This window comes from Microcaecilia unicolor, chromosome 1, assembly GCF_901765095.1.
Source record: "Microcaecilia unicolor chromosome 1, aMicUni1.1, whole genome shotgun sequence".
NCBI lineage: Eukaryota > Metazoa > Chordata > Amphibia > Gymnophiona > Siphonopidae > Microcaecilia > Microcaecilia unicolor.
Genome location: NC_044031.1, coordinates 11,349,474 through 11,493,652, shown reverse-complemented (window position 1 = coordinate 11,493,652; position 144,179 = coordinate 11,349,474). Strand labels below are relative to the sequence as shown.

General features: G+C 46.1%; 4 protein-coding genes across 4 annotated transcripts; 2 read left to right on the top strand and 2 right to left on the bottom strand.

The window, feature by feature from the left end:
* Positions 1 to 12,787: 12,787 nt before the first annotated feature.
* LOC115462980 (oocyte zinc finger protein XlCOF6-like) lies at positions 12,788 to 15,831 on the top strand. Its single transcript, XM_030193121.1, has 2 exons — positions 12,788 to 14,522; positions 14,688 to 15,831. Exons 1-2 carry the CDS (start codon positions 13,165 to 13,167, stop codon positions 15,598 to 15,600), a joined length of 2,271 nt encoding a protein of 756 aa, XP_030048981.1. The 5' UTR covers positions 12,788 to 13,164; the 3' UTR covers positions 15,601 to 15,831.
* A 42,983-nt stretch (positions 15,832 to 58,814) lies between these two features.
* LOC115462973 (zinc finger protein 850-like) lies at positions 58,815 to 61,849 on the bottom strand. Its single transcript, XM_030193108.1, has one exon. The coding sequence runs from the start codon at positions 61,686 to 61,688 to the stop codon at positions 59,055 to 59,057; it is 2,634 nt and encodes an 877-aa protein (XP_030048968.1). The 5' UTR covers positions 61,689 to 61,849; the 3' UTR covers positions 58,815 to 59,054.
* LOC115460752 (zinc finger protein 184-like) lies at positions 61,715 to 88,058 on the bottom strand. The gene is made up of 4 exons (XM_030190503.1): positions 87,942 to 88,058; positions 86,433 to 86,559; positions 61,826 to 62,542; positions 61,715 to 61,779 (listed from the first exon to the last, which is right to left on the bottom strand). Exons 1-4 carry the CDS (start codon positions 87,966 to 87,968, stop codon positions 61,715 to 61,717), a joined length of 936 nt encoding a protein of 311 aa, XP_030046363.1. The 5' UTR covers positions 87,969 to 88,058.
* An 828-nt stretch (positions 88,059 to 88,886) lies between these two features.
* Positions 88,887 to 111,439, top strand: LOC115460751 (oocyte zinc finger protein XlCOF6-like). Its single transcript, XM_030190502.1, has 6 exons — positions 88,887 to 88,961; positions 90,551 to 90,677; positions 91,745 to 91,855; positions 107,772 to 109,631; positions 110,136 to 110,207; positions 111,255 to 111,439. The coding sequence occupies exons 2-6, from the start codon at positions 90,551 to 90,553 to the stop codon at positions 111,437 to 111,439; spliced, it is 2,355 nt and encodes a 784-aa protein (XP_030046362.1). The 5' UTR covers positions 88,887 to 88,961.
* Positions 111,440 to 144,179: the final 32,740 nt, after the last annotated feature.

Below are 144,179 nucleotides of genomic sequence, written 5' to 3'. Positions count from 1 at the left end.
TGCGAGTGTGTCTGTGAGAGAGAGTGTGTGTGTGAGAATGAGAGTGTGTGCAAGTGCATATGTGAGACACAGTGTGAGAGAGAGAGTGTGTGTTTCACACAGATACAGTGTGTGCGAGAGAGAGTGTGTGAGACACAGACTCTCTGTGAGACTGAGTGTATGAGACCAAGAGAGTGTGTGAGTGACTGTGTGACACATAGAGAGTGAATGTGATACAGTGTGTGAGAGACAGTGTGTTATGATTCTGCCGGTTTGGCTGAGGGGGAGGGGGGATGTCTCTTCTGATTGGCTGCCAGGGGTTGTGCTGACGTCAGGGGATAGTACTTTAGCCTGCAGCTGAGGAGTTTCTCTGCTTTTGCGTTACTTATTAGGTGGTAACAGGAAAGCCTGATAGGTTTCTCTCAGAACGTGCTCTAGGTTCTGACAGGGATCTGTGTTGATTTAGAGTATTCTTTTCCTTCCCTCTGGGTTAGCTGCTGCTGTGTGTGTGTGTGTACGTAGCTCTGTAATCAGGGTCAGCTGCTCGGTTGTTTAGTGGGGGCTGGGCATTGCTCAGCCTCCGGGGCTCTGGGCTGAGTGAGAGAGTTCTCCTTTGTTTGTTTGTTTTAAGGATTTCTCTTCCCAGTGTCCCGGCCTGCTGGCTCAGTGAGTTTAACCCTTTGTGTACTGTGTGTATTGTATTCCTGCCTCTGCCAGTGTGTTTGTTCACTCCCTCTCCGGAGGGGAAGCATTCTCTCTGATTGTTTGTTGATTTATGGCACTCTCTCTCTGCTGGCTCTACAAGCTTAACCCTTTGTGTTCTGTGTGCCTCTGTCTACAGTGGGTTTGAGGCAAGGGCTTTCTGCCTTCCTTTTGTGTTTGGTTCCTCTGGCTTCTGCCTGGGGCTCCTACCCTGGTGGGGGGGTTGCTGTGTTATGTTAATATGTGGCCTGGCTTCAGACCTACCACTGGAATAGTGGTGGGCTAAGCTACACAGCCTAAAGCAACTGAAAAAGTACTGACTAGGCCAAATAACAAGCTAATGATGTCATATTTGAGAATCTGCAAAAAGCAGGTCTGAACAATGAGTCTTAACACAACCAGGTACAACTTTCTAATTGAATATAGCACCTATAATGAAAAATAATGGGTAAAAGGAATAAAATGAGGTTCTTAAAATGGGACTTATTTTCCATAAGATGGCACACAGATCATAAGATGTTATGAAAGGTATTACAAAAGGAAGATGTGAAACGGATATCTTAATATAAAGATATTTTAGTAAACGAGAAAAACAACTTGTTCCAAAAACATGTTGACATTGACGGAAGTGTGGCAATCTCTAGAAATAGATAGAACGGAAAAGAAATGGGTACAGATGAACATCTGGCCGGATACGAAAGTATGATCTCAGAAATTGAGAAATATTAGAAAAAAAAAGGTACCTCACAATTGACTTGTATTGGGACCTGGGGCTATAAAAGAGATAAGATTTTGACAGAGAGTTGGAGTCTTCCCCAACACTTCTCAGACGGCAGAGCTCTATGCAATTGAACCCAGAATCTGTTTGATGTCTGTACTTAATTGAAAACTTGGTAAGAATAAAGCCTTCTTTCTGACATCTATCTCTGTCTTTATTTCCAATAATTCTTTACCTGTCATTGATACTACAAACTAAGCCACACACACAACTGACACTCAGTGTGTATATAGATTACTGTTGCATTTTAATAGAATACATGTGGGTACATAGATGACCAAGGATTCACTTAGATTCTGATAGACAGAAGGCCATGGTCATGGGCATTATCCTAGAGTTACGTCTTCTGGTGCTTCCACAACAGAAATATCACTGGGATGGAATATCAAAAGAATTTAGGCAGTCGGCCCAACAGCTAGTGGAAGCGCAGACCCTTTGTCCCCGGAGAAGGGTATTCCTGGGGCGCAAAGAGGGCCTTTAAAATTTACATTTGGTGACCCCTGTCCTGCGCTAGTCCCCTGCGCGGGCGTGGCCCGCTCTGGTCCTTTGTTTCCACCTCTGCCCTATTGCTGGTGTTCAGCGCGTGTCTGGCATCTTGGGGCCCTCTGGGTTCTTTCACCCCTCCCTGTGTGTGATTGGGTTCCAGTTCAGCCGTGAGGCTCGCACGAGTGGCTCTGTCTGCGTGGGTTCCGGTTCGGCCGCGAGGCCCGCCTGTATGCCTATTTCCCTTCTTCCTGAGGGACTGGGGGGAGGGGTAGCTTAGGGGGTATTGTGTAGCTGGGGTGTGCGGTGGTGGGTCGGTCTCCCCTTGGCCTGGGTCGGCGCCCTGCTGGCCTCGGCCAGGGCCCAAGGGCTCACGACCAACCCAACGGATTACAGAACGCAAAAGCCATGAGCTCGACCGATCCATCTCCCATGCAGCTGCTCCAGCAGTTGCATGCTCAGCTACAACAGGTATCGGGAGTCGTGAACGCACTGTCTCAACAGGTAGACACGCTGACTGTCACAGGGCCCGCCAGCAGCTACTCCGCCGGGTTCCCACGCATGCGGCCGAGGGATTCGGGTGGCTACGCCCCCGAGGTACGAGGGCGACAGTAAGACCTGCCGGGGGTTCCTCAATCAATGCCAAATTGTCTTCGAGTTGCAGGCCCGGGATTTTCCTTCGGATCGGGCGAAGGTGGCTTATATTATCTCTCTACTGGCAGGCCCCGCTCTGGCCTGGGCCTCGCCCTTATGGGAGAAGAAGGATCCCCTCCTGGATAATTTGGCAGAGTTCTTGAAACAATTTCGGCTCATCTTTGAGGAACCCGGGAAGCCCTCTTCGGCGGCGACTCAGCTGTTGAACCTACATCAGGGGCGACTCTCTCTGGGTGAGTACGCCATCCAGTTTCGGACTTTGGCCGCGGAGCTAGGTTGGGATAACCCAAGCCTGACTGCGGTATTTTGGCATGGGGTCTCGGCCAACATTAAGGATGAACTCACAGGCCGGGAGCTGCCCTCAGATCTGAATGACCTCATCCGTCTCTGCATCCAGGTGGACATCCGGTTCAGGGAGCGGGCCTGTGAACGTCACGCTGGTCAGCAGGTTGCAGGGGCTAACTCGAGGAGCTCGCACAAGAGCCCTGCTTCCCCGTCGCTGGGTGTGCCCGATGGGTCTGAACCTATGCAGGTTGACCGGGCGGCCCAGGAGAGACAGCGGAGACGCTCTAAGGGGCTGTGCCTGCATTGTGGAGTGAAGGAGCACTTTGTCCGTGAGTGCCCGAAGAGAAAGAAGTCGGGAAACCAGCAGCCCTGATACCGGCTAGGGAGACCGGGTCAGGGCCAAAGTCCTTCTCCCCTTGGATGCAGGTTTTGGTGCCAGTTCTACTGGCGATTAAGGATACCCCTTGTTTTGAGGCGCTAGTTGACTCGGGGGCGGGAGGCAACTTTATCAGCGCGGACCTGGTGCGGGTTCATCAAATTCCTACGATGGAGTTACCTCAGTCCATCACTGTCTCAGCAGCTTGGGGACTGGTTCGGGGAGTTCTCCGCTCCAGAACCGTGCCTATGACCATACGGGTAGGAGTCTTACACAAAGAAGTTATCTCCTTCTATGTCCTTCCGTCGGCCACTGAGGCCATAATCCTGGGATTACCCTGGCTTCGCCTGCATAACCCTTGCATTGATTGGGCCCGGGGTGAATTGACGGCGTGGGGCCCGGGCTGCCAGAAGGTCTGTTTGGATAAGGTCTCGCCAGCCCCAGTGACGCTTCCTTTGGATCGAGCCAATGTTATGTTACCGGGGCCCTACAGATCCTTTGGAGATGTTTTTTCCAAACAGCAAGCAGAGATTCTGCCTCCTCATCGCTCCTATGACTGTGCCATAGAGCTACTACCTGGCACTGAACCTCCCCGTGGCCGCGTATACCCCCTATCCCGGCCAGAGACTGAAGCCATGTCCCAGTATATTCGAGAGAACCTAGCTCGAGGCTTCATCCGGCCCTCTAAATCACCCGCGGGGGCTGGATTCTTCTTCGTGGAGAAGAAGGATGGGGGGTTGCGCCCCTGTATTGACTACAGGGGACTCAATGCCATCACGCGGAAGGACAAATACCCCCTTCCCTTGATTTCTGAGATGTTTGACCGCCTCCAGGGGGCCCAGATCTTCTCCAAGCTTGATCTCAGGGGGGCCTACAACCTTGTGCGGATCAAGGAGGGGGATGAGTGGAAGACGGCGTTTAACACCCGCGACGGGCATTACGAATATCTGGTAATGCCCTTTGGACTTGCTAATGCTCCAGCCGTCTTCCAAGCCTTCATGAATGACATCTTCAGGGATCTCCTGTATAAGTTTGTGATGGTCTACTTGGACGATATTTTGATTTTTTCAAGGGCTGAGGAAGAGCACCAGGAGCACCTGAAGACCGTATTGCAGCGGTTGAGGGAGAACCACCTCTATGTGAAATTGGAAAAATGTGAATTCCATCGCTCCGAACTGCTCTTCCTGGGGTACATCATTTCTAACCACGGGCTGCGTATGGACCCCAGTAAGCTGACAGCCATCCTGCACTGGCAGCAACCTACGGGGCGTAAGGCTCTACAGCGCTTCTTAGGTTTTGCAAACTACTATAGGCAGTTTATTTGGAATTACTCGTCCCTGACTGCCCCTCTTACTGCCTTGACTAAGAAGAACGCTGACACTCGCAACTGGTCGCCTGAGGCGTGTCAGGCCTTTGAGAATCTGAAACAGGCATTTGTTGGAGCTCCAGTGTTGCGCCATCCCAACCCGACAAATAAATTTTTCGTGGAAGTGGATGCATCATCGGTTGGCGTAGGAGCAGTGCTGTCCCAGGCCCACCCCAGTGGGAATCTTCTCCCATGTGCATTCTTCTCTAAAAAGTATACCCCGAGAAGAATTATGCCATTGGGGATCAGGAGCTATTAGCCATTAAATTGGCCCTGGAAGAATGGCGTCATCTGCTGGAAGGGGCGCAGGAGCCCTTCACGGTGTTCACGGACCATAAAAACCTGACTTATTTACGAGAAGCGAGAAGGCTGAATCCTCGCCAGGCCCGGTGGGCACTATTCTTCTCCCGCTTTGATTTCATTCTGACTTATCGTCCAGCGGAGAAGAACATCAAGGCAGACGCCCTCTCCAGGTCCATGGAGGCTGACCTGGAGGAAGAACCCCTGCAGTATGTAATTAAACCCGATGTCATTGTGCCCGCAATGACGCTAGCAGTACCTGCAGGTATGACCTTTGTGCCACCCCGGCTGAGAGAAAAGACACTCCAATGGGGGCATGCCTCTCGAATGGCAGGACATCCCGGGATCCTGGGAACCAAGCGGTTCATCTCCCAGCAGTATTGGTGACCTTCACTTGATCGGGATGTGCAGGAGTTCGTGGCTGCGTGTCCTGAGTGCGCCCAGCATAAAGCGGACCGTCGGAGACCTCAGGGGTTGCTGATGCCTTTACCGGTACCTGAGAGACCGTGGACCCACATTGCCATGGACTTTGTTACGGATCTGCCTAACTCTGAAGGGCACACAGTTGTCTGGGTAGTGGTAGACCGGTTTTCTAAAATGGCCCACTTCATACCCATGCCTACCCTTCCTTCGGCGGTGAAGCTGGCACAGTATTTCATCGGCGCTATTTTTCGTCTCCATGGTCTGCCAGAATCTATTACCTCTGATCGAGGGGTACAGTTTGTCTCAAAGTTCTGGAGAGCCCTGAATCGGGCCCTTGAAATAAAGCTGAACTTTTCGTCGGGATATCACCCACAATCCAACGGCCAAACAGAACGAGTGAACCAATGCTTGAAGCAGTTCCTACGGATGTATGTCAATGAGCACCACAACGACTGGAGTCAGCTGCTGCCTTGGGCAGAATTTGCTCATAACAACCGAGTGAGCTCGGCCACGGGCGCTTCGCCCTTTTACATCGTATATGGACGACATCCTCGGATACCAGCCCCCTTGAAAACCAACTTGGATGTCCCGGCAGCGGCCGATGCGGTGACCTCGCTCCAAGCAATTTGGTCATCAGTTCAGAAAGCGCTGCGAGTGACCTCCGCTCGTATGAAACGCCAAGCGGATCGGTCTCGCAGAGTGGAACCGCGCTTCCAGCCGGGCGACTTGGTGTGGTTGTCCACGCGTAATCTTCGTCTGAAGATTCCCTCCTCCCGCTTTGCACCTCGATTTGTGGGCCCGTATCCCATTGTGAGGCAAGTGAATCGGGTCTGTTATCAGCTAAAGTTACCACCTACATTACGGGTACATAACACCTTTCATGTGTCCTTGCTGAAGCCTGTGATTCTGAGAAAAGGGGCTTTGCCCGCGTTGCCTGCTAGTCCAGCCATCTCAGCCTCCCAGGGGGAATACGAAGTCCGGGATGTCTTGGATGCAAGGCGCTTCCGGGGACATCTTCAGTATCTCATTGCGTGGAAGGGATATGGACTGGCAGACAACTCCTGGGAGGACGCTACTCATGTCCACGCGCCAGTCCTAGTCAGACGGTTCCATCGCCTTTTCCCTCAGAAACCTAAACCTCGTGGACGGGGTAGGGGGGGCCCTTGAAGCGGGGGTGATGTTATGATTCTGCCGGTTTGGCTGAGGGGGAGGGGGGACGTCTCTTCTGATTGGCTGCCAGGGGTTGTGCTGACGTCAGGGGATAGTACTTTAGCCTGCAGCTGAGGAGTTTCTCTGCTTTTGCGTTACTTCTTGGTAGTAACAGGAAAGCCTGATAGGTTTCTCTCAGAACGTGCTCTAGGTTCTGACAGGGATCTGTGTTGATTTAGAGTATTCTTTTCCTTCCCTCTGGGTTAGCTGCTGCTGTGTGTGTGTGTGTACGTAGCTCTGTAATCAGGGTCAGCTGCTCGGTTGTTTAGTGGGGGCTGGGCATTGCTCAGCCTCCGGGGCTCTGTTTGTTTTAAGGATTTCTCTTCCCAGTGTCCCGGCCTGCTGGCTCAGTGAGTTTAACCCTTTGTGTACTGTGTGTATTGTATTCCTGCCTCTGCCAGTGTGTTTGTTCACTCCCTCTCCGGAGGGGAAGCGTTCTCTCTGATTGTTTGTTGATTTATGGCACTCTTTCTCTGCTGGCTCTACAAGCTTAACCCTTTGTGTTCTGTGTGCCTCTGTCTACAGTGGGTTTGAGGCAAGGGCTTTCTGCCTTCCTTTTGTGTTTGGTTCCTCTGGCTTCTGCCTGGGGCTCCTACCCTGGTGGGGGGGTTGCTGTGTTAGTTCCCCTGTCCTGCGCTAGTCCCCTGCGCAGGCGTGGCCCGCTCTGGTCCTTTGTTTCCACCTGTGCCCTATTGCTGGTGTTCAGCGCGTGTCTGGCATCTTGGGGCCCTCTGGGTTCTTTCACCCCTCCCTGTGTGTGATTGGGTTCCAGTTCAGCCGTGAGGCTCGCACGAGTGGCTCTGTCTGCGTGGGTTCCGGTTCGGCCGCGAGGCCCGCCTGTATGCCTATTTCCCTTCTTCCTGAGGGACTGGGGGGAGGGGTAGCTTAGGGGGTATTGTGTAGCTGGGGTGTGCGGTGGTGGGTCGGTCTCCCCTTGGCCTGGGTCGACGCCCTGCTGGCCTCGGCCAGGGCCCAAGGGCTCACGACCAACCCAACGGATTACACAGTGTGTGAGAGTGAGAGAGAGAAAGACATTGACTGTGAGAGAGAGTGTATGTGAGAGAGAGAGTGTGTGTGTGACAGAGATACCTCCTCCCCCTCTCTGGTGTCAGGCCTCCCTCCCTCCCTCTCTCTGGTGTCAGGCCCTCCCCCCCCCCCCCCTCTCTCTCTGGTGTCTGAGTGTTACTGTGCAGGACGCTGATCTCTGGCTGTGCTTCAAGGAACTGACCAATCCTGTTTAATAGAATGCACCTCCAACATTCTGAAGCCGAGAAACCTTGTGTGGTTGGTCACTTCTGCTTGTGACGAACCCGGAAGTACATGATGTCAATTCAGGAGATGGATACAGAGAGCAGGAATGCCTCAGCCATGCAGTCAGCTTCAGAATGTTGGAGGTGCCTTTTATTATCTAGGATTTCTTATTTGTTTTGTTGAAATTTCTATTATCTTGTATCCCCCAATATTTGTGGTCAATATATAATAATATTCTTTTGTTAAGCACTCCTTACACGTATATATATATATATATATATATATATCTAATATAATAAAAGGCACCCTCAACGTTCTGAGGACAACGTTCTGAAGTCACTCAGACTCCCAGAACGGTTCGTAAGTTCGTGGTGGTGAAGCCACTGAACGACTTGCTGCCCCGCCCTCGCGTCAAACGTCATGACGTCGAGGGCGGAAAACCAACAGAAAAATGAAAGCAGGGACCGCATCAAGGAAGGGGGAGGAGTAGGGAAACACGCGGAGCGTGTTTCCCTACTCCTCCCCCTGCCAAGGAAACGCTGGCTACCAACTGCACCGCGCGCGCCTCAGGTAGCCCCGCCCCGACCGCCCGAGCACCACTCTCCCTCCCTCCCAAGTTCAGCAACGCGCGACGGCGACGTGGTGGAGGCGCTCCGCCCCAGATGTCAGCGGGTGGGGGGTGCTGCGAGTCCGCTCCCGGCGCTGTCCTGGCTTTAAAACCCAATTTGAAGCGCTGGAGTAACAGGCAGCAGCGCCTCGCGTCTGCCCTTCTACTAAAAATCTCTTCGACGACGTCATTGGGCCTTCCCACATTGAGTCCCGCCCTCCTCTCAGGTAACTTCCAATTACCGCGAGGGCGGGTGGGACTCAATGTGGGAAGGCCCAATGACGTCGTGGAAGAGATTTTTAGTAGAAGGGCAGACGCGAGGCGCTGCTGCCTGTTACTCCAGTGCTTCAAATTGGGGTTTTTTTTAAGGCAGTGAGGGTGGTGGGCCTGGGCGGCAGGAGAATGGAGCTGGTAGGTGGGGAGGGACTCAGATAGGAGAAGGGTGGGGGGAGGGGGTTCTCAAATGGGAAGGAGACTGAGGTGGGAGGGGTTCATGGATGGGAGAAGCAGAAGGGGGTGGGGAGGGGGTTCTTGGATAGTTGAAGGGGACGGGTGGGGAGGGGACTGGGGTTCTTGGATGGGAGAGACTGGGGAGGGGGTTCTCGGATGGGAGAAGGGGACGGATGGGGAGAGGACTGGGATTCTTGAATGGGAGAAGGGGACTGAGGTGGGGAGGGGGTTCTTGGATACTTGAGGACGAGTGGGGAGGGGACTGGGGTTTTTGGATGGGAGAGACTGGGGAGGGGGTTCTTGAATGGGAGAAGGAGACTGAGGTGGGGAGGGGGGTTCAAGGATGGGGGAGGGGGTTCTTGGATGCTTGAAGGGGACGGGTGGGAAGGGCACTGGGGTTTTTGGATGGGAGAGACTGGGGAGGGGGTTCTCGGATTGGAGAAGGGGATGGGTGGGGAGGGGACTGGGGTTTTTGGATGGGAGAGACTGGGGAGGGGGTTCTTGAATGAGAGAAGGGGACTGAGGTGGGGAGGGGGTTCAAGGATGGGAGCGCTTCATGAAACCCCATACACACACACTCACTCTCTCATCTGGCAGCGCTTCCTGTACCCCCTGCCCCCCCCACACACACACACACACTCCCTCACTCTGTCATCTGCCATTGCTTCCTGAACCCCCCCCCACACACACACACACACACATACTCACTTACTTTCATCTGGCTGCGCATCCAGAATCCCCCACACCCCTCTTCTTCCAAGCTGAACCCCTCCAACACATCCCCCCCCCACCCCACACACACACTCTCTCTCTCTCTTCCTCTCCTCCAGCACACCAATTGCTTAGGTGCAGTGGCAGCAATCTCAGACACCAGAGAAAGAGGGGGGCTTGACACCATAGAGAGAGAGGGAGGGAGGGAGGTATCTCTGTCACACACACACACACTCTCTCTCTCACAGACAATGTGTTTCTGTCTCTCACTCTCATACACTCTATGTCTCACATTGTATCACATTCACTCTCTATGTGTCACACAGTCACTTACATACTCGCTTGGTCTCATGCACTCAGTCTCACAGACAATCTGTGCCTCACACACACACTCATTCACGCACACACTGTATCTGTGTGAAACACACTCTCTCTCTCTCTATCACACTGTGTCTCCCATACGCAATCGCACACACTCTCATTCTCACACACACACTCTCTCACAGACACGCTCACACCCAGACTCACTCTCTCTCTCACACACACACACTCACACTTTCACTCTCTCTATCACACACAGTCACTCTCACATACACTCTCCAAAACATACACATTATGAGGAAAACCTTGCTAGCGCCCGTTTCATATGTGTCAGAAACGGGCCTTTTTTACTAGTATATATATAATATATATATTTATTTATTTATTTATTTTATTACATTTGTATCCCACATTTTCCCACCTTTTTGCGGGCTCAGTGTGGCTTACAATACATTATGAATAATGGAAATACAATTTGTTAGAATTTGGTTATGGATTACATTGTGAAGAGTTATATGAGACAAAATCAAATGTCGTTAAGGAATGTAGCAATAGAAAAGAACAGTGAAACATTGGAAGGAAACAACGGGAAACTAAAGGGCAATATATAATAACAAGAAAACATATGGTATACATTCCTCTGTGGGTAAAGGTATGAGTGTGTTGAGATTTCGGGGGATGAGAATTCAGAAGTGGATGTATTGATGTATTACTGAACAGTGAGTGTGGACTTTATGTGTTTTGGTTCTTTCCTTAGATTTTAGCAAAAAGATGTGTCTTCAATAATTTGCGGAAGGTGGTTTGTTCGAAGATCGTTTTCAGGTTGCGCGGCAGTGTGTTCCAGAACTGCGTGCTCATGTAAGAAAAGGTTGACGCGTGCAGCACTTTGTATTTCAAGCCCTTGCAGTTAGGGAAGTGGAGGTTGAGGAAAGGTCGGGATGATCTTTTAGTGTTTCTGGGTGGTAAGTCTATTAACTCAGACATGTAGGCTGGGGCTTCGCCGTGAATGATTTTGTGGACTAATGTGCATACTTTAAAAGTAATGCGTTCCTTGAGTGGGAGCCAGTGTAGTTTCTCTCGTAAGGGTTTTGCACTTTCATATTTTGGTTTTCCGAAGATGAGTCTGGCTGCTGTATTCTGGGCTGTTTGAAGTTTCCTCAGTATTTGCTCTTTGCAGCCTGCGTATAGTGAGTTGCAGTAGTCCAGATGGCTGAGTACGAGGGATTGCACTAGGCTGCGAAAGACGGATCTTGGGAAGAATGGTCTTATTCTTTTCAGTTTCCACATGCAGTAGAACATCTTTTTGGTTGTGTTGTTTGCATGGGTTTCGAGTGTTAGGTGTCGGTCGATAGTGACTCCAAGGATTTTTAACGTTTCTGAGATTGGAAGGTTTAGTTTTGGTGTGTTTATAGCGGTAAATTCATTCGTGTTGTATTGGGAGGTAAGTATCAGGCATTGGGTTTTTTCTGCATTTAGTTTCAAACGAAATGCATCTGCCCAGGTGTTCATGATGTGCAGACTTTGGTTGATTTCATTGAAGATTTCTTTGATGTCTTGTTTGAAAGGGATGTATATTGTTACATCATCGGCGTATATATATGGGTTGAGGTTATGGTTTGATAGGAGTTTTGCCAAGGGAATCATCATTAGGTTGAAAATGGTTGGTGAGAGGGGTGATCCTTGTGGAACTCCACATTCAGGTGTCCATGCGGCAGACGTGGCTGACTTTGATGTGACTTGATATGAACGCTGGGTTAGGAACCCCTTGAGCCAGTTTAGGACATTTCCTCCAATGCCAAAATATTCAAGTATGTGTAATAGGATTCCGTGGTCAACCATGTCGAAGGCACTTGACATGTCAAATTGTAGGAGGAGTATATTGTTGCCGGTTGCAATCATTTGTTTGAATTTAGTCATAAGGGTAATTAATACTGTTTCTGTGCTGTGATTCGATCGGAATCCTGATTGGGCATCATGCAGTATAGAGTACTTGTTTAGATAGTTTGTGAGTTGTTTAGTTACCATTCCTATAATAAAACTCACCCTCAACGTTCTGAGGACACTGACGTCAGTGAAGCCAAGCTCTGACTTCCTTCAAAAAGGTTCGATGGTTCGTGGTGGTGAAGCCACCAAAATCGCTCCGGGCCCCGCCCTCAAGGGCGGAGCAATGGCAGAACAACGAAGGGGTTGGCAGGGAGGCGGGGGTGGGTGGGAAATTGTTCCGGGCCCCGCCCTCGAGGGCGGAGCAATGGCAGAACAACGAAGGGGTTGGCAGGGAGGGAGGCGGGGGTGGGTGGGAAATCGCTCCGGGCCCCTAGCATCACTTATATACACTGTCAGCTAGCACATTTGCTTATTTCCGATCTGAGGAAGAAGGGCAACCTTCGAAAGCTAATCAAGAAATGTATTAAGTTATGTCCAATAAAAAAGGTATCATCTTATTTTCTTTTCCATGTTTTATTTTGTTTGATTTCTATTGATAACCTTAGGGGTAAAATTATAAATTGTAAAATGGACAAACAATCCCCTTAAAGATAAACACAATTAAAGGGAATATAAGAATCTTCTTATAATACCCTATGCACCTAACTAAGAACAAAAAAACACATAGCACCCCATAAACTCCTTCCTTAAAAATATATAAAAAATGTTTAGGTGGCTTTAGGTGGATTGTTTGTCCATGTTACAATTTAATAATTACTGGCTCATCATTGTTGCTTTTGTGCCTGTGATACGTTTGGATTGTAAGATTGTTTTTATGTCTTTTCCTATAATAATACACAATTCTCTTTTTTTTATATTTAGAAAAAGAGGAGCTTAAAAATAGTATTACAGACACACATAACTGGAAGCTCAGTGAGAAGCCTGAAGGGGAAAAGTTGTTACCAGAAAGAGAGAAAGAGGAGACTCCTTCCTGTTCTGACTGGGGAGAAAAGGGAAACAATCAAAATAAACAAAAACCTTCACCAGGAGGCTCAGCTCTGTGTGAAAACAGTACCAGTAATCTCAAACAGACAGGGGAAGAGGAGAGAAACCAGGCGAGAGATCAAAGCTGTTCCTGTGATCTTTGTGAGATATTCCTCCGCAATCATCTCATTCTAAAATCACATCACATATCTGATACTGACGAGAGACCGTCTTCATGTACGGACAGTGGGGAAAATGTCAGTCAAAAGAGAGAACTACAGGGACAACAGAAAACAGTCATAAAAGAGAAACATTTTACAGGCTCTGAATGTGGGAAAGGTTTCAGTAGAAAGAAAAAGCTAATGCAACATGAAAAATCTAATAAAGAAACTAGAATGTGTACAAATACAGAACATGGGAAATGCTTTATCAACAAAGCAGACATTACAAAACAGAAGAAAAACACCACTGATGAGAGAATATCTTCATGTCCTGGATGTGAGAAAAGCTCCAACAAGGAAGAACATTTCCACCAAGGACAGAGCTCAGTTTCCAGTGCTGAATGTCAGAAAAGCTTTAGTCAAGAGGAAGCAGTCACAGATCATCAAAAAACTCAAACGGGTGAGGAATCGGACACTTCCACTAAATCTGAAATAATATTTTGTAGTAAGGCAAATCTCTCAAAATACCAGGAGATCAAGAAAAATGAGAGATTATATACTTCTGCTGACAGTGGTAAAAGTGCTTGTTGGGAAGGAAACCTCACAATGCTCAAGAGACTTCATTCAGTAGTGAAACCATTTACATCTACTCATTGTGGTAAAAGCTTCAGTCAGAACGGGAGAATCCGCACAGGAATGAAACTATTTACCTGCACTGAATGTAATAAGAGTTTCAGGCAGAAGGTAGAGCTCACAGAACATCAGAGACTCCACACAAGAGGGAAACTGTGTACTTGTACTGAGTGTGGTAAAAGCTTTACTGAGAAGAGAACACTGACCAGACACCAGAGAATCCACACAGGTGAGAAGCCATTTACATGTAGTGAGTGTGGTAAAAGCTTTACTGCAAAGGCAACACTGACCATACACCAGAGAATACACACAGGTGAGAAGCCATTTACATGTACTGAGTGTGGTAAAAGATTTAATGACAAGAGAACACTGACCAGACACCAGAGAATCCACACAGGAGAGAAGCCATTTACATGTATTGAGTGTGGTAAAAGCTTTACTACAAAGGTAAAATTGACCGTACACCAGAGAATCCATACAGGAGAGAGGCCATTTACGTGTAGTGAGTGTGGTAAAAGCTTTAGTTTAAAGGCAACACTGATCAAACACCAGAAAATCCATACAGGAGAGAAGCCATTTACATGTATTGAGTGTGGTAAAAGCTTTAGTGTAAAGGCAACCCTGATCACACACCAGAAACTCCATACAGGAGAGAAGCCATTTATATGTAGTCAGTGTGGTAAAAGCTTTAGCGTAAGGAGATATCTGACCATACACCACAGAAGACATGCAGGTGAGAAGTCGTTTACATGTAGTGAGTGTGGTAAAAGCTTTACTGAGAAGAAAACACTGACCATACATCAGAGAATCCACACAGGAGAAAAGCCATTTAAATGTAGTGAGTGTGGTAAACGCTTTAGTAAAAAGGAAACGCTGATCACACACCAGAAAATCCATACAGGAGAGAAACCATTTATATGTAATCAGTGTGGTGAAAGCTTTAGCATAAAGGTAAAACTGACCATACACCAGAGAAGACATACAGGTGAGAAGCTGTTTACATGTAGTGAGTGCGGTAAAAACTTTAGTGAGAAGAGAACACTGACCATACACCAGAGAATCCACACAGGGGAGAATCTGTTTACATGTAGTGAGTGTGGTAAAAGCTTTAGTGAGAAGAGAACACTGACCAGACACCAGAGAATCCACACAGGGGAGAAACCGTTTACATGTAGTGAGTGTGGTAAAAGCTTTACTGAGAAGAAAACACTGACCATTCATCAGAGAATCCACTCAGGAGAAAAGCCATTTAAATGTAGTGAGTGTGTTAAAAGCTTTATTAAAAAGGGAACACTGATCAGACACCAGAAAATCCATACAGGAGAAAAGCCATTTAAATGTATAGAGTGTGGTAAAAGCTTCGTGTGGAAGGAAACACTCAAAGTACACCAGAAAATCCATACAGGGGAGAAGCCATTTACATGTAGTGAGTGTGGTAAAAGCTTTACTGAGAAGAGAACACTGATCACACACCAGAGAATCCACACAGGGGAGAATCTGTTTACATGTAGTGAGTGTGGTAAAAGCTTTACTGAGAAGAGAACACTGATCACACACCAGAGAATCCACACAGGGGAGAAACCATTTACATGTAGTGAGTGTGGTAAAAGCTTTACTGAGAAGAAAGCACTGACCAAACATCAGAGAATCCACTCAGGAGAAAAGCCATTTAAATGTAGTGAGTGTGTTAAAAGCTTTAGTGAGAAGATAACACTGATCAGACACCAGAAAATCCATACAGGAGAAAAGCCATTTAAATGTATAGAGTGTAGTAAAAGCTTCGTATGGAAGAAAACACTCAAAGTACACCAGAAAATCCATACAGGGGAGAAGCCATTTACATGTAGTGAGTGTGGTAAAAGCTTTACTGAGAAGAAAACACTGACCATACATCAGAGAATCCATACAGGAGAAAGGCCATTTAAGTGTATTGAGTGTGGTAAAAACTTCATGTGGAGGCAAACACTCAAAATACACCAGAAAATCCATTCAGGAGGGAAATGATTTTCGCTCAGTGAGTGTGACAAAAGCTGTGATGACAAGGAAATATTGACCAACACCAGAGAAACGATTTACATAACCTGAGTGTGGTATGTGCTTTATTCAGAAGGAAACACTCATACCAGACGATCCGTTCTGGAGTGAAACGATTTACATGCAGTGAGTGTGGTAAAAGCTTTAATGAGAAGAAAACACTGACCATACATCAGAGAATCCACACAAGAGAGAAGCCATTTACATGTACTGAGTGTGGTAAAAGCTTCATTCAGAAAACAAAACTTACAAGACACCAAAACAACCATGGGGGGTCACGTGGTGCCATTCTGGGGAGAGGTTGCTGAAAAGCAGAGCTCCTGCACTTCCCCCTAATCTAACACTATAATCCAGCTTTACAGCGCTCTTACCGACATTACAGCCTTGGTGCAGTTACCCTTAAGGAGCAGGCAAGTGATGATGATAATATCGCTAGTGCCTGGCCTCGGAATGGCAGCTAAAGTACAACGGAAAGGAGAGAGGAAAAACGACTGAAAGCAAAATGGCAGACGCGCAGGTTCCGCTGGACGGCATTTTTTGCTCAGCATGGACGGCGGAGGTTACTGCAGCAGTTGAAGCAGCATCGGACAAGAAGTTTCAGGCTTTGTATGATCGGGCGGAGGCGGCTCATGAAAGATTAGACAGATTTCATTTAGATCTGGACCAGATGCAACAAAGAATCCGTGATTTGGAGGATCGGTTGATGGAGCCTGCAGGAGCAACAAAGAAAAAGTTGCTGGAGCTGGAAATGAAGTTGGATGACTTGGAAAATTGCAAAAGGAATAATAATTTGAGACTGATTGGCTTCCCAGAACAATTAAAGGACTCAGAACTGGTGAGCTTCCTTGAAAATTGGTTACCTAGGACTTTAAAGCTTAATAATCTGTCGGGGCCCCTGAGGGTTGAGAGAGCACACAGGGTAGGCCCACGCAGGCAACACCCGGTTAAGCAGCGTACTGTGATTATGAGGATACTGCATTATGGACACAAACAAGCAATATTACAAGCCTTGCGAGCTGGCTCTTTCATATGAAGGCCAAAAAATATTATGCTTGACTGCCCCAACTTGACATTTCGTTCTTTAGATTGTAAGCTCCTTTGAGCAGGGACCGTCCTTCTTTGTGTATTTTGTACAGCACTGCGTAACCCTAGTAGCGCTCTAGAAATGTTAAGTAGTAGTAGTAGAGTACATCTCACCTTCGTCCAGTGGTGTGCTGGTAAATTTTTAACAACAGGCTCTCTCCCCGGTCCACCTCGGCGCCCCCCCCCCCCCGTTCACCACTGCGCTCCCCCCGTCCACCTCTGCGCCCCCCCCCCCCCACATCTACCTCTGTGCCCCCCAAAATTGCAGAGCTGGCTATAGCCAATGGGTGGGGGGGGGGGGGGGCAATGCATTACTCTCTCCAGGAAAAATAAATTAAATGATCCCAGGTTCCAATCTAATTCATGTTTAATGTGGGATAAAATGCCATAAATAAGTAAATAAATATAAACTTTTAATGTTGAGCACCTGATTCTCAAAGGGAACATATTCCAAACACTATAATGAAAATAAAATGATTTTTTCTACCTTTGTTGTCTGGTGACTGTTTTTCTGATCATGCTGGCCCAGTATCCGATTCTGCTGCTATCTGTCCTCTTAACTCCGTTTCCAGGGCTTCCTTTCCATTTATTTCTTTCCTTTCCTCCTTTCTTCTTCATTTCTGGTCCTCAGCTTCTGCCTATTTTCTTCATCCATGTGCAGTTTTTCTCCTCTCTTCCTTTTTCCTTATCTTATCTCCTTCCTCACTCTTCCCTCCCCTCCATCCATGTCCAGCATTTATTCTCTCTCCCCTCCTCTCCCCCTGCCCTCCATCCACCCATGGCCAGCGACCCTTCTCTCTCCTGCTCTCCATCCACCCATGTCCAACAGTGACCCTCCTCTCCCCTGCCCTGCATGCACCCATGGCCAGCGACCCTTCTCTCCCCTGCCCTCCATCCACCCATGGCCAGCAGCTCCCTTCTCTCCCCTGCCACCCCCTCCCGACTTGTTCCGCAAATTCTCCTGCTCCCTCCCTCCCTCCCGATCTGGTCCCTCACCGACCCTACCTTGGCCATCAAATTCTTCGGGGCAGGCAGTGTTGCCTGCCCGCTGCCATCGCTGACTTTCCTCCGCCGCCCGATCGCACTTCAAAATGGCCGCCGAGACTTACAGAAGTCTCGCGAGACCGCCTCTGGAAGTCTCGGCGGCCATTTTTAAAGCGCAAGCAGGCGGCGGAGGAAAGTCAGCGATAGCAGCAGGCAGGCAACACTGCCTGCCCCGAAGAATTCGATAGTCAAGGTAGGATCGGTGAGGGACCAGATCCGGAGGGCGGCGGGAGGGAGAGCCGGCTCGCCCTTTCCAACAACAGGCTCGTAAGTCCAAAATTTAACAACCGGATCTTGCGAGCCGGAGCGAGCCGGCTCCAGCACACCACTGCCTTTGTCATTGTCGTCATACCTCTCCTACTCTTCTCTGTACTCTCTTGCTCCTTCTCCTGCTCTCTGCTGGGGACATTAATCCCAATCCTGGTCCTCCACATCCGCTCTCATCTTATTTGTGCAGGTCACACCATGATATCTCCAATCTAACTTTCGTTCCTCTCCTCCCCCCTTCTTCCCTGCCTTTCTCTTGCGCTCTGTGGAATGCCTGCTCTGTCTGTAACAAACTTTCTTACATCCATGACCTCTTTATCTCTCGTACTCGCCATCTGCTTGCCCTAACTGAAGACTCTGCTTCAGTCGTGGCCCTATGCCATGGAGGTTATCTTTTCTCCCATACTCCTCGCCCGGTTGGCTGTGGAGGTGGTGTCGGGCTACTACTTTCACCCTCTTGTAGATTTCAATCTCTACTTCCACCTCAGTCTCACTGTTTTTCTTCCTTTGAAGTCCACTCCATCCGTCTGTTTGCTCCTCTGCCTCTCAGAGTAGCAGTCATTTATCGACCCCTAGATAAGTCCCTTTCTTCCTTTCTCACTGACTTTGATGCCTGGCTTTCCTTCTTTCTTGAACCTTCATCTCCTTCCCTTGGGGATTTTAACATTCATGCTCCCTCTGACTCTTATGCTTCTCAGTTGTGATAGTGAAGATACATACCTGTAGCAGGTATTCTCCAAGGACAGCAGGCTGATTGTTCTCACTGAGGGTCGGCATCCACGGCGGCCCAGGAACGGTAATTTTCCAGAGCAAAACAAACAAAACTTTGCCAGAGCCTTCCAGCGCGCAAGAGTCCCGCTCAGTTATATCCAAAAGCAAGAATAAAAGGACAACAACTCCAAAGGGAAAGTGGGCAGGTTTGTGAGAACAATCAGCCTGATGTCCTCGGAGAATACCTGCTACAGGTATGTATCTTCGCTTTCTCTGAGGACAAGCAGGCTGCTTGTTCTCACTGATGGGGTATCCCTAGCCCCCAGGCACACTCAAAACAACAAAAGAAGGTCAATTGGGCCTCGCAACAGCGAGGACATAACTGAGATTGACCTAAAGCAGAAACATCTAACGGAGAGTGCAGCCTGGAACAGAATAAAAATGGGCCTAGGGGGGTGGAGTTGGATCCTAAACCCCCAACCGATTCTGCAGCACCGACTGCCCAAATAGTTAAATAGTAGTAGTAGTAGTAGTATCCTGCTGAAAGCAGTAGTGAGATGTGAATGTGTGGATTATGACCATGTCGCAGCCTTGCAAATCTCTGCTATAGTGGCTGACTTCAAGTGGGCCACTGACGTTGCCATGGCTCGAACATTATGAGCCGTGACATAACCCTCAAAGGTCAGCCCAGCCTGGGCATAAGTGAAGGAAATGCAATCTGCTAGCCAATTGGAAATGGTGCATTTCCCGACAGTGACTCCCCTTCTGTTGGGATCAAAAGAAACAAACATTTGGGCGGACTCTCTGAAGGGGCTTGTCCGCTCCACATAGTACTACTACTACTATTTAACATTTCTAGAGCGCTACAAAGTGTACGCAGCGCTGTACAAACACAGAAGAAAGACAGTCCCTGCTCAAAGAGCTTACAATCTAATAGACAAAAAGTAAAGCATTTAAATTTAAAATATTTAAGCAGTCAAGCACAAGAGAACATAGAAGGCCAATGCTCTCTTGCAGGCCAAGGTGTGCAACTGACATTCAGCAGGGCGGGTATGAGGACAGGGAAAATATGTTGCAAGACGACTGGTTCAGATGGAAGTCCGACACCACCTTCGGCAAGAACTTAGGGTGCATGCGGAGGACTACTCTGTTGTGATGAAGCTTAAGATAAGGAGCATGCACTACCAAGGCTTGAAGCTCACTGACCCTACGAGCTGAAGTAACAGCCACCAAGAAAATGACCTTCCAGGTCAAGTACTTCAGATGGCAGGAATTCAGTGGCTCAAAAGGAGGCTTCATTAGCTGGGTGAGAACGACATTGAGATCCCATAACACTGGTGGAGGTTTGACAGGGGGCTTTGACAAAAGCAAACCTGTCGTGAAGCGAACACCTAAAGGCTGTTCAGAGATAGGCTTACCTTCTACACGTTGATGATAAGCACTAATCGCACTAAGATGAACTCTCAAGGAGTTGGTCTTAAGACCAGACTCTGACAAGTGTAGAAGGTATTCAAGCAGGGTCTGTGTAGGCTTTCGCCCCCTGCACTCGACAGAAACGGCACTATCTAAAGTCTGCAATGACCTACTCCTCGCCAAATCCAAAGGTCACTACTCCATCCTCATCCTCCTCGACCTATCCGCCGCCTTTGACACTGTCAATCATAACTTACTTACATAGTAACATAGTAGATGACGGCAGAAAAAGACCTGCACGGTCCATCTAGTCTGCCCACGATAAACTCATATGTGTATACCTTACCTTGATTTGTACCTGTCTTTTTCAGGGCACAGACCGTATAAGTCTGTCCAGCAGTATTTCCTGCCTCCCAACCACCAGTCCCGCCTCCCATCACTGCTCTGGCACAGACCCCGTATAAGTCTGCCCTCCCCTATCCTAGCCTCTCAACCACCAACCCCTCTTCCCCCCGCCACCCAGTTTCAGCTAAGCTTCTGTGGATCCATTCCTTCTGCACAGGATTCCTTTATGCCTATCCCACGGAATCCTGTGCAGAAGGAATGGATCACTGTCAATCATAACTTACTTCTTGACACTCTGTCCTCCTTTGGATTCCAGGGCTCTGTCCTCTCCTGGTTCTCCTCTTATCTCTCCCATTGTACCTTCAGAGTACACTCTCATGGTTCGTCCTCCTCCCCTATCCCGCTCTCTGTCGGAGTCCCCCAGGGATCTGTCCTTGGACCCCTCCTTTTTTCAATCTACACCTCTTCCCTGGGCTCCCTGATTTCATCTCATGGCTTCCACTACCATCTCTATGCCGACGACACCCAGCTTTATCTCTCCACACCAGACATCACTGCGGAAACCCAGCCCAAAGTATCGGCCTGCTTATCCGACACTGCTGCATGGATGTCCAATCGCCACCTGAAACTGAACATGGCCAAGACCGAACTTCTTGTCTTCCCACCCAAACCCACTTCTCCTCTCCCTCCACTCTCTATTTCAGTTGATAACACCCTCATCGTCCCCGTCTCATCTGCCCGCAACCTCGGTGTCATCTTCGACTCCTCCCTCTCCTTCTCTGCACATATCCAGCAGATAGCCAAGACCTGTCGCTTCTTCCTCTATAACATTAGCAAGATCCGCCCTTTCCTTTCTGAGCACACCACCCGAACTCTCATCCACTCTCTCGTTACCTCTCGCCTTGACTACTGCAACCTACTCCTCACTGGTCTCCCACTTGGCCACCTATCCCCCCTTCAGTCCGTTCAGAACTCTGCTGCAAATCTTATCTTCCGCCTGAACCGATACACTCATATCACCCCTCTCCTCAAGTCACTTCATTGGCTTCCGATCAGGTACCGCATTCAATTCAAGCTTCTGCTACTAACCTACAAATGTACTCGATCTGCAGCCCCTCCTTACCTCTCAACCCTCATCTCCCCTTACGTTCCTACTCCTCACTGGCCTCCCACTTAGCCATCTATCCCCCCTTCAGTCCATTCAGAACTCGGCTGCACGTCTTATCTTCCGCCTGGACCGATATACTCATATCACCTCTCCATATTCAGCACATACAGATCAGGAGGCCCCTCACCCCTCCCTTTCTCTAGTTCTCTGTAAACATCCTTCATCTGTAGCTCCCACTGTACTTATATATCCACATTGACGGATGAGAACTTTTCAATTCATTACAAGTCATTAACAATTGGAACCTTAGTATCTTGTTTTGCAACGTGAGACAATACATGAGATACCATAGAATACCAAATACTAAGCACAGGAAGAAGAAGAAAAAAAAAATCCTAACTCGAAAGCAGTCCAGGAAGTGTTACTGGAACAGTTCATTTCAGTGAACATAGCTTATTATATGAACAGAAACAATATCATACATGAAACAAGCATGGCTTCAGTAGTGTTAATGCTGATGGTGCTAACTGAATAAAGGAATGCACATAAGCAGAAAGAAATCATTATAACTCAAAATGTAACATACTTTAAAATTATACAAAAAGTAATAATCCTGCAAATATTCCTGTAATCAGACCAACAGTTTAAATGCTGGAGTAGAGTCCATCCAAGTCCATCCAAGTCTCCATCCAGCAATGCAGCTGGAGTTCTCACTGTCTGCATAGTCGTACCACACCATATGGGTGAAATTCTGACCAGCTGGTCAGGTTGATATTTGCAACCTTGTAGTCAGGGTGTCACATATGAGATAACATCATGCTTCTGAAAGGTGCCAACTTAAAGTGGTGCTTTGAATGAAAACATAAAGGTAACATAGTAGATGACAGCAGAAAAAGACCTGCACGGTCCACCCAGTCTGCCCAACAAGATAAACTCATATGTGCCATTTTTTGTGTATACCTTACCTTGATTTGTACCTGTCTTTTTCAGGGCACAGACCGTATAAGTCTGCCCAGCACTATCCCCACCTCCCAACCACCAGCCCTGCCTCCCACCACTGGCTAAGCTTCTGGAGATCCCTTCCTTCTGAGGAGGATTCCTTTATGTTTATCCCACGCATGTTTGAATTCCGTTACTGTTTTCTTCTCCACCACCTGCGGGAGGGCATTCCAAACATCCACCACTCTCTCCGTGAAAAAATACTTCCTGGCATTTTTCTTGAGTCTGCCCCCCCTTCAGTCTCATTTCATGTCATCTAGTTCTACCGCCTTCCCCTCTCTGGAAAAGGTTCGTATGCAGATTAATACCTTTCAAATATTTGAACGTCTGTATCATATCACCCCTGTTTCTCCTTTCCTCCAGGGTATACATATTCAGGTCAACAAGTCTCTCCTCATACTGTACGTCTTGTAACGCAAATCCCATACCATCCTTGTAGCTTTTCTTTGCACCGCTTCAATTCTTTTTACATCCTTAGCAAGATACGGCCTCCAAAACTGAACACAATACTCCAGGTGGGGCCTCACCAACGTCTTATACAGGGGCATTAACACCTCTTTTCTTCTGCTGGTCACTCCCCTCTCTTTACAGCCTAGCAGCCTTCTATATATTGTAAGCTCTTTCGAGCAGGGACTGTCCTTCCCCATGTTAAATTTGTACAGCGCTGCGTAACCCTGGCAGCGCTATAGAAATGCTAAGTAGTAGTAGTAGTAGCCTTCTACATATGGCCACCGCCTTGTCACACTGTTTCGTCGCCTTCAGGTCCTCAGATACTATCACCCCAAGATCCCTCTCCCCGTCCGTACCTATCAGACTCTCCCCGCCTAACACATACATCTCCCGTGGATTTCTACTCCCTAAGTGCATCACTTTGCATTGAATTTTAATTGCCAAATGTTAGATCATTCTTCTAGCTTCCGCAGATCTTTTTTCATGCTTTCCACTCCCTCCGGGGTGTCCACTCTGTTGCAAATCTTGGTGTCATCTGCAAAAAGGCAAACTTTACCTTGTAAGCCTTCGGCAATATCACTCACAAATATATTGAATAGAATCGGCCCCAGCACCGATCCCTGAGGCACTCCACTACTCACCTTTCTCTCCTCCGAGCGAACTCCATTTACCACCACCCTCTGGCGTCTGCCCGTCAACCAGTTCCTAATCCAGTTTACCACTTCGGGTCCTATCTTCAGCCCGTCTAGTTTATTCAAGAACCTCCTGTGGGGAACTGTGTCAAAAGCTTTGCTGAAATCTAAGTAGATTATGTCCATAGCACGTCCTTGATTTAATTCTCCGATCACCCAGTCAAAGAATTCAATGAGATTTGTTTGGCACGATTTCCCTTTGGTAAAACCATGTTGTCTCGGATCTTGCATGTAACAATAAACAAGTAAACATAGCAGGGCAATGAGGCCTCTATATATGCCTTAGGTAACATTTCATTCAATGTCTGGCCAAATTCTTACCAAAATGCCATTAGCTCAGTTCTGTGGTCAGATTTTATGCTTTATAGTTGCTATAGTGGCCTACCCCACAAGAGTGTAGTCATAAATCATAGACATATTGAAACACTTCCACATAGGCGTAGTTTGACTTTCATTTTGGGGTGGCAAAGGATGGGGCGGGGCATATTAGCATATCATTTGCATATATACATATGCAAATGAATATGCTAATATGGAGGACAGAAGGGAAAAAGAGCTGGCTTTTTGGGGGAATAACCATAATGAATATGTATGAGATATCAAGCCAGCTCTTTCTCCCTTCCTTCCTTCCTTCCTCTTTACCCAGCACTCCCTCTTCCTCTCCAGTGGTATTTCCCCACCTCCTTTCCCATACCATGCCAGTGTTGACCTTAGAAATGCATAAGCTCTATATGTAGATCCTTCAAGAGGTAGTGTGTCATGATTTAGGCTCTAAAACCCTTTCTGATGTTTTGGTGCCACCTCAGTAAGGCTAACATACAATCTCTCCACTGCAAAACACTATACACAAACTTGTGCAAAAACACACTCATATCCTTACTAAACTATAACAGCACTAATTCCAAGGACAGGACGAGCTACAACCTTATGCGTGAAAAGGCAGAACTGTAATTACACCAGGCTCTAAAACACCAATACACTACCTCGTGAAAAAAAAAAGCAAAACAAAAAGGGCTGCAAATACTACACGCTAGCAGAATACTGCACCTTGATCACAAACGAAAAACACATGACACAACAGACATGACACAAGGAACTAGAAATCAAAAAATATGAAGGCAAAATACTGAACTGGAAAGTTAACTCAAGAAGTCAGACTCAGCATGCAGCAATACCAGAAAAATTGAAACTTACATGCAAAATTTCACAGATGCACATTTCAAAAAGCTGACATATTCCAATTAATAAATTCTGAATAAAATACTTTTTTGTACCTTTGTTGTCTGATTATTTAGTTTTTCTATTCGCTTTGGTCCCAGTGTCTTCTGTTTTATGCAGTGTCTTCTTTCCATTTGATATGTTCTCTCTCACCATGTCCAACATCCTCCTGTGTCCTTATGCGTCCTGTCTATCATCTGTAGCCCTGCCCCTATCCTTCCTCAAGTTTCAGTATCTGCCCTCAACCTGTTCCAAGCCAGCCCTTAAACTCAGCAGTTTGCCCTCCATCCATATTTGGCATTTCTCCTCACTCCCCTCTATCCATGATGACGAAATTAACATCAGATATTAAAGATAAATTATTGTATATCTGAGAAAGGAAGAAGTAGAACAGCTCTGACTGGTTAGCAGTACTGGACTCATTTTTTAATGCAATAAACTTAACAATGATGTAATAACTGAATATAGACCGTATAAATACCATACCATTAAACATTCTTGTATTAGGAAAGTATAGTACCCACATATAGAAAGGCTTCAATGAACTTGCCTGTTCACTTCATAAACGAAATAGCTGAGTTGATTTTTCGGCAATTTAATTTGTTGCATCAAGGCCTCCAGTTCCGATACCAGAGACATGGGATCTAAGCTGTTTTACTAGAATCCACCATACCAGAAGCTATCACAGGCTTCTCCACATGCGCTAAAGTGGGCTGATGCCTCTATTTTGAAACAATCCAATGGACACCTTTGACTCTTAGCACTTTGAGATATGATTCCACGAAGGGAAATGCATCTGCTGCCTGCCAGTATCTGTTTCATGCATTGAGCAATAAAGTCCCATGCTTTGGTACTGGAGGCAATTAACTTGAGATTCTAAAGGTCTACCAGAACGAATGGTCAACAAATGCTGACACCATCCAATTCCTCCAAGAATGGGACGATTTATGTACAACAACACTAGACAAAATCGCCCCAATCCAAACCAGAACATCGCACAGGAAAAAATCAAACCCATGGTTCACCGAAGAGCTGAAAAAACTTAAAACACAAGTCAGGAAACTAGAACGCGTATGGAACAAAAAGAGAGACGAACAAACACTAAACGCCTGGAAATTACTTCGGAGAAAATACAAATATACCATAAAACAGACTAAAAGACTACATTACAAAACAATAATAGGACCAAACTACAAAGACACACATAAACTCTTCAACCTTGTGAACAAACTGTTAGACACCACACCAGTCACAAACAACGGCAAAGACATACCAGATGTGGACAACCTTGCAAAATACTTCAAGGAGAAAATTATACAACTACGACTCAAAATACCCGCTAGCCCTATTGAATATGCCACACTTCTAGATTGTCTAGATCCAGAAGAAGGAACATACCCAGCAGACAGAACCTGGACCGAATTCGAACTATATCAGAAGACCTCATCTCTGAAACACTTAAAAGATTTGCCAAATCCCACTGCAAACTAGACATATGCCCAAATAACCTCATGAAATCTGCTCCTCAACAATTCATAGTAGACCTAACGAACCACGTAAACTTCATGCTACAAAACGGACTTTTCCCAAAAGAAAAAGGAAAAATCTTACCCCAATTCCTAAAGATACAAAGAAAAGCATGAGCGAAATAACCAATTACAGGCCAGTAGCATCCATACCACTAATAACCAAAATAACTGAAGGAATGGTAACGAAACAACTCACAAACTATCTAAACAAACACTCAATACTGCATGATGCCCAATCAGGATTCCGATCAAATCATAGCACAGAAACGGTATTAGTCACCATTATGACTAAATTTAAACAAATAATAGCAACTGGAAACAATATACTCCTCCTACAATTTGACATGTCAAGTGCCTTCGATATGGTTGACCACGGAATCCTATTACACATACTTGTATATTTTGGCATTGGAGGAAATGTCCTGAACTGGTTCAAGGGGTTCCTAACCCAGTGTTCGTATCAAGTTACATCAAATTCAACCACATCTAATGCATGGACACCTGAATGTGGAGTACCACAAGGATCACCCCTCTCACCAACCATTTTCAACCTAATGATGATCCCTTTGGCAAAACTCCTATCAAACAATAACCTCAACCCATATATATACGCCGATGATGTAACAATATACATCCCTTTCAAACAAGACATCAAAGAAATCTACAACGAAATCAATCAAAATCTACACATCATGAACACATGGGCAGATGCATTTCATCTGAAATTAAATGCAGAAAAAACTCAATGCCTGATACTCACCTCCCAATACAACACGAATGAATTTACCGCTATAAACACACCAAAATTAAACCTTCCAATCTCAGAAACGCTAAAAATCCTTGGAGTCACTATCGACCGCCACTTAACACTCGAAACTCATGCAAACAATACAACCAAAAAGATGTTCTACTGCATGTGGAAACTGAAAAGAATAAGACCATTCTTCCCAAGATCCGTCTTTCATTGCCTAGTGCAATCCCTCGTACTAAGCCATCTGGATTACTGCAACTCACTATACGCAGGTTGCAAAGAGCAAATACTGAGGAAACTTCAAACAGCCCAGAATACAGCAGCCAGACTCATCTTCGGAAAACCAAAATACGAAAGTGCAAAACCCTTACGAGAGAAGCTACACTGGCTTCCACTCAAGGAACGCATTACTTTTAAAGTATGCACATTAATCCACAAAATCATTCACGGCGAAGCTCCAGCCTACATGTCAGAGTTAATAGACTTACCACCCAGAAACGCTAAAAGATCATCCCGAACTTTCCTCAACCTCCACTTCCCTAATTGCAAGGGCGTAAAATACAAGACGCTATACGCGTCAACCTTTTCTCACGTGGGCACGCAGTTCTGGAACGCACTGCCGCGCAACCTGAGATCGATCTATGAGCAAACCTTCTTCCGCAAATTATTGAAGACCCATCTTTTTGAAAAAATTTACGGAAAGAACCAAAACACATAAAGTCCACACTCACTGTTCAGTAATGCATCAATACATCCACTTCTGAACTCTCATCCCCCGTAATCTCACCTCACTCATACCTTTACTCACAGAAATATGTATACCATACATAATGCCCTTTTAGCTTCCCGCTGTCTCCTTCCAATGTTTCAAGGTTTTGTTCCAGTGTTATATTCCTTAACAATACTTTGATTGTCTCGCATGAGGCCCATAGAAGACTATTGGAAATGAAAAATAAACCAATAGTTACAGTGAATAATGATATGCATATGATAGGGTCGTCTAAATGGGAGACTAGTAATGTTATTAATTTATCTAAAATGAATTTGAGTCAATATGAACAGGCAGTTTTAGATAGGGGTCTATCTTTTGTACCAACACCATGCTATAATGCCCTGAATACTAGAGTTGATCTTTTTAAACTAACTAGGAAGTTACGCATTATGGACTTCTTTTCTAAAAATGAAAGCTGTGTTATGGAACAATCAATAAGACGAAATAGTGTATGGGTCCCCCCGGTCCAAATAAATCCGATGATACAAGCCTTTGAGAGAATGGTACTTAAAGATCTAGATCTTTTGGAGAAAAATAAGAAGAATCCATTTTTCAATCTAACAAAAGAAGAAAGAAAAGCCATTGACACTCTGAGGTATGATAATAGTATTGTGATAAAACAAGCGGACAAAGGGGGAGCAGTAGTGGTGATGGATAAAGAGAAATATATAGATGAAATCAGGAGACAGTTGAAGGATAAGAGTTTCTATCTACCACTACTTAGGGATCCCACTACTGACTTGAAAGTAAAAATTGACTCTCTTATTACATTAGGGGAACAAGCTGGTTATTTAACTAAAAAGGAAAGAGATTTTTTAATAGTTGATCACCCACGTACTCCTGTTTTGTATGTATTGCCTAAAATACATAAATCTCTTATAGATCCACCAGGGAGACCAATTGTGTCAGGCATTGGCTCTCTTTTAGAACCACTGTCTGTATTCACGGATTCATTTCTTAGACCCCTCATTCCCTCTATTCCATCTTATGTGAGGGACTCGACGCATATTATTAATATTTTGGACGAATTGGGTCCGGTTCATAACAATATTATTTTAGTAACATTTGACGTCGAGTCTCTCTACACAAGTATCCCACAAGATGAAGCATTGGCAGTAATTCAAGAAGCATTGCTTGAAAGGAAATCATATAGAAGAATACCCACAGAATTCATCATGCAAATAATTACTATAGCTTTAAAAGAAAATTTTTTCAAATTTGAAGGATGTTACTACCAACAGGTGAAAGGGACAGCCATGGGGGCAACGGTAGCCCCATCGTTGGCAAACTTATTCATGGGTAATTTTGAAAGGAAATATATACAGACTAGTCCCTTGAGAAAATACATTTTAACATGGAGGAGATTCATAGATGACATACTGATGTTATGGGAAGGTAGTGAAATACAGCTGAGAGAGTTTCACGAATGGTTGAACACACGTGATAATAATTTGAAATTTCAAATGTATTTTAATAGAAAAGAAATACCATATCTGGATATAAAAATACAATTTGAACATGGTAATTTTAAAACTACAATATACCGTAAATCAACAGACAGGAATAAACTTTTGAAATATGATAGCTGTCATAGCCAACCGTTGAAACGTAACCTCCCATATAGTCAGTTTTTAAGAGTTAAAAAATTATGTTCAGATACTAATGATTTTCAGAAACAGATGCATGTAATGGCTGATAGATTTAAACAGAGGGGATATCCACATAGATACATAGAGGAAGGGATGCTAAAAACAAAAGAACATCGAAGAGGTAACCTCCTCCATAGAAATAATAATATTCCTGATAAGAATACAGATAAAATTGTGTGTACCCTTTATTTTGACCATGTGTCACGTGATATTATTAAAATACTTAGAAAACATTGGACACTTGTTCAGAATATACCGAGCTTTTCTGAGAAACAACTGATGATAGCATTTAAGGGAAATAGAAATTTAAAAGATTTCTTAGCACCATCAGCATTACCAGTACCTGTAAGGAAAGATCCAGTTTGGGGGCATTTCCCATGCTTGAATTGTTGTTTTTGTACAGTAAACCTGAAAGCAAAAGTTTTTGAAAATCCAAAGACAGGAGAAAAATTTGAACTAAAACAATATTCGAATTGTAAAACATCTCAGGTTGTCTATGCAATTATTTGCCCTTGTGGACTTGTATATATTGGTAAAACAGTACGTTTATTCAACAAACGTATTGCAGAACATAAGAGTGCCATAAAAAACAAGATGTTTGAAAAACCACTGGTAGAACATATGCATGGTTTTACGCACTCCTTTGAAGAACTGAGATTTCTTGTATTATTGAGAATCAAAACACATTGGAGAGGTGGAGATGTCAACAAATTGCTGTTAAAGGCAGAACAGAGGCTTATTTTTAAATTTAATACAGTGAAACCATATGGGTTAAATCAAGAGAGTGACTACTCGGTTTTTCTATGATAAAGCCATTTGTTTAGATAACCTTTTTATTAATTTAGATCACCAGTTTTGTAACCTTTATGAACATTTCACAATTAAGCACTGTTTATTTTAAAATCTGGCTCTCCAATGTAAAATAGCTATCTGGCCCTTTCAGATACTTGCAATGTGCTTAGAGATGACCTTTAACCTTATGATGCTATATGAGTCATGGGTCTCAGAAGCAGTGTTGCCAGGTGGGCGGTTTTACCGCCCAATTGGGCGGTTTTCCGCGACCCGCCGCGGGAAATTTTTGCCCGCGGCGGGTTGCGGTTTTTTGGGCTGTTTTTGGGCTTCAGGGCGGTTTTTTCAGCTGCGGGGGGGGGGGGGGGGCGGGGTTAGTGACGTTTTTTGGGCGGGGTTAGTGACGTTTTTTGGGCGGGGTTAGTGACGTGGGAGGCGGGGCCGATGACGTAGGAGGCGGGGGCCGATGACGGGGAGGCGGGGCCGATGACGGGGAGGCGGGGCCGATGACGTGGGAGGCGGGGTTGATGACGGCGGGGGCGGGGTTGATGACGGCGGGGGTGATGACGCGGGGGTGGGGGTGTCAGGGGCGGGGTTTGTGTTTGGGCGGGTTTTGGGCTGTTTTTTGGGCTGGATTGGGCTGGAAAAAAAATTTCCACCTGGCAACCCTGCTCAGAAGCTAGTAATGCTAATGCATATCAGTTTAGTTGGAAGTAGCAGATAAGTGGGTAAGTGTTTGCTTTATTTCTGTTCATCTTGCACATCTTTGGAATATGTAGGGAGTCTAGCTGTGATCTGATGGAGATGTACTAGATGTTGTTTTGAAGATTGAGTGCTTGCAGTGCTTCCTCTGTTGTTATATTTTTGTGAGAAGTCTTTTATTCAGTGAACTGTTTCCTGCCTCTAGCAGTAATGTGGACTGGTTATTTCTAAGGAGTTTTTTTGGTTTTGTGTTAAGAATACCAGTGGAGAAACTAGAATGTCTAGAGTCTTTTAAAAGTTTTGTGCACATTTAGATATGCTTCTTGTCTGATGATACTTTTATTTTTTGTTTTTATATCTGTGTAGAACTAGATTTTTGGAACTACTAGTGTGTATGATATATTTACATACACTTTTGATAGGTATGTATAAAGAAATTTCTTCCCCTCTTCATTGAAATGTTTTGATTCTAATTGTATGATCTTAACATTTTTTATTGAGAGTTATAAATGTGATATGAGTAATTGTAGATGTTCTGATAAAAATTTTATGTGATGTATGATTTTAATGATAATTATAAATATTTTGTTTTATAGATGATATCATGTATAAACATGTTTTTTTAGAACTCTTAAAGGATTGTTTTATATATGTTGAATCTCTTTTTTATATAATTGCCTTTTATTAGTTGAATCATGCTTATGACATTGTTAATATGTATGGTTAACAAAAGTGAAAAAATGGAGAAGATATGAAAACACAACTAGCGTTTTTTGACCTAAAGGTGTTGCATGTATGGTTATACATGTTTTTATACTTGTGTTTTGTTTTTATAGTTTATACCCCTGACGCAGCCTGAGGGCGAAACGTGGCCACGTCGGGTATTGTTCCAATAAATGCATTTGATTCCACTGCTTTGTTGTTTTTTATCTACTGTTTTGTAAGCAGTTGTGTGCCTTTTTGTTTTTTTTTGTTCAGTAATGCATCAATATATCCACTTCTGAACTCTCATCCCCCGTAATCTCACCTCACTCATACCTTTACTCACAGAAATATGTATACCATACATAATGCCCTTTTAGCTTCCCGCTGTCTCCTTCCAATGTTTCAAGGTTTTGTTCCAGTGTTATATTCCTTAACAATACTTTGATTGTCTCGCATAACTCTTCACAATGTAATCCATAATCAAGTTGTAACAAATTGTATTTCCATCATTCATATCGTATTGTAAGCCACACTGAGCCCGCAAAAAGGTGGGAAAATGTGGGATACAAATGCAATAAATAAATAAATAAAGGTGTAGGTTTTATTTTATTTTTTTAATTTGGTACGTTACTTCAAAATATTAACATTTGACAATGTTTCCAGTTGTCTCCAGAAGGTTTTAGTGCAAACGAATTATGCAACGATTGCAGTTGTGCAAAGGACTGGAAACGTCTCTTTTTGGATATTTCTTCGTCTTAGTGAACGGCGACGGCTGCGCGGGGGAGTGGAAGCAGAGATGTACCAAATGGCTTTCTTCCTTACAGTGGATCATCAATCAGGACTCAGGAGCCAGCACTTCTTCTAGTCCAGCGGCGAACGGGCGGGGGTTGTAAAAGCAACGAGCAGACACGCTGTCACGCTCGTCTCCGTCCGCTTCCCTGCCCTCTCAGTGTCCCGCCCGAAAGGAAATGACGTCAGAGGAAGGCGGGACGCAGAGAGGGCAGGGAAGCAGACGGAGACGAGCGTGACAGCGTGTCTGCTTGTTGCTTTTACTACTGGCGCCCCGGGTAAGTCGTCGTTGTTGGCGGCGGCTGTGTTTGGGGGGCATTGCCCCCCTCGCCCCCCCAGTCTACGCCCATGACTTGCACATTACATAGTAACATAGTAGATGACGGCAGAAAAAGACCTGCACTGTCCATCCAGTCTGCCCAACAAGATAACTCATATTTGCTGCTTTTTGTGTACACCCTACTTTGATTTGTACCTGTGCTCTTCAGGTCACAGACCGTATAAGTCTGCCCAGCACTATCCCCGCCTCCCAACCACCAGCCCCCCCTCCCAACCACCGGCTCTGGCACAGACCGTATAAGTCTGCCCAGCTCTATCCCCACCTCCCACCACCGGCTCTGGCACAGACCGTACAAGTCTGCCCAGCACTATCCCTGCCTCCCAACCACCAGCCCCGCCTCCCAACCACCGGCTCTGGCACAGACCGTATAAGTCTGCCCAGCACTATCCTTGCCTCCCAACCACCAGCCCTGCCTCCCAACCACCGGCTCTGGCACAGACCGTATAAGTCTGTCCAGCACTATCCCTGCCTCCCACCACCATCTCTGGCACAGACCGTATAAGTCTGCCCAGCACTATCCCCGCCTCCCACCACCGGCTCTGGCACAGACCGTATAAGTCTGCCCAGCACTATCAGCAGCAAATCAAACATCTCAGTAACCTTTCACATCAAAACATACATTTAAACCTTTATCATGGTAGTGTTCTCTTCTTTGGGCAACCAGGGTTAATCCTTTGCTTAAAATCCTTAGATCTACATACTGGAGCAGGGTGGAGTCAGGTTGCAACTGGAACCTTTCCAGAACCAGCTCTAAAACATGCCCTAACCTATATATTCCGTCTGCTTTAAGAACCAGGAGAACTGGGTGTTAAATGGGGACATGCCTAGCTTAATTAACTTCTGTTATTAATTGTTGTATCACTGGTTGCAGACCCTTTCTTCCTTCAGAGGAAATAGGGTATTGTTTTTTTTTTGCTTTTTCATGTATTCCCTTCACTCTGCTGCTTCTGTTTAGTTTTTTTTTTTATGGAGGAACTTTTAATCCCTCCCTTCTGATTCCCGTCTCTGATCCATATCCCAGGATCGATTCCCTTTTCACCTTCTGTAGTGAAATTATTAATTTTACTAGTTATTTGCCTGTCTCTGACTGCATCCCCCAGACCTAATTGTGCTATTAATTCTCCACTCTGAAAATCCTTCCCCTCCCACTCCCCTCTCACAGACTTCTGTGATTGTAATGTGACTCTGGTTCCATAGAATCCATGAGAGAGAAACCTTTTTCCTCTCTCTCTAACTTAAAATGCCCTCTATGCTCATTCACACCTCTAGATCTGGGGTTTTCTGTTCCTAGGAATTCCCCTGCCCCTCTTCTTTTTTTTTTTTTTGTTGTTGCTTAAATATCCTAATTTCTAGTGTCAGTTTCTCTCATTCCTGCTATGCTGGTATATTTCTCCCAGTGTTCCCCCTCCTATCTGGGGAACTGTTTATTTTTAAAGCGGCAGTTCTTATCACAACTGTCTCTGCTCTTGTCTCCGGCCCTTTCCTTTGCAGGAATCCAAAATCATGGATCATAGTAACATAGTAGATGACGGCAGAAAAAGACCTGCACGATCCATCCAGTCTGCCCAACAAGATAAACTCATATGTGCTACTTTTTGTGTATACCCTACTTTGATTTGTACCTGTCCTCTTCAGGGCACAGACCGTATAAGTCTGTCCAGCACTATCCCCGCCTCCCAACCACCAGCCCCGGCACAGACCGTATAAGTCTGCCCAGCACTATCCCCACCTCCCAACCACCAGCCCCGGCACAGACTGTATAAGTCTGCCCAGCACTATCCCCGCCTCCCAACCACCAGCCCCACCTCCCACCACCGGCTCTGGCACAGACCGTATAAGTTTGCCCAGCACTATCCCCGCCTCCCAACCACCAGCCACGCCTCCCACCACCAGCTCTGGTACAGACCATATAAGTCTGCCCAGCACTATTCCTGCCTCCCAACCACCAGCCCCGGCACAGACCGTATAAGTCTGCCCAGCACTATCCCCGCCTCCCAACCACCAGCCACGCCTCCCACCACCAGCTCTGGTACAGACCATATAAGTCTGCCCAGCACTATTCCCGCCTCCCAACCACCAGCCCCGGCACAGACCGTATAAGTCTGCCCAGCACTATCCCTGCCTCCCAACCACCAGCCCCACCTCCCACCACCGGCTCTGGCACAGACCGTATAAGTCTGCCCAGCACTATCCCCGCCTCCCACCACTGGCTCTGGCACAGACCGTATAAGTCTGCCCAGCACTATCCCCGCCTCCCAACCACCAGCCCCGCCTCCCACCACTGGCTCTGCCACCCAATCTCGGCTAAGCTCCTGAGGATCCATCCTCCACTCCCAATGAAATTAGTTAAGAATTAAAAATTAAAGAAATCATCAAAATCTACATAAAAACAGCAATACTTACAGCAGCCGACTTCAAGCATATTTACACACAACTTCTTAACCTAAACATTCAGCTAGATTCACTTTCCAAAATGGGGGGGGGGGCAATTTCTCTGGAATCTCAGTTACCTGAGGTATAGACATAGCAGGAAAGTACAGAAACACAGTACAAGTAATCTTATGAACATAAGTACATGAAAATACAAAAATGCTCCTTCAAAAGGAGAAGCCCCATGCTATAAAAGGAAAAATATTAGTGCACTGGAAAGATAAAATATAATGACATCGGACAAGGGCACTGTCCCAAAGGAAGTTCACTGCAGGGCATAAGGAATATCTGTTTATTTTCAGTTATTGAAACTGTACCACTCACAATACTTTACACGTATTTACACTGCAAAAAGGAAGCCTCCACAAAGTGGACAAATAATTCGTAATCAGGAAGTTCTGAGCACAGTTTGTAAAGAGGAGACAGGAATTTAAAACAAACCTTCAATATAGGACCAAAACAAGCAAACACCAAATTATGTAAGGGTGCGTTGTTTAGAGCTATTCTTCAGGAAGAAGTCAGGCAGAACCCAAAACAGCCAGTATCTTGTAGCAACCATTAGCAGTCTCACAAAACCTAATATCCGTTACTCTGATAGTTGTAAAATAATTAGTCTGAACAAACAAAAGAAAGAAGGAAAGAAAAAAATGAAAAATTTCCCTAGCTGCAAAGAACAAGTCCCCACCCATAGGGGGGGGGGGTTAAGGTAAAAAGTCTCCTATGACTGTGGATTTCATCTGATTTTCGACCACTGCTGTGTTGCTAATGATTCGTCTAACATGCTGGGAGTCCTAGGACCGAAGAGCTTACCACACTTGTTTGAGCTTTTTGAAGACAGCTTCAGCCTGCGCATTCCACATGATGATATCAGAAGCTGCCAAGGGGGTGTCATATATGAACTCTGTAAGAGGAGCTGAGAGCTCCGCTAACCCTCAATCCAGCTTCAGGAGAAATTTGTCATGCCTAAAAATAAAATTGGATATATGCCCAAACGATCTTATGACATCTGCCCCTCATCAATTCATAACAGACCTCACGAGTCACGTAAACTATATGCTACAAATTGGACTCTTTCCGAAGGAAAAAGGAAACATTCTACTCACTCCTATACCCAAAGATGCAAAGAAATGCGCCAGTGAACTAACCAATTACAGACCAGTAGCATCTATACCCTTAATAACCAAGCTAAAAGAAGGAATGGTAACCAAACAACTCCCAAATTATTTAAATAAATTCTCAATACTACACGACTCCCAATCAGGATTTCGATCTAACCACAGCACGGAAACAGTACTAGTCACTCTCATGAATAAATGTAAACAAACGATTGCAACTGGCAAGAACATACTACTGCTACAATTCGACATGTCTAGCGCCTTCAACATGGTTGATCATGGAATACTATTACATATCCTCGAATATTTTGGAATCGGAGGAAATGTGCTCAAATGGTTCAAGGGATTCCTAACCACACGATCATACCAAGTGACATCCAATTCAACCACATCATCCACATGGATATCTGAGTGTGGAGTTCCACAGGGATCTCCCCTCTCACCGACTTTATTCAACTTAATGATGATACCCTTGGCGAAACTACTATCAAACCAAAACCTTAACCCATACATTTACGCAGATTACATAACAATCTATATTCCATTTAACCAAGATCTAAAGGAAATCTCCAATGACATCAACCAAAGCCTACACATCATGCACACATGGGTGGACGCATTCAAGTTGAAACTCAACGCTGAGAAAACCCAATGCCTAGTACTCACCTCGCAATACAACACGAACAAATTCACCACCATTGACACACCAAAACTGAATCTTCCAATCTCGGACACCCTAAAAATTCTCGGAGTTACCATTGACCGACACCTAACACTTGAGGATCACGCGAAAAATACAACCAAGAAGATGTTCCACTCAATGTGGAAATTAAAAAGAGTAAGACCTTTCTTCCCAAGAACCGTCTTCCGCAACCTGGTACAATCAATGGTACTCAGTCATCTACTACTACTACTACTACTACTACTATTTGACATTTCTAAAGCGCTACTAGGGTTACACAGTGCTGTACAATATAACATAGAAGGACAGTCCCTGCTCGAAGAGCTTACAATCTAATGGACAAATGTACAGACAATCAAGTAGTGGCAGTCAAATTGGGGCAGTCTAAGGTTAGGTGCCGAAGGCAACATTGAAGAGGTGGGCTTTGAGCAAGGATTTGAAGATGGGTAGGGAGGGGGCTTGGCGTAGGGCCACAGGAAGTTGATTCCACGCAGGGCCACTACTACTATTTAGCATTTCTATAGCGCTACAAGGCGTACGCAGCGCTGCACAAACATAGAAGAAAGACAGTCCCTGCTCAAAGAGCTTACAATCTAATAGACAAAAAATAAAGTAAGCAAATCAAATCAATTAATGTGAATGGGAAGGAAGAGAGGAGGGTAGGTAGAGGCGAGTGGTTACAAGTGGTTACGAGTCAAAAGCAATGTTAAAGAGGTGGGCTTTCAGTCTAGATTTAAAGGTGGCCAAGGATGGGGCAAGACGTAGGGGCTCAGGAAGTTTATTCCAGGCGTAGGGTGCAGCGAGACAGAAGGCGCGAAGTCTGGAGTTGGCAGTAGTGGAGAAGGGAACAGATAAGAAGGATTTATCCATGGAGCGGAGTGCACGGGAAGGGGTGTAGGGAAGGACGAGTGTGGAGAGATACTGGGGAGCAGCAGAGTGAGTACATTTATAGGTTAGTAGAAGACGTTTGAACAGGATGCGAAAACGGATAGGGAGCCAGTGAAGGGTCTTGAGGAGAGGGGTAGTATGAATAAAGCGACCCTGGCGGAAGACGAGACGGGCAGCAGAGTTTTGAACCGACTGGAGGGGGGAGAGGTGACTAAGTGGGAGGCCAGCAAGAAGCAGATTGCAGTAGTCTAAACGAGAGGTGACAAGGGTGTGGATGAGGGTTTTGGTAGAGTGCTCGGAAAGAAAGGGGCGGATTTTACGGCTGTTGTAAAGAAAGAAACGACAGGTCTTGGCAATCTGCTGGATATGAGCAGAGAAGGAGAGAGAAGAGTCAAAGATGACCCCAAGGTTTTGAGCTGAGGGGACAGGGAGAATGAGAGAGCCATCAACAGAAATAGAAAACGGGGGGAGCGGGGAGGTGGGTTTGGGGGGGAAAATGAGAAGCTCGGTTTTGGTCATATTTAATTTCAGGTGGCGTTGAAACATCCAGACAGCAATGTCAGACAAGCACGCTGAAACTTTGGTTTGGATGCAAGGTGAGATATCAGGGGTAGAAAGGTAGATTTGGGAGTCATCAGCATAGAGATGGTAGGAAAAGGCATGGGATGAGATTAATGAACCAAGGGAAGAAGTGTAGATAGAAAAGAGGAGGGGACCAAGAACAAAACCCTGAGGTACGCCGACAGGCAGAGGGATAGAAGTAGAAGAGGATTCACCAAAGTGAACACTAAAGGTGCGGAGGGAGAGGTAGGAAGAGAACCAGGAAAGGACAGAGCCCTGGAATCCAAGTGAGGACAGGGTATCGAGAAGTATGCTGTGATCGACAGTGTCAAAAGCAGCGGAAAGATCAAGAAGAATGAGGATGGAATATTGACCTCTGGATTTAGCCAGTAATAGGTCATTGGAGACTTTAGTAAGCGCAGTTTCGGTTGAGTGGAGAGGGCGAAAACCAGATTGTAGTGGGTCAAGAATAGCATGTGAGGAGAGAAAATCAAGGCAGCGGCGGTGAACAGCACGCTCAAGTAATTTGGATTACTGCAAGTAATTTGGATTACTGCAACGCACTCTACGCCGGCTGTAAAGAACAAATAAGCAAGAAACTTCAGACAGCTCAGAATACTGCAGCCAGACTCATATTCGGAAAATCAAAATACGAAAGCGCTAAACCCCTACGAGAAAAACTGCACTGGCTCCCACTCAAAGAGCGTATCATGTTCAAAACATGCACCCTAGTTCACAAAATTATTCACGGAGTCGCACCAGCCTACATGTCAGACCTAATAGACTTACCACCCAGGAATGCTAAAAAATCATCCCGTACATTCCTCAATCTTCACTTCCCAAATTGTAAAGGTCTCAAATACAAACTAATGCACGCGTCAACCTTTTCCTACCTGAGTACACAATTCTGGAATGCGTTGCCGCGAAACCTAAAAACAACTTATGAACAAGCCATCTTCCGAAGTCTATTGAAGACCCATCTCTTCAACAAGGCATACAACAAGGATCAACAAATATGAACTCCTGTACACAAACCCAGAACTGCCCTTACAATATCTCACTGCCAAACCACTATCATGTTTTTTTCACTGTTACTAAATACACATTTTCTATATAGTAACATAGTAGATGACGGCAGAAAAAGACCTGGACAGTCCATCCAGTCTGCCCAACAAGATAAACTCATATGTGCTACTTTTTATTTGTACCTGTCCTCTTCAGGGCACAGACCGTATAAGTCTGCCCCGCACTATCCCCGCCTCCCAACCACCAGCCCCGCCTCCCACCACTGGCTCTGGTACAGACCGTATAAGTCTGCCCAGCACTATCTCTGCCTTCCAACCACCAGCCCCGCCTCCCACCAACTGGCTCTGGCACAGACCGTATAAGTCTGCCCATCACTACTCCCTCCTCCCAACCATTTTCTATATAATTCTTATACAATTCTTAAATATTTCTTACTATGATTGCTTGCTAATGTACTATCATGTTCTACCATTCATGTTACCCAAAATCCTTCTGTTATACTAAATGTATACTTTCTCATGTATTCTCACTATTCATGATGTATTGTAAGCCACATTGAGCCTGCAAAGAGGTGGGATAATGTGGGATACAAATGCAACAAGTAATAATAATAATCCCAGTACTTGCCTTAGTGCTCTTTCCAAATCATAGACATTTTAACCTATAGTTATTGCATAGGCCCCTAATTTGCTGTTCAAAAGCAGTGATTTTTTAAATGTAGGATGTGGTATACCATCAGGGGTTTTTTGTTTGTTTGTTTGTTTGTTTTTTAAATTCTGTGCTTGCTCTAGTCCCATTTCCCCTGCTTCCTTTTGTAACTATTTTCATATGCTTCAAGGTTTCTAAGCAAGTCATCACAAGAATTAATTGTTAACTTTCCATCAAATTTAAATCTCTTTTCCAATTGTCTCAAAATATTTGACATTTTCTGGATGTAGTTTATGCAGAAATTTAGCATCACCGGTTAATGCTGTGCCATAATCATTACGGCCATCTGAACAACAAGACAAACAATTACAACAATGCTAATCTACAACACAAATTACCCATTTGTCCGGACAATCAACTAAAACAAAACAAACAAAAATTACACCAGTGAGTTCCCGGAACTCCAGTCTAGACTTGCTGTAAGGAAAAATTCCCAGAAATTCCAAACTCCCAGACCTCGATCCAGACTCCTATAAAGGACGGTCCCCAGGACCACGGGTTTCCAAAACCCGGTCTGGACTCCTATTACAGCTTGAAAGTGTACACTATTTGTCAGTAGCCATCCCAGACAGGCTGTGGTCTTTAAATGAATCCCCGATTCATTGCACACAAGACAAAACAAAAACAAAAAGAGAAAAAAAAGGACACAAAAAGAGAAAATACCCACAAAACTCACCCAGAATCCTGGCAGCTGTCTTTGGTCTAAATTTGGTTAGAACCCGATACCACCCCTGGTCACAGAGAGATCGGCCTCTATTTGACAGTGGTGCTCCCCGGAGGTCTTTCGGTTGACGGACAATGATTGTCCATGCAGTTTCAATCTCGACCCTGTAACCAGGGGGAGGGTAGTGGGTCCGGCTTGCTCGAAGGACCAATATGTTAGGGAAATTTAAATCTCCCACCAAAGAAAAGCACACTCTCATGACTCTGAGCAAATTCTGCAGTTTATTAGATCTGTGCACAGAGAGACAATCCATCAAGGCAAAAATCCTGATGCAGTCTGACTGCACTGATTCAGTATACCCTTTAAATAGTAAAGAACTACTGTTATCGTTCCAATCACCAGGTGCAGCTTCTAACTAATGTTTTAATGAGCTTGAAAACAATAAAACTCTTCTTGCCTTTCAAGTCATGTTTCTCTAATAAGATAAGTAGACTTCTAGCTAATTAAAACATACCAATGTGATGATATAGTTGAGCAGGTCTTCTGACTAGCAAGCTTTTCACAGCTGCAGAACTTTCTGGTCAACATAAACATTAACATGGGCAGCCGAGACACCTCGGATTACAAATTCACAACAGTACAGGAAATTCAATAATTACACGCACACAGTATTTTATATGGCATAACACGGCCGCAGCTTTATTTGGATACAATACATCTCAACCATGGGTATACCCAAGCCTATCCAGCCTCAGGCTCATTGTCCAACCCAGTCCACCGTCATAGCAAGACTGACCAATCGTAACCTGAGCTCCCCGCCGTCGAGCAAGGGAGCTCAACCGTAAGCGCAGCTGACCCAGCTGCCTAGCTTACACCATCAGGCTTGGGTACCCCGCCAGCGCTGCGACAAAAGTATATAACACAGTAAAACATAAGGATATCTTGCGGAGGGAGGGGTGGGTGCACCTGGAACCCGGACGCGAGAAGAGGCCGTCCGGGCTCCGCCCCAGGGTTTTAAACCCCGCTCTCTCTCCTCCCATGCCAGCGGGGTGCCCCCATTTGCGGCGGGAACGCGCCCACTCCGCTTTTCTGGCACCCCGCCGGCATGAACGCGCATGCCCCTCGGTGCACGTCGCCATGTTAGCTACGGCTCCGTGCACCTCTGGAGCACTGCGCCTATCTATTCTTTGCTTTTCCCTCCAATGGTCCCTTAGATAAGGCTCACATACAGAGCTGATTGAGATGATTTCATCCTATTTCCTTGCTAACCAGCTAGTGAATTAACTTCATGGCTTCTGCATGACCTTTCTTTTACCCTATTCTGCAGTAAGGCCTAACTAATTCTATTATTTCATAGCATGCAGGTAAGCATAATCATAATACATACATAGAATGATTTCATTTTCTCATAACACAAAATATGCACAATAGTCTACAGAATCATCTATGGACTCGCACCAGATTACATGACGGAACTTATTGATCTAACATTAAGAAACGTGACAAGAACAGCAAGAACCTACCTAACCCTTCACTACCCTAATTGCAAAGGTATAAAATACAAATGTTCACATGCCACCAGCCTCTCATTTATAGGCACACAACTTTGGAACTCACTACCCACATACCTGAAACTCACAGAAAACTACCATGTCCGAGTGGGTGCCCACTTGGGCAGCAGTGACCATCAAACAGTTTGGTTTGATATGACAGCTGAAGTGGAGGGCGGTCACTCAAAACTCAAAGTCCTGGATTTCAAGCGTGCTGACTTTAGTAAAATGGGGGAATACCTGAGGAAGGAGCTGATGGGCTGAGAGGACAAACAAGAAGTGGAAGGACAGTGGTCCAGGCTAAAAGAAGCTATAAATAGGGCCACAAACCTTTATGTAAGGAGAGTAAATAAAAGCAAGAGAAAAAGGAAACCGATATGGTTCTCCAAGCAAGTGGTTGAGAAAATAAAGGCTAAAGAGTTGGCGTTCCAGAAATACAGAAAAACTCAAGAAGAGGAACACGGAGAGGAATACCGGATGAAAATGAAAGAAGCCAAGAGAGAGATACGTCTGACGAAAGTGGAAGAACAAATGGCTAGAAATGTAAGGAGGAGTGACAAAAATTTCTTCAAGTATATTAGTGAAAGGAGGAAGACTAAAAAGGGAATTGTGAGACTGAAAGATGCTGCAAACCGCTATGTGGATAATGATGAAGGAAAAGCAAATTTGCTAAATAGATACTTTTGTTCTGTTTTCACAGAAGAAAATCCTGGAGAAGGACCACGATTGACTGACAAAAGTACAAATGAGAATGGAGTGGATATAGCACCGTTCACGGAAGAGAGTGTGTATGAACAACTTGAAAAGCTAAAGGTGGACAAAGCCGTGGGACCGGACGGGATCCACCCCAGGATATTGAGGGAGCTCAGAGCGGTTCTGGCGGGTTCTCTTAAAGATTTGTTTAATAAATCTTTGGAGATGGGAGAGGTTCCGTGGGATTGGGGAACGGCGGATGTGGTCCCTCTTCACAAAAGTGGTGATAGGGAAGAAGCTGGAAACTACAGGCCGGTAAGCCTCACTTCGGTTATTGGAAAAGTAATGGAAGCGATGCTGAAGGAAAGGATAGTGAATTTCCTGGAAGCCAATAAATTGCAAGATCTGAGACAACGTGGTTTTACCAAAGGTAAATCATGCCAAATGAATCTCATTGAATTCTTTGACTGGGTGACCGGAGAATTGAATCATGGACGTGCTATGAACATAATCTACTTAGATTTCAGCAAAGCTTTTGACACAGTTCCCCACAGGAGGCTCTTGAATAAACTTGACAGACTGAAGATAGGACCCGACATGGTGAACTGGATTAGGAACTGGTTGATAGACAGATGCCAGAGGGTGGTGGTTAATGGATTCTCCGAGGACAAGCAGGCTGAGTATCACTGATTGGTCGTCGTCCGCGACAGCCCAGGAGACCAGAGCTTAAAAAGCTTAAAACTTCTAGAAGAAGCGCGACGCGCGTGGGAACAACGCACCACGCATGTGCAAGTGACTTCCCGCCCGCGACGCCCGTGCGCTTCCCTCAGTTCTCTTTTTTCCATGATTGAGAGAGTTGGGTTTTTTCCTGTGCTCTTCGTCTTCCAGGAGACTGTGAGTTGCGTTTACATGTTTTTTCTCTTTCTTTTATTCTTCGTTCTTTTATTTAAAAAAAAAAATATCCTACCTCCTTTAGTTTTTCTTATTTTTGTGCCTTTTTTCAGTAGGCACCATCGAGTCCTTTGATTTCGCAGATGCTATTTTTCCATTCATGTCCTCGAGGCCTCCTAGCGGCTTCATGTGCTGTTCTCGCTGTAACCGGGCCATCTCGTGTACTGACCCTCACGCGTGGTGTATCCAGTGCCTCGGGCCCAATCATCTTCCAACTGTTTGCAAGTTGTGTAAGTTGATGAAGAAAAGGACCCAGGTGGCTCAAGAGGCTCAGTGCGAGAAGCTTTTCTCATTTCGGCTCGGCACCCTTCGTCGTACCCGGCCCCGAGGAGGCATGAGGATTCCACGTCCTTCTCATCGGTACTGAGGAGTGTCAATGACGGGTGTCGAGCGAAGGCGAAGAAGCATCGCCATCGATCTCCTTCAAGACAGGGTACCGAGAGCTCTGGGGAGCTGAGGGAGTCAGCACCCGAGAAGCGTCGGCGCCAGGAGGATCGCTCACCCTCCATTCAGGAGGTGCCGATGCGTAGGTCATCAGGTAGCCCGGTACCGGCTCTTGAGCCCCAACAGATTCTGGCACCAACTCCTGTACCTGCTCCACAGCCTTTCCCGATGGAAGCTATCGATGAATGTCCCCAGGCCCTTCTTCCAGATCTTCTGGATGCATGGCTCCGTCGTTCTGCTTCGGTGCCAGAGGTGCTTGCGCCTCCCGCGCCTACTGCTGAGACGTTGCCTGGCCCACCCCCTGTGAGGAGGTCCCCGCCCTCGGTACCGCTTGTGGCACCAGAGCAGGCTGCCACACGGGTTGACTATCCCTTGACGTCAGTGGAGGAAGGTTCTCTGGAGTCCAGGCAGGGGTCGACTCCTCGACACCCCCCACGAGGACGTCGATCCTCCAAGTCGAGACAAGATCAGGTTTGGGCTGCTCTTCGTGAGCTTCTGTCTGACACTGAGGAGGAACGTTCATGGGAAGAGGAGGAAGACAGGTATTTTTCGGAGGAAGATTCCCAGGGGCTTCCTTCTGATCCTACTCCGCCTATTGAAGTCAGACAATCTCCACCTGAGAGTCTTACTTTTTCATCTTTTGTGCGGGAAATGTCTAAGGACATTCCATTTCCCATGGAGGCTGTGGATGAGCCCAGGGCTGAGATGTTTGATGTCCTGGACTATCCTTCTCCACCTACAGGGGTTGCAACGGCCCCCCTGCACAATACACTCAGGGAAGTGATGTTGTGGAATTGGTCTCGTCCTCGCTCTAATTCAGTTGTCAACAAGAAGTCCGAGTCCCAGTACAGAGTCCATGGTGAGCCTGTGATGGTGAAAGCCCAGCTTCCTCACGATTCTATGGTGGTGGACTCTGCTCTCAGAAGATCCAAGAGTACTATGCTTCGGCGCCCCCTGGCAGAGAGTCTAGGACCTTGGATTCTTTTGGGAGGCGTACGTATCAGGCTGCAATGCTCGCCGCCAAAATTCAGACATACCAGCTGTACACAAGCATTCACTTACGGAACTCGGTGAAGCAACTGTCCAGTTTAGTTGACTCTCTTCCTCCTGAGCTCGCTGAACCTTTTCACCAGGTGGTCAGGCAACAGAAGGCGTGTCGCAAAATCCTGGCCAGGGGAGCTTACGACACTTTTGATGCCGCATCCCGAGTAGCTGCTCAGGGTATCGTGATGTGCAGGCTCTCATGGCTGCGTGTCTCGGACCTAGATCAGAAGACCCAGCAGTGAATGGCGGATGTTCCATACTGGGGGGATAACCTTTTTGGTGAGAAGGTTGAGGATATGGTTGATACCCTCAAGAAGCATCACGATGCTATGGATTCTCCCGCCGGACGCCTTCTGCTACTACCTCCTCTTCTAGGAGGTATTTTGGAGGGAGGAGGAGTGCTCCCTATTCCTATAATAGGCTTGTTCCCAGCAGGTCTGCTCCCGTCAGTGGCGTGCATCGAAGGCCCCTCCGGCTCCCCAGCAAAAACCGGGGACGAGTTTTTGACTGGCTCCAGAGCAGCATAGCCGAGGTAAAAGTACCTGTGCCGGACGATCTACCTGTTGGGGGGAGGTTAATATTTTTTCACCAAAGGTGGCCTCTCATAACCTCCGACAGGTGGGTCCTTCAAATAGTCCAGTTCGGGTACGCTCTCAATCTGGAAACAAAACCTCCAAATTGCCCACTGGGAGCTCAGTCCTACAGCTTCCAACACAGGCAGGTACTTGCAGAGGAACTCTCCGCCCTTCTCAGTGCCAATGCGGTCAAGCCCGTTCCACCCGGGCAAGAAGGGCTGGGATTCTATTCCAGGTACTTCCTTGTGCAAAAGAAATCAGGGGGGATGCGTCCCATCCTAGACCTCAGGGCCCTGAACAAATATCTGGTTCGAGAAAAGTTTAGGATGCTTTCCCTAGGCACCCTTCTTCCAATGATTCAGGAAAATGATTGGCTATGCTCTCTGGACTTAAAGGACGCCTATACTCACATCTCGGTGCTTCCAGCTCTCAGAAAGTACCTTCAATTCTGTCTGGGGACCCAGCAATTTCAGTACTGCGTACTGCCTTTTGGTCTAGCATCTGCGCCCAGGGTCTTTACAAAGTGCTTGGCAGTTGTTGCAGCAGCGCTACGCAGACTGGGAGTGCATGTGCTTCCTGGTGAAGAACACCTCAGAGGCAGGTGCTCTACGGTCCATGCGCATGACTATTCACCTGCTCAAGCAACTGAGGTTTGTAATAAATTATCCCAAGTCTACTACTACTACTACAAACTAACATTTCTAAAGCGCTACTAGGGTTACGCAGCACTGTACAATTTAAACATAGAAGGACAGTCCATGCTCAAAGAGCTTACAATCTAAAAGACAAGAGAACAATCTAAAGACAAGTGAACAATCTAGAGGACGAGTGAACAGTTAATCTGATAGGGTGGATAGATTGGGGCATTTTATATTTCTCGAGCGGTTAGGCGCCGAAGGCAGCATTGAAGAGGTGAGTTTTAAGCAGAGATTTGAAGATGGGTAGGGAGGGGGCATGGCGTATGGGTAAAGGAAGATTGTTCCAGGCATAGGGTGAGGCAAGGCAGAATGAGCGGAGCCTGGAGTTCGCAGTGGTGGAGAAGGGTACTAAGAGAAGGGCTTTGTCCTGTGAGCGGAGGTTGCGGGCGGGAACATAGGGGGAGATGAGGGTGGAGAGGTAGTGAGGAGCCGCAGACTGAGTGCATTTGTAGGTGAGGAGGAGGAGCTTGAATTGTATGCGATATCTGATCGGAAGCCAATGAAGTGATTTGAGGAGAGGGGTGATATGAGTATATCGGTTTTGGCAGAATATAAGACGTGCAGCAGCGTTCTGAATGGATTGAAGGGGGGATAGATGGCCGAGTGGGAGGCCGGTGAGGAGTAAGTTGCAGTAATCAAGGCGAGAGGTAATGAGAGCGTGGACGAGAGTTCTGGTGGTATGCTCAGAGAGGAAAGGGCGAATTTTGCTGATGTTGAAGAGGAAGAAGCGACAGATCTTGGCAGTCTGTTGGATATGCGCAGAGAAGGAGAGGGAGGAGTCGAAGATGACTCCGAGGTTGCGGGCAGATGGGATGGGGAGGATGAGGGTGTTATCAACAGAGATAGAGAGTGGAGGAAGAGGAGAAGTGGGTTTAGGAGGAAAGACGAGGAGCTCGGTCTTGGACATGTTCAGCTTCAGGTGGCGGTTGGACATCCATGCCGCAATGTCGGATAAACAGGCCGATACCTTGGCCTGGGTCTCCGCGGTGATGTCCCATCTTGTCCCAATGCAGAAACTGGAATTCATAGGAGCTCTGTTGGACACACAGATGGCTCGAACTTATCTTCCCCAGACAAGGGCAGACAATCTTCTGTCACTAGTCTCCTCAGCTCGAACATCTCAACAGGTCACAGCTCGGCAGATGCTGAGACTTCTCGGTCACATGGCCTCCACAGTTCATGTGATTCCCATGGCACGCCTACACATGAGATCAGCTCAATGGACCCTAGCTTCCCAGTGGTGTCAAGCTACAGGGGATCTAGAGGATGTCATCCATCTTTCCACCGATTTTTGCAATTCCCTACAATGGTGGACCATTCACACCAATCTGACCTTGGGACGTCCATTCCAAATTCCTCAGCCACAAAAGGTGTTGACGAAGGATGCATCCCTCCTGGGGTGGGGAGGTCATGTCGATGGGCTGCACACTCAAGGAGCTTGGTCCATCCAGGAATCAGGTCTTCAGATCAACCTTCTGGAGTTACGAGCGATCTGGAATGCTCTAAAGGCTTTCAGAGACCGGCTGTCCAATCAGATTATCCAAATTCAGACAGACAATCAGGTTGCAATGTATTACACCAACAAGCAGGGGGGCACGGGATCTCGCCCTCTGTGTCAGGAAGCTGTAAGGATGTGGCTTTGGGTGCAGCAGCATGGCATGTTTCTCCAGGCCACGTATTTGGCAGACGTAAACAACAGTCTGGCAGACAGGTTGAGCAGGATCATGCAACCTCACGAGTGGTCTCTGAACATGAATGTTGTCCGCAAGATCTTCCGAACATGGGGCACCCCCTCGGTGGATCTTTTTGCCAGTCAGACCAATCACAAGGTCCCTCAGTTCTGCACCAGACTTCAGGCCCACGACAGACTAGCATCGGATGCTTTTCTCCTGCATTGGGGGATAGGTCTTCTGTATGCGTATCCTCCCATACCCTTAGTAGGGAAGACTCTGCTGAAACTCAAGCAAGATGGCTGAACCATGGTTCTGATAGCGCCTTTCTGGCCCCCGTCAGATCTGGTTCCCTCTTCTTCTGGACTTGTCCTCCAAAGAACTGTGAAGATTGGACTGTTATCCGACCCTCATCACTCAGAACGAGGGGTCGCTTCTACATCCCAACCTCCAGTCTCTGGCTCTCATTGTTTTGAGTAAGCCTGGGTGCTAGGGATACCCTATCAGTGTTACTACTCAGCCTGCTTGTCCTCGGAGAAAATGAAGATACATACCTGTAGTAGGTATTCTCCAAGGACAGCAGGCTGAGTAGTATCACAACCCACCCTCCTCCCCGTAGGAGTTGTTATTTTCTTGTTTGCTTTTTATATAACTGAGGGAAGCGTGCGGGTGTTGTGGGCAGGAAGTCACTCACGCATGCGCGGTGCGTTGTCCCCGCTCGCATCGCGCTTCTTCTAGAAGTTTTAAGCTTTTTAAGCTCCGGTCTCCTGGGCCGTCGCGGACGACGACCTATCAGTGATACTACTCAGCCTGCTGTCCTCGGAGAATACCTGCTACAGGTATGTATCTTCATTATTCGCTCGGATGAGGAAAAGGTGAGTAGTGGAGTGCCTCAGATCGGTGCTGGGGCCGATTCTGTTCAATATATTTGTGAGTGACATTGCCGAAGGGTTAGAAGGTAAAGTTTTCCTTTTTGCGGATGATATTAAGATCTGTAACAGAGTGGACATCCAGGAGCGAGTGGAAAACATGAAAAAGGATCTACGGAAGCTAGAAGAATGGTCTAACGTTTGGCAATTAAAATTCAATGCGAAGAAATGCAAAGTGATGCACTTAGGGAGTAGAAATCCACGGGAGACGTATGTGTTAGGCGATGAGAGTCTGATATGTACGGATGGGGAGAGGGATCTTGGGGTGATAGTATCTGAGGATCTGAAGGCAACGAAACAGTGTGACAAGGCGGTGGCCGTAGCTAAAAGGTTGCTAGGCTGTATAGAGAGAGGTGTGACTAGCAGAAGGAAAGAGGTTTTAATGCCCCTGTATAAGTCGTTTGTGAGGCCCCACCTGGAGTATTGTGTTCAGTTTTGGAGGCCTTATCTTGCTAAGGGTGTAAAAAGAATTGAAGGGATGCAAAGAAAAGCTACAAGAATGGTATGGGATTTGCGTTACAAGACGTATGAGGAGAGACTTGCTCATCTAAACATGTATACCCTGGAGGAAAGGAGAAACGGGTGATCTGATACAGACGTTCAAATATTTGAAAGGTATTAATCCGCAAACGAACCGTAGATGGGAAGGCGGTAGAACTAGAGGACATAAAATGAGATTGAAGGGGGCAGACTCAAGAAAATTGTCAGGAAGTATTTTTTCACAGAGAGAGTAGTGGATACTTGGAATGCCCTCCCGCGGGAGGTGGTGGAGATGAAAATGGTAACGGAATTCAAAAATGCATGGGATAAACATGTTCAGAAGGAATGGATCCGCCGAAGCTTAGCGGAGATTGGGTGGCAGAGCCGGTGGTGGGAGGCTGGGCTAGTGCTGGGCGGACTTCTACTGTCTGTGCCCTAAAAATGACAGATACAAATCAAGGTCAGGTATATACAAAAAGTAGCACATATGAGTTTATCTTGTTGGGCAGACTGGATGGACCGTGCAGGTCTTTCTCTGCCGTCATCTACTATGTTACTATTCTGCTTATTTTCGAACGACATCGCCGGCCATCTTCCGACACAAATCAGGACATAGCCGGCCATCTCCTAAACCCGACCAAAGTGGTATAATCGAAAGCCGATTTTGGCCGGCTCCAACTGCTTTCCATCGTGGAGCTGGCGAAAGTTCAAGGGGGCGTGTCGGCAGGCTAGCGAAGGTGGGACAGGGGCGAGGGGAAGAGATGGCCGGCTTCGGACGATAATGGAAAAAACAAAGCTGGCCCCGACGAGCATTTGGCCGGCGCTATTTAGTCCAATATTTTTCAGGACCAAGCCTCAAAAAGGTGCCTCAAATGACCAGATGACCACCGGAGGGAATGGGGGGTGACCTCCCCTTACTCCCCCAGTGGTCACCAACCCCCTCCCACCCTAAAAATATATATTTTAAAAACTTTTTTTGCCAGCCTCTATGCCAGTCTGAAATGCCATACCCAGCTCCATGACAGCAGTATGCAGGTACCTGGAGCAGTTTTTAGTGGGTGCAGTGCACTTCAGGCAGGCGGACCCAGGCCCATACCCCCCCTACCTGTTACACTTGTGGTGATAAATGGGAGCCCTCCAACCCCCCCCCCCAAACCCTCTGTACCCACATGTAGGTGCCCCCCTTCATCCCTAAGGGCTATGGTAGTGGTGTACAGTTGTGGGTTTTGGGGGGCTCAGCACCCAAGGTAAGGGAGGTATGCACCTGGGAGCAATTTGTGAAGTCCACTGCAGTGCCCCCTAGGGTGCTCGGTTGGTGTCCTGGCATGTCAGGGGGACTAGTGCACTACAAATGCTGGCCCCTCCCACGACCAAATGCCTTGGATTTGGCCGGGTCTGAGATGGCGGCATCGGTTTCCATTATCGCTGAAAACCAATGCCGGCCATCTCAAACCCGGCCATCTCTGACATTTGGCCGGCCCCAACTGTATTATCGCAACCAAAGTTGTCCAGCCATCTTTTTCGATAATATGGTTCGGGACCTCTGTTTGCAGTGCCGGACATATAGATGGCCAGCACTATTCGATTATGCCCCTCCACGTTACTATCCTGCTTATTTTCGAAGGAGAAGGGCGGCCATCTTCTGACACAAATCGGGAGATGGCCGGCCTTCTCCTAAGGGCTGCCAAATCGGCATAATTGAAAGTCGATTTTGGCCGCCTTCAACTGCTTTCCGTCGCAGGGCCGGCCAAAGTTCAAGGGGGCGTGTCGGCAGTGTACCGAAGGCAGGATGGGACCGTGGTTAAGAGATGGTCGGCCTCGGCCGATAATGGAAAAAAGAAGGCAGGCTCTGACGAGCACTTGGCCGGCTATACTTGGTCCATTTATTTTTAGGACCAAGCCTCAAAAAAGTGCCCCACCTGACCAGATGGCCACCTGAGGGAATCGGGAATCACCTCCCCTTACACCCCCAGTGGTCACCAACCCCCTCCCACCCAAAAAAAAAAAAATATAAACATTTTAGTGCCAGCCTCAAATGTCATACCCAGCTCCATCACAGCACTATGCAGGTCCCTGGAGCAGTTTTTAGTGGGTACTGCAGTGCACTTCAGGCAGGCGGACCCAGGCCCATTCCCCCCCCCCCCCACCTGTTACATTTGTGGTGGTAAATGGGAGCCCTCCAAACCCACCCGAAACCTACACATGTAGGACTATGGTAGTGTTGTACAGTTGTGGGTAGTGGGTTTGGGGAGGGGGGGGGCTCAGCACCCAAGGTAAGGGAGCTATGTACCTGGGATCAATTAATGAAGTCCACTGCAGTGCTACTACTACTACTACTTAACATTTCTAGAGAGCTACTAGGGTTACGCAGCGCTGTACAATTTAACAAAGAAGGACGGTCCCTGCTCAGAGGAGCTTACAATCTAAAGGACAAAATGTCAAGTTGGTGTAGTCTAGATTTCTTGAGTAGAGGTGTGGTGGTTAGGTGCCGAAGGCGACATTGAAGAGGTGGGCTTTGAGCAGTGATTTGAAGATGGGCAGGGTGCCCGGTTGGTGTGCTGGCATGTGAGGGGGACCAGTGCACTACAAATGCTGGCTCCTCCCACGACCAAAGGGCTTGTATTTGGCCGGGTTTGAGATGGCCGGCCTCGGTTTCCATTATCGTCAAAAACCGAGACCGGCCATCTCTAACGCCGGCGATCTCAACATTTAGGTGGACCTAAATGTTAAGATTTGGCCGGCCCCAACCATATTATCGAAACAAAAGTTGGCCGCCCATCTTTTTCGATAATACGGTTGGCTCCGCCCCTTCCAGGGGCCATCCACGGAGATGGCCGCCCTTATAGATGGGCGCCCCCGTTCGGTTATGCCCCTCCACCTTACCTACAATTCAGAAAAAAACTGAAAACACATTTTTTCAAGAAGTCTCTCTCCTCTGGATCTGCCTAATCCCACACCACCATACATCAGGAAAAGCTCAGAAATGGAAAACAATAATATTAACCTCTCTCACAATATGCTAATATATCAACCTAAGTGTTTATTGTACTTCTGTATTATGTACTAGACTTCTACAACCGTTGTACACGAGCGGGGACATTATTATTATGTAAGCCACATTGAACCTGTCATATGGTGGGAAAATGTGGGATACAAATGCAATAAATAAATAAATAAATAATTGGGCTAGGTTGTCATGTCCTGACCTCGGCTGTACCCAGGTCACCTGGTGCGTCACGATTTTCTGTCCCATGATCTTGCCTAAACAGTTCAGCTCCATGTTGCAAAGCTCTTTGGTACACCAGCTTAGATCAATAATGACAGCTTAATTCTCCTAAAAATACAGTTCAGACCTGGTCTAGACATCTATGAAGCAAAGCTTAAATTGACCTAATCTCCCTATAGGCCCAAAACCACCCATAATATTACCGCACTCAGTGCATGTTAATGGCTTTACTCCTCTGTGGATTCTTTGGTGCATCCTAAGGCTTGATTTCTGACTGAAATTCTTACTACACTCAGTGCATGTAAATGGCTTCATAGCTGAATGGATAATCTGGTGCCTTTCTAGCGATATGTTCTCAGTGAAGCTTTTACCACATCCAGTTCATGTATATGGCTTCATACCTGTGTGGATTCGCTGGTGTTTGGTCAATGTTGCCTTCACACTAAAATTTTTACCACATTCAGTGCATGTAAATGGTTTCTCTCCTGTGTGGATCCTCTGGTGTGTGGTCAGCTTTCCCTTCTCACTAAAGCTTTTACCGCAATCAGTGCATGTTAATGGCTTTACTCCTCTGTGGATTCTTTGGTGCATCCTAAGGCTTGATTTCTGACTGAAATTCTTACAACACTCAGTGCATGTAAATGGCTTCACAGTTGAATGGATTATCTGGTGCCTTTTTAGCAGGGCTTTTTTTGTGCCGGTACAGCTTACCGGCACCTTTTTTCAGTCCCCCAAACAGCTGTTTTGAAAAAATGGCGCCTATGCGCCTTGTGACAATAAATATTTTTTTTTTGCTCCCTTCCTCCCGATTCTTACTGTTTTCCAGTCTCTTCTGCCCGTCTCTCCCGTCCGCGTGGTCACTTTTTACTTCCCTGAAGCCTTCTTCCTCCTGCGTAGCACCGCACCGGCGATTCCCAGTCAGCCTTCTGCCAGTGTCGGGGCCTCTCCTCAGGTGCGTCCCACCTCTGTGGAAAACAGGAAGTTGCAATAGAGTAGGCGGGACGCGCCTGAGAGGCCCCGACGCTGGCAGAAGGCTGACTGGGAATCGCCGGTGCGGTGCTGCGCTGTGCAGGAGGGAGAAGGCTTCAGGGAAGTAAAAAGTGACCACGCCAACGGGAGAGACGGGCAGAAGAAAAAGTGAAAGAGGCAACGCTCGGGGGGGGGGGGGCTGGATAAAGGAGAAAGGGGGGCTGGAGAAGGGAGAAAGCGGCTCGGGGGGGGAGGGGCTGAAGAAGGGAGAAATCAGCCCGGGGGGTGCTGGAGAAGGGAGAAAGCGGCCGGGGGGGGGGGGGGGGCTGGAGAAGGGAAAAAGCTGCCCAGGGAGGTTTAATTGACCGGAGTGGAAGTGAGCCTATCTAGTCCACTTCAACAAGGGAGCCAATTTGGGTAATCTGGCTCCACCCCCCCCCCACACACACACACACAGCTGTCAATGCCTTTCAGTTTAAAGCAAGCAAACTTATGATCTGCTGCATACACGTCATTCTTTATTGTTGGTCCATCTGTAACATGGAAACATGGATGGGAGGGCAGGGGAGAGGGGAGACATGCTGGGCATTAGAATTAGAAAAGAAAGACAAAAGTCCAAAAGACAGCCGGCATAATTGAAATGTGAGGTGAAGGAAGCTATTAGGGCTAAAAGAAACGCCTTCAGAAAATGGAAGAAGGAACCATCTGAAAATAACAAGAAGCAGCATAAGGATTGTCAAAGCAAATGCAAGGCGCAGATAAAGAAGGCCAAGAGGGATTATGAATGAAAAAGATAGCATTAGAGGCAAAAAAAACATAGCAAAAATATTTTTCAGTATATTAAAAGCAGGAAGCCGGCAAAAGAATTGGTTGGGCCGCTGGATGACCGAGGGGTAAAAGGGGCGATCAAGGAAGATAAAGACGTAGCAGAGAGATTGAATGAATTGTTTGCTTCGGTCTTCACCGAGGAAGATTTGGGTGGGATACTGGTGTTGGAAATGGTATTTCAAGTGGACGAGTCGGAGAAACTTACTGACTTCACGGTAAACCTGGAGGATGTAAACTGAAGAGCAGCAAATCTCCTGGACCGGATGGTATTCATCCTAGAGTACTGATAGAAATGAAAAATGAGCTTGCGGAGCTACTGTTAGTGATATGCAATTTATCCTTAAAATCGAGTGTGGTACCGAAAGATTGGAGGGTGGCCAATATAACGCCAATTTTTAAAAAAGGTTCCAGGGGAGATCTGGGAAATTATAGACCGGTGAGTCTGACGTCGGTGCCGAGGAAAATGGTAGAGGCTATTATCAAAAACAAAATTACAGAGCACATCCAAGGACATGGATTACTGAGACCAAGTCAGCACGGCTTTTGTGTGGGGAAATCGTGCCTGACCAATTTACTTCAATTCTTCGAAGGAGTAAACAAACATGTGGACAAAGGGGAGCCGGTTGATATTGTGTATTCGGATTTTCAAAAGGCGTTTGACAAGGTACCTCATATTTATTTATTTATTTGTTGCATTTGTATCCCACATTTTCCCACCTCTTTGCAGGCTCAATGTGGCTTACAGTACATCTTGGATAGTGGAAATAAGAAAAGAATAGACATTTGGTGTTACAGAAGGATTTTGGTTTATATGGTAGTGGAATACCTGATAGTACTAAGACAGAAGGTACCTCATAAAAGGCTACAGAGGAAATTGGAGGGTCATGGGATAGGAGGAAATGTCCTATTGTGGATTAAAAACTGGTTAAAGGATAGGAAACAGAGAGTGGGGTTAAATGGGCAGTATTCACAATGGAGAAGGGTAGTTAGTGGGGTTCCTGAGGGGTCTGTGCTAGGACCGCTGCTTTTTAATATATTTATAAATGATTTAGAGATGGGAGTAACTAGTGAGGTAATTACATTTGCTGATGACACAAAGTTATTCAGTCGTTAACTCGCAACAGGATTGTGAAAAATTACAGAAGGACCTTACGAGACCAGGAGACTGGGTGGCTAAATGGCAGGTGATGTTTAATGTGAGCAAGTGCAAGGTGATGCATGTGGGGAAAAAAGAACCCAAATTATAGCTACGTCATGCAAGGTTCCACGTTAGGAGTTATGGACCAAGAAAGGGATCTGGGTGTCGTCGTCGTCGATAATACACTGAAACCTTCTGCTTAGTGTGCTGCTGTGGCTAAGAAAGTGAATACAATGTTGGATATTATTAGGAAAGGTATAAAAAACAGGTGTGAGGATGTTATAATGCCGTTGTATCGCTCCATGGTGCGACTGCACCTTGAGTATTGTGTTCAATTGTGGTCGCCGCATCTCAAGAAAGATATAGTAGAATTGGAAAAGGTGCAGCGAAGGGCGACTAAAATGATAGCGGGGATGGGACGACTTCCCTATGAAGAAAGACTAAGGAGGCTAGGGATTTTCAGCTTGGAGAAGAGATGGCTGAGGTGAGACATGATAGAGGTATATAAAATAATGAGTGGAGTGGAACAGGTGGATATGAAACGTCTGTTCACGCTTTCCAAAAATACTAGGACTAGGGGGCATGCAATGAAGCTACAGTGTAGTAAATTTAAAACAAATCGGAGAAAATATTTCTTCACCCAAAGCATAATTAAACTCTGAAATTCGTTGTCGGAGAACATGGTGAAGGCAGTTAACTTGTCAGAGTTTAAAAAGGGGTTAGATGGTTTCCTAAAGGACAAGTCCATAAACCACTACTAAATGGACTTGGGAAAAATCCACAATTCCAGGAATAACATGTATAGAATGTTTGTACGTTTGGGAAGCTTGCCAGGTGCCCTTGGCCTGGATTGGCTGCTGTCGTGGACAGGATGCTGGGCTCAATGGACCCTTGGTCTTTTCCCAGTGTGGCATTACTTATGTACTTATGGATGGGAGGGGAGGGCAGGGCAGGGCAGGGGAGAGAGGAGAATCGCTGGACATGGAGGGGCGGGCAAGGGAGAGAGGAGACATGCTGGACATGGATGGTAGGGGAGGCCAGGGGAGAGAGGAGAATCGCTGGACATGGATGGGAGGGGAGGGCAGGGGAGAGAGATTCGCTGGACATGGATGGAAGGGGAAGGCAGGGGAAAGGAGAATCATTGGACATGGATGAGAGGGGAGGGCAGGGGAAAGAAGAGAATCGCTGGACATGGATGGGAGGAGTGGACAGGGGACAGAGGAGAATCGCTGGACATGGATGGAGGGGAGGGCAGGGGAGAGAGGAGACATGCTGGACATGGATGGGAGGGCAGGGCAGGGGAGAGCGGAGACATACTGGACATGAATGGGAGGGGAGGGCAGGGGACAGAGATTCGCTGGACATGGATGGGGGGAGGGCAGGGTAGAGAGGAGACATGCTGGACATGGATGGGAGGAGATGGCAGGGGAGAGGAGAATCATTGGACATGGATGAGAGGGGAGGACAGGGGAGAGAGGAGAATCGCTGGACATGGATGGCAGGGGTGGACAGGGGACAGAGGAGAATCGCCGGACACGGATGGAGGGGAGGGAAGACAGGAAGGAGATGCACATGGATGGGAGGGGAGGGCAAGGAAGAGAGGAGAAATGCTGGAAATGGATGGAGAGGAGAGCAGGAGACATGGATGGATAGAGGGGTTTGGGGGGAGAGAGGAGAAATGCTGGACTTGGATGGAGGAGAGGGGAGAGAGAATTATTGCTTTATATGAATACAGGGGAGGGAAGAGAGATGAGAAATGCTGGACATGGATGGAGGGGAGGAAAGAAAAAAAGAAGATGCACATGGATGGAGATGAGGGAAAGGGAAGAGAGGAGAAAAACTGCACATGTATGGAGATGAGAGAAAGGGAAGAGAGGAGAAAAACTGCACATGGATGGAGAAAATAGGCAAAAGCTGGATCCTCCAGTCAATTCCATGGAGGAGGACACAGCTTTTACTTATGGATGTAGGGCAAGAAATGAAGAAGAACGGAGGAAAATAACGAAATAAATGGAAAGGAAGTCCTGGAAACAGTTAAGAGAACAGATAGCTGAAAACCCACCTTTTCACTGCTGCTTTTAGCTCCTAGCCACAATTGCCCTCCCCTTGTCCCTTCCTCCCTTCTCACCCATTATTTCCCTCACTTGTAACTGTCTTGTCTGTCTGTATTATTTAGATTGTAAGCTCTTTTGAGCAGGGACTGTCTGTTTGTATCAGGTGTTCAGCGCTGCGTGCGTCTGGTAGTGCTATACATAGTAACATAGTAGATGACAGCAGAAAAAGACCTGCAAGGTCCATCCAGTCTGCCCAACAAGATAAACTCATATGTGCCACTTTTTGTGTATACCTTACCTTGATTTGATAATAATAATAGCAGCAGCAGCAGAATCAGAGACTGGGACCAATATGGATAGAAAAACAAAGTCACCAGACAACAAAGGTAGAAAAAATCATTTTATTTTCATTTTAGTGTTTGGAATATGTCCAATTTGAGAATTTACATCTGCTGTCTTATTTTGCACTGGGTATACTGGAGCTGTAACAGCTTACAGAAATGATTTATAATGAAAAAAAATCATGTTATTTTTTTCTCCTAAATTAGTATAATATTTTCAATGATGTCTGTTTATATATGCCATGGCTGATGTAAGGGGGGTTTGGCCAATGTGGATGTGGCTATCAGGGGTGGAGCCATATGTGGTGACCCCGCCCATAATGAGTACCGGCACCTTTTTTTTCTACAAAAAAAGCACTGCTTTTTAGCGATCTGTTCTCAGTGAAGCTTTTACAACATTCAGTTCACGTATATGGCTTCATACCTGTGTGGATTCGCTGGTGTTTGGTCAGTGTTGCCTTCACACTAAAATTTTTACCACATTCAGTGCATGTAAATGGTTTCTCTCCTGTGTGGATTCTCTGGTGTGTGGTCAGTTTTCCCTTCTCACTGAAGCTTTTATCACACTCAGTGCATGTAAATGGCTTCTCTCCAGTGTGGATTCTGTGGTGTACAGTCAGGCTTGCTTTCTTACTAAAGCTTTTACCACATTCAGTACATGTAAATGACTTCACTCCAGTGTGGATTCTTTGGTGTATGGTCAGTCTTCCCTTGTCACTAAAGCTTTTACCACACTCACTGCATGGAAATGGCTTCTCTCCTGTGTGGATTCTCTGGTGTATGGTCAGTTTTCCATCCTCATTAAAGCTTTTACCACACTCACTACATGTGAATGGCTTCTCTCCTGTATGGATTTTCTGGTGTTTGATCAGTCTTCCCTTGTCACTAAAGCTTTTATCACACTCACTACATGTAAATGGCTTCTCTTCTATATGGATTTTCTGGTGTTTGATCAGTATTCCCTTCGTACTTAAGCTTTTACCACACTCAGTGCAGGTAAATGGTTTCAGTCCTGAATGGATTACCTGGTGCCTTTTAAGTGCACTCTTGCTAAAGAAGCTTTTACCACAAGCACTACAGGTAAATGGTTTCACCCCTGTGTGTATTCTCTGGTGTAGGGTCAGTCTTCCCTTTTCACTAAAGCTTTTACCACACTCAGTACATGTAAATGGCTTTTCTCCTGTGTGGATTCTCTGGTGTATGGTCAGTGTAGTCTTCTCAGTAAAGCTTTTACCACACTCAGTACATGTAAATGGCTTCTCACCTGTGTGGATTCTCTGGTGTCTGGTCAGTATATTCTTCCCAGTAAAGCTTTTACCACACTCACTACATGTAAATGGCATCTCTCCTGTATGGATTTTCTGGTGTTTCATCAGTTTCCCCTTTGTAGTTAAGCTTTTACCACACTGACTACATGGAAATCGCTCAATGGTGTGGATTCTCTTGTGGTTTATGAGGTGTTCTTTCTGACTGAAGCTTTTATTACAGTCAGTACAGGTAAATGGTTTCAGTGCTGAATGGATTACCTGGTGTCTTTTAAGTGAACTCTTATCAATGAAGCTTTTACCACACTCACTACATGTAAATGGCTTCTCTCCTGTGTGGATTCTCTGATGTATGATCAGTGTTTTCTTCTCAGTAAAGCTTTTACAACACTTACTACATGTAAATGGCTTCTCTCCTGTATGGATTCTCTGGTGTCTGATCAGTGTTCCCTTCGTACTTAAGCTTTTACCACACTCAGTACATGTAAACGGCTTCTCTCCTGTATGGATTTTCTGGTGGTTGATCAGTGTTCCCTTTTTATTAAAGCTTTTACCACACTCATTACATGTAAACAGATTCACCCCTTTGTGGATTCTCTGATGTATGGTCAGTGTATTTTTCACAGTAAAGCTTTTACCACACTCACTACATGTAAACGGCTTCTCACCTGTGTGGATTCTCTGGTGCATGATCAGACTTCCCATTATGCTAAAGCTTTTACCACACTGATTATATAAAAACGGCTTCTCTCCTGTATGGATTTTCTGGTGTTTGATCAGTGTTCCCTTTTTATTAAAGCTTTTACCACACTCACTACATGTAAATGGCTTCTCTCCTGTATGGATTTTCTGGTGTTTGATCAGTGTTCCCTTTTTATTAAAGCTTTTACCACACTCACTACATGTAAATGGCTTCTCTCCTGTATGGATTTTCTGGTGTTTGATCAGTGTTCCCTTCGTACTTAGGCTTTTACCACACTCACTACATGTAAATGGCTTCTCTCCTGTATGGATTTTCTGGTGTTTGATCAGTGTTCCCTTCGTAGTTAAGCTTTTACCACACTCAGTGCAGGTAAATGGTTTCAGTCCTGAATGGATTAGCTGGTGCCTTTTAAGTGCACTCTTGCTAAAGAAGCTTTTACCACAAGCACTACAGGTAAATGGTTTCACCCCTGTGTGTATTCTCTGGTGTAGAGTCAGTCTTCCCTTTTTACTAAAGCTTTTACCACATTCACTACATGGAAATAGCTCAATTGTGTGGATTCTCTTGTGGTTTATGAGGTGTACCTTCTGACTGAAGCTTTTATTACACTCAGTGCAGGTAAATGGTTTCAATGCGGAATGGATTACCTGGTGTCTTTTAAGTGCACTCTTGCTAATGAAGCTTTTACCACAAGCACTACACGTAAATGGTTTCACCCCTGTGTGTATTCTCTGGTGTAGAGTCAGTCTTCCCTTTTCACTAAAGCTTTTACCACACTCAGTACATGTAAATGGCTTTTCTCCTGTGTGGATTCTCTGGTGTATGGTCAGTGTAGTCTTCTCAGTAAAGCTTTTACCACCCTCACTACCTGGCAATCGCTCAATGGTGTGGATTCTCTTGTGTTTTGTGAGGTGTTCTTTTTGACTGAAGCTTTCATTACAGTCAGTACAGGTAAATGGGTTCATTCCAGTGTCAGTTTTCGGGTGGTCTCGGAGACTATCTGTAGTGAAGCTTTTACCACACATAGTAGAGGTAAATGGTTTCAATACTGAATTAAGTCTCTTGTGCATTGTGAGGTTTCCTTTCCAACAAGCACTTATTCCACTGTCAGCACAAGTATATAATCTCTTGTTTTTCTGGTCATTAGAGAGGTTTGTCTTCCTGCAAAATATTTGTTCAGATTTAGTACACTTGTCCAGTTCCTCACCAGTTTGAGATTTTTTACGATCTGTGAATACATCTCTATAGCTAAAGCTTTTCTGACATTCAGTACTTAAAACTGATTTGTCTCCCGGGAGGAAAGTTGCATTTCTTGTGAAGTTTTCTTCCCAACTGAAGCTTTGATCACATTCAGGACATGAAGATATTGTATTTTTAGAGGTGTCTTTTGTAATGTCTGTTTTACTGATAAAGTTTTTCTCATATCCTGTACACATTCTAGTTTCTTTATTAGTTTTCTCATGTTGCATTAGCTCTTTCTTCCTACTGAAACCTTTCCCACATGCAGAGCCTGTAAAATGTTTTTCTTTTATGCATGTTTTCTCTTGTCCCTGTAGTTTCCTCTTTTGACTGACGTTTTTCCCACTGTCCGTACATGTAGATGGTCTCTCTTCAGTATCAGATCTGTGATGTGATTTTAGTTGATCACCGAGGAAAATCTCACAAATATCACAGGAACAGCTTTGATCTCTCATCCGGTTTCTCTCCTCTTCCCCTGCCTGTATGATATTACTGGTACTTTGAGTACACAGAACTGAGCCTCCTGGTGAAGGTTTTTGTTTATTTAGATTTTTTCCCTTTTCTTCCCAGTCAGAACAGGAACGAGTCTTCTCTTTCTCTCTTTCTGGTAACATCTTTTCCCCTTCCGGCTTCTCAAGGAGCTTCCAGTTGTGTTTCTCTGTATTACTAGGTTTAGGATCGTTTTCTAAATAAAAAAAAAAAAAGAGCATTGCGTATGATTATAGGAGAATAATTTAACAAGTTTACTAATAGATTATCCCTTTACAAGTTTACCACCCTTTTGCTGCTGGAAATACAACATAACCAAGCCGATGATTATCAGCCACTCATAAAACACACGATCTCACTCAAGTTGACATTTAAAAGCTCCTGTTTGGCCTTTCCACATTAGCATAAGAATAGCCATCGGAGTCTTGATCCTGTCTCCAACAGTGGCCAGTCTGGTCCCAAGTGCCTGGCAGACCCCAAATGAAGCATCTAATTCTAATGGTTCATTTTCCAGTGACGAGCAATGGCTTTGCCAAATCTACCTGGACTTTTCCACCAGAAACGTTCAAACCTCTTTTGAACCCCTCTATCGTAGTAATACACAGACCCCTCAGTACAGAAAATACAACATATCCATGCTGATGATTACCAGAGATGCAAATAAAATACATGATCTCCCTCAAATTGATATTTAAAAGCTCCTTGTTGGCCTTTCCACATCGGTATAACAGCCATCGGAGTCTTGATCCTGTCTCCAATGGTGGCCAGTCTGGTCACAGGCGCCTGGCAGATCCCAAAAAGTTATGGTTTATTTTCCAGTGATGAGCAATATCTCTCCCAAGTCTACCAGCCTGAGAATATTTTTATGGATTTTCCTCTTTTGAAACTCTCTATTGTATTCGCTTTGACCACATCCTCTGGTACCGTCCACAGCTTAATTATGCACTGCAGGTAAAACAACCTTTCTACGCTCTCTTAGGCTTCCGTAGCAGGCATCATGTTGTGGTTGTCTGGGTCTTGCTGGGTCTGCGTAAGTGGAACCCATGTTTCAGCTGGGTTTATTTATTTATTTGTTTCTATCCCACATTATCCAAAGCATATTTGGTTCAATGTGGCTTACATCGTATCAATAACCCTTATAACAATGGAGAGTGAAACCCTTGAAAACAGGGTGAAACTTAGCAACTTGACTTGGCTTAGCATTGCAACGTTAGTTGACGTTGGAGAAGATATGGGCAACTCTATATAAAGAAAAGGCTAATGGCAGAGGTTAAAATAGAATACTTTAACCTGCAGGCATTCGCTAGGGGAAGGGTGCTGATGGCAGGAGATTTTAATGCGACCATGCAGCCTGGCCTAGACCAGTCTGCACCCCCAGCTCCAGGAGATAATAGAATTTCTCAGGCCCTGAAAAATATGGTAGAGGAGCTGGGATTGTGCGATGTATGGAGACAGAGGAATCCTAGAGGGAGAGATTATACATTCTACTCTCAGGTGCATTTATCCTGCTCCAGATTTGATTATGTATTTGTGGACAAAATATTGCTGAATGGAGGTGGGGATTCCTCAATTGGGCACATCTCAATATCAGACCACGCACCAGTCTGGGCTATCATCCCCTCCCTTAGGGAAGTGGTACGAAACACCAGATGGTCTCTAAATAACTGCTTGTTAAGTGACCCTGACATAGTGGATAATTTCGTTCCAGTCCTGAAGGAATATTTTGACATCAATCTGGACTCTGGCCCCACACTGGGTACAGTATGGGATGCCTTTAAAGCAGTAGCGAGGGGCTACTTCATAAAGTGTGCTAGTCAAAGGGCCAAGTTACGCAAGGAGCGGAGGAGTGGCCTAGTGGTTAGGGTGGTGGACTTTGGTCCTGGGGAACTGAGGAACTCAGTTCGATTCCCGGCACAGGCAGCTCCTTGTGACTCTGGGCAAGTCACTTAACCCTCCATTGCCCACTGCATAGAGCCTGCCATGAGTGGGAAAGTGCGGGGTACAAATGTAAAAAAAAAAAAAAAAAAAAAGGCACGTCTGGTGCAATGTATGGAGAGGCTGGGGGCATTGGAGAACAGACACAGGGCTACTGGCACTGTGTCTGACTACAGACGGCTCCAGGAGGTGAGGTTGGAGTTCACTGAGTTGCATGAAGAGAGCTTGCAGTTTGTGCATGCCCGTTTAAAACAAGTATATTATGAAAGTACTAACAAGCTGGGCAGGTTGCTGGCTAACAAATTGCGGAAGATGAGGGCTGACCACCAAATTCTGAAAGTGAAAGATGACAAGGGGACCCTGTTGCATTCTTCAGCCCTGATTAGGGAGCGTTTTGCCCAATATTATGAATCACTATATAGGGAGGATGCCTCTGTACAGACTGGGGACATAGATAACTATCTGAAAGACAGAGGCCTCCCGATGCTTTCAGAGCAACAGAAGAGGAAACTGGAGGCCCCGGTGTTAGTAGATGAAGTACTTCAGGTCATCAAATCACTGCCGAATGGTAAGGCACCGGGCTTAGATGGGTACACAAATGAGTTTTTTAAGACCTTTGGAGGGTCCTTGGCACCGTACCTAGCGTCGGTTATCAACTCAGTGAGGGAGGGTGACGGGCTGCCCCGATCAATGATGGAGGCATGGGTAGCTGTAATCCCAAAACCGGGCAAAGACAAGGCAGATTGTGCTTCCTATTGCCCCATCTCGATACTAAACGCAGATGTAAAGATATTGGCGAAGGTGCTAGCCAACCGACTCAGTGCAGTGCTCCCCACACTAATCCACCCGGACCAAGTAGGGTTCGTAGTTAAGAGACAGGCTATGGACAACATTCGTAGAACACTGAACTTACTACATAGGGCAACAGTAAAGCCAATACCAGTAGTGTTGTTAGGATTAGACGAGGAAAAGGCATTCGACAGGGTCCATTGGGGATACCTGGACAAAGTATTACAGCGAGTGGGGATAGGGCAGTTCTATAGGTCCTGGATTCAGGCTCTGTACTTGGCCCCACAAGCCTGTGTGAGAATTAATGGGGGAAACTCTGGGGCCTTTAGGCTGGGTAGAGGAACTAGACAGGGCTGTCCTCTGTCTCCCTTGTTATTCGCCTTGGCGATGGAGCCCCTGGCGGAGGCAATATGTGAGAACGCTGACATTACAAGATCTGGGTGGGAACCCAGGAACATAAGATCGCTTTATTTGCAGACGACGTTCTCCTGTATCTGACAAAGCCTTTGGTCTCACTGCCCAATTTGATGAGGGAGATAGGGGAGTATGCTAGAATCTCGGGCTACAAGCTTAATGCCAACAAATCGATTGGTATGACTGTAGGCATCCCGCCGAACCTGTCGGAAACACTGAAGGTATCTTTTGCTTTTAAATGGGCAGATAGGGAATTAAGGTATCTGGGGGTGCAGATTCCAAAACACTTGCCTGACTTGTTTGAGGTTAACAACCCAGGACTTAAGAAAGAAATAGTAAGAGATTTGGATCGTTGGATGCCTATGGGATTATCCTGGTTAGGTCGCATAGCCACAATAAAGATGAACGTGTTGCCAAGACTCCTGTACCTGTTTCAAGTAATTCCTATGAGACTTCCTAGGGAGTTTCTGTCGGGGTTGCAAGATAGGCTTAATAGGTTCGTTTGGAATCAGAAGAGGCCACGGCTCTCCCGAACACTTCTGTACAAGGGTAGAAAGAAGGGCGGACTGGGAGTCCCGAATCTTTATTGGTACTACTGTGCAGCACAGGCAAGAGCGGCAGTGGAGTGGTTCCGCTCTGATGACCATAAACTTTGGGTCCATTTGGAGCAGTCACAGGTGGGCTCCAGTAAGTTGGGACATTTGATGTGGCTGCCGGCACGGCATAGAGGACAGGTAGACAAATTCCCTCCCACAGTGCAGGCTACATTCCACTACTGGGACAGTATGTTTGAGGAAGGTCAACCTTTTTCTTCGGGTCTGGCACCTATAGTGGATAACCCAGGGTTCCATCCGAGGGTAGGGGACACTATCTTTAGTAGATGGGCGAAAAATGGCCTGGACATGTGGGGGCAGTTGCATGTGGGAACCAAAGTGATACCCTTTGAGACCTTGGTAGAAGACTACAGCCTTGGGAGGGAAGATCGCTACGCACACATACAGACTTTACACTACCTGCAAGGACCCGCCTATGCAACATGTATGAAGAGGGAGGCTCACCCTTTGGAGGTACTGTGTGTTGACTCTCAGACCACCCGAGGAATGATATCCTCCCTGTACACGCACTTAGCAGCTCAACATAAACCCTCTCTTACACATAGGAGGCGGTGGGAGCAGGAGTTGAATTTTGAATTACCAGAGAAAGGATGGGAGCATTTGGAGAGAGGTATACTGAAATCAGCATGATCGGTAGCCCTGCAGGAGAACACATTAAAAGTCTTTTACTGGTGGTATCTCACGCCTGTAAGGTTGAACCATATGTGCCCATCAGTGACGAGGTCATGTTGGAGACAGTGTGGGGGTGAAGGAACTATGGGACACATATGGTGGACCTGTCGTAAGGCCCAGGCATATTGGAGGGGAGTTCAATCCAGGCTCCAAAAATGGGTTGGAAGATCTGTGCAGTGGCATCCTTTGATTTTTGTATTGGGGGGGCGGCCTGAGGGATTACAGTTGAATCAATGGTTGCTGGTGCGGGGAGCCCTGCAGGCTGCCCGGATTAACCTAGCAAGGCACTGGAAGGCCTCGAGGGCTCCACCGCTGACAGCTTGGATCACGAAGGTGAAATGTATATGTGAGATGGAGAGACTGACGGCTGTGAAAAGGAAAGTATTGCCTAAATGGGAGAAGGTGTGGTTGCCATTCTTGAATGCTTGTCCGAACTAGCTGATGATTGGTTTGAGAGGGGAGGGAGGGGGGAGGGGTTAGAGAGTGGGAGTTCGATGGAGGGAGTAGGGGAGGTAGGGAAGAGGGTGGGAGGGCAGGAGAGGGTATTATAAAACTGGATTAAAAATATGATGTACACAAGGTGACTATGGTGGGGCCGATGACACCATACGATATTCCATGTATATTATTTAATGCTGTGTTGGGCTCACTTGGAATAAGATGTAATGAGCCGAGTTATATATGTTCTGTGTTATACTCTTTTTGCTCAATAAAGATTTCTAAAAATAAAAAAAAATAAAAAAATAGAATACTTTAGGACTGTGGGTAATGTGTTTTCCCAATCACCTTGCCCTCTCCAGGGAGGGGAAAACACTTCAGCCTTGTTAGCTTAAGAATAAGAGGTACAATCAGACTTAGCTGTAGGCGCATCACAAACAAAGGTTTATTGGTATAATCACTAAGCCAAAAATATACAAGGTAATTGTTCCCTCTGGAGCACACCACAAAACAAGACACATCCTGAATAACAGAGTGCTCAGCTCACACTGTCCCATCATCACACCACATATATATCATTTGTAAGTTTTGGTTTGCCCAAATCATGTGATTTCCCATAAACCAGAACCATTAGGTAGCCTCATACCATATATGGATTGTTCCTGTATTCTATCAGTCTCTCCTGATGGGAATTCACGTGCAAAGTCTGTAGCCATTAGCTAATTACTTATCAGTTCTGCGTGCAGTTAGTCAGAGAGCAAAAAATACCCTTGTGTCCCCTCACCCAAAAACTGAAACATTCTAGGCTCACTGTGTCCCAAGGTTACATCATTATATCCAGTTTATATGAAAAGCCTAGTCTCAGCTCCAGCAAAGTCAGTAAAATGTGTATCCCTGAAGTGTCTGTTCTCAACTCCTAAGAAAGCAGTACTGTATGTTACATGTGAGAACCAAACTGAGCAAATACAGGCCTTAGGCCTAGCCCTTAGAAAGAGGCCTAACAGAGGAAAGAATATAACAGTAGAACCTGATGAGGGCGTTATCGTACTGTGGCTTTCTTCAGGATGGCTGAAACATCTGTTCTAGTTAGAAGATCCAGACAACTGCAATACTCAAACTTTCCATGATTTAGTTGTATGGAGCGCCTTCTGGTTTTTTGTTCCCTCCCTCTCATGATTTTATCACTGATCCCTCTGTCGTTCTTTCATGAATTACATCTAAGCGCTAACCATTTGTTTCTCTGCCAATGAAGTTGCTGTCAAAGCCCTTTCCAGACCATCCTAAGCCGGACTGTAGTATACAGGACACAGACCGTACAAGTCTGCCCAGCACCGGCCCTAGTTCATCACGACTGGAGTCGCCATCTAAGCATCACTGAACACATCCACACCCATACAACCATTTAAGTTTAGAGTTTTTATACCATCCATTTTCTAATTAGAGATCCTCTGTGTTCATCCTACACCACAAGAGGCCAAGTAGACTCTGTAATATTCTGGCAACAGATATACAATAACGAATGGACAGCACAAACGGACTTGATACACTGTCTCCTAGATTGGGATAACAGATGCAGAAGCATATTAGACGAATCAGCACCACTACAAACAAGAACCTCACGAAGACACAACTCGATACCACGGTATAACGAAGAACTGAAAAAACTAAAAACACAAGCTAGGGGGCTTGAACGAACATGGAAAAAAATAAAAGATGTACACACATTCAATGCATTGAAACAAATGCAAAGAAAATACAAATATATGCAATAAGACAAACCAAAAGATCTTATTACAAAACCAAAATAGGTCCAGACTAGAGAGTTGCACGGGGACAGAAATCCAACCCATCCCCACCCGTCCCTGCTGGAATCTTACCCGTACCCACTGGAATCTTACCCATCCCCACCCATCCCCGCAAAAATTTAAACCATCCCAACCCGTCCCCACCCGTCCCCGCAAGAATTTAACCCATCCCCAACCATCCCCGTAAGAATTTAACCCATCCCCGTAAGAATTTAATAGTGCATAAAAGAAAGTTCCAGTCAGCTCCCTCAGTCTCTTTCTGGATTTGAGCCACAGCACTGTAGGCAAGGAAGGAATGGAAGTTGGAACTTGGAACACTCTGGTGCACACATGTAAGATTTGTCTCTGATTCACTGGCAGTGTGTGCTGAGAGGCCACCACATGCACGCGCCAGTAGGTCAGGTGACATCTGATTCTCGTGCATGTGTCAGAGCTGAGGTCTGTGCACCAGCCTGGGAGCAAAGAGGATTAATAGTAACATAGTAAGTGACAGCAAATAGACCTGAACGGTCCATCCACTCTGCCCAACAGTCACACTCATGATCAATTCATAAGTACATAAGTACATAAGTAGTGCCATACTAGGAAAGACCAAAGGTCCATCTAGCCCAGCATCCTGTCACCGACAGTGGCCAATCCAGGTCAAGGGCACCTGGCACGCTCCCTAAACGTAAAAACATTCCAGACAAGTTATACCTAAAAATGCGGAATTTTTCCAAGTCCATTTAATAGCGGTCTATGGACTTGTCCTTTAGGAATCTATCTAACCCCTTTTTAAACTCCGTCAAGCTAACCGCCCGTACCACGTTCTCCGGCAACGAATTCCAGAGTCTAATTACACGTTGGGTGAAGAAAAATTTTCTCCGATTCGTTTTAAATTTACCACACTGTAGCTTCAACTCATGCCCTCTAGTCCTAGTATTTTTGGATAGCGTGAACAGTCGCTTCACATCCACCCGATCCATTCCACTCATTATTTTATACACTTCTATCATATCTCCCCTCAGCCGTCTCTTCTCCAAGCTGAAAAGCCCTAGCCTTCTCAGCCTCTCTTCATAGGAAAGTCGTCCCATCCCCACTATCATTTTCGTCGCCCTTCGCTGTACCTTTTCCAATTCTACTATATCTTTTTTGAGATACGGAGACCAGTACTGAACACAATACTCCAGGTGCGGTCGCACCATGGAGCGATACAACGGCATTATAACATCCGCACACCTGGACTCCATACCCTTCCTAATAACACCCAACATTCTATTCGCTTTCCTAGCCGCAGCAGCACACTGAGCAGAAGGTTTCAGCGTATCATCGACGACGACACCCAGATCCCTTTCTTGATCCGTAACTCCTAACGTGGAACCTTGCAAGACGTAGCTATAATTCGGGTTCCTCTTACCCACATGCATCACTTTGCACTTGTCAACATTGAACTTCATCTGCCACTTGCACGCCCATTCTCCCAGTCTCGCAAGGTCCTCCTGTAATCGTTCACATTCCTCCTGCGACTTGACGACCCTGAATAATTTTGTGTCATCGGCGAATTTAATTACCTCACTAGTTATTCCCATCTCTAGGTCATTTATAAATACATTAAAAAGCAACGGACCCAGCACAGACCCCTGCGGGACCCCACTAACTACCCTCCTCCACTGAGAATACTGGCCACGCAATCCTACTCTCTGCTTCCTATCTTTCAACCAGTTCTTAATCCATAATAGTACCCTACCTCCGATTCCATGACTCTGCAATTTCTTCAGGAGTCTTTCGTGCGGCACTTTGTCAAACGCCTTCTGAAAATCCAGATATACAATATCAACCGGCTCCCCATTGTCCACATGTTTGCTTACCCCCTCAAAAAAATGCATTAGATTGGTGAGGCAAGACTTCCCTTCACTAAATCCGTGCTGACTTTGTCTCATCAGTCCATGTTTTGTATATGCTCTGCAATTTTATTCTTAATAATAGCCTCCACCATCTTGCCCGGCACCGACGTCAGACTCACCGGTCTATAATTTCCCGGATCTCCTCTGGAACCCTTCTTAAAAATCGGAGTAACATTGGCTACCCTCCAGTCTTCCGGTATTACACTCGATTTTAGGGACAGATTGCATATTTCTAACAGTAGCTCCGCAAGTTCATTTTTTAGTTCTATTAATACTCTGGGATGAATACCATCAGGTCCCGGTGATTTACTACTCTTCAGCTTGCTGAACTGACCCATTACATCCTCCAAGGTTACAGAGAATTTGTTTAGTTTCTCCGACTCCCCCGCTTCAAATATTCTTTCCGGCACCGGTGTCCCCCCCAAATCCTCCTCGGTGAAGACCGAAGCAAAGAATTCATTTAATTTCTCCGCTACGGCTTTGTCCTCCTTGATCGCCCCTTTAACACCATTAAATCAACGAGTGTGATATTATATACTTGATTATGGTCTTTCTTTCGTGTTTCTGGAACAAAGACCACAGAAGTCTATCTGGCCCTATCCTTATGTTCCAACTGCTGGAGTTGCCATCGAAGCCCACTCCAGCCTATTCATGTTCTCATTTGTGGGACACAGACCGTAAAAGTCTGTCCAGCACTGTCCTCATGTTCCAGCCACTGAAGTTGCTGTCTAAGCCCTTTCCAGCCCATCCTACACCAGATTGCCATGTATGAGACACAGACCATACAAGTCTGCCAGGTATCAGCTCTAGTTCATCACAGCCAGAGTCGCCATCTAAGTGTCACTTGACATATCCACACACATGCAGCCATTTAAGGTTAGCTTTTATATAACTTCCATTTTCTAATTAGAGATCCTCTGTGTTCATCCCACGCCTTTTTGAATTCCGTCATCATTTGTGACTCTACCACCTCCTTAATGGAAGACTTTCCACATTTATGCTGTTAAAGCAAGGAAGAAGAGGAGGAGGAGGAGGAGACAAGAAGACAGCACTCAAAAAAATTGGTATTTGGTAGATGAGAGGCTGGTGCAGGTGCAGCTTACACTTCCACGGGAAGCCCACAGAACTGGTTCTATCCCCGCGGGAACCCCGAACTGCTTCCATCCCCGCGGGAACCCCGCAGGAACTGCCTCCGAGGGATTCCCGCGGGGACGGAAGCCGTGCAGCTCTCTAGTCCAGACTACAAAGACATGAACAAACTACTACTACTACTATTTAGCATTTCTATAGCGCTACAAGGCCTACGCAGCGCTGCACAAACATAGAAGAAAGACAGTCCCTGCTCAAAGAGCTTACAATCTAATAGACAAAAAATAAATAAAGTAAGCAAATCAAATCAATTAATGTGAACGGGAAGGAAGAGAGGAGGGTAGGTGGAGGCAAGTGTTTACGAGTCAAAAGCAATGTTAAAGAGGTGGGCTTTCAGTCTAGATTTAAAGGTGGCCAAGGATGGGGCAAGACGTAGGGGCTCAGGAAGTTTATTCCAGGCGTAGGGTGCAGCGAGACAGAAGGCGCAAAGTCTGGAGTTGGCAGTAGTGGAGAAGGGAACAGATAAGAAGGATTTATCCATGGAGCGGAGTGCACGGGAAGGGGTGTAGGGAAGGACGAGTGTGGAGAGATACTGGGGAGCAGCAGAGTGAGTACATTTATAGGTTAGTAGAAGAAGTTTGAACAGGATGCAAAAACGGATAGGGAGCCAGTGAAGGGTCTTGAGGAGAGGGGTAGTATGAGTAAAGCGACCCTGGCGGAAGATGAGACGGGCAGCAAATTACTAGATACCACACTGGTTACCTCAACCAACACAGACACCCCATCTGCAGACACTTGCTAAATACTTCAACGAGAAAATAGTAAACCTACGCAACACGTTATCACAGAACACCACCAACATCGATAAATTTATTGACTGCCTGGACCCAATCCTAGGTGAACACCCAGCAGACCGAATCTGGACAAACTTCGTCCTCCTTACCGATGAAATCGTCACCCAAGCAATTAACAAGTTCGCCAAGACCCACTGTAAACTGGACACATGCCCCAACCACCTAATAAAATCTGCCCCTCAACGCTTCACAGCAGACCTCACATCACACCTAAACTACATGCTGCAACATGGCTTCTTTCCTAAGGACAAAGGTAATTCTACTTACTGCATTATATTTTGTAATTCTATTACTATGTCAGCCGTATTGAACCTGCTATGAGTGGGAAAGTGTGGGGTACAAATGTAATAAATAAATAAACAAACAAACAAACATATTACTCACCCCAATACCTAAAGACAGAAAGAAAAAAGCAAATGAAATCACCAACTACCACCCGGTAGCATCTATCCCCCTTGGCAGTCAAACTGCTGGAAAACATGGTAACCAAGAAACTTACTGACTACTTAAACAAATTCTCAATACTACATGAATCACAATCAGGATTTCGCGCCAACCACAGCACCGAAACAGAACTCATTACTCTCCTAACCAAATTCAAACAAGAAATTGCAACTGGTAAAAGCATACTTCTCCTACAATTTGACATGTCTAGTGCGATCGACATGGTAAACCATAAAATACTATTAAACATGCTAGAATACTTCGGGATCAGTGGCAGTGTACTTAGTTGGATCAAGGGTTTCCCAACCACAAGAACATACCAAGTGATATCAAACTCAAACATATCATCACCATGGAAACCAGAATGTGGAGTACCCCAATGATCACCATTATCACCGACCCTTTTCAACCTAATGATGACCCCAATAGCCAAATCCCTACCCAATCAAGGCCTTAACCCATACATCTACGCAGATGATGTCACGATATACATCCCGTTCAAACACGACCTAACAGAAATCACAAACAAAATCAAACTCAGCCTCCAAATCATGAACTCATGGGCGGATGCATTTCAACTAAAACTCAACACAGACAAAACACACAGTCTCATCCTCTCATCCCAATACAACATGAACAAACCCACCAATATAAACATCCCAGATTACACCCTTCCAGTTTCAGATAGCCTGAAAATTCTCTGAGTAACAATTGACCGAAACCTCACACTAGACAGCCAAGCGAAAACTACAACAAAGAAAATGTTTCACTCAATGTGGAAACTCAAACAAGTAAAATCTTTCTTCCCGAGGGAAATATTCCGCAGCCTGGTACAATCAATGGTACGTGGAGGGGCATAATCGAACGTCGCTAGGATCTATTTTGGTGGCGGCGCTACACTGGCCGGAACCGTATTATCGAAAAAGATGGCCGGCCATCTTTTTTTTCGATAATACGGTTTAGCCTGGCCAAATGTCAGAGTTCGCCGGGGTTGAGATGGCCGGTTTTGTTTTTCAGCGATAACAGAAAAAATGCCGGCGATCTCCAACCCGGCGACATCCAAGGCATTTGGTCGTGGGAGGAGCCAGCATTTGTAGTGCACTGGTCCCCCTCACATGCCAGGGCACCAACTGGGTACCCTAGGGGTCAGTGTGGTGGACTTCAGAAAATGCTCCCATATGCATAGCTCCCTTACTTTGGGTGCTGAGCCCCCGCCCAACCCACTACCCACAAATGCACAACACTACCATAGCTCTTAGGGGTGAAGGGGGCAACTACATGTGGGTACAGTGGGTTTTGGAGGGCTCCCATTACCAGCACATGTGTTACAGATAGGGGGGGGATGGGCATGGGTGTGCCTGCCTTAAGTGCACTGCGGTACCCACTAAAAGTGCTCCAGGGACCTGCATACACGCAGGCCTCTAGGACTTGTTGCTGCTGTAGAACCTTGGCACACCAGTTGACACCTGAAGACTAATCTCTTTGAAAAAGTCCTTTATTTGAATAAGCATGTTTACTCACTGTTAACTGCAGATCAGAGGTTGTGCCCCACTGGCAAAGAGTCTCCCTGGGACTGAGATTAGCAGTAGGTCAGAGCTGGCAGAATGGTGTACAATGCCCTCTTTCAGCAACATTCAAGGTAATAACTAAGGTCTCTAACGTGGGTAAAACATGAAAGGGATCTAAAACTGGCTTACAAAAATGGCCAGTACCTCATGGACTACCGGAAACAAAACAGGGCACACTCTGACCCAGTTAGCAGGGGGAAAAGCACCATGGGAGTAGAGCCCACTACCCTACACCCACCACAATGCATTGCTGATGTGACTCTGCAGTGCACCTAACAGAAAAGGTGTCACACTCACCCGAGAGCCACATCATAATCAGGGAAAGGCTGTCAGAGGATAGAACACATTGTGCTGTCATGGAGTTGGGTATGGCATTTGAGGCTGGCATACAGGCTGCCAAAATATGTTTATAATTGTGTTTTTTATGGTGGGAGGGGGTTGGTGACCACTGGGGGAGTACGGGGAGGTCATCCCCGATTCCTTCCGGTGGTCATCTGGTGAGTTGGGGCACCTTTTTGAGGCTTGGATGTGAAAATAAAAGGACCAAGTAAACCCGGCGAAATACTGCTTAACGCCGCTTTTTTTTGTTCCATTATCGGCGAAAGCCGGCCATCTGGTAGCCAGGCCCATGCCCGCCTTCGCTAAGCTACCGTCACGCCCCCTTGAACTTTCGCCGGCGAAGCGACAGGAAAGTAGCGATGCTGTCAAAAATGCTGCTTTCGATTATACCGATTTCGCCACTTTTAAGAAATCACCGGCCATCTCCCGATTTATGTCGGGAAATGGCTGGCGATCACTTTCAAAAATAAGCTTGTAAGTCACCTAGACTACTGCAATGCAATATATGCTGGATGCAAAGAACAAATCATTAAGAAACTCCAAACTGCCCAAAACACAGCAGCCAGACTCATATTTGGAAAAACAAGATTCGAAAGCGCCAAACCCTTATGAGAAAAGCTGCATTGGCTCCCAATCAAAGAACAAATTGTGTTCAAAATCTGCACCCTGGTTCATAAAATCATTCACGGTGAGGCCCCGGTGTACATGACAGACCTCATAGACTTACCAACCAGGAACACAAAAAGGTCATCACGCACATACCTAAATCTCCACTACCCAAGCTGTAAAGGACTAAAGTATAAATCAACCTATGCATCCAGCTTCTCCTACATAAGCACGCAACTATGGAATGCAATACCAAACATCATGAAAACAATGCACGACCTAACAAACTTCCGGAAATCATAACGATCCAACTTAAACACCTGAAACCTATACCAGAATTGTACAAAACTTAACTTTTCCTCCCTGTTTTCCTAATTTACTATGAGGCATATTTTCAAAGCACTTAGCCTTCCAAAGTTCCATAGAAACCTATGTCTTTTTTTTTTTTTTTGTAGAAGAATTTTATTGAGAAATCAAACACATTTGTCCAGCAATAACAGCAAACATATAGATAGCAAAAGCAGAACTTAGTGACTGACCACTCCAACAGACTGAAATGGAATGTCCATTCTTCCATATGTTTGTTTGAGATAAGACAATCCTCTTAACTTTTACAGCAGACCCAAAGTAAGCCCTTGCGTTGGGACAAGTCCACCACAAATGACCCATAGTCCCCTTTTCCAGACAGCCACGCCAACAAGAAGGCAAAACTCCAGAGAACATATGACGTAGCCTAACTGGTGTGAGGTACCAACGATAAAGCACCTTGACCGCATTTTCCTTAACAGAGACAGCAATAGTGGATTTCAGAAATGCTTTTTCCATGTGAGCCAGTCATTAGAAGATACAGCTAACCCCAGTTCCCGCTCCCAATTTGCCCTGTGTAATTGGTACACGGGGACTACTTTACTTAAATGTTGATACAGACAAGTAATAAGTCCCCGAGTACCCCTGGAATCTTCGCACAGGTCCTCCAAACAGGTATCCTCTCTGATTATACATGCTCGAATACTAGGAGCACCTAAAAAATGCTTCAGCTACATATACGCATACTGATCCGATAGAGGGATCTGAAACTCTGAAGATGAGTGTATACCTTTTGCATCCCTAGTTACAAATAGCTGGCTCCACGTACTCAGTCCCAGACACGCCCACCGAGAAAAAACACCCCCACCCATCCCAGGAGGGAACACAGGATTACCCACAATAGGTGTATGCCGTGACAAGATAGCTTTAGGAGTAGAAAACAAAGAATCCCGGTAATGAAAAGTGGAAATAATGGATGGACACAGGTCCCGCGTCAGAGAGCGGTATTTATGAGGCAGCCAGATAAGATGTTTTAGAGGACGAGACCCTATCATATGTTGTTCCAGAAAAATCCATCGTTTAGAAGGAGATCAATAGCCGCACGAGCCTGTGCCACCCTATAATACCAAAACACATTCGGGACTGCAAGCCCTCCTTGACTCTTTCCCTTATATAGAAAAGCCCTAAGAAGCCAAGGTCTCTTGTTATTCCAGATAAATCTAATTAGCCTATCCTATATCCCAGCCAAAAAAGATTTGGAAAGCTGCAATGGCAATACCTGAAAGAGATACCAGAATCTAGGTAGAATCTTCATCTTAAGGGTGGCTATCTTACCAAACCAAGACATTTCCAACATAGACCACCTATCCAAGTCTCTAGAAATCTCATGGACGCGAGCCGGGTAACTGGCCTGAAAGAGAGCCTCGACCATTGTGGGTAAGTTTACACCAAGATAATGAATAGACTTAGTCATCCATTTAAAAGGGAACGAGGCACGCAATGTCTCCACAAGAGTTGAGGGAAAGCCTATAACCATTCCCTCTGATTTGGTGGCATTAAGATTATAACCGGAAACCGCCGAAAAAGCCCCGAATTCCACAATTAAATTAGGGAGAGAAATCAAAAGACGGCTAAGGGACAACAGAACATTGTCTGCAAAAAAGAGTGATTTTAAACTCCTCAGATCCACACCTAATGCCCACTATATCTCTGGGTTACTCCTAATTGCCACTGCTAAAGGCTCGATATACAGAGCAAACAATAACAGGGAGAGGGGACATCCCTGATGCGTACCCCGAGTGAGAGGAAACAATGCTGAATTACCCCCATTGATACAGTGGGGGAAATAAGTATTTGATCCCTTGCTGATTTTGTAAGTTTGCCCACTGACAAAGACATGAGCAGCCCATAATTGAAGGGTAGGTTATTGGTAACAGTGAGAGATAGCACATCACAAATTAAATCCGGAAAATCACATTGTGGAAAGTATATGAATTTATTTGCATTCTGCAGAGGGAAATAAGTATTTGATCCCTCTGGCAAACAAGACCTAATACTTGGTGGCAAAACCCTTGTTGGCAAGCACAGCGGTCAGACGTCTTCTGTAGTTGATGATGAGGTTTGCACACATGTCAGGAGGAATTTTGGTCCACTCCTCTTTGCAGATCATCTCTAAATCATTAAGAGTTCTGGGCTGTCGCTTGGCAACTCGCAGCTTCAGCTCCCTCCATAAGTTTTCAATGGGATTAAGGTCTGGTGACTGGCTAGGCCACTCCATGACCCTAATGTGCTTCTTCCTGAGCCACTCCTTTGTTGCCTTGGCTGTATGTTTTGGGTCATTGTCGTGCTGGAAGACCCAGCCACGACCCATTTTTAAGGCCCTGGCGGAGGGAAGGAGGTTGTCACTCAGAATTGTACGGTACATGGCCCCATCCATTCTCCCATTGATGCGGTGAAGTAGTCCTGTGCCCTTAGCAGAGAAACACCCCCAAAACATAACATTTCCACCTCCATGCTTGACAGTGGGGACGGTGTTCTTTGGGTCATAGGCAGCATTTCTCTTCCTCCAAACACGGCGAGTTGAGTTCATGCCAAAGAGCTCAATTTTTGTCTCATCTGACCACAGCACCTTCTCCCAATCACTCTCGGCATCATCCAGGTGTTCACTGGCAAACTTCAGACGGGCCGTCACATGTGCCTTCCGGAGCAGGGGGACCTTGCGGGCACTGCAGGATTGCAATCCGTTATGTCGTAATGTGTTACCAATGGTTTTCGTGGTGACAGTGGTCCCAGCTGCCTTGAGATCATTGACAAGTTCCCCCCTTGTAGTTGTAGGCTGATTTCTAACCTTCCTCATGATCAAGGATACCCCACGAGGTGAGATTTTGCGTGGAGCCCCAGATCTTTGTCGATTGACAGTCATTTTGTACTTCTTCCATTTTCTTACTATGGCACCAACAGTTGTCTCCTTCTCGCCCAGCGTCTTACTGATGGTTTTGTAGCCCATTCCAGCCTTGTGCAGGTGTATGATCTTGTCCCTGACATCCTTAGACAGCTCCTTGCTCTTGGCCATTTTGTAGAGGTTAGAGTCTGACTGATTCACTGAGTCTGTGGACAGGTGTCTTTCATACAGGTGACCATTGCCGACAGCTGTCTGTCATGCAGGTAACGAGTTGATTTGGAGCATCTACCTGGTCTGTAGGGGCCAGATCTCTTACTGGTTGGTGGGGGATCAAATACTTATTTCCCTCTGCAGAATGCAAATAAATTCATATACTTTCCACAATGTGATTTTCCGGATTTAATTTGTGATGTGCTATCTCTCACTGTTACCAATAACCTACCCTTCAATTATGGGCTGCTCATGTCTTTGTCAGTGGGCACACTTACAAAATCAGCAAGGGATCAAATACTTATTTCCCCCACTGTACATACACTGGCCTTTGGTGACGTCTAAAATGCCTGAATCCAATGACGAAACTCACTCCCAAACCCATATCTTGACAAAGCCCTATCCAAGAACTCCCAATGGACCCTATCAAAGGCTTTTTCCGCATCTAACCCCAATAGGCACATAAGTAACCCCTCCCACCGTGAAAGGTACAGCGTCAACAGTTCTCCGCACATTATCCAGATCCTGACGTTTAGCCACGAAACCCACCTGATCCGGATGCAACAAATCTGGTAGCACCACAGACAACCGGTTAGCCAAAATTTTTGCCAATATCTTAACGTCTGACTTGAAAATAGAAATAGGGCGATAGGACACACATTCTGTCCTATCCTTGTTAGGCTTTGGTAGTACAGCCACCCATGCTTCCATCATCGACGGGGGCAAGGAAGCTCCCTATTGAACTGAATTTATAATCAAAGCCAAATAGGGTGCCAAATCCATTCTAAATGCCCTATAGAATTCGTTAGTAAACACGTCCAGTCCAGGAGATTTACCAGTAGGCAGATTTTTTATCACCAGAAGAACCTCTTGAGCTGTAATAGGTGCATCCATGGCCTCCCTTTGGGTATTAGATAGGGCTGAGAGATTTCTGGACTGCAAGATTGCGTCAATCTCATGTGGACAAATACCCGGATCTGCTGTGTACAAGGCCTCATAAAAATGTTGGATCCTCTCCCTAATCAAAGATGACTTAGTCAGGAATCCCCCATGACTATCCTTCACACGAGGGATACACCGCTGAGCTCTCGCCCTTTGCAGCTTTATAGCCAATAACCGACCTGCTTTGTTACTAAACTCATAATAATTTTGCTTCAGGCAAGAGTTAGCGAATTGTAATTGTTCATCATGAATAGCAGCTACCTCAAGACGCAGCGCCTGAAGTTCCCGAAGAACGGCCACCTCCCCAAAAGCCTTATGCCTCTTCTCCAAGAAGCCTAACCTAGACATACAATGAGCCAATTTATTCCTATGCTTTCACACCCGATTGCTAGCTTTCTGTAGGAAGAAACCCCTTTAAACTGCTTTAAAGGCATCCCAGATCGTACCCATGGAAGGCCCAAATTCCACATTTAAATCAAAATATTCCCTCATTGACTTTTGGAAAGATGGACATATTTCCTGGTCCGGTAATAACAAGTTGTTCAATGTCCATCGTCTATTACATGCCTCCTGCAAGAGAGAGGGTATAACTGCCCAAACAGGAGTGTGGTCTGAAATAGTGATATTACCAATGGCCGGGGAACAGTCCACATCTGGCAAGGTCTTGTCTACAAAAATATAATCCAAACGAGAATAAGTAGCATGTGGGGATGAGAAAAAAGTATAATCCCGAGCAGCAGGGTCCGCTAGCCGCCAAACATCAAAAAGGCCCAGGGAATCAACCTTTGCCAGCCTCAAGTCCACAGATGACAAGGAACCAGTCTTGTCCATAGCAGGCTGCATGGTCGCGTTAAAATCACCCGCCAAAAGAAGCCTACCCTGGACAAAACCTGACAGAGTGGACCAAAGCTGAACAAAGAAGAGATCTTGATGCTCATTAGGAGCATAGACCGAGGCTACAGTCACTGCCACCTGATCGAGCAAAACATGCAATAAAAGGAAACAACCTTCAGGATCTCGCCTAACGCTGATTAAGTGTCATGATTGTGGCTGTGACCCCTCCCAGACTTCCGTTATTTCTGGGGGTCAGCTTCTTAGCTGGCTTCTGTTTCTTCTGTCTGTCCTTTCTGAGCTGGCTCTGTCTCTGTGTGCTGGCTGCTTCCAGCAGCATGGCTCTAATTGCTTCACTATACTGCAGCTGTGTGGGTTAAGCCTCTCTGTGTTTCAGCATGCTGGCTGCCTGTGTCTGGTAGTTGTGACCTCATCAGGCAGGGCCTTGATAGGGAAGTGGTGTTCTTCCCTTCAGGGCCTTTGCAACATTTGCTTTAGGTAGGATGGGTGCAGTGTGCACTTCTGACTTTGTGTCTAGCTTCCCTGCTTGCATTTGCTATAGGTCCAGGTTAGTGTTGGTGCAGTGTGCACTTGTGACTTCTGTTTAGCTTTCCTGCTTTTCCCTTGTGGCTCCCCTGCTTTCCCTTTTGAAGCACTTCTGTTGGTTTGGTGCTTAGGAAGCACCTTTGGTAGTTTAGTGCTGTGGAGCACTAAAGTAGCTTGGTGCTTATGAGCACCTGTGTTAGTTTACGTGTTTTGCTTCACTGCTTTCTCCTTGTGACTCCCGTTTCCCCTTGGTTAGTTTAGTGCTGTGGGGCACTGCTGTAGTTCAGTGCATAGGTGCACTGTGTTTAGGAGCACTTCTGTTAGTAGTGCTTAGGAATTCTTCTGTTGGTTTACTGTTAGGAGTACCCCTGTTAGTTTAGGGCGTTGGAGCACTTCTGTTTCCAGCTTGTTCTAGTATCCTGGTCCCGGGGTTATCCTGTATCCAGTAAGTCCTGCCGGCCGCTCGAACCCAGGGGCTCAACTCCTGGGGGGGGGGGGGGGGGGGTAGTGGCTAAGTGCAGGTGAAGCAGTGCGGACCAGTCCGGGGTACTCCAGTCCAGTGTGTTCTGGTCCAGTGTGTTCCAGTCCAGTGCGGACCAGTCCGGGGTACTCCAGTCCAGTGTGTTCCAGTCCGGTGTATTCCAGTCCGTGTGTTCCGGCTCGCTGGGCGGCGCCTGCAGTCCTTGCCTGTGCCGGTGTGCTAGCCCAGTGTTGGTTGGTGGGTTTTGCCTGCTGTTTCGCTCCTCGTCAGCAGCCCAAGGGCTCACGTTTGCTCCAGAGCCCGTCCCCGTGGGCTCTGAACCTGAGAACCTGACATTAAGATTCATGAAATAGTACGGCCACTCCTCGCGTTTTTTGCCCATGTACATCAGAGGCAAAATAAATGTTCGGATAACGAGCGTGTCTCAGTAACTTCTCTTGCTGTTTTGTAAAATGCTTTTCCTGTAAACATACAACATGCGGTTGAGCTTTCAACAGTTCCCTAAAAAGAGCAGAACGTTTATAAGGGGAATTAAGTCCTTTGACATTATAGCTCAGTAACTTAAGTGCTGACATTCAACCAAATGTATAACTTTTAACAAAATGGCATTATCAAACAATAGAGCACAGCACCCTGAATCCAAATTATCCTCATCCATAAAAACTCCCACCCCTCCCCCTACCAACAATCCCTCAGCTCCCCCCAAAACCCACATACTGAACACCTCCACCAACCCAACTCTCTCCAAACCCACAAAAGAGCCACTTGGTTGGAGAAACGAGGGCATAACCCCCAGCCACACTCCCCCACTCCAGGCATGCATCAAAACATTTAACCCCCCATAGATTTGCTGAATACTCATTCTCCCATCAAAGCAAATTAAAGTTCACCCATACCAACCCTCATTCACACTTATCACACAACATCAAGGCCTCAAATTGGAGAACAGAACCAGAATGTCTTCTTGACATAACAGTTCACTTTTTCTTACGCCCCTTCTCGACCCACCGCTGCAGCTTTTCTCTCATAGCAGGAGCCACTAGCGATGTGGGAAGTGCCATAGGAACAAATCCAGCCTCATGTAGTATCTTCCAGGCCTCTGCCAATTCACGCACATGGTGTACTTTCCCTCCAGCAGAGAAGCTCAAAGCGAATGGAAATAACCAGTGATATTTAATTTTTGCTGAAACAAGTAGATCTAAAGCTGGTTTCATTGCTCTGCGATGCTGCAGGATGTAGGCCGAAACATCTTGATAAATCGAAACCCGGACATCATTGTAAAGTACGGAAGACTCTTGTCGGGCTCGCAACAAAACATGCTCTTTATCTTTATAGTGGACAAAGCGCACCACAATGTCTCTTGCAAGATTCTCCCTAGGTTTTCCCAGGGCTCAATGAGCTCTTTCAAGTGGAATAGGCTCAGACTCGCCTCTCTCTGCCAGCAACTGACTGCACAATGTCTGCACTATTACCGGGACCTCCTCCATGCCCCCTCCTTCTGGAACCCCTCGGAACCGCAAATTCTTCCTGCAGCCATAATTTTCTAAATCATCAAGTTTATACAATAATTCCTCATGTTGCTCGCCCAGCTGCGTCACCCACGTCTGAGTCATAGTGAACTGCTATTCTTCCTCTTCCACTTTGGATTCCAGCTCTGCGACGCAGTTGCCCAGGTCCCGCATGTCTGCACTCAAATTCTCAATGCACTCTATAATATCCTCGTGGGACACCCTAAATTTCTTTCTTAATCTTCACCAACCAATGCCTCAGCCGTTGAGTACCTCGCCACCTCTCCCTCCACTAGTCCGTTCCCCTCTCTCTCCTTCCCCTCATTCCTTTTCCTCCTTTCCTGAAGTTACTCTCCTTTCTTCCTCAAAATGTACCACCTGTTCCTCTGATCCCATTCCCACCCACCTTCTTAATGCCATCTCACCTGCTCTTATTCCTTTTGTCTGTCACATTCTCAACCTCTCACTTTCCACTGCAACTGTCCCTACTGCCTTTAAACATGCTGTGGTCACACCTCTCCTTAAGAAGCCTTCACTCGACCCATCTCCCTCCTTCCATTTCTCTCCAAATTACTTGAGCGTGCTGTTCACCACCGCTGCCTTGATTTTCTCTCCTCACATGCTATTCTTGACCCACTACAATTTGCTTTTTGCCCTCTCCACTCAACTGAAACTGCGCTCACTAAAGTCTCCAATGACCTACTACTGGCTAAATCCAGAGGTCTCTCTATTCCATCCTCATTCTTCTTGATCTTTCCGCCGCTTTTGACACTGTCAATCACAGCATACTCCTCGATACCCTGTTCTCACTTGGATTCCAGGGCTCTGTCCTTTCCTGGTTCTCTTCCTACCTCTCCCTCCGCACCTTTAGTGTTCACTCTGGTGGATCCTCTTCTACTTCTATCCCTCTGCCTGTCGGCGTATCTCAGGGTTCTGTTCTTGGTCCCCTCCTCTTTTCTATCTACACTTCTTCCCTTGGTTCATTAATCTCATCCCATGGCTTTTTCTACCATCTCTATGCTGATGACTCCCAAATCTACCTTTCTACCCCTGATATCTCACCTTGCATCCAAACCAAAGTTTCAGCGTGCTTGTCTGACATTGCTATCTGGATGTCTCAACACCACCTGAAATTAAACATGACCAAAACCGAGCTGCTCATTCCCCCCCCTCCCCCGAACCCACTTCCGTGCTCCCCCCGGTTTTCTATTTCTGTTGATGGCTCTCTCATTCTCCCTGTCTCCTCAGCTCGAAACCTTGGGGTTATCTTTGACTCTTCTCTCCTTCTCTGCTCATATCCAGCAGATCGCCAAGACCTGTTTCTTTCTTTACAACATCCGTAAAATTCGCCCCTTTCTTTCTGAGCACTCTACCAAAACCCTCATCCACACCCTTGTCACCTCTCGTTTAGACTACTGCAATCTGCTTCTTGCTGGCCTCCCACTTAGTCACCTCTCCCCTCTCCAGTCGGTTCAAAACTCTGCTGCCCGTCTCGTCTTCCGCCAGGGTCGCTTTACTCATACTACCCCTCTCCTCAGGTCGCTTCACTGGCTCCCCATCCGTTTTCGCATCCTGTTTAAACTTCTTCTACTAACCTATAAATGTACTCACTCTGCTGCTCCCCAGTATCTCTCCACACTCGTCCTTCCCTACACCCCTTCCCGTGCACTCCGCTCCATGGATAAATCCTTCTTATCTGTTCCCTTCTCCACTACTGCCAACTCCAGACTTCGCGCCTTCTGTCTCGCTGCACCCTACGCCTGGAATAAACTTCCTGAGCCCCTACGTCTTGCCCCATCCTTGGCCACCTTTAAATCTAGACTGAAAGCCCACCCCTTTAACATTGCTTTTGACTTGTAACCATTCGCCTCCATCTACCCTCCTCTCTTTCCTCTACACATTAATTGATTTGCTTGCTTTATTTTTTGTCTATTAGATTGTAAGCTCTTTGAGCAGGGACTGTCTTTCTTCTATGTTTGTACAGCGCTGCGTACGCTTTGTAGCGCTATAGAAATGCTAAATAGTAGTAGTAAATAGTAGTAGTAGTACCTCCAAGCAGTGGTTAGCATACCTGCATTTAGAAAATGTCTGGACAAGTTCCTGGAAGAAACATCCATAGTCTGTTATTGAGATGGACATGGGGGAAGCCACTGCTTGTCCCTGGGATTGGTAGCATGGACTGTTGCTACTAATTGGGTTTCTACCAGGTACTTGTGACCAGGATTGGCCACTGTTGGAAGCAGGATACTGGGCTAGATGGACCATTGGTCTGACCCAGTATAGCTACTCTTATGTTCTTCACTCAATAGGTAATTAACTCTGGAATTCATTGCCAGAGAATGTAATAAAAGCAGTTAGCTTAACAGGGTTTTAAAAAGGTTTGGCTACTTTCCTAAAAGAAAAATCCAAAGTCCGTTATTAAGATAGACGAGAATATTCACTGCATTTTCTAGGATAAGCAGCACAAAATCTATTTTACTGCTCTAGGATCTTGCCAGGTACTTGTGACCTGGTTTGACCACTGTTGGAAACAGGATGCTGGGCTTGATGGACATTCGGTCTGTCCCACTATGGTAACATTTATGTTCTTAATGTTTTATTTGTATATATACACCCTTGGCACAGGCAGTTTGCCGAAACACAGGCTGTGTCACGTCCTTCAATACACTTCCTTCAGCATAAGGCTTTGCCTCTCCGTTCCATCTGTGGCCCACTAGACTTCTGTTGTGTTGTCTGGTTCGTGTTGCTGATTCCCTGTTGCTTGCTTGCTTGCTTTGTATATAGAGTGGATCATCTCACCATGACTCATCCGTCACTCGGGTTTCCTGCACTGAGACTCACCCACTGCCAGTCACTCCTTACTCTGCCTTAGAAGGGATTTGAACAGGGGGAATAACAGGAAATCCTTACCTAGAGACATCAGGATCTCATAATTCTCCTTCACCACCTCCCCGTAAAGTTCCTTCTGCCCTTCATCTAAATACTCCCACTCCTCCTGGGAGAAAAAGACAGTGATGTCCTCAAACGTCACCCGCATCTGAAACAGAAACAAGGAACACTCTCAGGGACAGGAGGAGATGCTCAGAATACATTAGATTGGAGCTCCTGACATATTATCTCCCTCATGTCTTTGTTTTGGGGTTGTAACTGTGCAGATTCTTAAACAATTCAGCTTTATCTATATCTTTTGTATAGAATTCCCCTGGAGTAAACAACCACCTCTTCTGTGCTCCAGGACTGATTCCACTTCAGCTGCCTCAGCTCAGCTTGATTACCCCCATCCACTCTGCAATCTCATTCTCCAACTAGTAGATGACGGCAGAAAAAGACCTGCATGGTCCATCCAGTCTGCCCAAGATAAACTCATGTGTATACCTTACCTTGATTTGTACCTGTCTTTCTCAGGTATGTCTTTCTCTAGTATGAACCCCTCCCTAAGAAGGATAACCCCACAGCTTTATTTCTTTTTCCTCATTCCAGCATCCCCACCTCCTTTGCCAGGTTCTTCTCCATTCTCCTCTGTGAACACACATCCCATCTGCCTCCCCACAGGAAAGATGCCCAGAGCTCTCTCTCATACCTACACCACTGTATACATTAGTCCTCTTTCTAAAATCCCTCTTCCCCCAGCACACAACCCGCCACAGTTCTCTCAATCTCCCCAGCACTCACAGCTGTCTCAACCCCACCCTAAAGAACAGTCTCTCCGCAGCTCTCTATTTCCCTCCCTATAGTAAAGGGCAGGGGGAGGGTTTGAGAAGTACTCAGTTTTTGAGTTCTGGGGGAGTCAACAGTGATAGGAAACAAGTGAATCACCTCCCTCTACCTGTTCCACAAGCAAACAAAATTTACAAAGCAAGAGGGGGGAGGAGAATGTAAAGAGATCCCAGAAAGTTAGAGAGTCCTAAAGGAGCAGTTGCAGTGTGAGGGGAGGAGAATCAGGAAGAAGAGCCTTAGGGGCTACAGCAGGGAATGGATTGAGAAGTGCCAGGCTCATTTCTTCTTGTGTGTGTGTGGCATTGCCTGGCACTGCATCCCCTGCTGCCCACCTCCTGCCAGTGTGAGGGGAGGAGAATAAGGAAGAAGAGCAGCAGCTGCTGTGTGAGGGGAGGAGAATCAGGAAGAAGAGCCTGAGGGGCTACAGTAGGCAATGGATTGAGCAGTGCCTGGCTCATTTCTTCTTGTGTGTGTGGCATTGCCTGGCACTGCATCCCCTGCTGCCCACCTCCTTCCAGTGAGGGGAGGAGAATCAGGAAGAAGAGCAGCAGCTGCTGTGTGAGGGGAGGAGAATGAGGAAGAAGAGCCTGAGGGGCTACAGCAGGGAATAGATTGAGCAGTGCCAGGCTCATTTCTTCTTGTGTGTGTGTGGCATTGCCTGGCACTGCATCCCCTGCTGCCCACCTCCTGCCAGTCTCCTACCTGCTCAGCACAAACCCCAAGAGCCATCCTCCTGCCCTTCTCCAGACCACCTGCGAGGGAATCAGGGTCTCCTGAGTCTTGAACATAGGCAGAGAGACTAATGGAGAAAAAGAAAGATAAAAGCAAGGAGCATTGGAAAAAATGTAAAATTAAATCCTTTTCACTCCACCCCCAGAAGGTTTCTCACCAATTCGCACAGCCCAGATGGAGCTAAAACCCTTCCTCTTTACCCCACTCTAGGAATCTTCTGACCAATCAGGAAGCTAAAATTCGTCCTCTCCACCCCCTTCCCCGGGAACAGTCTGACCAAGCCCTTGTGGAATGTGGCCAATCAGAGTCAGAGAGGCGGAATCTTGTCCTCTCCGTCTCATGCTGTGTTACGTCATAGAGTCTTTTGAGGTCAGATAAAACAGGAGACCAAGTGATGACGTCACTGGCTTCAGCACGCACACTCTGAAAATGGACTAGACAGGCTCACTCATTCTCCAAAGACAAGCAGGCCAATATTCTCACTGATGGGTGACGTCACTCGGCCTGGAGGACTTTCTAGCAAAGTCCATGACAAAAACAAAAATGTCCCCCGTCGCGCGGGCGGATGGAGTGCGCATGCGCGCGTCCGCTTTCCCGCCCGCCGCGCGGGCACATTCTTCAGTTTTTTCTTCTCCGCGTCTGAGGTGCGTTCCAAGCCTCATTTTCATGAGCCAGTCGAGCTCAGTCCAGTCTATGCTTCAGTCTGATGGTCCAATAGCCTTTCTCACAGTGTTCCAAGCGTCTCTCTGATGGTCCAATTGTCTTTCGCAATGTGTTCCAAGTGTCATTCTGTTGGTGCAATAGCCTTTGTCACTGCTTTCAAGCCTCACTGTGATGTCCAATAGTCTTTCTTACTGTGTTCCAAGCCTCGCTCTGATGGTCCAATAGCCTTTCTCATCGTGTTCCAAGCCTCTCTCTGGTTTTCACCATTTGTTCCTCTTCCTGTATCTGTTTCCGAGGCTTTTTGGAGTCTGCAGAGATTCAAAGACCGTAAGGAAAGCTGAATTTCTTTCTGTCTAGTTTGTGTTGTGCACAAGTGTCATTGGCTTTAGTGTTGTATGTGGTGCTGGTGGACAGATTGTCTGAGAGCCACTATTTGCAAAGGAGAAAAGCCCCCACTCACTCCCCAAAAGAAGTGATTGGACCTTAAATGTAGAAGCCCAAAGCTGACAGAGTGGGTCTCCATTGCATAGTGCATTTGGACTGGTGCATTCCCACAGCACTGGGTTCAGGTCATAACAGCAGTTAGGATATCTGGGGTTTCAAAAAGGTTTAGACAAGTTCCTGGAGGAAAAGTCCAGAGTTTGCTATTGAGATAGACATGGGGGAAACCATGAAATGTTGCTACCTTGGGACTGGAAGAGTTAACATTTTAATTTTAAGATTGACTTAAGCGAGTTACTGACAAATGGTAGTTTAGCAGATTCCACTTTATATTGTAAAAAGAAGGGCAGAATGTACCAATCACTAAGTATTCGATGACATCTGTTTCTAACTCATGTTTTACTGGTGTAACATTATACGATGTATTTTACGTTCTGTTAATATATTTTGAACATGTTCATGTTTTTCTAATTGTTACGTAAGCCACATTGAATCTGAGTTCTACTCAGGCTAATGTGGGATATAAATGTCAATAATAATAATAAATAGAAGTAATTGTTTACTGCAGACCTCTTTATATTGACAAGAAAGGCCTTTAGACAAGAGAGGTTAAACAAAGTCTGAAACTGAGCCCCTTCAAGGGAAATTGCACTGGCTCCCAATAAAGGAACGAATTAACTTCAAAATCTTTACCCTATTCCACAAAATTCTTTATGGAGAAGCCCCAGGATGCATGAGCACCCTACTCAATCTTCCAGCCAGGAAGACATCAAGCACATCCCGTTCATTCTTAAATCTCCATTATCCTACCTGTAACGGCCTCAAACATAAAATCCACCTACGCTTCATCCTTTTCCTTTATCAGCACCAAATTCTGGAATGCACTGCCAAAAGCTGTCAAAACTACTGAAAACCATCTCAACTTTAGGAAATTACTCAAGACCAGCCTATTCCGGAAGGCCTACTCCCAGGCTCCAACCTAAAACCCGAAGTCCTTCCTAGCAGCATATAAATGGACCATTTTGGACTCTCTTACCTTTACCCTTTTCCCTTTATACCCTGTTCTTTCTATCCACTCTGATTGCCACAATCTATTGTATTTGTATAACTACTGGACTGGCGATAGCCTTTTCAGTCTATTGTAAGCCACATTGAGCCTCCAAACATGTGGGAAAATGTGAGGTATAAATGTGATAAAATAAATATAAAATACTCATGTACTGTGAAGGATCAACCAAACCACACCCAGAACATGTCTCTCTAAAATATCCCTGTGCTGCCACTTCCATGTAGAAGTAGCTGCCTTTCCTAAAATGGCTGCTTATCCTTGTTTGCTGATTTACACATGCAATTGGGTGTCTTACACCTGCACAGGGCACCTACATTCTAAAATCATTCCCAAAATGTTAGACGAATAAAGGTAGCTGAAAAGCAGCCCCATGTTTCCCTGAGTGTGTTTCTGATTTGTGTTTCAGATGCCGGTGACATTTGAGGATATCGCTGTCTCTTTCTCCCAGGAGGAGTGGGAGTATTTAGATAAAGGGCAGAAGGAGCTTTACAGGGAGGTGATGAAGGAGAATTATGAGATCCTGATCTCCCTAGGTAAGAATTGCTTTGTCTGAATTTTCTTGAAGATCAACACATGATAAGAGTAATACAAGAAACCATCATTAACTGCTGATTTCATGTGTTAACTAGAGAGGAGTGTACCAGATCATGACAAGGATCAGTCTTTGTTCCTGCTCTTTTCAACATTCATAGAGTGGGTCTTCCACAGTATTGGGTACGAAACATCTGTGTTTGCTAGTGAGTTGTTATCCTGTACACCAGCAGCTGTTTGGAGGGCATCCAGGTGTCGTTTTGGAAATACTAGCATAACTTTATATCATCATGCCTTAATGTATAGGCAGCTACAGTTAGACCAGCCATAGACCTGGCAGGTGTCTAAATATGACTGCAACTGTATTGCTGGGAGCCCCGCCCATGCTCTGACCATGTGTAATGCCCCCTTGCAATTAAACACTATAATATTTATACGCACATTTATAGAAGTGTGTATGGGTGCCTATATGAGTAAGTGCAAATTATCTTTCTATTTATGTGTGCCAGGGCACGTAACCGTAGGCGCATAATTACAGAATTGATATCCGTGTCTTACCCGGCATCAGGAGTGTCCGTGGGGGAAGTGAGATATGAGCCTCAGCCGGCACTAAACCTCTCCTTTCATCAGCAGGTGTTTCTCCTCTTCAGTTCTCATATAATTTTATACTGTGACAGCAGGGACGGGAGTGTAAAAATGTTGATTTGAATTTGAGGGGAGAGGGAGCTGAAGAGCTAAGCGGTCACCCTTTAAGACAACTCACTAGGGTCTCCCAAAACAGTTCTTTATATTAAGGGATTTTCTGATGTGCCAATTTCAAACAATCACAGCCCCCCCCCCCCCCCCCCCCGATTATTAAGTGATAAGACATTCTATAGTAAAAAACTTGTGACCTGTTCCATTACTAGAGTACTTAAAGTGAGGTATAATAACCCCCAGATCCCTCTGCTTTTTGATGGGTAGCAATGACAGATCCATCATATGCTTTTTCCTTGAGAACTACTGCTGTCTATTGTTTTGTGAATATAAGGAAAATACAGCTAGTATTATTTTTCATTCCTGGAAGCAGGCTATGAAAGGATCAGTCCTGATACATTATCAAGGATTAAACAAGAGGAAGAGCCATATGTCTGGGATCCCCATGAGTCAAGAGAGAGAGAAGTTACTCACTCAGACACAGGTGAGTAATAATACTGTACAGAGTAAGGGCAGGTATTACAGAATACAAATGAATAAAATGAATGTACAGAGCAAGAGGAGGTATTACAGGGTACATAAGCACCGCCACGCTGGGAAAAGACCAAAGGTCCATCAAGCCCAGCACTCCGTCTCCAACAGTGGCCAATCCAGGCCCCAACAACCAGGCCTTTAATGGAAGAATTAACTAACTTGTTAGTCTCACTCACACACACACAAGGAGTGACACAGGCTGGACGTACTGCAGCAAGACATGTTTATCCACTCCTACCCTAGCTGAGATAATATTTAACCATCTCTCTACCTCATGTGCAACTTCCTTTAAATTAGTCACCTTATTTTCTAACTCCTCTTACCGTGTTCCATCTTTCCTTATACCCTTCACTATCGATTAAAATGTTCTGTTACGTATTGTGTTCACATTGCAAGTAGTATACTATCAGGCTTATCTTCGAAAGAGAAGAGCGCCCATTTTTCGACACATCGCAAGATGGGCGTCGTCCTCACAGGGTCGCCCAAATAATTGAAAGCCAATTTTGGGCATCCTCAACTGCTTTCCGTCGCGGGGACGACCAAAGTTCACGGGGGCGTGTCGGAGGCATAGCAAAGTCGGGACTGGGGCGTGCCTAACATATGGGCGTTCTCGACCGATAACGGAAGAAAGAAGAGCGTCCCTGACGAACACTTGGACGACTTTGCCTGGTCCTTTTTTTCTTACAACCAAGCCACAAAAATGACCAGATGACCACCGGAGGGAATCGGAGATGACCTCCCCTTACTCCCCCAGTGGACACTAACCCCCTCCCACCCTGAAAAAAAAATCTATTTTTTCCAGTCACTATGCCAGCCTCAAATGTCATACCCAGCTCCATGACAAATCCCTCCTCTCAGTACCCTTCTCCACCACCGCCAACTCCAGGCTCCGCCCTTTCTGCCTTGCCTCACCCTATGCTTGGAATAAACTTCCTGAGCCCTTACGCCAAGCCCCCTCCCTACCCATCTTCAAATCCTTGCTCAAAGCCCACCTCTTCAATGTTGCTTTCGGCACCTAACCTTTATACCTATTCAGGTAATCTAGACTGCCCCTATTTGACTGACTGTACATTTGTCCTTTAGATTGTAAGCTCCTTGAGCAGGGACTGTCCTTCTATGTTAAACTGTACAGCTCTGCGTAACCCTAGTAGCGCTTTAGAAATGTTAAGTAGTAGTAGTAGCATGCAGGTCCCTGGAGCAGTTTTAGTGGGTGCAGTGCACTTCAGGCAGGCAGACCCAGGCCCATCCCCGCCCCCACCTGTTACACTTGTGGTAAATGTGAGCCCTCCAAAACCCACCACAAACCCACTGTACCCACATGTAGGTGCCCCCCTTCAACCATAAGGGCTATGGTAGTGGTGTACAGTTGTGGGGAGTGGGTTTGGGGGGGGCTCAGCACACAAGGTAAGGGAGCTATGCACCTGGGAGCAATTTCTGAAGTCCACTGCAGTGCCCCTTAGGGTGCCCGGTTGGTGTCCTGGCATGTCAAGGGGACCAGTGCACTATGAATGCTGGCTCCTCCCATGACCAAAGGGCTTGGATTTGGTCGTTTCTGAGATGGGCATCCTCGGTTTCCATTATCGCCGAAAATTGGGGACGACCATCTCTAAGGTCAACCTAAATTTTGTGATTTGGGTGTCCCCAACCATATATATATATATTTTTTGCAAGAAGTCTTTATTATCAGTGAACCAGAACAAAATTTACATAATACAAGCAACAGGCAAGCACTTCTGCATTACATATACAAGAAGTCTATTAGACTTACCTGTTACAAAATAGGCAGTACTATTAAACAGTATCAACTGGCCTACAGTTACATTACCAAACTTCAATAATTTTTGGGAGTTTTTTTTACAGAGTATAATAATTCCCCACCCAGTCCCTGCCCCCTCCCACCCCCCTCTCTCTCCCATAAGACACGGCTAGCTATGGCCATGCAGAACACTCTCTGAGCGTATGGTCCATAATTACAGAGTGTCAGGAGGAATATATTGCCATACCGACTGCCAAGTACCCAACTGATGCTTGCGCTCGGCAATCAATCTCTCCATCTCTCTCACATACCTCAATTTATGGAGCCATTTTGTTAGTGGGGGCACCCCCTCTCTCCGCCAATGGGAAGCCACGACCACCCTGGCAGTGCCCACCACCTGGTTTACCAATGACTGTTGGGCAGATGAGAGACCAGCAATCCTGGTTGAAAACAGGAACACCAATGGACTCAGTGGCACCCTGCACCCCAGCCATTTCTGTAGCCGAAAATGAATCGCCCGCCAGTAAGCATTAATTTTTTTGCAGTTCCACCACACGTGACCCATTGTACCCTTTTGACCACAGCGTCGCCAACATCCATCCAACGCATCTGGAAAGATCCTCTGCAACCGGGCTGGTGTGAGGTACCACCTATACAGCACCTTCACTGCATTCTCCTGCAGGGTGACATGAGTCGATAGCCTCGCTACTTTTCTCTCAATACTCTCCCACTCGGACTCCTCCAAATGTATACCTAGTTCTCTCTCCCAGCCTCTTCTGTGTACTCCATTATAAGATGAATGGTGACTTATGTTCTGATAGAGATAACCAATCAGGCCACGGGAGGACATAAGTTTCCCACATATCTCCTCCAGACTAAGTTTCTTTCGCGACATCACCTCTCGCACCGCTTTAGTTTGCAAGAAGTGGGCCACTTGACAATAGGCGAATTCATCCCCCTCTACCTCTGGGTATCTATCCTTCAGAGCCTTAAAAGACAGCACGGAGTCATCTTCAAACATCTGTCCCCAGGTCCGCACCCCAGCTCCGTGCCATTTTGTGAATGTCCCCTTTATAGTACCGGGCAAGAATAATGGGTTATATGCTATTGGGGTACTCTGGGTCAAGATGCATTGTTTCTTGGGAAACATTCTGTCCCAATAGTAAAGTGTTACCTCCACTGAGGAGCAAGTTCCCTCTCCCATACGTCTAAATGGCCTAGGTAACCATATTAGTGCGCTCAACGGTGTTCTATTTGTACCCATTGTCTATCTGGGTATTCTTGGTGCCATTCAAGTGCTGCCTTCCCCTGTGCCGCTCTGTAGTACCAAGCGAGATTGGGTACCCCCAGCCCACCTCTTTTCCTATCCCTGTAGAACAGTGATCTCGCTAGCCTTGGACGCTTTCCTGCCCAGACGAACCGCACAAGTGTGTCTTGTAAGGATGCTATAAATCGTCTGGGCATCATCACAGGCAGCACCTGGAAAAGATTTAGCAACCGAGGCAGAATATTCATTTTAAGAATAGCTATTCTCCCAAACCATGAAAATTGTTTGTCTCCCCAGCGCTCTAAATCAGCCCTGATAATTTTGCCTAGCCCCTTATAATTTGCGTTAAACAGCTCAGAGAATGTCCTAGTCAAATTCACCCCCAAGTATCTAAGTTGTTTATGAGCCCATCGAAAAGGAGAAGAGATCTTTAAAGAACCCACCACCTCCTGGAAGGGTTACATTTAGAGCTTCAGATTTAGCCATGTTGACTTTAAAAGCCAGACACAGCAGAGTATTCTTCTATCAATCGCTCTAAATGCGGGAATGTGGTCAGTGGGCGAGTAACAAACAGTGGGACATCATCTGCAAAAAGGGCCAGTTTATGAATTCTGTCTGCTACTCTAACTCCTGAGATATTGGGGTCCAGGCGCAACCGGGCCGCAAAGGGCTCCATCACCATAGCGAACAACAAAGGTGAAAGAGGGCATCCCTGCTTAGTTCCTCTATAGAGCGTAAATAAGTCTGAATTGCTTCCATTGACCCGGACACATGCCCTTGGGGAATCATTAAAAAGCCTGAATCCATCTCCTAAAGTGCAATCCAAACCCCATCGTCTCAAGGACTGTATGCATAAAGGGCCAGTGAACCCGGTGAAAGGCTTTTTCCGCGTCCAGACTTAAGAGACATAACGGTTTCTGGGTTCTTTTTGCCAGGTACATAAGGTCTACCGCCCTCCTGATATTGTCCATTGCTTTCCGGTACGAGACAAAGCCCACCTGATCTGGATGGATGAGCACTGGAAGAATTGGTGCCAATCGATTGGCTAATACCTTAGCCAAGATTTTTACGTCAGCATTTAACACTGATATAGGTCTATAGGATCCACAGTCTAAATGATCTTTTCCAGGCTTGGGTAGTACCGCTATCCAAGCCTCCATCATAGACAGAGGCAAGGACCCACCTTTTCCCACCTGATTAAACAAGTCAGCTAAGAGAGGGGCTAACTCGGGTGCAAACTGCTTATAGAACTCATTAGGCAATCCATCCAGACCAGGCGACTTGCTAGATGGTAAGCTTTTAATAGCCTCTTGAATTTCCTTAGGGGTAACCAGCTCATCTAACAGTCACTGCTGCTGGTGACTCAGAGAGGACAACTCGCTATCTCGTAAGTATTGATCTACTGATTCCATGGGTGGATTGAGTTCCTTAGCGTATAAGGCCTGGTAGAATTCCCCAAATCTCCTACGTATATCCTCAGATTTATCAAGATCATTCCCACCCTCGTCCCTGATCTTTAAGATAGTTTTGCCTACTTTTTGCCTACGCATCTTTATGGCTAAAAGACGCCCTGCTTTGTTGGCGAACTCGTAAGAGCCCAACCTGCTCTTTGCATATAACATGATAAGTTGCTCAGAGTAGATAGAATCGAGCATTAATCTTTGATCACTTAGTTCTTTCAGGGTCTGTGGGGACCCACTTGCCTTATGCTGCGCTTCCAGTGAACGAATATTCTCCAAACAGCTTGCTACCTGTGCCTTACGGGCCTTTGCTTTCTTACTGGCCAGTTGCAAAAAATAGCCACGGGATACTGCCTTCATGGTATCCCAGATTCTCCGAGGACAAGCAGGCTGCTTGTTCTCACTGATGGGTGACGTCCACGGCAGCCCCTCCAATCGGAAACTTCACTAGCAAAGGCCTTTGCTAGTCCTCGCGCGCCCATGCGCACCGCGCATGCGCGGCCGTCTTCCCGCCCGAACCGGCTCGTGTTCGTCAGTCTTCTTTTGTCCGCGCTCGGCATGGTCGTGTTTTCGCCGTGTCGGGCCCCGCAAAGTCGACCTCGCGCGTTCGTCGTGTGTTTTCGAAAAAAAATATATATATATAATCCTTACTGTGTGGGAAAAGACTCTTGGTCTTTTCTCCCCCCGCTAATTTCAGCTTTTCGCCCCGGTAAGTTTTCTTTCGTCGTCGGGGTAGGTCGCTTTTAGGCCTCGGGTCGAAGTTTTCTTCCCCTTATTTTTTCGGTGCCTTTTCTGCCATTTCGACTTTTGATCTCGCCGAGGTGATTTTTCCGCCCATGACATCGAAGTCTACCAGCGGCTTCAAGAAGTGCACCCAGTGCGCCCGGGTCATCTCGCTCACTGACAGGCACGCATCGTGTCTTCAGTGCTTGGGGGCTGGGCACCGCCCGCAGGCCTGTAGTCTGTGTTCCCTTTTGCAAAAGCGGACTCAGGTAGCGAGATTGGCCCAGTGGAACGTTTTGTTCTCGGGCTCTTCGTCGGCATCGGCACCGGGGGTATCGAGTGCATCGACGTCTTCAGCGTCCAGAGCTTCATCCTCGGCCGCCAGTGCATCGAGTGCATCGAGGCATCGGCCCTCTGCATCGGCGCTGAGACATCGGATAGCTGCATCGACGTCGGTGGTACCGAGACCTCGTCTGCTGATGTCGTCGGACGGTGGTGCTTCGTCTGGAGTGCAGGTGAGGGCTGTCCATTCCCCTGCTGGTGGCGGTGAGCCTTCGGGTGGGTCTCCCCCTACCCTGAGGGCTCCTGCGGTACAGCCCCCCCGAGACCGACCTCCTTCGGCCTCGGCCCCGAGGAAGCGACGGCTGGATTCTACGTCCTCCTCGTCGGTGCCGGGAAGCTCCAGTGACATGCTTCGTTCCAAGAAATCGAAGAAGCATCGTCATCGGTCTCCTTCCCGGGTCGGCGCCGAGAGCTCTGGGTCGCCGAGGGAGTCGGCACCCAGCAGGCATCGGCACCGAGAGGACCGCTCACCCTCTGTTCAGGAGGTGTCGATGCGCTCCACTCTGGACAGCCCGGAACAGCCTCCACGCCCGGAACAGGTTCTGACGTCGACGTCTGCATCGACTTCCATGCCTTTCTCTGCAGCCGCTCTGAACGAGAGCCTCCGGGCCGTTCTTCCAGAGATTCTGGGAGAGCTGTTGCGCCCTACCCCTCCGGTACCGGCGGTGCTTGCGCCACCGGTACCGTCGAGCGTGGCGCCGGCTGGCCCATCGCCCGAGGTGAGGTCTCCGGCGTCGGTGCCGCGTGCGGTACCGGCTGCCGTCGCCTCCCAGGAAGGCTCCCCGACTACGTCGGCGGAGGGAGCTTCGCCGATGCGGGCGAGGGAGTCTACCTCTCGACGCCCCCATCGTGGACGTGGCTCCACAGAGTCGAGTCGGGCACGGTTGCAGACACAGGTCCGTGAACTTGTGTCTGACACCGAGGGTGAGGCCTCGTGGGAAGAGGAAGAAGACCCCAGATATTTCTCTGACGAGGAGTCTGAGGGTCTTCCTTCCGATCCCACTCCCTCTCCTGAGAGACATCCCCTTCCCGGTGGTTGTGGAGGACGAGCCCAGGGCTGAAATGTTTGAGCTCCTGGACTATCCTTCTCCACCTAAGGAAGCGTCCACTGTACCCATGCACCATGTCCTAAAAAAGACATTGCTGGCGAACTGGACCAAGCCTTTAACTAATCCCCACATCCCCAAGAAGATCGAGTCCCAGTACCGGATCCATGGGGACCCAGATCTGATGCGCACTCAGTTGCCTCATGATTCTGGAGTTGTGGATCTGGCCCTAAAGAAGGCTAAGAGTTCTAGGGAGCATGCTTCGGCGCCCCCGGGCAAGGACTCTAGAACCTTAGACTCCTTTGGGAGGAAGGCCTACCATTCCTCTATGCTCGTGGCCAAAATTCAGTCCTACCAGCTCTACACGAGCATACACATGCGGAACAATGTGCGGTAGTTGGCGGGCTTGGTTGATGCGCTCCCCCCTGAGCAAGCCAAGCCTTTTCAGGAGGTGGTCAGGCAGCTGAAGGCGTGCAGAAAATTCCTGGCCAGAGGGGTGAATGACACCTTTGATGTTGCGTCCAGGGCCGCTGCTCAAGGTGTGGTGATGCGCAGGCTCTCATGGCTGCGTGCCTCCGACCTGGAGAATAGAATCCAGCAGCGGATTGCGGACTCGCCTTGCCATGCGGATAACATTTTTGGAGAGAAAGTCGAACAGGTGGTAGAGCAGCTCCACCAGCGGGACACCGCATTCGACAAGTTCTCCCGCCGGCAGCCTTCAGCCTCTACCTCTACAGGTAGAAGATTTTTTGGGGGAAGGAAGACTGTTCCCTACTCTTCTGGCAAGCGTAGGTACAATCCTCCTTCTCGACAGCCTGCGGCCCAGGCTAAGCCCCAGCGCGCTCGCTCTCGTCAGCAGCGTGCGCCTCAGCAAGGCCCCTCGGCTCCCCAGCAAAAGCAAGGGACGAGCTTTTGACTGGCTCCAGCAGAGCATAGCCGACATCCAAGTGTCAGTGCCGGGCGACCTGCCAGTCGGAGGGAGGTTGAAAGCTTTTCACCAAAGGTGGCCTCTCATAACCTCCGATCAGTGGGTTCTCCAAATAGTCCGGCAAGGATACACCCTCAATTTGGCCTCAAAACCTCCAAATTGTCCACCGGGAGCTCAGTCTTACAGCTTCCAGCACAAGCAGGTACTTGCAGAGGAACTCTCCGCCCTTCTCAGCGCCAATGCGGTCGAGCCCGTGCCATCCGGGCAAGAAGGGCTGGGATTCTATTCCAGGTACTTCCTTGTGGAAAAGAAAACAGGGGGGATGCGTCCCATCCTAGACCTAAGGGCCCTGAACAAATATCTGGTCAAAGAAAAGTTCAGGATGCTTTCCCTGGGCACCCTTCTTCCCATGATTCAGGAAAACGATTGGCTATGCTCTCTGGACTTGAAGGATGCCTACACACACATCCCGATACTGCCAGCTCACAGACAGTATCTGCGATTTCAGCTGGGCACACGTCACTTCCAGTACTGTGTGCTACCCTTTGGGCTCGCCTCTGCGCCCAGGGTGTTCACAAAGTGCTTGGCTGTAGTAGCAGCGGCACTTCGCAGGCTGGGGGTGTACGTGTTCCCATATCTCGACGATTGGCTGGTGAAGAACACATCCGAGGCAGGAGCCCTGCAGTCCATGCAGATGACTATTCGCCTCCTGGAGCTACTGGGGTTTGTGATAAATTATACAAAGTCCCATCTTCTCCCAGTGCAGAGACTCGAATTCATAGGAGCTCTGCTGGATTCTCGGACGGCTCGCGCCTATCTCCCAGAGATGAGAGCCAACAACTTGTTGTCCCTCGTCTCGCGGGTGCGAGCGTCCCAGCAGATCACAGCTCGGCAGATGTTGAGATTGCTAGGCCACATGGCCTCCACAGTTCATGTGACTCCCATGGCCCGCCTTCACATGAGATCTGCTCAATGGACCCTAGCTTCCCAGTGGTTTCAGGCTGCTGGGGATCTAGAAGACGTAATCCACCTGTCCACGAGTTTTCTCGAATCCCTGTATTGGTGGACGATTTGGTCCAATCTGACTCTGGGACGTCCTTTCCAAATTCCTCAGCCACAAAAAGTGCTGACCACGGATGCGTCTCTCCTGGGATGGGGAGCTCATGTCGATGGGCTTCACACCCAAGGAAGCTGGTCCCTCCAGGAACACGATCTGCAGATCAATCTTCTGGAGTTGCGAGCGATCTGGAACGCTCTGAAGGCTTTCAGAGATCGGCTGTCCCACCAAATTATCCAAATTCAGACTGACAACCAGGTTGCCATGTACTACGTCAACAAGCAGGGGGGCACCGGATCTCGCCCCCTGTGTCAGGAAGCCGTCAGCATGTGGCTCTGGGCTCGCCGTCACGGCATGGTGCTCCAAGCCACATATCTGGCAGGCGTAAACAACAGTCTGGCCGACAGGTTGAGCAGGATTATGCAACCTCACGAGTGGTCGCTCAATTCCCGTGTAGTGCGACAGATCTTCCAGGTGTGGGGCACCCCCTTGGTAGACCTCTTCGCATCTCGAGCCAACCACAAAGTCCCTCAGTTCTGTTCCAGGCTTCAGGCCCACGGCAGACTGGCATCGGATGCCTTCCTCCTGGACTGGGGGGAGGGTCTGCTGTATGCTTATCCTCCCATACCTCTGGTGGGGAAGACTTTGTTGAAGCTCAAGCAAGACCGAGGCACCATGATTCTGATTGCTCCTTTTTGGCCGCGTCAGATCTGGTTCCCTCTTCTTCTGGAGTTGTCCTCCGAAGAACCGTGGAGATTGGAGTGTTTTCCGACCCTCATCACGCAGGACGAAGGGGCGCTTCTGCATCCCAACCTCCGGTCCCTGGCTCTCACGGCCTGGATGTTGAGAGCGTAGACTTTGCCTCTTTGGGTCTGTCAGAGGGTGTCTCCCGCATCTTGCTTGCTTCCAGGAAAGATTCCACTAAGAGGAGTTACTTCTTTCTATGGAGGAGGTTTGCCGTCTGGTGTGACAGCAAGGCCCTAGATCCTCGCTCTTGTCCTACACAGACCCTGCTTGAATACCTTCTGCACTTGTCTGAGTCTGGTCTCAAGACCAACTCCGTAAGGGTTCACCTTAGTGCAATCAGTGCATACCATTACCGTGTGGAAGGTAAGCCGATCTCAGGACAGCCTTTAGTTGTTCGCTTCATGAGAGGTTTGCTTTTGTCAAAGCCCCCTGTCAAGCCTCCTACAGTGTCATGGGATCTCAATGTCGTTCTCACCCAGCTGATGAAACCTCCTTTTGAGCCACTGAATTCCTGCCATCTGAAGTACTTGACCTGGAAGGTCATTTTCTTGGTGGCAGTTACTTCAGCTCGTAGAGTCAGTGAGCTTCAGGCCCTGGTAGCCCAGGCCCCTTACACCAAATTTCATCATAACAGAGTAGTCCTCCGCACTCACCCTAAGTTCTTGCCAAAGGTCGTGTCGGAGTTCCATCTAAACCAGTCAATTGTCTTGCCAACATTCTTTCCCCGTCCTCATTCCTGCCCTGCTGAACGTCAGCTGCACACGTTGGACTGCAAGAGAGCATTGGCCTTCTACCTGGAGCGGACACAGCCCAACAGACAGTCCGCCCAATTGTTTGTTTCTTTTGATCCCAATAGGAGGGGAGTGGCTGTGGGGAAACGCACCATATCCAATTGGCTAGCAGATTGCATTTCCTTCACTTACGCCCAGGCTGGGCTGACTCTTGAGGGTCATGTCACGGCTCATAATGTTAGAGCCATGGCAGCGTCGGTAGCCCACTTGAAGTCAGCCTCTATTGAAGAAATTTGCAAAGCTGCGACGTGGTCATCTGTCCACACATTCACATCTCATTACTGCCTGCAGCAGGATACCCGACGCGACAGTCGGTTCGGGCAGTCAGTTCTTCAGAACCTGTTTGGGCTTTAGGATCCAACTCCACCCCCCGAGGGCCCTGTTTGTTCTGTTCCAGGCTGCACTCTCAGTTAGTTGGTAAATTTTTTAGGTCAATCTCAGTTATGTCCTCGCCGTTGCGAGGCCCAATTGACCATGGTTGTTGTTTTGAGTGAGCCTGGGGGCTAGGGATACCCCATCAGTGAGAACAAGCAGCCTGCTTGTCCTCGGAGAAAGCGAATGCTACATACCTGTAGAAGGTATTCTCCGAGGACAGCAGGCTGATTGTTCTCACAAACCCGCCCGCCTCCCCTTTGGAGTTGTGTCTTCCCTTGTCTTTGTCTTGCTACATATGGGACTGACGAACACGAGCCGGTTCGGGCGGGAAGACGGCCGCGCATGCGCGGTGCGCATGGGCGCGCGAGGACTAGCAAAGGCCTTTGCTAGTGAAGTTTCCGATTGGAGGGGCTGCCGTGGACGTCACCCATCAGTGAGAACAATCAGCCTGCTGTCCTCGGAGAATACCTTATACAGGTATGTAGCATTCGCTTTGTGCTGAGCGAAGGCCCAGAATTCAAATTAAACTCAAAGTATTCTTTCAACATTTTTTATATCCCACCACAGCTGCCTCATCTTGCAGAATATTAACGTTTAATACCCATCTTTTGTCCTTGCTCTCAGTCCTAATATTGGGTAAAGTTACCCATATCGGGGCATGGTCAGACAGGGTCATACTGCCTATTCCTGCTTCTGGGCCTCTCTCCGCTAAGGCAACATCCACTAGGATATAATCTATACGGGAGTAAGAGTGGTGTACTGGGGAACAGAACGTATAATCTCGCACCCTCTGATTATGATCCCTCCACAAGTCTACCGTGCCTAGAGATTGTGTTAAAGATCTCAATGCTTGCGTGTCCCTCTGTCCCTCCTTTCTAGAGGCTCCAGAGCGATCTATGCCCGGGTTCATCACTGTATTAAAATCCCCCCCCCCCTATAATTAGGGAGCCCTGTGCAAAGGAGGCCAAAGAATTTTTAACACTCTCAATGAAACCCGCTTGCCCTGAGTTTGGGGCATAGATAGAAGCGATAGTGAGATCCACCTGGTCAATTTTAACATGCAGAAAAATATAGCATCCTCCCGGGTCCCTCTTGATCTTAAGCACCTGCGCCCCAGCTGTGGAGTGTATCAAAATCGCTACTCCCCCCCCCCCGTCTGGGCCCTGCTGCAGAGGCGAAATGCGCCACCGGGTAGTTCGAGCAGGATGAGAAGTCTTTCATGCCTTCCCCTCAAGTGTGTTTCTTGAAGAAGAGCCACATGTGGCCTAAGCTGTCCCAGTTCTTTATAAAACTTCTGTCGTTTCTGAGGCATGTTAAGGCCTTTTACATTATAAGATAAGATCTTTAAACCTGTACCCTTCATTAAATGGGTTATCGTTCTTAAGTAGCTTCAACCCCAAAAGACGGCTCTGCACAGTATCGTAGAGTGTATAATCTTATACGCCAGCCATGTCCTCCCCTACCCCCCTCCTCCCTCCCTCTCCTAGCCACTTCCCCCCACTGAAATCCCTCCCCTATCCCGTCCTTTTTCACCAATTGAAAGACCACGTCCTCCAAATGGGAGTCAAGGAAGTTCCCCACCCTTCACACAGTACCCAACCACACATCCACCCCCCCCAACCCTGCCTTATCAAAATCAAACAACAACTAACTCTCCCATCAGCGTTCCACCCTTCTGCTAGTCCCCATTGACAACCAGTTAACAGCTAGCCCTCCATCATAACCAGTACATCCAACCATAAACAGTGAAATTTTTTTTTTTTTTTTTACTATGAGCGGAACCCTCACCAGCATTCACAATATGCAAATCAAAATAGGTACCTCTGCCAGGCCAGAGTAGTGTATTTTCCCTACACCATGTCTCTGGTGACCTGGTCTTATGGAATCAGTCCAACCTACTCAGTCCATCTCAGCGCTTCTGAATACCACGCTTTGTAGATTCTGGGATTCTTTGCCACCGTTGAAGCTTCGCTCGGGTGGTAGGCGCTACTGCCCCTGGTGGAGACTTAGCAGAAACCAGTTCCGCAGCATATAGGGCCTCCCAAGCCTCCTGTAGAGTTTGCACCTTCTGTTTGTTACCCTTCAGGGTAAAAAGGAGAGCGAAGGGAAATCCCCATCTGTAAGGTATTTTGTGTTTGATCAAGGACTCCAGCACTGGTCTCATCTGTCTTCTTAATTGCAATGTATATTGCGATAAATCCTGGTAAACCTGAATGCGGGTCCCACCATAGTCCAGACGCTCAGTCGTTCTGGCGGCCGCCAGAATTTTTTCCTTAATTTCGTATTTGTGGAAATGCACGATTATATCGCGGGTCTGCTGTTCTTTACGCGCCCCCAGCGCTCTGTGGGCTCTATCCAGCTCACATCGCATTTCACCCGCTTCAGGACCGAGCAAAGTTGAGCACAAAGTTTGCACTATTTCAGCCACGTTCTCTGTGTCACCGCCTTCAGGTACACCGCGGAAACGGAGATTATTCCTCCATCCCCTCTTCTCGAGATCATCCATCTTATATTCCAAAATGTGCATGCTTTTGTTCCAGCTCCTGGAGAAGGTCAGCATGTTTTTTCAGGGACTCAGCATGTTCGTCGAGTTTCAGTTCAGCCTCCTCCACTCTGCCGCCTAACTCTCGGAGGTCAGCGCTTAAGGTATCCATCCGCTCTAAGATTTCATCTTTAGACTGCTTAATTTCAGTCTGGATATTGGATAAAAATTTGCGGAGCTCGCTAGACATGCCTTTTTTCAAGGGAGGTGCTCGCGCTTCCGACATAGACAGAGTGGAGTCTGAGTCCGAGAGGGAAGCACGCTCCGGGGACTCGTGGCGTTTAGCGGCCTTGGGCGCCATACTTTTCTCCGCTCTATCCGCGTCTTTTTTCCGGCTTGAAGCTGTTTTGCTCATGTCTGTAGCTGTTCAGTGGTAGGATCCGCTCACCCAAGCTACGTTTTTCAGCTGTTGATTCATGATTTTACCCCAAAAATCGGTGTTGGGTGTGAGAGCTGCGAAGCTAGACCACCATGCTTTGTGATGACGTCACTTCCTCCCGGGTGTCCCCAACCATATTATCGAAACGAAAGATGGACGCACATCTTGTTTCGATAATATACTACTACTACTACTACTTATCATTTCTATAGCGCTACAAGGGTTACGCAGCGCTGTACAAGTTAAAACATGGGGAAGGACAGTCCCTGCTCAAGAGAGCTTACAATCTAAAGGTAACAAGCTATGTAGTCAGTGTAGGTATCATGAATGGAGAAGGTGGTTAGGCGCCAAAAGCAAGGGAGAAGAAATGGGCTTTGAGATAATATGGGTTTTCCCGCCCCTTCAATTATGCCCCGCCACGCCATATTTTTGTATTGTTATTTGAATATTGTTATTGCTGTAATTGCCTATTGCTCATGTTTGATCTATTCTTATTGTACACAGCCTTGAGTGAATTCCTTAAAAAACATGGTAAATAAATCCTAATATTTAAACAATAAATAAATGACAGACCACTGATGAGTAATATTCTACTGAATAAAAAAGAGGTATTATGGAGCAAAGCCAAGCTTGAGGATTTATTACACAGTACAGTCGAGTAATAATACTGTAAAGAGTAAGAGGAGATATTACAGAGCACAAGTGAGAATTAAACATTGTAAAGAATACAGAATAGTAACAGATTATCAAATCCGTGTCCTCCTCTGAGTGTCCGTGCTTTGATCTTGTAACTTTGGGAGACATAAGTCATGATTTATTTTAAATATTTATATTCCACTTAAGTAGATAGAATTCATTGAAGCAGATTCCCAATCAATCTTAATAATATTAGATAAACTATACAGTAATACACAAAAATCAGAATAAAAAACATCTTCAGTATTACCACACACACTCATACCTGATCATAAAACCTAGAAAATATGACATTTTTTCACCTTTGCATGTTCATAGAAAAACGTCACAAGCTGCCACCTGAAGGCTTCAGTCTTTAAGCGTCAGTGAAGTGTTTCCAAAGCTCAAAGTCAACAGAGGAGAGAAGGCAGTGGCCTGAGCTGTAACTGTTTGAGCCAGCTGACCAGAAAACATGCGATGGGTCACTTTACCCTAAAAATGTAAAGCCAGTGTTCTGAAGAGAGAATAAAATCTTGTTATATGAATAGGAAGCATTTGAAACAAATATAACCGTCTTGGAAAAATATTCATTTTGATAGGTGCATTTCTACCGAACCAAAGAAAATAGATTGCTTAAGTCTCGTTTCACTTTCATGATGACTTTACTGTAGTGCATCTCACAGTGAAGTTGTACAAATATATATTTACTTCCCTATATAAAAGAATTGTTCCTTGAATCATTTTCAGTAAGTCAAGCTGTTACCTGCTGTAGTTTGAGTACAATGGCAGAGTTATCATCAAATCTGTCCCTGCTGTAACATGGTCAGAGACTTTGCTGTTCATTTATTAATAATGAATAAAAGTTTCTTTAATTGATAGTTTGTGAGGCCACAATACAGAAATGAATTACAGTAATCCATTCTAGAGGTGACATAAGCATGAAGTAATTGTAGATTTACAAAGGAAGTTTGTATGACGGAAGAAATCTGTTGGTGAATCCAGCCATACTCCCGTTCATTGTTTTTACTAGAATAACACCAGGTACTACAGAAAGAGTTCTCTGACGTTTTTCTCCCCCCCCCCCACAAATCACCTTTCATTCCTTTGTGTTACACCGTTCCTAAGGTTCATGTAGGCACTTTCCCAAATCCTTCTCAACAGCAGCTTGATCTTCCTGAAATGAATGTAGACAGGGCCATTGAGGTGTTTTTTCTCTCTCGACACATCTGCCAATGACCTACTCAGTGTTTTGAAATGTCCGATGTGGCACTTTGTGTGTTGATATGAGGGGCAGTTCTATGTATAATTTGGCTCCTCCAGTTAGGGGTGCCAAGTCTACACGATGTCCAGAAAAAAGGGACCCCGTACATAGTTTCAAAATATTTTGCAATTGTTTAAACATTTAATATGACGCTTGAAAATGCATTATATAATTCATAATTTGTGTTCAACGTGCCGTCCTTCAACCTTGATACATTCCTGATGTCTTGAATGCCACTGAGCTGTTGGCTTAATGAATTCTGGGGTTTCATTCATTAAAAGCTCAACTGTTTTGCATTGTTGATGCGCCGGAGCGCCATCCTGTTGAAAAATAAAGTACTCTGAAATGTCTCGAAGTTCAGGCAGAATGGTGCCTGGTGAACTTTTGCACATTCTTACCAATTTTGGATCCTCTGGTGCACTTTCCTGCCTATGAGCCCAGAAAATTCTGTTTCTTGATCAATAATAGTTGTCCATATAAGTAATACATGACTAATGTCTTCTTTTCATATCTACAGTTGATGAGGCTCTACAGAAGCTCGAGCAAAATCACAAAGAAACTCCTGTCGAAATGGAACAAATACCAGGACAGTCAAAAAATGTCTGTGAGAACATTTCCCAAGGGATGGAGAAGAGACACGCAAGGAATCATCAGCAGGAGTTGGAGAAGGATCAGAGAGACCCTGCCGGAGAAACACCTTGTGGAATTACTGAGAGTGAGAGAAGTGACAGGGAACTCATAAACATCCCTGAGCACCAGAGATACTTGAGAACAGAGAGTCCCTTCCAAGATAGTAACAGTGATCCAAAACCTTCTAAACTCCCCCAAGAAGAGAGGACAGAGAACGAATCCTTTCAGTGTGACATCTGTGGAACAATCTTCAATATGAATGATTATTTCTTTTTGGATAAGAGAACCAACAGTAGGGAGAAATCCTTCTCATGCGCGCACTGTGAAAATAGTTTCAGACAGAAGATAAACTTGAAATTAGACCAAAGTTTTAGTTTATCCTCAATTCTGAAAAGGAATAAAGTAATCCACAGTGGGCAGAAACCTTTTCCATGTAGTGAGAGTGGTAAAGGTATCAATGAGCTGTCACAGCTGAAGATCCACAGCAAAAAGAAACACACTGAGTATAATAGAAGTTTTACTCGTTCATCAAATTTAAAAATTCATCAAATGATCCACAGTGGAAAGAATCCTTTTACATGCACTGAGTGTAATAAAAGTTTTACTCGTTCATCAAACTTAAAAATTCATCAAATGATCCACAGTGGAATGAAACCTTTTACGTGCACTGAGTGTAATAAAAGTTTCTCTCGTTCATCATGCTTGAAAACTCATCAGATGATCCACAATGGAAAGAAACCTTTTACATGTCCCGACTGTAGTAAAAGTTTTACTCGCTCATCATACTTAAAAATTCATCAAATGATCCACAGTGGAAACAAACCTTTTACATGCACTGAGTGTAATAAAAGTTTCACCTGGTCATCATGCCTGAAAATACACCAAAACATTCACAGTGGAAAGAAACCTTTTACGTGCCCTGAGTGTAATAAAAGTTTCACTTGTTTATCATACTTGAAAAAACATCAAATGATCCACCATGGAAAGAAACCTTTTACATGCACTGAGTGTAATAAAAGTTTCTCTTGCTCATCATACTTGAAAACTCATCAAATGATCCACAATGGAAAGAAACCTTTTACGTGCACTGAGTGTAATAAAAGTTTCACTTCTTTCTCACACCTGAAAAATCATCAAATGATCCACAGTGGAAAGAAACCTTTTAGATGCACAGAGTGTAATAAAAGTTTCTCTCGTTCATCTTACCTGAAAATTCATCAAATGATCCACAGTGGAAAGAAACCTTTTACATGCACTGAGTGCAATAAAAGTTTCACTTATTCATCATACTTGAAAAAACATCAAATGATCCACCATGAAAAGAAACCTTTTACATGCACTGAGTGTAATAAAAGTTTCACTTCTTCCTCACACCTAAAAACTCATCAAATGATCCACAGTGGAAAGAAACCTTTTACGTGCACTGAGTGTAATAAAAGTTTCACTTCTTCCTCACACCTAAAAAATCATCAAATGATCCACAGTGGAAAGAAACCTTTTACATGCACAGAGTGTAATAAAAGTTTCTCTCGTTCATCTTACCTGAAAATTCATCAAATGATCCACAGTGGAAAGAAACCTTTTACATGCACTGAGTGCAATAAAAGTTTCACTTATTCATCATACTTGAAAAAACATCAAATGATCCACCATGAAAAGAAACCTTTTACATGCACTGAGTGTAATAAAAGTTTCTCTCTTTCATCATACTTGAAAACTCATCAAATGATCCACAGTGGAAAGAAACCTTTTACGTGCACTGAGTGTAATAAAAGTTTCACTTCTTCCTCACACCTAAAAAATCATCAAATGATCCACAGTGGAAAGAAACCTTTTACATGCACAGAGTGTAATAAAAGTTTCTCTCGTTCATCTTACCTAAAAATTCATCAAATAATCCACAGTGGAAAGAAACCTTTTACGTGCTCTGAATGTAATAAAAGTTTCACGCGTTCATTTAAGCTGAAAACTCATCAAATGATCCACAGTGGAAAGAAACCTTTTACGTGCTCTGAATGTAATAAAAGTTTCACGCGTTCATCTGACTTGAAACAACATAAAATGATCCACAGTGGAAAGAAACCTTTTATATGCACTGAGTGTAATAAAAGTTTCTCTTCTTCATCAAACTTGAAACAACATAAATTAATCCACAGTGGAAAGAAACCTTTTTCATGCACAGAGTGTAATAGAAGTTTCAAATCTTCATCATACCTGAAAGTTCATCAAATGATCCACAGTGGAAAGAAACCTTTTACGTGCTCTGAGTGTAATAAAAGTTTCTCTTGTTCATCATACTTCAAAACTCATCAAATGATCCACAGTGGAAAGAAACCTTTTATATGCACTGAGTGTAATAAAAGTTTCACTTCTTTAACAAACTTGAAACAACATCAAATGATCCACAGTGGAAAGAAACTCTATACATGCACTGAGTGTAATAAAACGTTCATTTTGTTATCAAGTCTTAAAATGCATCAAAATGTGCACAGTGGAAAATTCACCAAGCACACAACAATGTCATGAATCCTTTTCCATGTATAGAGTGTGGTAAATGTTTCCGTGAGCCGTCACAGCTGAAGAGGCATCAAATGATCCACAGTTTAATGAAGTCTTTTACATGCACTGAGTGTAATAAATATTTCAGTCGCTCAACATATCTGAAAATCCACCAAATAGACCACAGCAGAAAGACACCTTTTACATCATTGCTGAAAATGTACCAAATAGTGCAGATTGGAAAGAAACCTTTTATATGCACTGAGGTTTCCCTTTTTAGGGTTTATCTTAAATGTGTTTTCTGCAAACGCTGTAAAGTCTCCACTGACTTTTCATTCACCTCCTTCTGTGGATCCTGCAATCATAATGTCATCGTCATAGTGGAGGACGCGGGTCTTCTCACTGTCCAGTCCCCCTAGGGTTGTTTCCACTACCCGATGACATCCAGTTGAACTATGTTTCGGAGGTTGAAGGAGATGTGTAAAAACAAACTGTCTGGAATTATGAGAGAATGCTGTAGTCTCTTCGGTTTACTCAGAAAATGTTAATATATGACAGTAAACTCAGAATGTTCTGGTCTCAATTGTGACAATATATCCAGTGTTATTACAAATGTAGCTCCCCATTTATCTTTCTAAAATTTATGGGTAGCCTAAAATTTATACCATCAGCCTTGATTGTGGGAAATATAAGAGAATTAAAAGGGGATACCTTTTCCTTAATAACTCCTGCTTCAGGTAATCCTTTACAGGATCCTCGCCCCTTTCGGCTGCTAAAGGATATTTATACTGTGCTATATATATAGGTTTTATTCCTGGCTTTAATGGCTAATCAATGGGTACCTGAAATTTTACTTCCCCTGCATCATAAGGTGAATTTGTCGTCACTGTCGTATTCTCTAAAGTCTGCCGTGTTTCACCAGGCAAATGCTTCCAGGGCTCAGAGTCCATCTCCACATCAGCTTTAGTTAATCTTGGCCATGAATCTCTGCTACAGCATGTGGTAGAAGATTATGAGAGCACAAGCATGCATTCCCTAAATCTAACAGCCAATTAATTTCGGAATACAGTTGGACTTATATAGTGGAGTAATCCTTACTGCAGCTTTTGTCCCTTTTTCTCAGATTCCTCAAATTCCCTGCAGACTTATTTCAGTTCTGGTTGCCGTATCTCAAAAAAGATATAGTGGAATTAGAAAAGGTTCAAAGAAGATCAACCAAAATTATAAAGGGGATGGAACTCCTTCTCTTTGAGGAAAGGCTAAAGAGGCTTGGAAAAGAGAAAGCTGAGGGGAGATATGATTGAGATCTACAAAATCCTGAGTGGTTTAGACCGATATGTAGATCTGAATCAGTTTTTTACTCTTTCAAAAAGTACAGAGATCAGGGGACACTCAGGTAAATTATATGGAAATACTTTAAAAATAAATAGTAGGAAATAATTTTTCACTCAATACATAGTTCTGGAACTGTCTGCCTGCAGCTGTTGTAAAAGCTGTTAGCTTATCTGGGTTTAAAATAGGTTTGGACAAGTTCCTGGAGAAAAAGTCCATAGCTATTGAGTCAGACTTCGGGAAGCCTCTGCTTTCCCTGGGATTGGTAGCATGAAATTATTCTACTATTTGAGTTTCTGCCAGGTATTTGTGACCTGGATTGGCCACTATTGGAAACAGGATACTGGTCTAGATGGACCATTGGTCTGGCTCGTTATGGCTATTCTTATGTTCTTATGGGTTACAGGTGGCTATTGCCCATAGGAAGTGTGTGTTACTATTCCATCCAACTTCTGTTTACTTTATTATCCTAAGTGTTTGTATTAGGGACTTATAAATCTGGCCTGTTTACACTTTTTTTTTTTACTTTATCTTTGTAAATAAATATTTCTCTGTTTTCTCTGTGTTGTCCATGTTTCTTATTGGTGAAGAATATGAGGCAATTCTGAATATGGGATCTGTTGGGGAGAAATTTAGACAATATATTTCTAGGCATTTAAACTAGAAGGCGGGGGTAGCATATGGAGACAGGTCACTTTATTTATTTATTTATTTATTGCATTTGTATCCCACATTATCCCACCTCTTTGCAGGCTCAATGTGGCTTACAATACATGATGGGTACTGGAAATAGGAGTGCGTATACATTCGGTTTACAGAAGGTTTGTGTTACATGGTGGTGAATTATATAATGGTGTTAAAGCAAAAGACATTATAAGACAGTGCTAGAAAGCAAAAGACATTATAAGACAGTGCTAGAAGTTCAGAAGATTATACATTTACATGTTGATCTTTGTGATATATCTTGTCGAAGAGATAGGTTTTTAATAGTTTTGGTCAGTTCATAGATCGTTTTCAAGTTGCGTGGCAGCGCATTCCAGAGCTGCGTGCTTGAAAAGGAAAAGGTAGATGCAAGCATTGATTTGTATTTCAAACCCTTACATTTGGGAGGATGAAGAATGAGGGGTGTACGGGAAGATTTTTTTGCGTTCCTGGGTGGTAGTTCTATTAGATCTGACATGTAGGCTGGGGCGTTACCATGGATGATTTTATGAACTAAAGTGCAAAGTTTGAACGCGATGCGTTCTTGTAGTGGGAGCCAGTGTAGTTTTTCTCGTAAGGGTTTCGCGCTTTTGTATTTTGGTGTGCCAAATATTAGTCTGGCTGCCGTATTCTGAGCTGTCTGGAGTTTTTTGAGTATTTGCTCTTTACAGCCAGCGTAGAGTGAGTTACAATAGTCCAGATGACTGAGTACCAGTGTTTGTACCAGATTGCGGAAGACAATCCTTGGAAAAAATGGTCTAACTCTTTTTAGTTTCCACATTGAATGAAACATCTTTTTGGTTATGTTATTTGCATGGTTCTCAAGTGTTAGATGTCGATCAATGGTGACTCCGAGGATTTTCAGGGTGTCCGAAACTGGTAGATTTAGTTTAGGTGTGTTGATGGTGGTAAATTTATTCTTATTGTATTGCGAGGTGAGTACCAGGCATTGGGTTTTCTCAGCATTGAGTTTCAGCTGAAATGCATCTGCCCAGGAATTCATAATATGTAGGCTTTGCTTGATTTCATTGGAGATTTCCCTTAAATCTTCATGGAATGGGATGAAGATCGTTACATCGTCAGCGTATATATATGGGTTTAGGTTCTGATTCGATAGTAATTTGGCCAAGGGTGTCATCATTAGGTTGAATATGGTCGGTGAGAGGGGGGATCCCTGTGGGACTCCGCATTCAGGTTTCCATGTCGCTGATGTAATCGAGTTTGAAGTCACTTGATATGAGCGTGTAGTGAGGAACCCTTTAAACCAATTGAGAACGTTGCCTCCAATTCCGAAATATTCGAGGATATGTAATAAAATTCCATGGTCAACCATGTCGAATGCACTTGACATGTCGAATTGTAGCAGTAGAATGTTGTTGCCGTTTGCTATCAATTGTTTGAATTTGTTCATGAGCGTGACTAGTACAGTTTCAATACTGTGATTAGAGCGAAATCCTGATTGAGAATCGTGTAATATCGAGAACTTGTTTATATAGTCTGTGAGTTGTTTGGTCACTATGCCTTCTGTTATTTTGGTAATTAAGGGAATGGATGCTACTGGTCTATAGTTCGTTAGTTCATTTGCATTTTTCTTTGCATCCTTGGGTATAGGGGTGAGTAAGATGTTACCTTTTTCTCTTGGGAAGAGTTCATTTTGTAGCATATAGTTTATGTGGTTTGTTAGGTCTTTTATAAATTGTTGAGGGGCCGATTTCATGAGGTTGTTTGGGCATATGTCTAGTTTGCAGTGAGATTTGGCGAATCCTTTAAGCGTTTGTGAGATAAGATCTTCCGGTAGTATTGTGAATTCTGTCCAGATTCTGTCTGCTGGATATATTCCAGGGTCTGGGTCTAGGCAGTCCAGGAGTGTGCTGTATTCGGTGTGGCTGACAGGTATTTTAAGTCGCAGTTGTATGATTTTCTCCTTGAAGTACTTTGCCAATTCGTCAGCTCCCGGTATGTCTTTGCTGTTGTTGGTGACTGGAGTGGTGTCTAATAATTTATTTACAAGTTGGAAGAGTTTGTGTGTGTCTTTGTAGTTTGGTCCAATTTCAGTTTTGTAGTATTGTCTTTTGGTTTGTCTTATGGTATATTTGTATTTCCTTCGGAGTTGCTTCCAGTCGTTAAGCGTGAGATCGTCTTTCTTTTTGTACCAAGCTCGTTCTAGTTTCCTAACTTGTGTTTTGAGTTTTTTCAGTTCTTCGTTGAACCATGGTAGAGTTCTTTCTGTGCGATGATCTGGTTTGGATTTGGGCAATGGTGTCTAGTGTTAATTTACATCTGTTGTCCCAATTTGAGAGGAATTGAGTTGTGTCTGTTTTTGTTGTCCAACCGTCGTCGTAGATCTGTTGCCAGAATTTAACCGGATCTATTTTTCCTCTTGTGGTGTAGGTTTTTCGTATTTGTTTGTTAGGTAAATCTTTCGTTCTCCATTGGAGGGTTATATGTGCTTTGTAATGGTCTGACCACAGTGTAGGTGACCATTTTGTGTGTGTTAGTATAATGTTTGCGTCGTGGTCAAATTTGTATGTTATGAGGTCTAATGTGTGTCCTTTTTCATGTGTTCGTTGCGTATTTTGTCCTTGTAGATCCCATAGTTGTAAGAACTCTCTACAGTCTTGGGTATTTGTTGTGGTGAGATCTTCCAGGTGTAGGTTAATATCTTCTATTATGATGCGGTTGGAGGAAGAGATGCAGGTATTCGAGATAAAGTCCATGAAATGCATTTGGCAATCTCGCCAGTTGCCTGGTGGTCTGTAAAATATAACTGTGTTAAGGTGTTCCTGCAGTTTTGGGTGATTGATTCTTATGGAAGCGATTTCAAGTTGTGGCAGTATGGAATCAGCTATGTTTGTGATATTGAACTCAGATCTGTATATTATGGCTATTCCTCCTCCCCTTTTTCCATTTCTTGTCCAGTGTGTAATTTTATATCCAGGTGGGCATAGTTCTAGGATTATAGGATCTTGGAGGTTGTGGATCCAAGTTTCAGTGATGAAGAGGAAGTCCAGGTTGTCTGCAGTGATCCAGTCTGTTATATCCTCTGTCTTGGTCACTACTGATCTGGCGTTCATGTATCCAATTTGAATTGAATGGTAAGATTCGGTTAGGGTTGTTGAAGTCTTAATTTTTATTAATTGCCTGTTTTCCTGATATCTAGTTTTGTTGTGTCCTTTCTCCCTTTTCTGTTGGTTGTTTCCATGTATATTTGTTTTACCTTTTAGTTGATTGCTGTTCTTTTGTTCTAGTGGGTTGTATATGAATTGTCTGTAGAATGAATGTGTTGTAGGTAGCGCTCACCCCCAGCTAAAGCTAAAGACAAGACCCCTCCGAAGGGACACCACCTTGTAAATGGTGGAGGGGCTTCCATGTTTCAATGACTCAGAGGGCTATGCTGAAGGGTTACCCATATCAGACAGGCCTCTGTGGAGAAACCAGACAAAGAGTGTCCCAAACTGGAGGATCCAAGATGGCATCGAGGGAGGATGTACGTTAGTTGAGTTCCTGTTTTACACCAGAATACCTGAAGAAGTAGGCGTGCTCCCCAGAGAATGGGGAAGAAGAAAGGCAAAGCCGTGGTGTTGCCCTCCTCGAACACGGCTGGGGTTCCCACCACTTCTCAGTCTACTTTGGAGAGATTCGGGGTCATAACGTTGGGGATATCGGTTCCTGCTTCGGGGAACAGCAAGGCTTTATTGCCAAATCTCAGTGGAGAAGGAGTGACTTTGAGTCCCCCTGTTGGCATGACCTCTCCAAGATCCGGAAACAGTAACGCTTCGCTATGGAGGTCGACAGTGGAAACGCCCGAAGTGGGTTAGGATTTTCACGCGATCCGAGGAGGTCCTGGCGCAGCATTGACTCTGGATAATAAACCAACTGGGGGATTGGAGAGTGAGTTCTTCCACCCGAAGATATCTGGAGCAGTTTCTATGGAGAAATTGGACCTGGTGAAGCCAAACAATGTCACAATGGACGCACTATGGGAAGTGCTGCAGAGTGTGAATAACTCTCTTCTTCAGATGTCAAAAATTTTTTAGGAATAAAAATGTGATTATATCAATACTTATCTAACAAAGTGGAAGTCCAAGATAAAAAAAATAAAGACTTTGATTTCGGAAATGGTTTCTCTATGAAAATCAGTTAATCTGGTAATGAAGGACAATTTATGTTTCTTGTAAAAAATTGGAACTTCTGGAGAACCAATTAAGGAAAAATAACTTGAGAAAGATAAATTTTCCTAAAATACCCTGTATATAGAGTTATATTATTAGTGACTTTTGCCTTTGATTTAGATAGGAACAATGTTTTGAAATTGTATTTCCGTCATATGGCTGATAGTTTTTTTGGGTTCAAAGATAAATATATTTCCTGACATATCAAGGGAATTGCAGACTAGGAGGTGTGAACTCTTGGCTTTTAAGCCAAGGATCATTGCCCTGGGTGGGACCTTCGTAGAGCGATTCGAGATAAAGTCCATGAAATGCATTTGGCAATCTCGCCAGTTGCCTGGTGGTCTGTAAAATATAACTGTGTTAAGGTGTTCCTGCAGTTTTGGGTGATTGATTCTTATGGAAGCGATTTCAAGTTGTGGCAGTATGGAATCAGCTATGTTTGTGATATTGAACTCAGATCTGTATATTATGGCTATTCCTCCTCCCCTTTTTCCATTTCTTGTCCAGTGTGTAATTTTATATCCAGGTGGGCATAGTTCTAGGATTATAGGATCTTGGAGGTTGTGGATCCAAGTTTCAGTGATGAAGAGGAAGTCCAGGTTGTCTGCAGTGATCCAGTCTGTTATATCCTCTGTCTTGGTCACTACTGATCTGGCGTTCATGTATCCAATTTGAATTGAATGGTAAGATTCGGTTAGGGTTGTTGAAGTCTTAATTTTTATTAATTGCCTGTTTTCCTGATATCTAGTTTTGTTGTGTCCTTTCTCCCTTTTCTGTTGGTTGTTTCCATGTATATTTGTTTTACCTTTTAGTTGATTGCTGTTCTTTTGTTCTAGTGGGTTGTATATGAATTGTCTGTAGAATGAATGTGTTGTAGGTAGCGCTCACCCCCAGCTAAAGCTAAAGACAAGACCCCTCCGAAGGGACACCACCTTGTAAATGGTGGAGGGGCTTCCATGTTTCAATGACTCAGAGGGCTATGCTGAAGGGTTACCCATATCAGACAGGCCTCTGTGGAGAAACCAGACAAAGAGTGTCCCAAACTGGAGGATCCAAGATGGCATCGAGGGAGGATGTACGTTAGTTGAGTTCCTGTTTTACACCAGAATACCTGAAGAAGTAGGCGTGCTCCCCAGAGAATGGGGAAGAAGAAAGGCAAAGCCGTGGTGTTGCCCTCCTCGAACACGGCTGGGGTTCCCACCACTTCTCAGTCTACTTTGGAGAGATTCGGGGTCATAACGTTGGGGATATCGGTTCCTGCTTCGGGGAACAGCAAGGCTTTATTGCCAAATCTCAGTGGAGAAGGAGTGACTTTGAGTCCCCCTGTTGGCATGACCTCTCCAAGATCCGGAAACAGTAACGCTTCGCTATGGAGGTCGACAGTGGAAACGCCCGAAGTGGGTTAGGATTTTCACGCGATCCGAGGAGGTCCTGGCGCAGCATTGACTCTGGATAATAAACCAACTGGGGGATTGGAGAGTGAGTTCTTCCACCCGAAGATATCTGGAGCAGTTTCTATGGAGAAATTGGACCTGGTGAAGCCAAACAATGTCACAATGGACGCACTATGGGAAGTGCTGCAGAGTGTGAATAACTCTCTTCTTCAGATGTCAAAAATTTTTAGGAATAAAAATGTGATTATATCAATACTTATCTAACAAAGTGGAAGTCCAAGATAAAAAAAATAAAGACTTTGATTTCGGAAATGGTTTCTCTATGAAAATCAGTTAATCTGGTAATGAAGGACAATTTATGTTTCTTGTAAAAAATTGGAACTTCTGGAGAACCAATTAAGGAAAAATAACTTGAGAAAGATAAATTTTCCTAAAATACCCTGTATATAGAGTTATATTATTAGTGACTTTTGCCTTTGATTTAGATAGGAACAATGTTTTGAAATTGTATTTCCGTCATATGGCTGATAGTTTTTTTGGGTTCAAAGATAAATATATTTCCTGACATATCAAGGGAATTGCAGACTAGGAGGTGTGAACTCTTGGCTTTTAAGCCAAGGATCATTGCCCTGGGTGGGACCTTCGTAGAGCGATTCCCTTGTAAGTGTTTTATTTCCTGATTACTTATTTGTTGAACCCAGGAAATTACAAGAGTTTGTGGAGTTAAAAGAACAGATGAAGAATCCTCTGCAGCAACTTCCTTTAAGTTACCACTGAACCGGCTGCAATTACCGATTAACCTTCCTCCCTCAGAAAATATGAATTGTAAGATTAACTATTCCGTGTTTTTCTTATTTTCTTTGAGATTGTTTTCCTGATCTTGGATCCCCCAATTGTGGACTAACAAAGATGATATTTTTCCTTAATGTTTGTTTTAATTGATATTTTCTCTCTTCTTTCCCATTTATGTATTGGACATAAATGTAAGACAAGATGTGACAGTAGAAAAGAAAGCAATGAAAACAACAATCTTAGCAAATCACTTCTTACCAACACAGCAGGAAGTGAGACTAAACTGAAAACTGAACAGAAGATAAAAATGCCACTGAAATGTAGATGGAAAGCGATGACCACAAATGCTCGCAGTCTAAGCAATAAAGTTCATGACCTGCAAGCCCTGAGGCAGATTTAGACATTGTTGCAATCTCGGTGACATGGCTCAATGAATGGGATGCAAACCTACCAGGCTATAATCTATTTAGGAAGGATAGAGATGGTTGTAAAGGTGGAGTAGTAGCTCTGTATGTGAGAAATGATATTGCAGTGACTGAAATGACAGGGGCCTGGGGAAAGGAAGAAGCGATATGGATCACCTTAAAAAGAAATGATAGAACCTCTGTCCACATGGGTGTTGTCTACAGACCTCTGACAATCGAAGGAACTAGATAAAGATCTGATTACAGATATTCAAAAGTTGGGAAAGAAAAGAGAGGTGCTATTGCTGGGAGATTTCAATCTGCCTGATGTAGATTGGAAAGTTCCATCTGCAGAATCGGAAAGGTGCTTTTCAAAGTGCTGTGCTCAGGCAAATGGTGACAGAACCCACAAGGGAGGGAGCAACGCTGGATCTGGTACTCACAAATGGGGATAGTGTGTCAAAATCCAAACTGCCCAAAACACTGCAGCCAGACTCGTATTTGGAAAAGCGAAATACGAAAGCGCCAAACCCCTAAGAGAAGAACTACACTGGCTCCCATGGAAAGAACAAATTACGTTCAACATCTGTACCCTGGTTCATAAAATCATTCATGGCGAGGCTCCGGCATACATGTCAGACCTCATAGATTTACCAACCAGAAACACAAAAAGATCAGCACATACATTCTTGAACCTACTACTACTAATCATTTCTATAGCGCTACTAGACATACGCAACGCTGCACACTTGAACATGAAGAGACAGTCCCTGCTCGACAGAGCTTACAATCTAATTAGGACAGACAAACAGGACAAACAAGAGATAAGGGAATATTAAGGTGAGGATGATTGAATAAGGGTTAGGAGTTAAAAGCAGCATCAAAAAGATGGGCTTTTAGCTTAGATTTGAAGATGGCCAGAGATGGAGCTTGACGTACCGGTTCAGGAAGTCTATTCCAGGCATATGGTGCAGCAAGATAAAAGGAATGGAGTTAGCGGTGGAAGAGAAGGGTGCAGATAAGAGAGATGTACCCAGTGAACGGAGTTCCCGGGGAGGAATGTAGGGAGAGATGAGAGTGGAGAGGTACTGAGGAGCTGCAGAGTGAATGCGCTTATAGGTCAATAAGAGGAGTTTGAACTGTATGCGGAAACGGATAGGAAGCCAGTGAAGTGACTTGAGGAGAGGGCTAATATGAGCATAACGACCCTGGCGGAATATTAGTCGTGCAGCAGAATTTGAACAGATTGAAGAGGAGAGAGATGGCTAAGTGGGAGACCTGTGAGAAGCAAGTTGCAATAGTCTAAGCGAGAGGTGATAAGAGCGTGGATGAGGGTTCTGGTAGTGTGCTCAGAAAGGAAAGGGCGAATTTTGCTGATATAGAGAAAGAAACGACAGGTTTTAGCAGTCTGTTGAATATGTGCATAGAAGGAGAGGGAGGAGTCGAAGATGACCCCAATGTTACGAGCTGATGAGACAGGAAGGATGAGAGTGTTATCCACAGAAATAGAGAATGGGGGAGGAGGAGAGGTTGGTTTAGGGGGAAAGATAAGAAGCTCAGTCTTGGTCATGTTTAGTTTCAGATGGCACTGAGACATCCAGGCAACAATGTCAGACAGGCAGGCTGATTCTTTGGCCTGGGTTTCAGCTGAGATTTCTGGTGTGGAGAGGTAGATCTGGGAGTCATCAGCGTAAAGATGATACTGAAAACCGTGGGATGAGATCAGAGTACCAAGGGAAGAAGTATAGATGGAGAAGAGAAGAGGTCCCAGGACAGATCCCTGAGGTACACCAACTGACAGTGGGATAGAAGTAGAAGAGGATCCACTAGAGTATACATTAAAGGTACGCTGGGAGAGATAAGAAGAAAACCAGGAAAGAACAGAGCCCTGAAATCCAAGTGAGGACAGCGTATCAAGGAGCAGGCTGTGATCAACAATGTCAAAAGCAGCAGATAGATTGAGAAGGATGAGGATAGAATAGAGACCTTTGGATCTGGCTAGGAACAGATCATTGGAGACTTTAGCAAGCGTTGTTTCAGTTGAATGAAGGGGGCGAAAGCCAGATTGAAGTGGATCAAGAATAGCTTGAGATGAAAGAAAGTCAAGGCAACGGCGTTGAACACTTTCAAATATCTTGGATAGGAAAGGGAGGAGGTGGAAGGACAGGTAGGGTCCAATGAAGGTTTTTTAAGGAGTGGTGTGACTACGGCATGTTTGAAGGCATCAGGAACAGTCGCAGTGGACAGTGAAAGATTGAGGATATGACAGATAAACGGGATGACAGTAGGAGAGATAGTGTTAAGTAGATGGGTGGGAATAGGATCAGAGGAACAGTTAGTTAGTTTCGAGGAGGAAAGAAGATGTGTAGTTTCCTCTTCAGTGATTTCAAAAAAGGAAGAAAAGGAGGCAGGAGTTGGAGGGTTGAGAGAATGGACTAAGGGAAGGAGAGGTGGAGGTGACCTGGTTGAGAATTCAAGTTTAATCTTGTGAACCTTATCATGAAAGAACTCAGCCAGAGTCTGGGGGGAAAGTGAAGGGGGGGGGGGGGGGTTGGAGGTGAAGGCACTTTAAGGAGAGAGTTCAGTGTGGCAAAGAGACGACGAGGGTTTGAGCCAAGAGAATTAGTCAACTGGATATAATAGTCCTGTTTGGCAAGTAAAAGAGCAGACTGGAAGGAGGTCAGCAAGAATTTGAAATGTATGAAGTCAGCATGGGCACGGGATTTCAGCCAAAGGCGTTCGGCAGAGCGGGCACAGGAACGTAGGTAGCGGATTCTAGAGGTCAGCCAAGGTTGGGGTTTGGTATGTTTTACAGAATGGGGAATGAGAGGAGCGAGAGTATCCAGAGCAGAGGAGAGAATAGTATTATAGGAAGAGACAGCCTCATTGACAGACTTGGATAACATAGTGGTAGAGAAGAGATTTGAAACATTGGAGGACAGAGTAGAAGGGTCAATAGCCCCAGTTGCAAAGGACTCAAATACAGTGGCGTCGCGAGGGCAGCTGACACCCGGGGCGGGTCGCCGCTGCGCACCCCCCCCCGGGTGCAGCGCGATGCACCCTCCCCCCTCCGTAGCGCAACACCCCCCGCCCGCGACAACATACCTGGAAGGCGGCGAGGGGCGGGTGGGCGGGCCAATCCGCCGAGAGCACGCCGCTGGGGGGTGTCGGCGCCTCGCTGGTTCCTTGCTCTCGCCCGGAACAGGAAGTAACCTGTTCTGGGGCAGAGAGAGCAAGGAACCAGCGAGGCGCCGACACCCCCCAGCGGCGTGCACCCGGGGCGGACCGCCCCACCGCCCCCCCCCTTCCTACGCCACTGCTCAAATATAAATCAATATATCCATCTAGCTTCTCCTACATCAGCACGCAACTATAGAATGCACTACCTAAGGCCTTAAAAACAATGCATGACCTAACTGTCTTCCGGAAATTACTAAAGACCAACCTGTTCAAAAAGACATACCATAATGAGACATCATAAATGACCTAACATCAAAACTCTACCAGAACCAGATAAAACCGAATTCTTTACACCTGATTGCTTCAATCAATTTGTCACCAATGAACATTAACGTCTTAACCCCCTAACTCTCATGCCTGAAATTAACTGTTTATCCAACTTACTTTATAATTTACTTCAACATTTATTAACTTTAATAATACGTTGTATTTCTCATTCCGGAAATAGCGATCGCCATTACGGCATACTGTAAGCCACATTGAGCCTGCAAATATGTGGGGAAAATGTGGGATACAAATGCAACAAATAAATAAATGTCCGAGTGGGTGCCCACCTGGGCATCATTGACCATCAAACAGTTTGGTTTCATATAACAGTTGAAGTGGAGGGCAGCCACTCAATAAGTCCTGGATTTCAAGCATGCTGACTTTAGTAAAATGGGGGAATACCTGAGGAAGGAACTGATGGGCTGGGAGGACATAGGAGAAGTGGAAGGGCAGTGGTTCAGGCTGAAAGAAGCTATAAATATGGCCACAAACCTTTATGTAAGGAGAGTAAATAAAAGCAAGAGAAAAAGGAAACCGCTAGTGTTCTCCAAGCAAGTGGCTGAGAACATAAAGGCTAAAGAGTTGGCGTTCATAAAATACAGAAAAACTCAAGAAGAGGAACACAAAAAGGAATAGCAGATGAAACTGAAAGAAGCCAAAAGAGAGATATGTCTGGTGAAAGCGCAAGCGGAGGAACAAATTTCTAGAAAAGTAAGGAGGGGCGACAAAAGTTTCTTCAGGTTTATTAGTGAAAGGAGGAAGACTAAAAATGGAATTGTGAAATTGAAAGATGCTACGAACCGCTATGTGGATAATGATGAAGAAAAAGCAAATTTGCTAAACAAATACTTTTGTTTCCACACTGAAGAAAATCCTGGAGAAGGACCACAATTGACTGGCAATAGTACATATGAGAATGGAGCAAAAGAAAGTGTACATAAGTAATGCCATACTGGGAAAAGACCAAGGGTCCATCGAGCCCAGCATCCTGTCCACGACAGCGGCCAATCCAGGCCAAGGGCACCTGGCAAGCTTCCCAAACGTACAAACATTCTATACATGTTATTCCTGGAATTGTGGATTTTTCCCAAGTCCATTTAGTAGCGGTTTATGGACTTGGCCTTTAGGAAACCGTCCAACCCCTTTTTAAACTCTGCTAAGCTAACCGCTTTCACCACTTTCTCTGGCAACAAATTCCAGAGTTTTATTACACGTTGGGTGAAGAAAACTTTTCTCCGATTTGTTTTAAATTTACTACACTGTAGTTTCATCGCATGCCCCCTAGTCCTAGTATTTTTGGAAAGCGTGAACAGACGCTTCACATCCACCTGTTCCACTCCACTCATTATTTTATATACCTCTATCATGTCTCCCCTCAGCCGTCTCTTCTCCAAGCTGAATAGCCCTAGCCTCCTTAATCTTTCTTCATAGGGAAGTCGTCCCATCCCCGCTATCATTTTAGTCGCCCTTCTCTGCACCTTTTCCAATTCTACTATATCTTTCTTGAGATGCGGTGACCAGAATTGAACCCAATACTCAAGGTGCGGTCGCACCATGGAGCGATACAACGGCATTATAACATCCTCACACCTATTTTCCATACCTTTCCTAATAATACCCAACATTCTATTCGCTTTCCTAGCCGCAGCAGCACACTAAGCAGAAGGTTTCGGTGTATTATCGACGACGACACCGAGATCACTTTCTTGGTCCGTAACTCCTAACGTGGAATCTTGCATGACGTAGCTATAATTTGGGTTCTTTTTCCCCACATGCATCACCTTGCACTTGCTCACATTAAACGTCATCTGCCATTTAGCCGCCCAGTCTCCCAGTCTCGTAAGGTCCTCTTGTAATTTTTTACAATCCTGTCGCGATTTAACAACTTTGAATAACTTTGTGTCATCAGCAAATTTAATTACCTCGCTAGTTACTCCCATCTCTAAATCATTTATAAATATATTAAAAAGCAGCGGTCCTAGCACAGACCCCTGAGGAACCCCACTAACTACCCTTCTCCATTGTGAATACTTTCCATTTAACCCCACTCTCTGTTTCCTATCCTTCAACCAGTTTTTAATCCACAATAGGACATTTCCTCCTATCCCATGACCCTCCAATTTCCTCTGTAGCCTTTCATGAGGTACCTTGTCAAACGCCTTTTGGAAATCCAGATACACAATATCAACCGGTTCCCCTTTGTCCACATGTTTGTTTACTCCTTCAAAGAATTGAAGTAAATTGGTCAGGCAAGATTTCCCCACACAAAAGCCATGCTGACTCGGTCTCAGTAATCCATGTCCTCGGATGTGCTCTGTAATTTTGTTTTTGATAATACCCTCTACCATTTTCCCCGGCACTGACGTCAGACTCACCGGTCTATAATTTCCCGGATCTCCCCTGGAGCCTTTTTAAAAAATCGGTGTTACATTGGCCACCCTCCAATCTTACGGTACCATGCTCGATTTTAAGGATAAGTTGCCTATCACTAGCAGTAGCTCCGCAAGCTCATTTTTCAGTTCTATCAGTACTCTAGGATGAATACCATCCGGTCCAGGAGATTTGCTACTCTTCAGTTTGCTGAACTGCCCCCTTTCGTCCTCTAGGTTTACTGTGAAGTCAGTATGTTTCTCCGACTTGGGGTCGGGGCGTGTCAAGATGGCGGATTGACTGGAGGTTGCCTCTCTAGCTCCTGAACTTTTCCGTGGTGTAACGCTTTTTTCTTGCTCTACTATTTTCTTTTTTGCTTCATGCCGCACACTAAGCGGAAAGGAGCGGTCAAGAGCATACCGGCAGTGGCTTCGGAGGCCGCTCTGTGTCAGACGACGCTCGACAGGTATGCCACCAGCACTCCACGATTTGCCGGCTCGAGTATTCCCGCAGTGAGAGACGTAGGTGGAACGCCGTTCTCACAGGGAAGCACAACAACATTGTCCTCGCCGGAATTAAATCCTCCGCCTTGCCCAGCTGGTCTCAGAAGTGAGCTGGAAGTCCCGGAAGTGTCCGAAGTTGGTATGAGGGGAACTCTTTCTGCTGGAGCTCACACTGAAACGCTGGGGAAAATTATTAACATCGAGCAGCAAGCTCACGAGGCGATAACCTTAGAATCTATCTGGGCTGCGATACAAACACTTAACAACAACAGTTGCACCAATTGTGAGTAAATTAGACTTATTGACTACTGCCTTTGAGACTTTTAAGAAAGATTCGGAAAAGGCGAATATAGCCGTCCAAACGGATATCTCTAACCTAAAAGTAAAAACAGATATGCTTATCAAAGACAAATTAATGATACACCAAAAGATCGAACAATTCGAAAACTATAATAGGCGTTTAAATCTACGCCTTTTGAACTTCCAAGAGCTTTAGAATTAACAGCGGCTGCAATGTTTAAAAGATATTTGACTGAAGTGCTTCAATATTCCCCAGACCTGATTCCTCCTTTTAGCAAAGTATATTACCTTCCCGACAAAGCGTGGAGAAAAATCGAAAGAACTTGATGATTTACAAAATTTGACTGATTTTCTTGAACAGACTGATACTATAGCTCTAGAAAGGAAAACTTAGTTTCGATGGTGTTTGAACAAGACTTGAATTCCTTAATGAAAATATTCTTCAGAAATTCAACAAAAATGTTTCTTGGTGACAGAATTTGGATCTACCCTGATGTGGTGAGAACCACTCAGGATAGACGTAAAGCCTTTTTGGCACTTAGAGAGGAGACACGAAGTTTGGGGGCTAAATTTCTTCTTTCTTATCCCTGTAAATGCTTAGTAAATTACCTTGATAAGAAATATGTTTTCTTTGAACCAGTGCAACTGAAAGAATTTTTGCAAATGAAAAAAGTTACCAGTTAGTATTCTGAGAAGTAAAAACTTGGATTTACTATGTTAATTCGTGGATATCTCCAGGCCTTCTTTGTTATTCCATTTCTTCTTTAAAATACATACCACCGATGTTTCTTAACGCCCCCATTCCTATTTTCTTTCTCTGTTGTTTGAATTAGGTGGTCTAAGAAAGAGTTATATATCTTCATGTTGATTTCTTTAAATATTACTTACTCTGAATTTCTGTTGCAAGATGTAAATGCTTGTATTTAAATTGTGAAATTTAAAATAAATAATTAAAAAAAAAAGTTTCTCCGACTCATCCGCTTGAAATACCATTTCCGACACTGGTATCCCACCCAAATATTCCTCGGTGAAGACCGAAGCAAAGAATTCATTCAGTCTCTCCGCTACATCTTTTTCTTCCTTGATCGCCCCTTTTACCCCTCGGTCATCCAGCGGCCCAACCGATTCTTTTGCCGGCTTCCTGCTTTTAATAGACCGAAAACATTTTTACTATGTTTTTTTGCCTCTAATGCTATCTTTTTTTCGTAATCCCTCATGGCCTTCTTTATCTGCGCCTTGCATTTGCGTTGACACTCCTTATGCTGCTTCTTGTTATTTTCAGACGGTTCCTTCTTCCATTTTCTGAAGGCGTTTCTTTTAGCCCTAATAGCTTCCTTCAATTCACTTTTCAACCAGGCCGGCTGTCTTTTGGACTTCCGTCTTTTTCTAATTCGCGGAATATGTATGGCCTGGGCCTCCAGAATGGTATTTTTGAACAGCATCCACGTGTGTTGTACAGTTTTTACTCTCAGTTGCCCCCTCTAAATTTTTTTTTTTACCGTTCTTCTCATTTTATCATAGTCTCCTTTTTTAAAGTTAAACGCTAACGTATTTGACTTTCTGTGTACAGTTACTTCAAGGTCGATATCAAAACTGATCATATTATGATCACTGTTATGAACAACTTGAAAATCTAAAGTTGGACAAAGCCATGGGACGGCACGGGATCCACCCCAGGATATTGAGGGAGCTCAGAGAGGCTCTGGCGGGTCCTCTTTTTTTTTAAATAATTTTATTGACATGAGAAATGCACAATCACAAAACATGCGTACAACAATAACATGAGAGTGCAGAGAAGAATACAGTAAGAAATACACTGCTATGTGCTGCTAACACAAAGAACAAAATTATAAGAAAGGTTGGCCTACTAGCTAAAATTGACTCGCAAAAGCCCTCCGTCACATCCAGGCAATATGACGTGTGTAGATTGCAACATTTCCTCTATGCTTTTTTAAAATTATTAAATCTCTACCCTTCCCAATCCCCCCTGCCCTACCCCGCCACCCCTGGGGCTGAGGCCGAACCCCTATAAGCTCCCATAAGCAGCCGCTCAAAACTCCTCCACAAAGTATGGTTTGGTGGAGGGCGTTCCCAGGCATATGCAAAATTCCCCCCCCCCCTTCCCATCCTGCCATCTGTCTCATATTAGCATACCATTTGACAAGGGAAGGGGACGGACTTATCTATCCAATGTTGTAAAATGACTTTTTTGGCCAACACTAAAGTCAAGAGAATGAACTGGCATTGTTAAATAGACAACCCCTGGGAAGCCAAGTCTGTATCTAAACCTAAGAGCATTACCCTGTAATTCCATTCCAAAGACTTATCCACAACTTCCTCCAGGTGAGCCAGTATGTCCTTCCAGTAAGCCTGCAGTGTGGTGCACTCTAAAAAGTGATGCACTATAGTTCCCCTACTGATCCCACATTTATCGCACTTCTCTGAGTCCCACAGGCCCATTGCCCTGCCCTTGCTTCAAGTGAGATAGGCATGATGTAAAATCTTAAGCTGAATTTCATGTAGACCCACATTTGGCGTTATCCTGTATGCCAATTCAAAGCAGCGCGCAAGGTCCTGGACCCGTGACCCCCAATCTCAACGTTAAACTCCACTTTTCTGCCAGTAAGGTAAAGAATTGGGTGGGCCTCCACGATTTATCCAGTCACTACCCTCTAGAGAACTTATGCTCGACGGGCATCTGCATAAATACCACATCAAGCATAGTAAGGGAAAATTAGGTTCTTACCACGATAATTTTCTTTCCTTTAGTCATAACAGATGAAGCCATTACGTATGGGTTGTGTCCGTCAACCAGCAGGGGGAGATAGAGAGCACTCAACTTTTCACAGTGCCTCTTGGCCAGCTAGCTCCACTGCCTCTTCAGTATTTGAAGCTTCCAAAGCAGAAAGGCAAACCGCAATGGGAATAACATGAACTTTCCTCACAGTGAACGATGGCCCCTTAACAAGGGCATAAACTCAACAAAGGAGGGAATGAACTCGTCCTCCACTTTGTATAAACGGAGGGAATACTTGCATCCTCCTGGAGGGAATAAACTCATCCTCCCAAAACATGAACTGAAGGGAATGAACTCATCCTCCTATAACTGTAACAAGAATCCTGAAGACTGTTTTCCGACTCCCCAAGGAAGGAATATAACTTCAGGAAACAAGAACAGCACCTGAAATCAGAATCACTGCAATACAGACAATCATACAGGGAGGGCTCATGGCTTCATCTGCTATGACTAAAGGAAAGAAAATTATCATAGTAAGAACCTAATTTTCCCTTCCTTGTCATCAAGCAGATGAAGCTATTACGTATGGGATGTAACAAAGCAATCCCTAAATAGGGTGGGAACAAGCCACACCATGCGCTAGCACCTGTGCTCCAAAATGCGCATCCCTCCTGGCAGCCACATCCAGCCTGTAATGTCGGGCAAAAGCTTAGAAGCCCTTGTTGCAGCACTGCAAATCTCATAAAGAGATAGTGCTCCAGTTTCCGCCCAGGAAGAGGAAATCGCTCTTGTGGAATGTGCCTTAAAGGCTTCAGGCGGAGCCCGGCCAGACAGCAGATATGCTGAAAAGATAGCTTCTTTGAGCCAACGGGCAATAGTGGCTTTAGACGCTGAAGACCCTCTGCGAGGACCTGCAAACAGCACAAAAAGATGATCAGAGGTCCTGAAAGAATTTGTAATTCGCAGATACTGCAACAGAGTCCTGTGCACATCCAAAAGGTGCAACTGCCCAAATGAACCTGGAAACTCCTCCTCAACAAAGGAGGGAAGAAAAGCAGGCTGGATTAGGTGAAACGCTGAAACCACCTTAGGCATGAAGGAAGGCACGGTCCGAACCGTGACCCCTGACTCTGAGAATTGCAGAAAAGGGTCTCTACAGGACAGCGCCTGGAGCTCTGACACTTGTCTCGCCGAGGTAATGGCCACTAAAAAGGCCTTCAGTGTCACATCTTTCTCTGAAGCACGCCGAAGCGGTTCAAAGGGAGCCCCCTGAAGGGCCTTCAATACTAACCCCAGGTTCCAAGCTGGACAAGGTGCCCGCACGGGAGGACGGAGCCGAAGCACCCCTCTAAGAAACCGTGCCACATCTGGATGAGCAGCTAAGGACACGCCTTCAACCTTGCCACGCAGGGAGGCCAATGCTGCCACTTGCACCCGCAGGGAATGATAGGCCAAGCCTTTTTGTACACCATCCTGCAAAAAGTCCAGAATCGGCGAGACAGGAGCCCGCAACGGAGAACGCTCTTGAAACACATCAGACTTCAAACTGGCGCCAAATCCTGGCATAAGCCACGGAAGTGGAATGCTTACTGGCCTGCAGGAGAGTGGAAATTACCTTATTTGAGTAGCCTTTATCTCTCAATTGCGCCCTCTCAATCACCATGCCATAAGACCAAAGCGGCAGGTGTCCTCCATGGCCACCCGGACCCTATGACAACAGGTGTGGAACCAGAGGTAACGGAAAGGGAGCCTCCAACAGCATCTGTCGGAGGTCCGCATACCAAGGCCTCCTGGGCCAACCTGGGGCGATGAGCACCACTTCTGGATGCAGCCGAATCCGCAGGAGCACTCGCCCTATCAAGGGCCATGGAGGGAAGACATACAGCAAGCCCAGGGGCCAGGGTTGAGCCAAGGCATCCAACCCGGCAGAGCGAGGATCCCTCCATCTGCTGAAGAAGCACGGGACTTTGGCATTGGAACTGGTCGCCATAAGATCCATCACTGGCTTGCCCCATTTGGCACATATCTGCAGGAATACATCGTCTGCTAGTTCCCACTCCGCTGGATCGATCTGATGCCTGCTTAGATAGTCGGCTTGCACGTTGCTCTGACCTGCAATGTGAGCTGCTGACAGGGACTGTAGATGCAGCTCGGTCCAGTGGCAAATTTGTTCAGCCTGCGCGGCTAGAGCTCTGCACTGAGTGCCACCTTGTCGATTTATGTAGGCTACTGCTGTCGTGTTGTCCGACATCACTCGGACAACCAATCCTTCCAGGGTCACTTGAAAGGCCAGAAGAGCCAGAAACACCGCTTTCAACTCCAGGCAGTTGATAGACCACTCCGACTCGTCGGGCGTCCACAGCCCTGGGCATGCTTCCCCTGGCAATGTGCGCCCCAGCCCTACAGGCTGGCATCTGTCACCACTAGGCACCAATCGTGGAGCGCCAGCGGCATTCCCCGCCGCAACATGCTGTCCAAGAGCCACCACTCCATACTAAGGCAGGCCGCAGGGAGCCAAGAAAGTCTGCACTGATAATCCTGAGATACTGGAGACCATCATTGAAGTAGAGAATACTGTAGAGGTCTCAGGTGCGCTCTCGCCTATGGCACCACTTCCAAGGTGGCCGTCATCGATCCCAACAGCTGGACAATGTCCCAAGCTCGCGGGCGGGGCATCCTCAGGAGCAGACGGACCTGATTCTGAAGCTTGCACCGCCTTTGCTCGGGAAGAAACACATAGCCCGAGGCTGTGTCGAACCTGGCCCCCAAATATTCTAGAGATTGCAAGGGGGTCAGGTAACCTTTGGCCATATTGACGACCCAGCCCAGAGATTGAAGGACTGAAACATTCCTCAACATTCACACTGATAACCCATCCGACTCGTATGTTTCTCAGTTCCTCACTCTTACCTCCTCCTTCAACCTCCAACTGAGCCCCACCACCCCTACTCACAAATCTGGCCACTGTCTTGATCTCGTCCTCTCTTCTACTTGCTCACCCTCCAATTTCTCCGTTTCAGCTCTTCCTATCTCTGACCATCACCTAATCACATTCACACTTCAGCACCCTCCCTCTCAATCTCGCCCAACACTAACTACTACGTCCAGAAATCTCCAGGCTGTTGACCCCCCCCACCTTATCCTCTAGTATCTCTGATCTCCTCCCTTCCATCATGTCCTCCAAATCTGTCGACATAGCTGTCTCCACTTACAATGCCACTCTCTCCTCTGCCCTAGACACCCTTGCACCGTCCATCTCCCGTCCCACAAGGCGTACCAATCCCCAGCCCTGGCTGACCCCTTGCACCCGTTACCTTCGCTCCTGCGCCCGCTCGGCTGAACGCCTCTGGAGGAAATCTCGCGCCCATACTGACTTCATTCACTTCAAATTCATGCTATCCTCCTTCCAATCCTCCCTATTCCTCGCTAAACAGGACTATTACACCCAACTGACTAATTCCCTCAGCTCTAACCCACGTCGTCTCTTCGCCACCCTCAACTCCCTCCTCAAAGTGCCCTCCGCTCCCCACCCCCCCTCACTCTCTCCTCAATATCTGGCCGACTACTTCCGTGACAAGGTCCAGAAGATCAACCTCGAATTCACCACCAAACCTTCTCCTCCTCTTCATCCTATAACCCACTCTCTCAACCAACCTACCCAGGCCTCCTTCTCCTCTTTTCCTGCTATCACCGAAGAGGAAACCGCCCATCTCCTCTCCATCTTGAAATCCACCACCTGTTCCTCAGACCCCATCCCCACCAACCTACTTATCACCATCACTCCTACAATCACCCCCACCATCTGTCATATCCTCAACCTCTCTCTCTCCACTGCAACTGTCCCGGACACCGTCAAGCATGCTGTGGTCACACCACTCCTCAAAAAACCATCACTTGACCCTACCTGTCCCTCCAACTACCGCCCCATTTCCCTCCTACCCTTCCTCTCCAAGATATTTGAACGCGCCATCCACAGCCGCTGCATTGATTTTCTCTCCACTCATGCCATCCTCGATCCGCTTCAATCCGGCTTTCGCCCCCTACACTCGACAGAAACGGCACTATCTAAGGTCTGCAATGACCTGTTCCTCGCCAAATCCAAAGGTCACTACTCCATCCTCATCCTCCTCAACCTATCCGCCGCTTTTGACACTGTCAATCACAACCTACTTCTTGACACACTGTCCTCCTTTGGGTTCCAGGGCTCTGTCCTCTCCTGGTTCTCCTCTTATCTCTCCCATCGTACCTTCAGAGTACACTCTCATGGTTCGTCCTCCTCCCCTATCCCGCTCTCTGTTGGAGTTCCTCAGGGATCTGTCCTTGGGCCCCTTCTTTTTTCAATCTACACTTCTTCCTTAGGCTCCCTGATCTCTTCTCATGGTTTCCACTATCATCTTTATGCTGACGACACCTAGCTTTATCTCTCCACCCCAGAAATCACTGTGGAAACCCAGGCCAAGGTATCGGCCTGCTTATCTGACATTGCTGCCTGGATGTCCAACCGCCACCTGAAACTGAACATGGCCAAGACTGAACTTATTGTTTTCCCACCCAAACCCACTTCTCCTCTCCCTTCACTCTCTATCTCAGTTGATAACACCCTCATCGTCCACGTCTCATCTGCCCGCAACCTCGGTGTCATCTTCGACTCCTCCCTCTCCTTCTCTGCGCATATCCAGCAGATAGCCAAGACCTGTCGCTTCTTCCTCTATAACATTAGCAAAATTCGCCCCTTCCTTTCCGAGCACACCACCTGAACTCTCATCCACTCTCTCATTACCTCTCGCCTTGACTACTGCAACCTACTCCTCACCGGACTCCCACTTAGCCATCTATCCCCCCTTCAGTCCATTCAGAACTCTGCCGCACGTCTTATCTTCCGCCTTAACCGATATACTCATATCACCCCTCTCCTCAAGTCACTTCACTGGCTTCCGATCAGATACCGAATACAGTTCAAGCTTCTCCTACTCACCTACAAATGCACTCGATCTGCAGCCCCTCCTTACCTCTCTACCCTCATCTCCCCTTACGCCCCTACCCGTAACCTCCGCTCTCAAGACAAATCCCTCCTTTCAGTACCCTTCTCCACCACCGCCAACTCTAGGCTTCGCCCCTTCTGCCTCGCCTCTCCCCATGCTTGGAACAAACTCCCCGAGCCCATACGCCGGGCCCCCTCCCTACCCATCTTCAAATCATTGCTCAAAGCCCACCTCTTCAATGTCGCCTTCGGCACCTAATCACTACATCTCTTCTCAGGAAATCTCATATACCCCAACTTGACATTTCGTCCTTTAGATTGTAAGCTCTTCTGAGCAGGGACCGTCCTTATTCGTTAATTTGTACAGCGCTGCGTAACCCTAGTAGCACTCTAGAAATGTTAAGTAGTAGTAGTAGTAGTAGTAGTGAAACCACTCTGACTGTAGCTAGATGACTCTCTTTTTCTGAGTCTGCTCTGATGAGCCAGTCGTCTAGGTACGGGTGAACCCGGATACCCTCTTGCCTCAGAAAGGCAGCTACTACCACCATTACCTTGGAGAAGGTTTGGGGAGCTGTGGCGAGGCCAAAAGGCAAGGCCCGAAACTGCAAATGTTTTCCCAACACCGCAAACCGCAGAAACTTCTGGTGCGGGGGCCAAATTGGAATGTGCAAGTAAGCTTCTTTCAGGTCCAGACACGTGAGAAACTCTCCTGGCTGTACCGCCGCAATGACGGAGCGCAGGGTTTCCATGTGAAAATGCCACACTCTTAAGGACTTAGTTCTTTTAAGTCCAGGATCGGGCGAAAAGACCCGCCTTTTCGTGGCACCACAAAGTAAATGGAGTAGCGGCCTAGACCTTGTTCGGCAGGAGGCACCGGGGTCACAGCCCCTATCTGGCACAGACTGTGCAGAGTCTCCTCTACCGCCGCCCATTTGGCAGCAGAACCGCATTGGGACTCCACAAACACGTCTCTCACCGGGGCATCGAATTCTATTCAGTATCCGTCTCTGATCAGGTCCAAGACCCACTGATCTGCGGAGATTTTGGCCCACTCCTCGAAAAAGAGGGACAGTCTTCCTCTGATGACAGGAAACGAGGAGGGGGCCGGTGCACCATCATTGAGAGGGTCGCCCCTGAACTCCAGGCCTTGAACCAGCAGCTGCAGAACGTTTGTCCGAGCGAAAGGAGTTTCTCTGCTGAAAGCGGGCACGTGAAGTGAACCCAGCAGCATGCCCCAGGCGGTACCTTCTAGCTTCACAGAAGCGAGGTCTGTAAGAGGAGCGGACCGCCTGACCCTTAGAGGAAGGCTTCGGCCTATCTTTGGGCAAGCGCTGAGGTCTGAAATCCCCCAGGCCTTTAACAATGTTTTCCAGCTCCTCACCAAACAGGAGAAGGCCTTGAAAGGGCAACTTCACCAACCTTTGCTTAGAGGCCATGTCCGCCGCCCAATGTCATAGCCAAAGAGTGCGGCGAGCCGCCACTGCTACAGCCATTTGCTTAGCCGAAGCTCTGACCATATCATAAAGGGCGTCAGCCAAAAAGGACAAGGCCGACTCCATCCGCGGAGCCACTTCAGATAAGGTCTCCGCTCCATCACCGGGCTGTTCCACTGTCTGCTGTAACCAAGCCAGGCAGGCTCTAGCAGCATAACAACTGCATGCAGACGCCCGAACAGTGAGACCTGCCAAATCAAAGGACCGCTTCAGAGCTGAATCAAGCCTGCGGTCTTGAATATCCTTCAGGGCAACACCTCCTTCAACAGGGAGGGTAGTTCTCTTTGTCACAGCTGTGACCAGGGCATCCACTTTAGGCATTGCAAAGCGAGCCAAATGTTCCTCACTCAGAGGGTATAATTGCCCCATAGCCCTGGCAACCTTCAAAGGTCCCTCGGGGTCAGCCCATTGAGCCGAAATAAGCTCTTGGATGGAGTCATACAAAGGAAAGGCTCGAGCAGGCTCTCTGGTACTAGCCATCCTTGGATTAACCGAGGAGGCTGTGCCACTCTCAGGATCTTCAATCGAGAGGGCTTGTAAGGCATCTGAAATAAGCGCTGGCAGCTCCTCGCGGTGGAAAATCCTCACCGCAGACGGATCATCAAGCTCCTGTGGCAATTCTGCACCCGACTCTGGCTCCTCAGCCCAAGAAGTTCTGCCAGACCCCTCAGAATCCTCATAGCCTGACCACGGGGGGGGGGGGGGGGGGGTGCGCCACACTCAGAAGGGGAATTAGCACTTCTGCGTTTATCAGGAGGATAAGAAACAGGCAAAGCAAGCTAATATGTCCACATCCACGGGGGCATGGGTAAGGCAGGGAAAGGGCTGACCTATGTGCCTTCAAAGTGAAGCTGCTATAGCCTCTAACACCCCGGCTAACAACTGGCAAGCCAGGAGCCACCCCCAGGCAGATTTTTGATGGAGCTCGAAGAAGCTGCAGCCACCCTGCTTGGGGAGATAGAGAATACTGAAGAGGCAGTGGAGCTAGCTGGCCATGAGGCACTGAAAAGTTGAGTGCTCTCTATCTCCCCCTGCTGGTTGATGGACACAACCCATACGTAATGGCTTCATCTGCTTGATGACAAGGAAATACGGGATATTTTTTGTCTACAGTGCGCAGCGAAATAAGGTACTGTCGAAGCTGTAGGTATGAAAAGAAAAAGCTGGGAGGGAGGTTCCACCGCTCTTGACAGCCTGCGAAAGAGGAAATTAGAAGGCCCTTCTCCTCAGCTATTTATCCCACATATCTACAACCCCTCTGCGCCCAATTCTCTGAAAAGAGTCACACCCCTCCCAGCATGGAATCCCAGGTTGTCCTAGAGCTAGAAAAACGGCTATAGGCCAGATGCCGTCCCTTGCCTGCGTCGCCACCAGTCTCACGCTATACATAGCGGTTTCAGAAGGAGGGGGAGTTTGGACTGTGATCCTTTGGCATGCAGGGCACTAAAGACGGAAAAGGGGGAAGCAGCCCCCTCCCAGACAGGATGGTGCAAACACATAACCCGTGTGTAGCTCATGCAGCCACCTGAGAAGCGCTGCAACATTGTAAAGCCTAAGATCAGGTAAGTTGACTCCTTCGTTTCTAACTCGAATAAGCTTGTTGTACCTAATCCTAGCCCGTCGATCTCCCCAAATAAAAGACGAGATCACTCCCCTGTACATTCTCTCATCTCTGCTATGAATCCACACTGGCATCATTTGAATAGGATAAAGAATCTTAGGGAACAGAACCATCTTAACAAGCGCCACCCTCCCCAAGAATGAGACAGGTAGGTCCATCCATTTACGACAAAGAGATCTAACCAACTCTAGTTTATCACAAACATTTTTCTTGTACATGCAGGCGAAATCTAGATGCAAATAACCCCCCAAGTACTTCATTGGACCCACTGTCCAGGTCAAAGGAAAGCTAGGCCAATTCTTGCATGCACAGTTAGCGGACAGCGCCATTGCTTCTGATTTATCAAAGTTAATTCTCAGCCCTGAAAAGGACCCAAACTGCTGGATGAGGTCTATTAAAATGGGGATCCCTCTGGACGTCTGTCCCAAAAATATTAACATATCATCTGCAAAGAGATTAATTTTATATATTCATACTGCCCCACTTTTACCTCTTGAATTTCGAACAGTTGCCGAATCTTACTGGCTAGGGGCTGTAAGGTAAGAACAAACAACATAGGTGTAGCGGCGTACCAAGGGCGGGGCGGTTCGCCCCGGGTGCACGCCGCTGGATGGGTGCAGAGAGCAGCTGTGCACCTGTCGGCTCTGCTGGTCCCTGCTCCCTCTGCCCCGGAACAGGTTACTTCCTGTTCCAGGGCAGAGGGAGACAGTGGAGCCGAGAGCCGCGCATCTGCTCCCAGCAGCCAAGAATGCATACCGGGGGGGGGTTGATGCGCTGGGGGGTGCCATGCTGCACCCGGGCGGGGGGTGCGCATCAGCGATCCGACCCGGGTGGCAGCCGACCTAGGATCGTCACTACATAGGTGATAAAGGGCATCCCTGCCTCGTGCCCCTCTGCAATGTGAATGAAGGGGACAAAACTTTATTGATCAAGATTTGCGCCGTGGGATTCCTATATAGGGCTCGGACCCCATTCGGGAACTCCCCATAAATACCAAATTGCGGTAATATCCAGAAGAGATGCTCCCAGAAAATTTTATCAAACGCTTTTTCTGCGTCTAAACTCACAATTATATCACCAGTCGCACCCCCCCCTGGCCTGAATTGCACTCAAAGCTTTTAAGATGTATGTGGAGGCATACCTCCCCGGCAGAAAAACGATTTGGTCTTCATGCACCAGAGGTGGAAGCACCTTACCAGACAGGCAGCCATAATGCCAGCAAACAATTTTATCTCCTGATTCAGTCAAGAAATAGGACAAAATGATCCCAAAAGCTCCTTGTCGCGTCCCGGTTTAGGTAGCATTATGATAGAGGCATGCGTCATAGTGCTTGTGGGCTGACCATCAGTGCACAGCGCCCCACATAGATCACTAAATGGCCCCACTATCTGAACCCCCATTATTTTGTAGTACTCGGGCCCAAGCCCATCTGGGCCTGGAGCTTTTGCTAGCTTAAGTTTCTTTATGGCAGTTTGAATTTCAGTTCCCTGAACAAGTATATTTAAGGTGTCCAATTGCTCTTGGGACAGAGAAGGGAGCCAAAGTACCTGGAAAAATGCTTCCCTCTGTTTCATATTGCACTGTCCCAAATTATAAAGAGATTTATAAAAATCCACGAACACCTCTTGAAACTCCTCATACCTCTTTAACAGCTTCCCTTCTGGAAATTTAAGACGAGTTATCAGTTGTTTTGCTGGTCTATTATGCAGCAGAGTGGCTAAGAGCCTACCTGTTTTATTCCCCCATCTATGGAGTTGGTATTTATAAAGTTGAATGTCCCTCATCGTCCATTTATTCAAGTTGTCATTGATCTTATTTTTGAACTCTTTAAAAGTGTTCCTAGCTGCTTCATCACCGTGAGCCAGCAACGCCCTGGCATCCTGAAGCAGCCGAAACTGAGCGAGGAGTTCCTCGTCTCGTTGCTTGCGAGTTCTGACTGTATAAGCTATGATTTTCCCTCTCATTACTGCCTTCCCTGCTTTCTAAAAGGTGACTGGGTCAGTGTCAGTTGGGTCGTTATCACTGAGATAATTCCCCCATTCCCTCTGGAGAAATTTTCCGAATTCTGGCTCTTGCATTAAGGTGGGATTCATCAGCCAGCCCGCTTTATTCATACTCCTCACGAGGCTCAGATCCACCCTGACCAGACCATGATCCGACACCACTCGTGGCTCAATCTCTGCAGAGCAACTAACGAAAAAAAGTGGGCGGCAACAGAATGTAATCTAATGTGGTTTGGGTTTTGTGGACATGGGAGTAGAAAGTGTATTCCCTGGCATCTGGATTGAAGACCCTCCAGACATCCACTAGGCCCAGTTCTTTCTGTAGAAGCCCTATTCCCTTATCTTCCAACCCCTTGGGCCGCATTTTCGATGGCTTACAGTCAACTAGTGGGTCCGCTGATTTATTAAAATCTCCTCCCACAACCAATTGATAATCCTGATGCGGTGCGAAAGCAGCCAATAACTGGGAGAAAAATCTCTGAGAGTAAAGATTCGGAGCATAAGCAGAGCTACCCTTAAACTCTGCACAACACCCTCCCAAATGATGTATCTCCCCTCAGTGTCCTTAACAATTTAGTGGCAGGCATTATCCAGTGATTTACGCATGAGGATAGCTACTCCTCGTTGCCTGCTGTTATATGAAGCAAAGGCAAGCTGTCCCACCCAGCCTTGTTTCAGCTTGAGGTGCTCAGATGTTGACAAATGGGTTTCCTGAATCATGACAATATCCACTGTATATTCCTTCCTATGCTAGGCCTGTTGCTAAGGCCTAAGCCTGACATTGCTCTGTTTGGTTCTCACATGTTAGCCTACTAACTCAGTATCTTTTGTAACAATCAGTGCTTTCACAGGAGCTGAGAACAGACACTTCACAGATGCACATTCGGTTGCAGCTGATTATAACCAGAGGCGTTACGATTAATAACTTGGTGGAAGGCTCCCCCTTGACGAAGCAAGTATTGCGAAACAGGCAACCTGTCGGGGTTTGAGAGCACACCAGTTTGAAAATAAGATAAGTAACATATTGCCTCAATTTTTATACAATGCCAGTAATAAAGAGTTAAGAAACTCAAGCATTAGTTGGTAGGGGGTAAAGTCTGTGATTAGAATATGTACACGGAGAGAGTTTCACTGCGAGAGTGAAGTGATACCAGCCGTGGTATATTTATGAGACTTACCCATTACAACATAACTGTACTTTCTGATATCCTCTACTGTGTGAGCTGTTTTGAATTTATATTATAGTAGAGAAGTGCCCTTGTATTTTGACTTTCATATAACAGGGGCCTAGCCACGGGTGGGCCTGGATGGGCCCAGGCCCAGCCACTTTTGCTCCAGGCCCGCCCAGCCTCTTCTGCCCGCTTTCCCCGTCCGCATGGTCTGCTCACTTTTACTTGCCTGAAGCGCCGTTCGCCCTCCAGCACTGGCGATTCCCATAGCCAGCCTTCTGCCAGCGTGCGTCGATGGGGCCTCTTCTCAGGCACGTCCCGGGGTTACCATATGGCTCCAGAAAAAGGAGGACAGATTGAGCCAGCCGGGTTTTACTTCCATTGCTTTCAATGGAAAGCAATGGGTTACCATATGGCTCCAGAAAAAGGAGGACGGATTAAGCCAGCCGGGTTTTACTTCCATTGCTTTCAATGGAAGTAATTGAGCCAGCCGGGTTTTACTTCCATTGCTTTCAGTGGAAAGCAATGGAAGTAAAACCTGGCTGGCTCAATCCGTCCTCCTTATTCTGGAGCCATATGGTAACCCTCCGCCTACTCTACAACTTTTAAAGCAGTTTTAGAAATATTTAATTGTTATTTCATGATATTTACATATGGGAAGCTTTCAAATAAATTAAAAGCTGTCCAATAAGTGAAAAAAAAAAAACCTTAAATAAACAAAACCTTTTGTCCTCCACCTTTTAAGGCACTGCTTATCCAATAAACAGGGATGACGGCTGCGCTGGGAAAGGGAAACTCAGGCTGTCCTAATTGGCTTCCTGGCTCACTTCCACTCCTGTTTCTTAAACCCTCTTGGTTGGGCTTCAGCTCATTTCGACTCCAAGCCTCATTTTCATGTACCAATAGACCTTAGTGTGTTCCAAGCGTCATTCTGTTGGTCCAATAGCCTTTCTCACTGTGCTCCAAGCCTCACTCTGACGGTCCAATAGCCTTTCTCAATGTGTTCCAAGCCTCGCTCTGGTTTGTTCCTCTTCCTGTATCTGTTTCCGAGGCTTTTTGGAGTCTGCAGAGATTCAAAGACCGTAAGGAAAGCTGAATTTCTTTCTGTCTAGTTTGTGTTGTGCACAAGTGTCATTGGCTTTAGTGTTGTATGTGGTGCTGGTGGACAGATTGTCTGAGAGCCACTATTTGCAAAGGAGAAAAGCCCCCACTCACTCCCCAAAAGAGCTGCACCTGGGCCATAAGCTGACAGAGTGGGTCTCCATTCCATAGTGCATTTGGACTGGTGCATTCCCACAGCACTGGCTTCCTCTAGTACTCAAGATATATCAGATCATAACAGCAGTTAGGATATCTGGGGTTTCAGAAAGGTTTAGACAAGTTCCTGGAGGAAAAGTCCAAATTCTACTATTGAGATAGACATGGGGGAAGCCATGAAATGTTGCTACCTTGGGACTGGAAAAGTTAACATTTTAATTTTAAGATTGTCTTAAGTGAGTTACTGACAAATGCTAGTTTAGCAGATTCCACTTTATATTGTAAAAAGAAGGGCAGAATGTACAAATCACTAAGTATTCAATGACATCTGTTTCTAATTCATGTTTTAGTGGTCTAACATTATACGATGTATTTTACGTTCTGTTAATATATTTTGAACATGCTTTTCTAATTGTTACGTAAGCCACATTGAATCTGAGTTCTGCTCAGGCTAATATGGGATATAAATGTCAATAATAATAAATAGAAGTCATTGTTTACTACAGACTTCTTTATCTATATTGACAAAGAAAGGCCTTTAGATAAGAGAGGTTAAAGAAGGTCTGAAACTGACCAGTATTTAGGATAGGTGTCTCCTTTTGGAAAAGTAAATTAGACTCTGTGTTTAACTAAAGAGAACAGGTTATAAATTTTAGTCTTCTAAATCTAGATGAGAAATGCTATGTAATGGGCTTTCTCCATTGTACTATGCCCTAATACTTTAGACTTTTAGCATATTTACTTAAATTAAGTTCAGAATTCTAAAAAGATGCTTTGCTGATGGTATGGAATTCTGTCTAGATGGATCAGTTACCTCATATGTGGTTGAGGCAATAAATGTGAGCATTTGGATTGCCAAACTTCAGAGGGACTGAGAAGCAGAGAAAGATTTCTCTCTCTTAGTCCTCCCTCTTTGTTAACAGGATATATTATGCAGTTGTAATAAAAGAAAAGTTTTACTGATCTCTTGTAGTACTATGTATTCTATTTCTTAACATGTATTTACTTTCCACACTATTCTTTGGGATTCTCCATGGCATCTTGCTACTCTGCATAGAATCTTGCTTCTCTTGGAGATTCTACATAGATTATTTCTCTTCTTTGAGATTCTACATAGAATCTTAATAATTTTGAGATTCTGCATGGAGTCTTGCTTCTCTTTGACAGTGGCATCTTGTCTTTGGGATTCCGGATGGGTCGGTTTTTCAGGATTTCCAGAATGCATATATATAAGAGCGATTTGAAACAAGAGGCCTTCATTCCATCGACAGTTATCTCTTGAAAACCTGACTAGATAGTTGTGCCTAGCCAGGTTTTCTTCGTAGTATGTATGTTTGAGTAAGTGTGTGTGTGAGAGTGACTGTGTGAGAGAGAGAGAGAGTGACTGTGTGATTGTGTGTCAGAGAGAGATTGAGACTGGTTGCTTGTGTATCTGTGATTGAGTGTGTGTGTTCCTCTTCCTCCCTCCTTTCCTCCCCTGTGTTAGTTCCAGAAACCCCTCCCTGGACCCCCCATGCCACCTGTTCCCATCCGTCTGATTCTGCTCCTTCCCCGCTCGGCAGTATCAAAACAGCATTGCAATGTTCATAACGAATATACATACAACCTCACCAAAGTTTCTCTAGAATTCTCCCCCATTACATTGAGCTTACATCCAACTCACACCTGGAAGGATGTGCATGTTTCCATGGCGACTTGCGTGGTTCCGTGTCTGCACACATCTTTGTTTGCGCAAGTTATTTGCATACTATTTAAAACAGAAGACGCACATGTTTAAATGTGCAACGCAGGGCTGTTAACGTACAGCTTGCTACCTATGCCTCTTAGTGTCCTGGCATTTGCAAGAAAGGGGTTGTAAGCCCTGGCTGCTTCAGTATCCCATGACCGCTGCTCAGCTCGAGGAGATAGCCAACAGCAGAGATCACTAGTGGCGCGGAACGGGAATGGCACGGCGCAGCCAGCGGCACGTGAGGGGCTGGCAGATTTCGGCCGAGCCAGCGCACGCACGGTCATGTCATTGGGAGGCTGCGGCCCGGTCATTGTGCGTTCCCACTGCTGTGTGGCGTTGAGTGAGTCATTTGTGGCCCGGGGGAGAGTGAGAGATACCGGCGGAAGCCACCTCCTCCTCTTTGCCCCCGCCCCGCTGCTGCTGAGCTACCAGCTGTTACACGCACACCCACTTTCCCTCCCTCCCATTCCCCTTCCTCAACCGTCTCCCCAATGCGGCTGTTAAAATCTCCGTTCCTGTCTCTCTGTGTCCCGCAACAGTGTTGCCAGTTGCCAACCCCCTTTCCGGCGAACAGCTGACCCCCTCTTTTCTCCAACGGCCCTGCAGCCCTTCTGCACCTGTCTGTCTTCCCCTCTCCGACTCGCACTGTGCTGCAACTCCCCACATGGCTGCCTGAATCTTGACCGTGTGTTTTGCTCATTCTCCATTGTTTTGTTTCGCAAAGCGTGTGATGTCGTGACGTCACTTTTTGACTTCATCACGATGGACGCGAGGGCAGGGCAAACACTCATGGGTGAATTTTGATCTACACCACCACACATTTAGAACGTTGGGACTTGTGGAGGCTTCATTAGAACGTTGGAGGTGCGTTTTGTATAGAGAGATAATACAGTTTCATATACACAAATCTATACAGCTCAATGAAAATAAAAAGTGTATTTTTTGGGACACACATAGTAACATAGTAGACTAGCCGTTGAGCCCGTAAAAATGGGCTAGTAAAGGAAGGGGGGGGTTTGAAAGGCCCCCCTCCGGATAGGTCGCCGCCGCCGTCCCAACCGCCACCCCTCCACCCGGGCCGGGTACCTGGCTTCACTATTCAAACCACTGGAACGCAGCACACAGCTCATCTGAGCTGCCGTCGGCCTTCCGTCTTCTCTGCGTGTGTTCCGCCCTCGTGTGACGTAACGTCGGCGAGGGCGGGACACAGGCAGGTAAGGAAGGCCAACGGCAGCTCAGATGAGCTGTGTGCTGCGTTCCGGCGGTTTGAATAGTGAAGCCAGGTACCCGGCCCGGGTGGAGGGTGGGTGGCGGCGACAACTCCGGGTGG

Coding starts and splice junctions, on each gene's coding strand:
- LOC115462980 (XM_030193121.1), top strand. CDS start 13,165: ATGCAACATGAAAAATCTAATAAAGAAACTAGAATGTGTACAAATACA. Junction 14,523..14,687: donor AAACCATTTATATGTAATCA/GTGTGGTGAAAG, acceptor GTTTACATGTAG/TGAGTGTGGTAAAAGCTTTA.
- LOC115462973 (XM_030193108.1), bottom strand. CDS start 61,688: ATGCACAAGAGACTTAATTCAGTATTGAAACCATTTACCTCTACTATG.
- LOC115460752 (XM_030190503.1), bottom strand. CDS start 87,968: ATGGCTCTTGGGGTTTGTGCTGAGCAG. Junction 86,560..87,941: donor TTGGGGTTTGTGCTGAGCAG/GTAGGAGACTGG, acceptor TTTCTGTTTCAG/ATGCGGGTGACGTTTGAGGA. Junction 62,543..86,432: donor TGAGATCCTGATGTCTCTAG/GTAAGGATTTCC, acceptor TTTTTTATTTAG/AAAACGATCCTAAACCTAGT.
- LOC115460751 (XM_030190502.1), top strand. CDS start 90,551: ATGCCGGTGACATTTGAGGATATCGCTGTCTCTTTCTCCCAGGAGGAG. Junction 90,678..91,744: donor TGAGATCCTGATCTCCCTAG/GTAAGAATTGCT, acceptor TCCTGGAAGCAG/GCTATGAAAGGATCAGTCCT. Junction 109,632..110,135: donor GATCCACAGTGGAAAGAAAC/CTTTTACGTGCA, acceptor GTGGAAAGAAAC/CTTTTACGTGCTCTGAGTGT.